This window comes from Hemitrygon akajei, chromosome 1, assembly GCF_048418815.1.
Source record: "Hemitrygon akajei chromosome 1, sHemAka1.3, whole genome shotgun sequence".
NCBI classification, from domain to species: Eukaryota; Metazoa; Chordata; class Chondrichthyes; order Myliobatiformes; family Dasyatidae; genus Hemitrygon; species Hemitrygon akajei.
In genome coordinates this window covers 179,952,060-180,096,238 of record NC_133124.1, presented here as the reverse complement: position 1 = coordinate 180,096,238, position 144,179 = coordinate 179,952,060, and the positions used below count along the sequence as shown (strand labels likewise).

At 45.6% G+C, this 144,179-nt stretch overlaps 2 protein-coding genes across 4 annotated transcripts in view; both read left to right on the top strand.

Annotated features, from left to right (window-relative positions):
- The window catches only part of fbl (fibrillarin), a 23,542-nt gene extending 11,811 nt beyond the window's left edge, over positions 1 to 11,731 (top strand). Inside the window, exons 5-9 of the mRNA XM_073055678.1 lie at positions 2,335 to 2,505; positions 3,898 to 4,030; positions 7,210 to 7,322; positions 7,882 to 8,027; positions 11,010 to 11,731. Coding sequence (XP_072911779.1) covers positions 2,335 to 2,505; positions 3,898 to 4,030; positions 7,210 to 7,322; positions 7,882 to 8,027; positions 11,010 to 11,037 — 591 coding nt within the window. The 3' untranslated portion in view covers positions 11,038 to 11,731. The remainder of the gene's footprint in view (positions 1 to 2,334; positions 2,506 to 3,897; positions 4,031 to 7,209; positions 7,323 to 7,881; positions 8,028 to 11,009) is intronic.
- An 11,800-nt stretch (positions 11,732 to 23,531) lies between these two features.
- Positions 23,532 to 121,139, top strand: LOC140732927 (dual specificity tyrosine-phosphorylation-regulated kinase 1A-like). 3 transcript variants are annotated; one of them, XM_073055650.1, is made up of 11 exons: positions 23,532 to 23,890; positions 97,236 to 97,465; positions 102,771 to 102,890; positions 109,249 to 109,437; positions 110,871 to 111,018; positions 112,364 to 112,650; positions 113,722 to 113,868; positions 115,233 to 115,373; positions 116,864 to 117,167; positions 118,196 to 118,299; positions 120,530 to 121,139. In XM_073055650.1, exons 2-11 carry the CDS (start codon positions 97,316 to 97,318, stop codon positions 121,043 to 121,045), a joined length of 2,106 nt encoding a protein of 701 aa, XP_072911751.1. In that variant the 5' UTR covers positions 23,532 to 23,890; positions 97,236 to 97,315; the 3' UTR covers positions 121,046 to 121,139. The 3 variants fall into 3 exon arrangements, with proteins under 3 accessions (XP_072911751.1, XP_072911742.1, XP_072911760.1); XM_073055641.1 differs by lacking the exon at positions 23,532 to 23,890 and adding an exon at positions 58,955 to 60,575; XM_073055659.1 differs by lacking the exons at positions 23,532 to 23,890; positions 118,196 to 118,299 and adding an exon at positions 58,958 to 60,575 and having other exon boundaries at positions 120,530 to 120,738.
- The last annotated feature ends 23,040 nt before the right edge of the window (positions 121,140 to 144,179 follow it).

Below are 144,179 nucleotides of genomic sequence, written 5' to 3'. Positions count from 1 at the left end.
CAGAGGCTTGAAACTGCTCATCCTTCACTGTCCTGGTCCTCTACCAATAGCGCATGTTCTTGCTGTTAGTGAGATTTACCAGGATGCTGCCTGGATTAGAAAGCATGTTTTATGAGGATAGGTTAATCGAGCTGGAGCTTTTCTGTTTGGAGAGGAGGAGGACGAACAGTGACTTGATAGAGGTATTCAAGATGATAAGAGCCATAGATAGTGGATATCCAGCACCCTTTGCCCTGTACAGAAATGGCTAATATGAGAGGGGATAATTTTAAGGTGGTTGGGAGAAAGTATGGGGAGGGTGTCAGAGTTTTTCTTTACGGGGTGGTGAATGTGTGGAATGTGCTGCCAGGAGTAATGGTAGAGGCAGATATATTAGTAATATTTAAAAGAGTCTTAACAAAGGAACCCCAACCAATTCCTGTCCACCACCTCCCTTCTCCATCTGGCAGGCTGGTCCTCACCTTCAACAATTTTTCTTTCCGCTCCTCCCATTTTCTCCAGACTCAAGGGGTGGCCCTGGGCCCCAGCTATGCCTGCCTCTTCGCTGGCTATGTAGAATAGTCCATGTTCCAAGCCTTACCTGGTAATGTTTCCCAACTCTTCCTCCACTCCACTGGTGCTTCTTCATGCACCCGTGCTGAGCTTGTCAATTTCATCGACTTCGCCTGTAACTTCCACCCTGTCCTTAAATTCACCTGGTCCATTTCTGATACCTCCCTCCTCTTTCTTGATCTCTCTGTCTCCATCTCTGGAGACAAACTGTCAATCGGCATCTTTTATAAACCTACTGATTCCCACATTTATCTTAACTATACCTCTTGCCACCCTTTCCCTTAGAATAATGTTACTCCCTTTTCTCAGTTCCTTCATCTCGGAATCATCTGTTCCCAGGATGCGGCTTTCCGTTCCAGGACATCTCTTCTCCTCCTTCAAAGAACGGGATTTTCCTCCTCCACTGTTGATGCTGCCCTCACCAGCATCTCCTCCATTTCCCGAAAATCTGCACTCAGCTCATCTTCCCGCCATCTTAACAGGGATAGAGTCTCTTGTCCTTGCCTACCACCCCATCCAACACATCATGCTCTGCAGCTTCCGTCATTCTCAAAGGGATGCTACCACTAAGCATCTTTACCTCCCCCCCCATTTTCTGTGATTTCCTCGTACGTTCATTCCTCCCCACCTCCCCACTATTCTCCTCCCAGCACTTATCTCTCAATAAGTGCTACACCTGCCCATTCACTTCCTCCCTTGCCTGCATTCAGGGCCTCAAACAGTCATTCCAGGTGAGGCAACATTTCACCTGTGAATCTACTTGGGTCGTCTGTTGTGTCCAGAGCTCCTGATGAGACCATCATTAATTGGGGGGGGCCACTTCGTTGAGCACATTTGCTCCATTCGCAAAAGTGGAGCTTCCCAGCGACCAAACATTTTAATTTTGGTTCCTATTCTTGTTCCAACATGTCCGTCCTTGGCCTCCTCTTGTGCCAAGATAAGGCCACCCTCGGAGGAGCAACACGTTATATTCCTTCTGGATAGCCTCCATACTGATGTCACGGATATTGATTCCCCCCCCCCCCTTATCTTTTATTCCCCACCCTGGCCTTTCACTGCTTCTCATCTGCTATCACTTCCCCCTTGGTGTCCCTTTTCCAGCCCTTTACCTTCCCAACAAGGTGGCTTCACCTATCACCTTCTAGCTAGTGTCTTTCCTCTTCCCCATCCCACACCCCACCATTTTATTCTGGCATCTTCCCCTTTTTCAGTCCTGAGGAAGGGCCTTGGCCCGAAATGTGAACTTTTTATTTCCATGGATGCTGCGTGATCTGAATTCCTCCAGCATTTTACATGTTGATGTAGAAATGATATTTTTAATTTTTTTAAAAGGTTAGTACTAAGTTTTGAACAGGTTTTCTAAACTACTTTATTTCAATCTGTCTCATTTATACTTTTAGTAATGGTATAACAATGACTACTTGTAAATAAGCAATGGAACTCATCTTTTTTCCTTAAAAAAATGTCCATAATTACACACTGTAGCTCATTGATTATTTTCTCTGCTCGAAATTACCATGGCTCACAAGTGAATATTACAGAAGGTTATTGCCAATTGGAGCACATTCTCTAAAAAAGTTTGTCACCCTGATTGCAAGTTTCCAGAATCCGCAGGACATACCTGAGGCCGTGATCCATAGCTTTTTGGGTGCACTGAAAATTGGGGATAGTGGATGTGAGTGGTGTTCCGAGGGTGCATGGAGCCGAGATGGCAGGAGGCTGGTGTGACAATGAACTGACTGCTCTTGATGTTCTTTCTCCCCCCCACCACCACCACACCAGGAGGCTGAGCAGAAGATCGAGTACAGGGCCTGGAACCCCTTCCGGTCGAAGCTGGCAGCTGCCATCCTCGGAGGTATCGACCAGATCCACATTAAGCCCAATGCCAAGGTGCTGTACCTGGGGGCGGCTTCCGGCACCACCGTCTCCCATGTGTCAGACATCGTGGGGCCGGTGAGTTTCACTGATAGTTAAGATCCGTCAGTTCATGGGGGTGCTATGTGAGGTGGGAGGTGTTTATTGGAAGCTGTGGTTGGGGTCCGTTGGGTGGCACAGTGGTTCAGTGGGTAGGGTCATTACCTCTCAACTCCAGAGAACTGGGTTTGATCCTGATCACTGTTGTGTGTGTGCGTGTGCGTGCATGCATGGGGTGGGGGAACTTCCCCCCCGGTGAGGATCAGTATGCTTGTGTGTATTGTGCAGAGTTTGGAGTTTGTATTTTACTCCTATGACCCCTTGGGTTTCCCATGGGTGCTCCAGTTTACTCCCACAGCCCAAAATGTGTGTGTGTGTGTGTGTGCGTGCGCGTGCGCGGAATTGATGAGATTAAGATGGGATTGGTTTAAATAGGTGTCTGATGGCTGGCATGGGCTCCCTTGAACTGAAGGGCCTTTTTCCAGCCAACCCCAGTCCTAGATCTGCTTAAAGGTGTGGGTAGTCTGGCTTCAGTACAGAATTGTGAATCAGCTCCAGGAAAGGGAATGTTGTGAGTTTGGGGACTATTGAGGCCCGTTTTATGAAGGACAGCCACCTGGTACAAGAAGGGGTAGAAATGGGGGGCTGATCTAGCTTACATAGGCCAAAAGTGCTCAGAAACCCTGACATTTAACCATTTTTATTTCAAGCTATTTAATGCTTTTCATTTGAGATGCTCAGGGTAGATACAGAGGTGTTCCCCTTTGGAGGGGCAACTGGAACTAGTGGGGAGCACAGCCTAAGATTAAAGGAGTTGTCCATAACTGGCAGAGGTGAGGATCATCTGAGGGCAATGTACCTATGAAGTTCTACGCCACCTCATCCCTTCCTTCTCTTTCTCCCCTCCCCCTACCCCAGAAATTTACATCAGTTTAATGTCATAGTGAAATCAGAACTAGAGGCCAAAGGTTTAGGGTGAAAGGTGAAATATTTAAGGGGAATCTCGAAGGAGCTTCTTCACTCTGAATGGTGAGAGAGTGGAATGAGCTGCCAGCAGAAGTGGTGAATGCCGGTTCAAATTTAACTTTGTAATGGGATCTGTATGGAAGGCTAGGCACAAGACAAGTACGGCATGGATTAGATGGGCTGAAGAGCCCATTTCTGAGTAGAGTGGTCCATAAGTAGTACAGCTCCAGTCATTGGGTGTGTGCCTGGCAGAGTGTCTTGTCTGTGTGGGTAAAGGAATGGGGGTGTGGGAGGATCTTACTGAATGACGGGGTCTTGTCTGTGTGGGTAATGGAATGGGGGTGAGGGAGGATCTTACTGAATGACGGGGCACAGTGGTGATGGTGGGGAGTGTGGGAGGGAGAGAGGTGCTTGTTTACCCCCACCCCTCAGGTTATCCCTTCTGACTCTCCCGTTGCCTTGCAGGATGGCCTGGTCTACGCCGTTGAGTTCTCCCACCGCTCGGGCCGGGATCTCCTCAATGTGGCCAAAAAGAGGACAAACATCATCCCCATCATTGAGGATGCCCGACACCCCCACAAGTACCGCATGCTCCTGGGTAAGCCTGCTTGGCCTGATGTGAGGGGGGTGCCAGGGGGGACTCTGGCCCGTGATCGCACCGTGTCAGATAGTGGTTGTTCAGAAGTCAAGAATGAGGCAAAAAAAAACTTGGTTATGGCTGTATTATTAAGCATTACCTGAACGAAGAAAAGACAACAGGAATTTGTGGTTATCTCTTACTCAGAATGGTTAGAACACACTCCAGTGACAAGATGTAACCTATGAAGCAGCTAGGTTCAAGTGGCATACCTGTTGCAAAAAAAACTGAGAGCCTTCTAGACAATACAGAATCAATTATACTGCAATTATTAGTAAACTCACTGAATTATCACGTGTATATAGATAATTATATAAAAATTATAAGTATAGTGAAGTTAAACTACAAGAAAAGTAACAATTTTACGCTCTAGTCCAACAACGTCCAAGTGTACTTTGTGACAATGGAACTGGGAACCGTTGATATAAGGGGGAGAGTTGGAGTCCAGTCGCAACCAGGAGAATTCTCCTCTCCTCTCCCCCCACCACCACCCCCTCCCTCGAAGGTGTAGCAGAGAGGAATGTGGAGGGATGAGGGAGATGAAAGGGGCAGAGATGGTCTACCTCGGCCTCATCATGGGTCTTTGCTCTTTTTTGTCTGCTTGTACTGCATTTTGTTATTGCTTTTCCCTTGTACAACCTTGAAAGCACTGATCTGGTAAAACGACCTGTATGGATGGTATGCAGAATTGAGTAACCAGGGACTATACTTGCTGGAATTCAGAAAAATGAAAGAGGATCTTGTACAAACATACAAAATAATGAAAGGGATAAGATAGAGGCAGGAACATTGTTTCTACTGGCATCTGAGACTAGGACTACGGGACAGGGCCTCAAGATTTGGAGGAATAGATTTAGGATGGAGATTAGGAGGAAGTGTTTTTCCCAGAGAGTGGTTAAGCTATGGAATTCTCTGCCCGGGGAAGCAGGGTTGAGGCTGCCTCATTCAATATGTTTAAGACACAAATAAATTTTTGTATGGTACGAGAATTAAGGGTCATGTAGAAAAGGCAGGAAAGTGGAGTTGGAGTTCGCACCAGATCTGCTGTGATCTTACTGAATGGTGGAGCAGGCTCAACCGAATCCTGCTCCTATTTCTTGTGTTTTAATGGTACAATATTTCTCAGTGTACCTTGGTGAATGTGAGTTGATAGCTATATTAAAAAAATTCACCAGTTTAATTCATCAATATGAAAAGAGACCCAGGTGGAAACTCAGACAGACAGAGACTAGCCCTTCAACCCACTGAGTATGTGCTGACCATCCAGATCTGTTTGTGCAGATTCTGTTTCATTCTCCCCAATTTCACATCAACACCTCCCCCCCCCCCCCTTCCCAGGAAGAAGCAGAGTAGCCAAGGGAAACTCAGGGAGAACTCACATACATACGTGTGTGTGTGTGAGTGAGAGTGTGTGTGTGTGAGTGTGAGTGTGTGCGTGTGCGCGTGCATGTGAGTGTGCGTGTGTATGTGTGTGCGTGCGTGCGTGTATGTACACACACACATATTCTGCATTCTGCTGTATTCCTGCATTGATCTGTATGAATAGTATGCCAGTAAGTTTTTCACTGTCTCAGTACATTTGACAGTATAAAACCAATTAACCAATGGTTGAGAAAATCCTGCAATTTGCAGCCTCAGTTTGGCAGCCCCAAACCCCTCAACCATCAAAGGTGATTTCAATACCCTGTCTGACATGACCCTCTTAACTCCAGACTGATCACTGCATACTTGTTAGCTGGAACAAGGAATCTTGGGGGTCCGCATTCATAGATCCCTCAAAATTGCCACGCAAGTTGATAAGGAGTATGGTGTGTTGCCCTTCATAAGTTAGATAAGGGGAATTGAATTCAAGAACCGCAAGGTAATATTGTAGCTCTGTAATACTCTGGTATGACCACACTAGGAATATTGTGTTCAGTTCTGGTCACCTCATAGAAAGGATGTGGTAGCTTTGGAGGGGGTTTGAGATTTACAGGTTGAGTACCGCTTATCTCAAATTCCAAAATCTAAAAAACTTCAAAATCTGAATTTTTTTTTGACAGCTGATATGTCACAAATGGAAAATTCCACAAGGTGCTGGGAAACTTCCCAGACAATGGGCAGGTCTGCGCAGCTCTCATCACATATGTAATGAACAGAAGTTAATTTAAAATAGATAAATGCTGCATAAAACGAGAAATGAAGCTCTCAGTTGTTTATTGAAAGAGCCAGTTTGTCAGCGTCAGAGTGAACATATGTCACTTAGCTGTGTGCTGGTCATGAAACAAGCAAACGTCTATCATGACGAACTGAAATTAAAGATAATTGTGAATATTCAGGCTGGTTGCAGAAATTTAAGAAAAGGTACGGTATTAAATTTTAAAAGATTTTTGATAGTGTCTGCTGATCATGAAGCGGCAGAGAAATTCATTGATGAATTTGCCAAGATTGTTGCTGATGAAAATCTTAACACGCTGAATGACTGCATCAGTACATAATGTGTAAAAAAAAACAAGTGTAAGAAAAATACTGCTTACCAATAGCTCAAAACTGAGTCAGAAATGATGGTGATCCCAAGCTATCTCATTATATATTCTAAAAGCAAACATTTCAGGCATTTCAGATGAGGGCTACTCAACCTGTACCAGGATTAGAAAGCAAGTCTTACGAGGATGGGTAGAGTGAGCTGGGGCTTTTCTCTTTGGAGTGAAGGAGGATGAGAGATAGAGGCATGTAAAATGTTAAGAGGCTCATAAGGGGCAGCCTGTGTCCAATACCTGAAGATATGCTTGTCAGGTGATTGGAGGGAAGTATATGAGAGGTGTCAGAGGTTAGGAATACACTGCCAGGGATTGTGATAGAGGCACATTCAAATTACTCATAGATAGGCACATGGATGAAGAAAAATGGAGGGTTATGTGGGAGGGGAGGGTTAGATTGATCTTTCAGTTGGTTAAAAGAACAGCACAACATCCTGGGATAAAGGGCGCCTACTGTGCTAGACTGTTCCACGTTCTGTCTTAACGTTAGCCCAGCCTGGTGAACCTACTCCCCACTTGCCTCTAAGGCTACCGGGACCCTGCTTTGGCTGTGTTCATCTCCACAGATTATCCCGGATATCTTCAGGGCTTTTCATTAAAGTCTTCCTCTCTGTCCCCCAGGGATGGTGGATGTCATCTTTGCCGATGTCGCGCAGCCAGACCAGTGCAGGATCGTGGCCATCAATGCCCACCATTTCCTCAAAGTCGGTGGCCACTTTGTCATATCTATTAAGGTGAGATGGCGGGTGTAACAGAGGCCATGTGAGTTTCTAATATTGTTATGTGTTGGCGAAGTGGGGATGGGTTTGTCTCCTTCCACCCCTCTAGTTCCATCTTCTGAAGCTCCTATCAGGTGTGTTTCATAGGAATGCTGCGATTGGGAGGGAATCTCTGTGAGCTGTGGGATGGGTTTCAGTGGCTGAGAGGAGAGTTGGTGATAAGGGAGAGTGTCCATGGGTTGTGGGAGGGGTTTCGGTGGGTGGTGAGGATGGCTTTTGTACACGGCTCTCTGCTCGAAGTCTGTGCTGACTGGGTGTTCCCCTTGAACTTGTAGCTGTGTTGAGCTGCACTCTTTTGCAAGACTACACTCCTTCGCCTCCATCCCTCGCTGCCTTTGGTCAGATAATGAACAATGTATTTGCTGCTCTTTATTCTGTGGCTTTATGAGAGCGCTGATCTAGGAATGCATTCCTTCAGCACCGCCACGTCCAGTTTGGTGCTGGAGGGTTGTGAGCAAACAAGTGGTTGGCCCTGTTTCACTGTTGACCTCACTTCCTGTCCCTCTCCTTTCAGGCAAACTGTATCGACTCGACGGCAGCGCCCGAGGCCGTGTTTGCGGCAGAGGTGAAGAAGATGCAACAGGAGAACATGAAGCCACAGGAGCAGCTGACTTTGGAGCCCTATGAGCGGGACCATGCTGTAGTGGTTGGAGTCTACAGGTGGGGCAGTTTGATCACTCTGGGCACTACCTCCTGCTCTCTGACGCATGCTTCCCTCTTCTTGAGCTGTCTTTCTCTGCCTGTGGAAATGAGGACATGGTGATGCCATATTGAAGTTGATTCTGGTCCAGAGGAGGTTCATGAAAGTGGTCCTGGAAATGGCTGAAGTATGAGGAGTGTTCGATGGCTCCAGGCCTGGAGTTTAGAAGAACTGTGTGTGTGTGTGGGGAACTGTCTGTTCATGCCCATGTGGAACAGTGACGTTCCTCTCTCCTGGCACTTACCCTTGTAAGCGGAACAAGTGCTACACCTGCCCTTACACTTCCTCCCTCACCACCGTTCAGGGCCCCGAGGGTAACGAAACCCAATTTCCCTCGGGATCAATAAAGTATGTCTGTCTGTCCCAGACAATCCTTCCAGGTGAGGCAACACTTCACCTGCGAGTCGGCTGGTGTGATATACTGCGTCCGGTGCTCCCGGTGTGGCCTTTTATATATCGGTGAGACCCGACGCAGACTGGGAGACCGTTTCACTGAACACCTATGCTCGGTCCGCCAGAGAAAGCGGGATCTCTCGGTGGCCACACATTTTAATTCTACGTCCCATTCCCATTCTGATATGTCTATCCATGGCTGCCTCTACTGTCAAGATGAAGCCACACTCAGGTTGGAGGAACAACACCTTATATACTGGCTGGGTAGCCTCCAACCTGATGGCATGAACATTGACTTCTCTAACTTCCATTAATGCCCCTCTCCCATTCTTACCCCATCCCTGATATATTTAGTTTTTTTCCCCCCTCCTTTTTTTCTCTCTTTCTGCCCATCACTCTGCCTGTTCTTCATCTCCCTCTGGTGCTCCCCTCCTCCTTTCTTTCTCCCTAGGCCTCCCGTCCCATGATCCTTTCCCTTCTCCAGCTCTGTATCCCTTTTGCCAATCACCTGTCTGGCTCTCAGCTTCACCCCACCCCCTCCGGTCTTCTCCTTTCATTTCGTATTTTCTCCTCCCCTTCCTACTTTCAAATTTCTTGCTATCTTTCCTTTCAGTTAGTCCTGACAAAGGGTCTTGGCCTGAAACGTCGACAGTGCTTCTCCTTATGGATGCTGCCTGGCCTGCTGTGTTCCACCAGCATTTTGTGTGTGTGGCTAGAACAGAGATGTTCTTGGTTTAGCCAGAGAATGATGGAATTACTTGTAACAGTTAGCAGTGGAGGCCAAGTTTATTTAAAACAGCGGTTGATAGATTCTTGATTAGGAAGAATGTCAAAGGTTACAAGGAGAAGGCAGAAGAATGGGGTTGAGAGGGGAAATATATCAACCAGACCTGATGGGCCATATAGCCTAATTCTGCCACTTGTCCTATGGACATTATGTTCCTGCTTATCTACTTCCAACAGAAGGTTGAGGGTGATTTCATTGAAATCTTCCAGATGTTGAAGGCCTAGAAAAAGTAGTTGTAGAAAGGATATTTCCCATGGTGTGGGAGTCTAGGACAAGAGAGTACAGCCTCAGGATAGAGGGATGTCCATTTAAAACAGATGCGGAGGAATTTCAGAGGGTGGTGAGTTAGTGGTATTTCTTATCACAGGCAGCTGTGGAAGCCAGGTCATTGGGTGTATTTAAGGCATAGGTTCTTGATTGGACATGGCATCAGTGGTTACGGGGATAGACCGTGGAGTGGGGCTGAGGAGGGGGAGGAAAGGATCAGCCATGATTGAATGGGCGGTGTAGACTTGATGGGCCAAATGGCCTGATTTTGCTTCTATTGCTTTATCTCTGATGTCTATTATCTACTGTTGTCTATAATTAACCCACTGCCTCTCACAGCTACCTGGACTGTATCTCTTCCCAACTCTATTACTTGTAAAATCACCATCCCATTCTCTCAATTCATCTGCTCTTGGGATGAGGCTTTTCATTCCAGAATGAAGCAAATGTTGTCGTCCTTCAAAGAAGGGGGCTTCCCTTCCTCCACCATCAACGCTGTCCTCAACTGGATCTCTTCCATTTTGTTCACGTCTGCCCTCACCCCATTCTCCCACCACCCCACCAGAAATAGGGTTCCTCTTGTCCTCCTCTACCACCCCACCAACCTCCATGTCTGTAACTTCTGCCCTCTCCACAGGATCCCACCACCAAGCACATCTTCCCCATCCCCTACTTTCTGCTTTCTTTAGGGATTGCTCCCTACACAACTGCCTTGTCCATTCGTCCCTTCCCACTGATCTTCCTCCTGGCACTTACCCTTGTAAGTAGAACAAGTGCTATGCCTGCCCTTCCTCACTACCGTTTGGGACTCGAAACAGTCTTTCCAGGTGAGGCAACACTTCACCTGAGTCTGTTGGGGTCATTCGGTGTTCCCGGTGTGGTCTCCTGTGTATCGGTGAGACATAGATTGGGAGACCGTTTTGCTGAGCTTACGCTCCATCTGCCAGAAAATGTGGGATCTCCCAGTGGCTACCCTTTTTAATTACACTTCCCATTCTGATATGTCCATCCATGTCCTCTTCTACTGTTGTGATAAAACCACACACAGGTTGGAGGAGCAGCACCTTATATTCAGTCTGGGTAGCCTCCAACCTGACGGCATGAACATCGATTTCTCAAACTTCCTGTAACACCCCCCACCTTTCCCTTTTCCCTCTCTCACCTTGTCCGTTGTACCTGCCCATTGCCTCCCTCTGGTGCTCCTCCTCTTGTCTTCTGTCCTCTCCTATCAGATTCTCCCTTCTTGAGACTTGTATCTCTTTCACCAATCAACTTCCCAGCTCTTTACCCTCCCCTCCCGCCCCCCACCTTCTGACTCCTTAACTGTCGACTATACTCTTTTTCATAAGTGCTGCCTGGCCTAATGAGCTCCTCCAGCATTGTGTGTGTGTGTTGACGAGATAGATTTGTGAGGTCAATAAGGGGCCATTCAGTTGTCTTATAACGACGGGGTGGGAATCATCCTTGAACCTAACGGTATGTGTTTCTTTCTTAGGCCACCCTTGAAGCAGAAGAAGCTTTAACAAGATTAGAACCTACAGACAAGCTAGACAACCATCTGATGATGTGTTCTCGGTCTTGAACTTGACTGAATGAAGCGTTCTTGACCTGACTTTTAAGAGTGAAGAATAACCTGCCTTAGCTTTTGTAAAAGGACTCTATTGTTTCCAAATAACACTGCTCATTCTTGGGCAGGGTTGGGGTTTCTGACATTGTTTGGTAGTGGGGTGGGGGAAATGAGAAGATTCAGGAAAAGAAAATGTATATAGATTTGAATTTTAAAATATTCTTTGGGGATGTTAGTTTTTCTTTCCTATTTCTGGAAGGAACAAGATCGTAGCAGAGGTTGGTGGCTGTTTACTCCTGGGATTAGATTATGGCGTATAAATCCGCTGTAATGACTGAGCTGTTCTGGAGAAAAAGTCCAAAGATATTCCCAACCCTCTCCTCAGCTTCGAAACGGGCTACTCTCCTTGTTCTGAGAACCATACACACTCTGCTTAACCGGGAGGTATTTTTATATACATTTCATTCAGTGAAGCTTGGCATCCAATATCCTGTTTTGGCAGGACACCCCGTCCTTCCGGTAGGGTCCCGGGGAAGCACTCGGGAGCCTCTGCAGATTCTTTTCAGCAGCAGACATTTTGCAGGAAACAGTGTTATGTACTTGTATGCTAATGGATTTGCAAAGTTTTTATATTAAAAAGAGAAAGCAAACAGATTTGGCAAGTGTCTCCTTTTGGAACTGAGAGCTGGGTCAAAAAATGAGCTGCTGGAGGAGCTCAGTATCTGCAGTCTCTTAAGTTCCTGTGTAATAGTCATGGGTTCCTTTGCATTGATGTGACTTGAGCAGGTTTAGGCCACTTGGACCCTCAGACCTGCTTGCCATTCAGTCAGATCGGGCCTGATCATGCCTTTAGCCGTAACCTTTCATCTATCTCTGGAAACTATTCAGCTTCTACTGCTTTCTAAAGTCAGAGATACTGTGCAGCAAGTAGAGGCTTTTCAGCCTATCGCATGCACAGACTCTCCAACATTTATCCCATTTTTTATTCTCCACCACCCAGGGTTTACCCCTCAAATTATAACATTAAGCCCCCAATTTACAGTGGCCAATCAAACCACTGATCCCGCACATTCCGTGTGATGCTGGAGGAAACAGGAGAGTGGGAAATGATCCCATGCATTCATAGGGAAAACATGCAAACTATGTACACTCACTGGGTGGCGCTAATGGGTACACTGCACATTGATACCAGTGAAGCTCCTTTCTGAGACCCCTTTCAAATCTCTGTGCCGTATATTTGCCTTGTGGGTGCTGTTAGGGTACGGTTATGATATATAGCAAATGTTAATTTCAACCCCTTCCAGTCTTCAGATTTGAATGTGGATTGCAGATTGAATTTAAAATGCCACTCAGAACGATGGACTTCTTGGAGCTGCAGACTGGGGTCAATTGCAAACCAGGAAACGCCCGTTCATGTGAGATGTCTGCATATGCATGTATGAAAGAGAATGATGATTAACATTCAATCTACAGAGTGTGGAGTGTTGATAATGAAGATTTGAGTGTTTGAAAATTATATTGAATGCATCAATTTAATATCAATGTATACAGTACACAACCTGAAATTCTCACACTTCACAGACATCCATGAAACAGAAAAAAAAAACCCCAAAGCCTCCCCCCATCATGCAAGTAATAGCAAAGCTTCCAAAGAGACCATTATCTGAAGTCAGTTCATCCCAACAACTTGGTATCTCAAACAGGCTCTCGCTAGTGAGGGAGAGAGAGGTCACTCCTGCAACAACCAAAAGCTCGCTGTTTTGGTGTTAGGATCTGCTGTGTTGCTTCTCAGTCCCGACTTGAGGACTAATGGGCTCCAACTCATCTAAAAAGAGAGAGAGAATCACTTGAGTGCAGGGGCCTTCTGACAACAGCACACACTGCTTGCTGTCTCAGTGCTTCAGTCAGTGACATTGGTGAGGAACTGGGTCGTCCATGGGACCACACCTGGAGATATTGAAACATCAGGCCGCACGGTGGGTCTGAAGGAGAGCCTGTAAGGAACAATAGTTTAAGCTGCCGTTGTAGATCACAGACTCCAACCACCTTGAAAAGAAGAGACTTAAGAAGAATAAGCTGTTTCATGGCCAAACTGAAAGAAGTTGCCCAGCTGTAAAAACTGGTGCCATCTTTCCTATCTCTTCCCACCAAATTAATAGTAACTCAAGTTGAACATTGTCAGCTTGAAGTATTGAAGTAAGTTATGTCATTGTAACTATTGAAAATGTATTTAGTTAGCATTGATCTTAAGGTATAAAAATGTGATTTACTTTTGAGTTTGAGAGGCTCTTGTTCCAAGAGTTTTCAACATTGATGGCTGCTTATGTGCTGAATAAAGACTTCTATATCACAAATTCAGTGTCTCCTGGTTATTTCATTCACAGCCTCAACATTTAGGGGCTCGACAGGGATACATTTGTAACTCATTGTGTGGCCAGTGATCTCAGCAGTCCAAATGGGAGAGTTGGATATCTGTTGGGTTGGTAAAGACGGGATCATGCCATCATAAACACTGTGGAGAGCTCAACTGGTAGATATAAAAGTATGTAACAGTCTTAAATGCAAAGGAATATAAAAGGCATTGAGTTCACACATGCACAAGTGGTAGAATAGAATACATACTTAGCGGTTTGTAGTTTGTGTAAGTATGTACTGTTTATTTTTTTATCTGTAAATAATATTTTTTTATCGTGGGAATTAGTGTGGAGAGATATTTGAGGGAGAGGTTGTACCCAGATATATCAGTTGGGACAGCACCTACTGAGGTCAGGTCGAGAGCCCTAATGACCTGAGCCAGCCCTTGACCTTGATTACAACCATCTGTAAGTGCTTCACCACCCCCACCCTGGGAAGAAGCAGAGCATTTTGTCAGAACTGCTCTCACTTGATGGTTGCATGCTGGAATGCAGAATTCTGGCACAATCTCAAGGAAAATACTGTAATTCAGCAGATGCACCCAAAAACGTACATGAGTTAATAAAAGTGAATTGACTGAGGAATATGTGGGACAGTCTGGCCTAGAGGGTGCAGGATAGAACCCCAGCCCTGAAGAGAGATATCGCTTATTTGAAGGAGGAGTGATGCAGTTACTTGGGAGGTGAGAGTAAATGGGAAATGAGAATGACAGTGGTTGAGAGAGTTGATAAGCCTGCCATGGATTATGTGAATGTAAATAGTGAATGGGGTGTATTCATGGTTGGAGCTCAGGCTACCAGGAAGTTTTAGATTTAGGGATAGTGGGATCGACCTACTCCCCGATAGTTTCATGGCCCAGAGGTGGGGGAAGAGCATCCGTAAAATAGCTGCTGTGACGTCACAGAGGACTTGCTTTGTTTTCCAGCAACCAGAGCACTTGGCAAGGAGCTGCTGGAATAGATGTGTCTGGGTAAAGGAGATGATTTGTTACAGATGTGGCCTCTCAATGTCTTGAGGAGGATGTGAGAATCAATCAAAGCAGGCAAAATCCACAGCAGTGCCTTCTCTTTCTGATTTGACTGCTGACCGGATTAGAAAGCTGGTGAGGGCAGCCTCTATTGCTAGCGGTGGTCATTCACTGCTGTACACAAGAGGTTTACTGGGGGGGCATGGCCATATGAAATGTTAGTGGACGTCAATAACTGATCTATCCTTGCCCAGGACTGGAGAGGCGATTTACATTACCAGTGCAGGAGCTGAAACAATAATGACAGAGAGAAGTCGGCCCCAGGTACTTGAGATTGGTGTGCAGCTTTCTGTAGATTTTTGGGTCTGCCAAAACAATGACTTTATTTCTTACATCCTTCAAATACATGAGTAAGAATCTTTACATCTGTCTAAATGTGCGATCATAGTAATTTATAATAAATAGAACAGTCAAAGTTACATAGAAATGCACTCAAATCTGCATGAATTAAGCAGTCAGAAGCTGTCCCGGAGCCTGTTGGTCCTGGCCTTTATGCTGTGGAACCGTTTCCCTGATGGTAGCAGCTGGATTAGATTGTGGTAGGGATGTCTTGGGTCCCCAATGATCCTTCGGGCTGTTTCTCACACCTGTCTTTGTAAATGTCCGGAATCATGGAAAGTTCACAACTACAGATGCGCTGGGCTGTCTGCACCACTCTGCAGAATCCTGCAATTAAGGGAGGTACAGTCTCCATACCAGGCAGTGATTGCAGCCAGTCAGGATGCTCTGAATTGTGCCCCTGTAGAAAGTATTTAGGATTTGAGGGTCTATACCAAACTTCCTCAACCGTCTGAGGTGTAAGAGGTGCTCTTGTGCTTTTTTCACCGCACAGCTGGTGTGTACGGACCATAGGAGGTCCTCAGTGATGTAGATGACGAGGAACTTAAAGCTATTTACCCTCTCAATCCCAGATCCATTGATGTCAATAGGGGTTAGCCCTTCTCCATTCCTCCTGTAATCCAGAACTAGCTCCTTTGTTTTTGTGACATTGAGGGAGAGATTGTTTTCTTGTCACCACTGCGTCAGAGAGATGACTTGTTCCCTGTAGACCATCTCATTATTATTTTAGATTAGGTCAATCAATGTAATACCAGCAGCAAAATTAATTATTGGATTGGAGCTGTGGCTGGCGACACAATCAGAGAGTAAAGGAGGGGCATCTGTGTTGAGGGTCGGGGGATGGTGGTGAGGGAGCCCACTCTTACCATCTGTCAGCAATCTAACAGGAAGTCCAGGATCCAGCTGCACAAGACAGGGTCAAGGCCGAGGTCTCTGAGCTTCCTGTCGAGCCTGGATGGAATTATGGTGTTGAGTGCTGAACTGTAGTCCAAGAACAACATTTTCACATAAGCATCCTTCTCTAGGTGTACAAGGTGGTATGTAGAGCAGTGGCTAGTGCATGGTCTGTCGATCAGTTGTTGTGCCAGTAGGCGAATTGTAGGGGGTCCAGTGTGGGTGGTAGCATGCTGCGGATGTAGTGCCTGACCAGCCTCTCAAATCATCTGCTTATTATTGAGGTGCGTGACAGTTCGCCAGTCGTTTGGTCTTTGGTACTGGGACAATGGGTGGATAATTTGAAGCAGGAGGGCACTCTACACTGGGAGAGGGAGAGATTAAAAATGTCTGTAAACACACCTGCCGGTTGTGCTGCGCACATCCCGAGTACTCGCCCTGGGATGCCGTCCGGTCCCGCAGCTGTCTACTCTTTGGAAACATCTGTGTACCTCAGCCTCAGAGATGACCACATCGCAGGTTGTAGTTGTGGCTTTCCTCGGAGGCTCAGAGTTAGCAACATCAACGGAGCATAAAAGCTATTGAGCTCATCAGGGAGAGAGGCCACGATGTTGGCAGCACCAGTACGTCTGGCTTTGAAGTCTGCGATGGTATGCAACCCTCGCCACAAGTCACGTGTGCCATTTGTTGTGAATCTTGACTCAATTTTGTCCCTTTGTGTTGTTTTGCAGCATGGACAGCTGCTTTTCGTGAGCTCCTACTGAGTGCCGGCAGCACAAGTTCAGTGTTGCGCAGCAAGTACTGCCGTATTGATCCAGGGTTTCTGGTTTGCGAAGACCTGACCAACTTCTGGGGGACAACATCATCGCCGCACTTCCAGATGAAGCACATGACTCCATCCTCATCATGCAAGACATTCCAGTCGACATAATCAAAGCAGTCCTGCAGCATGGAGACCGATTGGTCGGACCAACCGTGGACGGTTTTAACTATGGCCGCTTCTTGTTTCAGCTTCTGCCTGTACTTCGGCAGAAGCAGGATCGAAGATACTATCCTGTGGATAGAGACACTGTGTAAGGCAGGTGCCATCATAGACTCAGGAAAAGGAGAAATAACATGGACAAGACAGGGGCAGTGAACATATGTGACCCACAGAGCAGGTAACATGGCCCACAGAGAGACAGCAGCCCCAAGCAGGGAGGCGAGACGGCAATGTGCGGGAATCATGTCAGGAGGTCTCAAGGGTCGTGGCCAAGCACAGTCAGGAGCTGTTAGAAGTAGTGCAGCTGCCTGAGAGGGGGCAGTGATTAAAGGCTCACTAGAAAGCAGACAGTAAAGAGCAGACAGGAAACGACTAGGCAGACATCAGTATGGGGACGGCAGCAGAACAAGAAACAGAAATCACAAGCTTACAGTAAAAAAACTACAAATGCTAAGTTAGTAAGGTTATATGGAGATGTGAAGGACCACTGTAACCAGGGTAACACATTGAGGTATTGAGCAAAACAGCGGCAACATACTGCTGACTAGAGAGAGCAAAAGGGAGAGAAGATGGTATCCTACAGCCAGCTGGCAAGGGAGTTGGTTGGAAAGACAAGTTTTGCTCCCAGGTGGGGCTCTGGGCGAATGTCACCCATGTTGGTGTACAGTCTCGGTGTGGCAGCCTGCAGAAACATTAGACTCAGGTTAAAATGCATGAATTCACCTTCTTGTCACCCTGACAGACTGAGCGAGAGATCAAGTGTACCCCGTAACAGTGTCATTACAGAGACCCCAAGTGGGCTACACCAGTTCTGACCAGACCTGACAGAAGCAGACTCACAACACAAATGCTGAAGACAGAGAGAGCATGACAGCAAGCTACTAACAGTGTGTTGATAACTGTACTCTGTAATGAAGGCTGGTCCCTGAAGGTAGATGATTAGTTTTAGAGATCAGAATAGAAAGATATTGGGGAAAACTTATGGGAAGGAATCTGAGTGACAGCAGAGACATCAGGTTCCACAACTTCAGCGGCACGGCAGACTGGAAAAGAGAAGAAATTACACACAGTGTCTGAACGCAGTCACCCCAGACTGAATGGGAGGTTAATACAAATGAGCTGGGCCCTTTCAGTAGTTGGTCCAGTGAGCAAATGGACCGTCCGGGAAGGGGTGCCAGCAGGATGAGGTCCTTGCATCCAACCCCCCTACAACGAAAGGGTCTGAGAGACTAGTTTGTCAGGTCATTCTGACAAACGTTTGTCACGGCATGGAGTTGTCTCAGAGTCTGATACATTTACCATGCTGGTGCTCCTGACCAGACAGTAACCGTTGACAGCCACTGCTGAGTTTTACCTGTCAAAGAATAAAAGGGTGAACATAGAAGAATGTGATTAAACCACAATCAGCCAGCTGGGAAGGAGGCAGCGACCATATGAATGACAGAGTTGCATTTTAAAGGCTGTTGGTCAAATTTCTGGAACAATCTCTGCTTAAGAGCATTGTAGGTAGCTATTAAGGATGATAGCATAGATGTAGATGCACATATGGATATGACAAGTAATTGGGGAAGGGGGTCCATAGTGCAGGGCATTTTTGGCTGCCTTATTTGATTAGATCCTCAAAGTTTGACCTTTCCTGGAGCAAATTTATTTTTGTCCGGGAGGGCTAAGAGGAGGGACTGTGGTATATAGCAAATATTAATTTCAACAACAATCTTCAGATTTGAATGTAGACCGAAGATTGAATTTAAAATACCATTTAGAACAATTGTCTTGGAGCAGCAGGCTGGAGTCAATTGCAAATCCATGAATGCCCATTGATTTGCGATATCTGCATATGCATGAATGGGAGACTATGGATTAACATTTAATCTAGGGTGGCTGGAATGTTGGGGTAAAGACTGAGGTGTTTGAAAATTATATGCAACTCAAATGAAGCACTGTCAACCCAAAGTATTGAAGTAAATGATGTCAATATCACTATTGAAACTGTATTGAGTTACCATTGATCTTAATGGTATAAAAATTTGATGTACTTTGAGTTTAGGAGATTTCTTGTTCTAAGAGTGTCTCGACAACAATGGCTGCTTGTGTGCTGAATAAAGACTTCTATATCACCAGCTTCAGTGTCTCCCGGTGATTTTGTTCACAGTCACAATAGGCGCAGGGTTTAAGGAAGATGTTGATGATATCCTTTCCTTCAGAGAAATAAGTGATTACTAGTGTTAACGTGTAGGGAGGTGGGGTTGCTGTTGGATAATTTTAATCCAAGGTTCTTTTGGGTCAAGAAAACTTGTCGCTTTGCATCTGTTTTATTAAGCTCTAATAGAGAAAAAAAAGAGAATTGAAGTCGACAGTAGCAGGTGTCTACTATCAAACAGGGCAATAATAAGACTAAAGATGGAGATCTTATCTATACAGCTCTTTATATCATAGATAAGAACTATTCCATTCAAGAGTTAACCAATCAGATAGCTCCTATTCAAACAATGTGATAACGAGAACTTTCCAGAATTATGCGAACAACTCTAAACACTAGGGGGCGCACTGAACAGGTGCATATACATAATGTGACCATGAGGAAACATACTAAGCAGGTACATGTATACAGGTAATTATGTAAAATACAAGTCAGCAATTATTAGTTAAATTCAAATATAATAACAATAAAACAGTATAATTCACCATTCCTATTTTGTCAAGGGAATTTAAAAACAAAAAAGTCTTTCTGAAAAACAGATTAATGGGTTTATATAGCATGGAAATGGTCCTTCTGCCCAACTTTTTCATGTTGATGAAAATGTCTACAGGTCATCAATGGGTCACAAATGCCCCGCTTGTGGATGCCTATGCTTATGAACAAGCTTCCATAATATTAAATTCAACAGCCTGACTTCCATGCATAAGTTTGTTCATAGGACAGGCAGAACTAGTTGTCGCTTGGGAATTTTTCTTACTTTTCACCTTCTTTGAGTCACTGTCTTTTGAAGATGGCCTCGGTGGGAGGGAAGCCAGTGCCCATCCTGGAGCAGGCTGTGTGCTGTTGCTCAAGTCCTGCTGCTGTTCAACCTGCTGGTTCCTCCAGCAGACTGTATGGCCATTCTTTGGTGAACACTCAAACTACCGGATTGATCAATTAATGCAAAATAGTCTGTTATCTTGGCTGGAAAGTATTTTCCCTTCTGACTCCAAAGTGGACATGTAGCCAATGGTGATGAAAGCAGAAGTAAATTCAGTGGAGGATGTCTTTAAGAAGAGATGCCTCTAGAAGGCAGCATTCACCACTCCGGACTTCATCATCAAGGACATTCCCTCTCATTACAGGTGCCTGAAGACCCACACTCAATGATTCAGGGACAGCTTCTTCCCCTCCACCATAAGATTTCTGAACCCGTGTACAATATATTTTGTCATTTACAGCAATTTATTTTTATCTTTGCACTGTTGCAAAAGAACAAATTCACATCATAAGACAGTGATCTGAATGTGATTTGAAATGACACACACACAAAATGCTGGAGAAACTCAGCTGGTGAGGCAACATCATGGAGGAAAATGAACAGTTGATGTTTCTGTCCAGACATCATTCCAGTGAACCTCTTCTGCACCATCTCCAAAACCTCTACATTCTTCCTTATGGGGAGACCACAACTGAATACAGTACTCCACATGCAACCTAACCAGAGTTTTATAAATCTGCAACATAACTTCCCCCAGTTCTTGAACTCAGTGCCTCAACTGATAAAAGTAAGCATGCAGTCTACCTTTAACACCCTATTGGCCCAAACCCAAAAGCCTGGCATTAATATCTCCCAACATAGACTGTTCGAAAAGCTTCATCTGGACCTCCAGTGCCAAATTTTAAGCCTTTTTCCAGCAGCAAACCTCACACTCCACCTTCTCTACTTGGCTGTCCACCATTTTGTCCAGAGGGCACAGGAAATTCAAAAACACCAATGTGGGGCGGGGGCAGTCAGAAAAGCCCCTAAAAACCAAAAATGATCAACTAAAAATCCATGCAACACACACAAAGGGGCTTCCCTTCCTCCACTAATCAACTCTGCTCTCAAACGCATCTCTCCCATTTCCACTACATCTGCCCTCACCCCATCCACCCACTACCCCTCTCGGGACAGGGTTCCCCTTGTCCTTACCTATCACCCCACAAGCCTCTCGGTCCAACGTATAATTCTCCGTAACTTCCGCCACCTCCAACGGGATCCCACTACCTCCCCCCTTTCTGCAGGGATCACTCCCTACGCGACTCCCTTGTCCATTTGTCTCCTCCATCCCTTCCCACGGCTCTCTCTCCTGGCACTTACCCTTGTATGCAGAACGTGCTACACCTGCCCTTACACTTCCTCCCTCACCACCATTCAGGGCCCCAGACAGTCCTTCCAGGTGAGGCGACACTTCACCTGTGAGTCGGCTGGTGGGGTAAACTGCGTCCGGTGCTCCCGGTGTGGCCTTTTATATATTGGTGAGACCTGACGCAGACTGGGAGACTGTTTCGCTGAACACCTACGCTCTGTCCGCCAGAGAAAGCAGGATCTCCCAGTGGCCACGCATTTTAATTCCACGTCCCATTCCCATTCTGATATGTCTATCCATGGCCTCCTCTACTGTCAAGATGAAGCCACACTCAGGTCGGAGGAACAACACCTTATATACCGTCTGGGTAGCTTCCAACCTGATGGCATGAACATTGATTTCTCTAACTTCCATTAATGCCCCTCTTCCCCTTCTTACCCCATCCCTGATTTATTTATTTATTCCCCCCTTTTTCTCTCTCTCTGCCCATTTTTCTGTCTTTTCTCCATCTCCCTCTGGAGCTCCCCTCCCCCTTTCTTTCTCCCGAGGCCTCCCATCCCATGATCCTTTCCCTTCTCCAGCTCTGTATCCCTTTCGCCGATCACCTTTCCAGCTCTTGGCTTCATCCCACTCCCTCCGGACTTCTCCTATCATTTCACGTTTCCCCCTCCCCCTCTTACTATCTTTTATTTCAGTTAGTTCTGACGAAGGGTCTCGGCCTGAAATGTCGACAGTGCTTCTTCCTGCTGCGTTCCACCAGCATTGTGTGTGTTGCTTGAATTTCCAGCATCTGCAGATTTCCTTGTGTTTGCGAACTCAAAATCCATTATGGCTAATGCATTGCATCAAAATCTGAGGAAAGATGAGGTAAATGTACCCTCCCCCCCCAACACACACACACCAAAAGGCATTTTGTATTCACTGCCCCAACCTCACTTCAAAGTTGTTCTGGCCATTTGTCTGACGAGCATATGGGAAATTCAAAAATTCCAATAAGGGGGAAGATAAATTCCCAAAACAAAAAACCCCAAAAAAACCCCAATTTAGCTATTCAGCTGCTGCATTGCATTGCGACTTGAGGAAACAGGTGAGATAGATAGATAGATAGATAGATACTTTATTCATCCCCATGGGGAAATTCAACTTTTTTTCCAATGTCCCATACACTTGTTGTAGCAAAACTAATTACATACAATACTTAACTCAGTAAAAAAATATGATATGCATCTAAATCACTATCTCAAAAAGCATTAATAATAGCTTATAAAAAGTTCTTAAGTCCTGGCGGTAGAATTGTAAAGCCTAATGGCATTGGGGAGTATTGACCTCTTCATCCTGTCTGAGGAGCATTGCATCGATAGTAACCTGTCACTGAAACTGCTTCTCTGTCTCTGGATGGATTTTTTCCCCCTCTTCAAAGGCCTTTTCTTCCCCCCACATCTCTGAGGGTAGTAGTCATTTTGTTGGGGAGGCATTGTTAATTCAAAAGCTCCAACAGGGAAGAAATAAAAACCAAGAAGGTAAAACCCAAATGTCCAACCCAGCTGCTGCATTGTCTTGAAAGAAGCAAGATGAATACACTTTCTCCTTTCACCCTTCAAGGTGGCGGTCGCCATTTTGTTGTGTGGGCACAGGAAATTAAAATGTTTCCACAGTGCTGGTGGAGGGATTAGAGCTTCAAAAACTCAAAGGTTGAACCGAAAACCCAACCCAGCTGCTGCAATGCACAGAAATCTGAGGAAAGAGAAGAGAGGTGAATAAACGTTTGGCCCTTTTGAGGCTTCTTCACCCCACCCACCAGTAATCCCCTCCAAAGGGGCAGTGGCGATTTTGGTGGGCGCAGGGAATTCTAAAGTTCCAGCAGGGATGAAATAACCCTAAAAAAAAAATCAAAAAGAGAACTGCAAACCAATCCAGCTGTTGCATTGTAATGAAATCTGAGGAGAGAAGCGAGGTGATGGATTTCTTTTACCTTTCCAAAGGCCTTCCCCTGCCCCCTAAAGGGGCGGCAGCCATTTTATTCTGCACGCGTGAAAATTTCAAAAGCTCCCAAGCTGGCAGTGGGGGGGGGGGGGGAAGAAAGAGAAAGACCTTCAGAATTTAAAAAGGTCTAACTGAAAACCCAACCCGACTGCAGGATTGTATTGAGACTTGAAGGAAGAGACGAGGGAAACTGATGTTATCCCCCTCCATGAGGCCTTCGCCCGCACTATTCCTCCCCCTCCCCGAAGGGACGGCGGCCATTTTGTCGGACAGGCGGGAAATTTTGAATTAAAAAACGGTCGGAGCGTCAAAATTAAACACAAGAATCGACGATTACATTTGAGAGGATATTCGCAAAAAGGCACTGAAGGAATTAAAAACTGGTTGAGGGAGGTGGGGGTGGGGGCTTTGCGGATCGAGGGCGGGTTGCCGACCGCCGTTTAGTGGGCGGTGCGCGGCGGGAAGTTTGAATCGGCCTCAGTTCGGGGTTTTAAAATCCGGCGTCTCCTCCGCCTTTTTTTCCCTCCGTTTGCAACTGCGCCACCCTCATACACCTCTGCCCGAAAGGAGGGAGGAGGAGGGGGGTCCGGTCGCCGATGGAGGGCAGAGAGAATCGGCGCCGCTCGCTACTCGAGCCCGGGCCCGGCGATTAGAGGCCCGGCCCCCCCTCCTCCATCCTCTCCCCGCAGCCGGAGAATTTTTTTTTTAATCGGCGGAGAGAGGGGAAAAAGCAGCCGAAGGATCCGCGGAGACTGATCAACGAAAAAAACAGAGAGGCAGAGAAGAGAGGGAAGAGACGGGGACTACCCAAGACCGGGGCCTCAGGCCTACTTTCCCGGTCCCGGGCCGTCAGCTGAGGTGAGTTCCACTTCTGCCACCCTACCCTCTCCCGGGCTTCTTAATTGGGCCCTAACCTCTCCCCTCCCCTTCAACGTCTTAGTGTACTCGAATCTCCGGCAATAACAAGCAGCCGTAACACGCACTTAACTAGCGAGACTAGCTGGTCACTAACCCGGGGGCTCCGTGTTTCAGCCCTAACCCAGGAGCTGGCTGTTAACTATTGGAGATGGAATTCCTAAGCAGGTCCAAAAAATTAATTGGAATTCGGTAACCAATGACTAGATATGACTGATTTCTGCAGAGGTCAGAGTTAATGTGTTGTCACTAACCAATTGTCAAGAATTAACTAGATCTGAATGATCACTGATGTCATGTGTTGTCATTGTCGGTAATAAGATCTAGAGAATTGCTCAGAGTTAATTGTGGCTGATCAAATCTGTTTTGACGTGTTGTTGCTGCCCAGGTATAAATTAATCATATCTCAGTGATCACCGTAGAGGTTAGAGTTAATACGATTTCAGTAGCCAAGTGTCAAACATTATCTGGATCTGACAGCTCAAAGATAGTTCTGTTTTTGTTATGTTGTTGGTAACATGACCCTAAGAAGTAGTTTGAGTTAACCAACCAATTGGAAGCAGGACTAAATTAACTACATCTGACTAATCTCTGTAGAGACCAGAGTTAATGTGTTGTCATTAATTAAGTGTCAAGTATTAACTAGTTCTGGATGATCATGAATTGTCGTGGCTTTAATATGTTGTTAGTAAAGAAGTAGTCAGAGTTAGGTAATTGAATTTGTTTTTTTGTGTGTTGTTGCTAACTGGGTCTAAGTTAACCATGTTATCATTAACAAGATCTAAGGAACTGGAGCTGTGATTACAAATAGTCTATTTTGTTGTGTTGTCAGTAGTGAAGTGTAAACAATTCATTGCCTCTGACCAATTGCCAAATTGGATCCTCTAACATTATGATATGACTAACCAGACCTAAGCAGTCAGTCAGTTGAACCTACCTAAATGATTGATTGGTGACTGTGTCAGCTAAATATCTGATCACATGGTTTGATCAATGATTGAACTTGGTTTTTCTAATGTGCCTAATACCTAATCAATGTTGTGAGCTAATACATGGTCAATAACAGGATCCAGCTTCTAATAAAGTGACACAACACACACTCAGCAGGCCAGGCAGTATCTATGGAAAAGAGTAAATAGTCGAAGTTTCAGGCTGAGACCCTTCATCAGTCTTGGCCCGAAGAGTTGACTATTTACTCTATTCAACAGGTGGTGCCCTGCCTGCTGAATTCTTCCAGCATTTTGTGTGTGTGTTGCTTTAAAAAAAAGTGAAGGTGATGGGTTTATAGTTATAATAGCCAGACCATTACTGTGTAACTGTGTGATGCATTTTGGAACTACACTGTGGAAGTTATAAATGCAATTAATCAATTACAGTACTGTGAATATTTTAAAAATATGATCAGTATGTGCCAACGTCTGTGTTCCTGATGATATTGTAATCACAGTTAAATACAGCCCAGTTCAGGTGCATGTTATTGCCATGGCCATTTGGGTTTCTTCCCAGTGCTTCAGTTTCTTTCCACATCCTAACACTGTGTGGTTTGGTAGGTTAACCAGGTTCTGTATTTGCCCCCTGCTGTGTAGAGTCCAAGTTTTGGGGGGGGGGTGCAGGGGGGGAAGAGTTGCTGGGACTGTGGGGAAAGTAAAATTGGTGCACGATGCTCCGCATGGACTTGGGGGACTGAAGGTCCTCTTTCTGTGCTACGTGATTATAAGTTGAGAACTAGAGTGCTATGATTGAGTGCGGTGTGCGCCTGTAATTGATGCTGTGCTCTACAGTACAAGTTCTCTCCAGTTTACAAACTCCCGACCTGTGTACAGCCCAGATAGATGGATAAATGTTTGGGATGATTTCCTCTTTGTTGCCAGGCTTCACTGATCGGTCTGTGTTGTCATGTTGTCGGTAATAAGATGTAAAGAATTGCTCAGATTGCTAATCAGATCTGTCTTCGGGTGTTGTTACTGCCCAGGTATAAATTAACCACATCCCACTGATCACCGTAGAGGTCAGAGTTAATATGATTTCATTAACCAAGTGTCAAGAATTATCTGGATCTGGCCCACAGTCAGGCTTCCCACTTTCAAACAGTTGTAAACTGGCCAATATCTGTACGGGAAATCGATAACTTCAAGTCAAAGTCGAGTTTATTGTCATATACGCACGTACATTGCAGGTGCAATGGAAAATCTTACTTGCAGCAACATCACCTGTAAGTAGCATTCACAAGGAAAACATAAATTATCAGCAATTCTTACAAGAAAGAACATAATTAGAGTACAAAAAAAACCCAAGTCCACTTTAGTCCGAAGTGATTAGAGATGTGCCGGTTGGTTCAGGAACCAAATGGTTGAAAGGAGGTCGCTGTTCCTGAACCTGGTGTTGTGGGGCTTCAGGCTTCTGTACCACCTGCCCGATGGGAGCTGTAAGAAAATGGCAAGGCCTGGATGATGGGGATCCTTAGCAGGCCCCTCGGCATCTATAGAAAAGAGTAAACAGTCCTGAAGAAGGGTTTTGACCCAAGATGTCGACTGTTAACACTTTTCTATGGATGCTGCCTGGCCTGCCAAGGATCCCTACCATTTGTCTGACCTCTAGCAGTTTGTGTGTGTGTGTGTGTGTTGCTTTGGATTTCCAGCATCTGCAGATTTTCTTTTGTTTGTGGTTGCGACCCTTGTTAGGTGTTGTTACCTTAAGCCATCACTGGTTATGGGGAACTCTTTCTGATCTCTTCTGTACTCAGTATATTAAAAACGTACGCACAAATCTATACACATTCTTTTCCATTTGATCTGCTTTTATGAATGCCTAAGCTGCAGTAACACCCTGTACATTGAGGTGGTGCTGCTGTGTGACAATTTTACAAAGGTGATTCCCATTGTAAGTGTTGTCCTAAAATTAGCAGTATTAAATCTGACAGGCTGTGAATGCAGGCAATCTGCTAGAGATCAGAGATTCTCAGACTCCTCATCTGAACCCCATTGCTGAGGAAAAATGTTTCCAGAAGGACTGTATGAAATTCAAACCAAACTTTAAACTTAGTTTATACATCACATTTTTTTAAAACTGCATTTAACCATCAAGTATAAAGCAGTTCTCTGAGCACTGGAAGGTGCAGAAAACTGAGACTGGAGGGCCTGAGATATAAGGAGTGGCTGGTTTTCCTTTGAGTGAGGAGGCTGAGGGGTGACCTTTTAGGGGTTTATAAAATCATGAGGGGCAGAAATAAGGTGGATGGTTACTGTCTTTTTCTCCAGGGTAGAGGATTCTAAAATCCGAGGACATAGATATATTAAAAGTGGACCTGAGGGTCAGGTTTTTCACAGAGAGAGTGGTGGATGTACGTCAAGGGAGGGTGGTATGTGGTACAATTACAGTGTTTAAAATATATTTGGATAGGTGCATGGATAGAAAAGGTTTAGGGACGTGGGCAAAATGCAGGCAAACGAGACTAGCTCAGACAGACATTTTGATGAGTATGACTATCGGACAGGAAGTACAGAAGCCTGAAGACCCACACTACCAAGTTCAAGAACAGCTACTTCTCTTCAACCATTCAATTCCTGAACCAAACGGCACGACACTAATCACCACTACAGTTTAGCAACATGATAATCACTTTTCACTAAAACAGACGATTTTGTTCTAAATTTGTGTACAATTTATGTTTACCTTTCTCGTGACTATTGTTTGTATGATGTTTTGTTCCAGTGGTGCTAATGCATGAAAGCTTTTTGGTACGATCTGTATATGGCAATAAACTTGACTTTGACTTGTTTCTGTGTAGCATAACCCTGACTTTTTCCCTTCTACTTTCTCTGTGAATCATTCCCTCTCTTGTATCCAGCAGCTCACCTTTTACCACATACCCAACCGCTGTATGGGACAATTTGAAGACTGAAGACAAACTTGTTTTATCAATAAACATGATTAAAATAGACAGCATCTCCTCAGAAATGCTGCAATTCTGTTTCTCCCTGTAGGAACTTCAGATTTCAGTAAGACTAGAGTACATGGTGTTTAACTTGTGGAGTGAATTGTGTTTGCCTGCACAAATATCATTTGCTTGACCCAGTGTACACATTGCCCACATTCTATAGAAAGTTAATGTAGACAACTGAGGGAAGGATTGTTATAAAAACATCATAGCCTCTGACTGTAACAGCATATAATTAATAACTTGGCACATGTCTAGTATAGATCATTGATTTCATATAAGCAGCATGCAGTCAGTAATTGGGCTGTAGCTTTATACATGTTTCAGGTAGATTAATAGCTGAATGCTCTCCCATTGATCTGTTGCGCTAAACCATTTACCAAATATCAATAGACTGTCCTTATCCAAGCTTTTGCATTATTCAGTATGGCAGAGATTTTGTATTTGCTGCAGATTGTTCATGTGTTGAAATTGTTCATTTTATATCCATGCATCTGTCATTGGAGTGTCTAGATTTGCACTGCAATTGATTTATAGCATGTATCTAATCAGTAACGGTAGAGTATTTGGTTGTAAAGTGGACCATATCGACTCTTCCCCACCTCGATCTCTCAATTTTGTCAAGTTCCTCCAGTATTCCTTGCATTTTTCTGCTGGCTAGGATGACAGATTTTGGGAGCAGAAACCCCTTCAATGTTTCCACTAACAGCACACTATGTCTGAGTTTGCAAGGAATTTGCCTGTGTAGCAATCAATTTAGTTTATGAGAGGGTGCTGAGAACATCCTTCATTTAAGACATGTATTGGAGTTCATTGCTCATTTTGAAATAATGTCTGTTTTGCTGTCTCTCCTGCTGAGTAGTTGTAAGTTATTTAAGGTTAATCCTGATGCTTCAGTTGGGTGGATTTGTTCTGTGTGTGTGTTGTGGAGTTTGTGCATACTTCCTGTGACTGTGGGAAGTGTGGGGAACCCACAAAAGCATGCAGGTTGGTAGTAATTGGGCACTGAAAATTGCCCCTAGGATCTGGGTTGGCATGTGCTTAGTGGGCCGAAGGGCCCCTTACTATGTTGTTCAAAAGACATCTAGAAAGGTTCGGAGAGATATGGGTCAAATGCAGGCAAATAACACTAGCATACTTTGGCATCATGGTGAAAGTGGATGAGATGGGTTAAGCAGCTTGTTTCTGTGCTGTTAACCCTATGATTCTAGTCTGCTTGTGCAGTTTTAGAGCCTCATTTCTTGGCTGTGGGATAAAAATGCTACTGTATACAGGACCTATGGTGTATGAGGTGTCCAGGGAGGATTAACTCCTCTGGTAAAGGGGCTTGTTGAGTCCCCCCTGGGGCCAGCTCACTCATCTTTGCTCCCCACCTGCCACTCAGCTCTCACCTGTGGGTCCAAGTAGCTGTTTGCAAGCAACAGAGGTTACACCCTGGTACACCACTGTGACAGGTGGGGGTAGCTGGTGGCCTCATACCCCTGTCCCAGCATGTGAACTTGGCTCCAGCGGACTGGGCCAGTGAGATCTCCGCTCCACGGAGAATGAAGGGCATGGCAAGGCACAGAAAATGCCATGGTAATTCACCGCAACCAAGTACACCCCGGTTTCTCACACGACTGGACATGGACTTCTGAGGTCAAGAGAGTGGAACTGCCCCAGTGCAACCGTTTTTCCACTTTAAAAACTTCCACACAGATTTCCTGTCATCGACGGACAACCACCATTGGTTCTCGTCAAATGTACATTTGCGGAAAGTTAACTTTTGCAGAATTAATGAGGTCATGGGCAGCAGGATAATCCACCCTGGTTTTGTGGTATTTTGTCTTTGCTTTAATGAAAGGAGTGTATGATCCACATCTCCAACCTCCAGTGAAAAGAGCCACCAGCAGCATAGTAAACGGCTGGCTTCCAGCTTCCTACCAGGGCACTGCCAAACTTGCTGGCTTTTGCCAGTGGCCTTTTAGCATGGGATTACTGTGGCAGCAGTTACTGATTTAGTGGTCATGCATATGTGCAGTGGATAGCTCTGGGATCAGTGTTTCTGGTTACTGTTTATGCATATTTCTTCTCCGGGACCTGCCTTGCTGTCCAGGGCCACCGTAGTCAGAACTGCAGATCAATCAACAGAATAGTTTTCATCGATGGCTGCCGTTACACTGTTGTTCCTACTTGAACAAACAGCAGAATCAGGTTTATTATTGCTGTCTTATATGATGTGAGACTTGTTTTGTGGCAGCAGTATAGTGCAGAGACATAAAATTACTTTAAATTACAAATTAAAAACTGCAAGAAAAGGGAATGAAGAAATAGTGTCATGGGTTCATGGACAGTTCAGAAATATGATGGTGGAAGGGAAGAAGCTGTTCTTGAATCATCGAGTGTGGGTCTTCAGGCTCCTATGCCTCATCTCTGATGGTAGTAATAAGAAGGCAGGTCCCAGAAAGTGGTGGAACAGCTTGTTGCTATGGGAACTGGTATATTTCCTTTCCCCTCTTGTGCCTTTTGGATTCTGCAACTTGTCATCAGAATCACTGTAGGGACAAGAGACGTTAGGATCTGGATCAAGAAACAATCTGCTGAAAGAACTCAGCAGGTCGAGCAACGTCTGAGAGAGGAAAAGAGTTGTTGGTGTTTCGGACTGAGAGTGGAGAGTCAAGGTGGCCATTATAAAGAGGAGAAGGGGAGTGGTGAGAATGGATTCTGAGGCGATTGGTGGACTGAAGAGGGGCATAAGGTGGCAGGCAGGTAGTGCCAGGTAGGGGACTTCAGTGTAGCGTGTGGAATTGAAAGATATTGGCAGGTGAATGATAGGTGGAGGCAGACAGAGTGGAAAAGGGTAAGGGAGGAAGGTGGGGACCAGGTGGGTGAGGGCTGGGGGACTGTTGCTGGATGGTGAAAAGCAAGAACACAGCATTACCAGTGCTGGATTATGGTAAGTAAAGGAGATGAGAATGGGAACCATTGGGGAGGGGGCTGAATGGTAGTTCCTGGGCTTCACTTAACCAGTTCATTGAAGTCAAATTGAGCTGATGAAGAATGTGACCTATCTGGCCTGAATTTTCCAATGGTTCTGCTCCACATAAACCTTTCCTTTTCACCGCACCCTAACGAAGTTAAGCTGTCTGAGGGTCTCTGGCCATTGCTGGCCACCCAATTCAACACTCCGAGTTTGCCTGATTCTGCAACACCTCCTATGATCCAATGAACCAAACCAGTTGCCTACTGATTAGATCAGAATAATGAATTGAAGTGTGCAGAGTAATGTGTACCGGAAAACCAATGGCAGTTTCTAAGGTAAAAAACTTCATTGATATTTAATTTACTGACGTAATTAAATGCATTATTATAATTGGAATCCTAAGGCAAAATACAAGGTCTGTCAATCATCAGTCATCCACTTGCACTAATCCTGTTTAATTATCCCCACACCCAGATTAGAGTCATAGGAAACTACAGCACAGAAATAGGCTCTTTGGCCCATCTACTCTGTGCCAAACCATTGAAACTGCCTAGTCCCAATGGCCATAGCCCTCCATAACCTTCCCATCCATGTATCTATCCAAACGTCTTAAACGTTGAAATCAAATTTGCGTCCACCATTTGCACTGGCAGCTCGTGCCACACCCTTACCACCCACTGGAAAAGTTTCCCCTCATGTTCTTCACATTCTTGGGGCATTTTACAGTGGGTATTTATCATCCATTGATATACTCGTCTTTGGATGCAGGAGGAAACTGGAGTTTGCGATCACAGAAAGACACACAAACTCCACATATCAACAGCATCCAGAGGTCAGGATAGAAACTGGGTCTCTGAAGCATTTTCTATTTTCATTCCAGACAAGGGATTTCTACAGTTGCTGAAAATCTTGAGCTTCTGCCACATCTGTTCTAAGATGAGACTTTACATTCCAGGACATCTGACACCCCATCTTACCGTGTACTCACCTAGAACCCCTCAAGCCCTTGCAGTCAACACACCAGTGTCTGCAACTTCTGCCCCTCTCCCCCCCCCGATGAAGACTCTTGGTCTGAAACTTCGACTATTTCCCTCCATGGATGCTGTCTGATCTCCTGAGTTTCTCTAGCATTTTGTGTGTGTTGCTCAGCCTGTGTTGTTCTTGACTGCTTTTCTTGAGACCAGTTAGAAATGTGGAGCAAGCTGCACCTGTCCATCTCAGCTCAAGGTACCTCCCTAGCTCTGCACAATGTAGTTTTACCTGTGGTAGATCTTTCAGCGTTCACCTGGGCTCGGTGCTCATGAATAGCTTTGGACTTTATTCTCTGAACCGCAGGAGAATGAGGGAAGATCTTACAGAGATATATAAAATTATGAGGGGTATACACAGTATGAACGCATGTAGGCTTTCTCCCCTCAGGTTGGGTGACACTAGAACTAGAGGTCCTAGGTTAAGGCTGAAATGTGAAATATTTAAGGGGTGCCTGAGGGGGAGATACTTCACTCAGAGGTTGATATGAGTGGGGAGCAAGCTGCCAGTGGAAGTGGTAGGTAAGTGTTCAATTGTAACATTTAAGAGATGTTCAGATAGGTGCATAGATGGAAGGAGTATGGAGGGATATTGTCTGGGTACAGGTAGGTAGGACTGGGCAGGAAAACGGTGGATGGGCCAAAGGGCCTGTTTCTGCACCTTAAAATGATTTTAATAGAGATATAGGAAACCTTGTCTGCTATATGCAGGCATAGGAAGCATTATACACTGGCTTTCCTGCACAGCCAGACGGTCTTTAATGTACCACCAGAATTAAGCCCTTTAGCTCATCATACCCCGTCAATTGTTGTGCCTGTCCATACACATGCCATTTGCCACCACCTTTCTTTGGTAGCAAGCTGCAGGTATCTCCAACTCCCCATTGGGAAACAGGTTCTACCTACCCTATATACTTCTGTCAAGTCACCCTTCAGCTACCTTCTCTCCATGCAAAATAAACCCATTTTATCAATCTTTCTAACTAAATCCAGCCAACATCTTATTAAAACTGCCATCAGCTTCTTAGAAAACCCTAACACGGCCTTGGAAAATATTTAGTTTTTTTTCTGTTGTAGAGCTTGCACTAATGTTGTTATATTTATTTTGTCATGTAAGTTATGCATAATTTACATCAATAAGTTTATATTATACTTGTCAGGTCTGTAAAGTACTGTGCTGCTGCTAAGAGCTAATTTTCATGGCGTTTATACCCTGTCTGCCCATGACAATAAACCTGAACTTGGTCTGTGGTGGGAGAGGAGAAATGACCTGAGTACTCCTTGCAAAGCCTTCTTTCAGGTCTAGAAAGGGGAAGAAGCTGTTGTTGAACCTTGAGGTGTGGGTTTTCAGACTCGTGTATCCCCTGCCTAAGTAATGGTAGTCGATTCCTGCATTATAGAATTGTAGTTGTTTTATTATTGTCACATGTACTGAGTTAGAGTGAAGACTTGTCTTGCATACTGTTTACACAGAACAACATTGCAGAATAAGGTGTAAAGCTAGAGAGAAAGCGCAGCTCAGGTGCACGATAAAATACAAGATGAGGTGGGCTCCTCATGTAATACAGCTTCCTCAGATGTCCAAGTGAGGTGCTAGTCCAGAAATGGTATCTGTTCATGTTCATGCACTTATTGCAGAGAAATTCAGTGCTCACTCATATTTGTACTGAGTAACAAGGAGGGGGATGTGCTTGTGAATGAAATCCAGGAGAGGGTTTGGTGTGGTTAAGGTTTGAGATCTGGATAGACTGAAGGAGAGAGGAGCAGAGTCACAAGCCCAAACCTCAACCCACTGGCCCAGCTGAATTTCAGGCACAATCTGATCAAGAGCCACTGGCTGACTTTCAGTGCTTAAAAAAATCTTTGTTGGATGTGAATAAGTTTGGCAGTTCCAAAAGCAGGGAATAGTATAGAAATGTAAATCGTTCTTGTCTTAATATCAATCTGATGCTCAAATCTCACTAATGCCTCCTGGGTCCATTTATTCTGGCTCATTAATCTTAGCATCTTTATCCAGTGTGGGTCTGTGTGTCTGATACTAGTCAGAGATCTTGTAATCGACGTTTGATTGACCTCTGCACATACATTCAATGTGTTTGATTCTAGTCCAGTATCTTTATCCATTGTCAGTTTGTATGATGCATCTGTTAAATTGGAACTGATTTGACTGTCCTTTCCTCTCCCAGTACGAAGAGCAGGAATGTTTGTACTATGCTTCTTTGGTACTGCCCCAGGGTCATTGATTGAAAATGATTATTTTCATCTTGCTGCCCATTTTTCATTCAATTTGGTTGCAAATGGGTCTGCTGGGACTGCTGCCGGTGACAAAAATCTTTTGCCTTTAACTTGACACTTTTTATAGAAAACCAGATGGACATGGCATATCCCCGTATTTTTCTATCTCCATGCTTTCTGAATTTCCCAATGAAATGCTGTTTCTCCTCACAAAGGGTGGAGGATTTATGGTCACAAGCTTCTCACTACCTGTCCCCTCGTATTGAGGATGTGATTTCTGCTCAATCCAGCCATTGTACTCGACTTGTAGGAAAGGAAGCTGATGTAACCGAGAACAAACAATGGCTGTATTTATTTAGCAGGGTAACTGTCAGATCCATGATTTAACATTCAGTTCTTTGGCCTCATTTTCTGAAACTTGTGAACATGGATTCGGGTGTCCTGGTCAAAGTGGCTGAACAATGCCACTTGGAAGATAAGTTGGTTTATTATTGTCACATTCTTCTTTGTCTTAAGCCCATCAGCCCTGTGGCTTCCGCTTTCGTCATATGGCTTCATAGGTCTTCTAGGTGAAAGTTCTTCCTTTCCGAGGGATGCTTTGGAGCTTCTGTTGATGTTTCGGTACCTCTCTTTTCACAGCTGGGCTTGAGACTGTCCATGGTGGAGTGGACTGTCTGTACTGAGTGGAAAAACTGGGCTTGCAACGGTGCATTGAGGTAGTGTAAGGGAAAACAAGAACAGTGCAGAATGAAGTGTTACAGTTACAGAGAAAGTGCAATGCAGGCAGGGAATGAGGTGCAAGGTCAAAGCAAGGTAAATTGGTGAGGTGCCCATCTTTTCATTTAATAGTCTTATTGTGGTATAGATGCTGTCCTTATGCTTGGTGGTATGTGCACGTGGCCCAGTTCTCTTTGCTGAGTTATATACACCACAGGAACAGTCCCTTTACTGTCCATGCCAGTGAACATGTCCATATAAGCTAACCCATGTTTCTCTAAACTTTTCCTAGCCATGTACCTCTCCAAATGTTTTTTTAAGTGTTGTTAACGCACCTGCATCTACTACTTCCTCTGGCAGTTCAATCCATCTGTGTAAAGAAATTGCCTTTCAGGCCCCTATTAAGTCTTTCCCCTCTCACCTTAAACCAATGCCCTCTGATTTTTGAGTCCCTTTCCCTTCGAAAAAGACTCTGTGAATTCTCCCTATCAATGGCTCCTCATGATTTTATACACTTCTAAAGGCTGTCCCTCAATTTCAGACGTTTCAAGGAAATGAAGTTCTACCCTGCCCAATCCCTCCTTAGAAGTCATGCCCTCTTTTCGGCATCCTCTTCAGTATTCAAACCCAGCACTGTACTGAGACGAGGCTGCCCACTGAGCCCAGGGTGGTGATTGCGGACACATTGACTTGATCCGCACCCCCACCAGCCCTGTGGCCACCTTTATGCATATGCAGCATCAGGGGACAGTATAGTGTTAATCCCACTGATCTATCTAGTGTGGGAAAAAGAAGCAGTTCAAATTCAATTTCTGTTTTGCAAAGCCAGAAACAATGAATTAATCTCATTAGCAAAATGTATATCATAATGTAAAAGTGTAAATATTAGCACTCTGTATATTCATGTTGCCTGCCCATCCAAGGATGGACAGTGGGGCTTGGGGTGGGGGTGGTGATGGAGACTGACTTTTATTGAAGTGAGATGTGTGCTCCTGCATTTATTTTGTTGCTGACACGTTGGCTGAGTTCCTGCAGTGCGGTCTGAATGATGGGATTGTATGCGGAGTGGGTACTTCCCTGTGCCCTGTCCCAGCTGGCTCAGCCACGGGCCAGTTAATTGATCAGTTCTACAACGCTGTCCCCTCAACACTGTGGCCTCTTTGTTTAAGTGGGTTGGGATCTTACACCCTGCCAGTTCCTGGGCCTGAGAAGCGCTCGTAATTGCTGAGTCCAGGGAGCACTTGGCAAAGACTGGCGCTGTTCTTGCCAATTCTGCAAGGGGATTAGTGCCACCCTGAGATAACTTTTTTTTCCTCTAGCAGTGAAATTTTGTTTCTCAGTGTGTTCCATGTTCCACGGTCACCTCCAACATGTTTGCACGTTGCACAGCTCATGGCTTTCCTGTAAACCAATCGGCAGTGTTATTCTGTTTGTTGGAAAATTCGATGCGGTGAGTTTGGTGTGTAGGACAGGCAGGGACATGCAGACACACACGATTGAGTCCAAATCGGAGTAGCATCAGCTCAGGTTCCCACAAGCAAAGGCCTAGAACTTCAACAAGGGCAGCCACAGTGGAGCATGGAGAAAGAAATGAGATGTCACTGCTGAAGTAATTTTGGTTTTGCAGTGCGATCAGTAGTAGTGATCCAAAGGTGGCACCTTGTCTGATCCAACAGTCTTCCTTCAAATGCGGGCAAAATAAGTGATGAGATAATCTGTTTAAAGAGTGGTAATGGAGATAGGGAAAGCCTTTTCTATTCCCAGGCTGTCTCAACAATAGGGCTGAGGAACCTCTTCTTAAGGTCTTGCTTGGGAAAGTTTGCTGCCCAGATTCTGTGCTCAAACCTCTGGAGTTTGGCTCGTAACTAGAGAGGTCAGAGAAGCTACCACTGAACCTAGGTAAGTTCTTTTGGTCAATTTTTTCAGCAGGTCATAATGAGGATTGGGGTAGGCCAAGAATGTTTGGAGTTCTTGGAACCATTCCTTTCTAGAGATACCTGTTGCTCAGTCTCTTTCTCATTTCCCATTCGGATTCTGCTATATCCATTAAATCCATTTCCTCTTTCAGCCTGAGTGCCCTCTTCCCCATGACAGCTCTTGGGGGTGGAGGCTTGAAATTGCATGGGGAATAACTGTGGTCACCCTCTCATCTGAAACTAACCAGATTGATCTAGGTTTTGTTTTAAACCTATTTGACCACATGTATCTACTTGAATTAGGATTGCCCATCTCTGACCTTGCTTCAGTTGGTCAGCTGTTGAGATCCTCTTCTGTCCTTTGTACATCTAGACCTGACTATTCAGTGACTACTTTGCTCCATTTTTCCCAGTTACCACTAGGTCCCACTCTGCAGTCACCATTATGCTTGCTTTTTAAAAAAACAGTCACCGTTATTTTAGAATCTCCTTATTTCCTTTTCTCTCCACTCCTCTTATCTCTGGACTCCTACACTTCTGGCTGTTGTCTCCTGATTTCTGTCTCCCCACTGCCAATAGCCTTGCCCTTGGTCCTTGGTCCTGAATTCCCTCCTGGACGTCACTGTGGCATAGCTGGGAGAACAGTTGCTTCAGTTCCGGTAACCTGGGTCCTAGCCTCCAGTTGTCTAGCTGTGATTTGTACATTCTTCCCTATTTTCACAGCACTCCGCCAAGTGCTCCGCTTTCCTTACATATCCCAAAAACACTCGGGTCAGTAGATTTATTTATTGTCTTCTATAATTGTTCCGAGTGACGGAGTAAGATGAGATTAGTGCAGACTGCTCCTAGATGCTCAGTACAGATTTGGTGGGCTGAAGGGCCTGTTTCCATTCTGTAAGCTATCGTCTCAACTCCACTCTTTGACTTAGTTTTCATTCACCTGTCCTGACACCACCCTATGAGTCACAATGTTAGATCGTTGGTCCAGTGGCACCACTTGAAATGTTTGCCCAAGCCTGCTGCATTGCTGCTGCTGTCTTGAAGGTTGGGATAGGGTGCTGCAAAAGACCAATAAACTTGAAAATTACAGTAACAAAAAAACTCGTATTTGGCTCTTTAATGGGAGCATATCTGATCTACAGAATACTGAATCTACCAGCAAGCATTTGTTCTTTGCAAGCGTTTCGGCTGCCTTATTGTGGTTGTTGACAGCACGAGGCTGAGTAAATGCCAGTGGCTTTATTAGTAGTTCTTTTGCAGGCTCCAACTGGACCACTGCTGACCAAACCTTAATATCTTTGATCCACCGATTGGCTGGGCCCCAGCTGAATACTTCAACCATGCTTGTCCTCAAGGTTTAAGCTGAATTGGTGGGAGGGAGAGTGACAGGAAGGTGAGGCATGGGATGTTTCCTACAAGGTGGCTTGCTATTTTAAAGCCAGCACAACAGGGACAGAGGGTAGTTGTGAATCCACATCAGTGATACACTAGACTTGGAACGTTCTGCAGAGGGCCACATCATTGCCAATTAGAATGCTACCAATCCACGTGTCTTGGCACAAGAAGTGGTTTTTTTAATTTGCTGGATTATGATAGGATTTCTGAGAACTGTCCATAACCTGAGCTCTTAAGTCTGAAGTGAAGAAAAATTATTACAAAAACAGTTGTGAAGTGAGAGTCAGCAGGCACGGGAAGTGGCTGCCATCCAGCTTTGCTGATTTGGTCAGCAGGTGAGTCTGCTTAGCACCCCAGCCCTACATGGCTCAACTCAGCCCCTCCTAATTGTTACAGCTCGGGGAGAGTAGGCCAGAGGAAATTCACCGTTCCCACCCGGTAGAGGATGCCTGCAGTCCCACTGTAGCTGGCAAATCCATCCCGCCAGTCTCTCAAACGCTCATGTATGCACAGGGTGTCCATAAGTTGGGTGTTAATAACCCAGGCAGGACCTGCGGAAGGAGATGAACCATATGAAGTCATATGCACTCTGTGCTGATCTACTGTAAGGAGATCATTCTGTCTGTTGACCCTGAAGTTGTGACTGATCTTTCCTGCTCTTAATTCCAAATCCTCCACTTCTCTTTCTGACCAAAAGTGTAATGATTATACTCCAGTTCTATACTACCATTTTCAGCACTCCCTGCATACTTTGCCTTCCCTTTTGTTTCAATACCCTCAAAACAGACTCCTTTTTGTAATGAGTGAAAACCTTCCTTGTATTCCCTTTAGATATCTGGCACTGTTTTACACCCCCACATTACCGACTTTGTTTTTGAATCATTGCTTGACGTGTTCTGTCACATGATCCTTTCCCTCCATTCTCTGTATGTTCATGTGTCTATGTGTTAGCCTCTTAAATGCCTCTATCGTTATGCTTCCACCACCACTCCAAACACCTACTATTCCCAGGGTTTTTAAAAGAAAATTTGCTGTGCACATCTTCTTCAAACTCTCCACCCCTCACTTTAAATCTAAATTACCTCTAGTATTTGAAATTCTGGGTAAAGGACAATTTACCCATGCCATGTTGAATAATTTTATAAAGTTCTATCAGGTTTCCCCTTCACCTCGGACACTCCAGAGAAAACAAACCTGAGTTTGTCCAACTTCTCCATTACAACTCACGACCTCTAGTCCATTCAGTGTCTTGGTAAACCTCTTCTGCACCCTGCGACTTCCTTTGTGTTTATGCTCTACAGCCATGCCCATCCATTTGAAATGTTCTTCCTGCTCCATTGGAATTTGCCACTCCAGCGATCTGCATCCAAATGTGGCAATACACTGGTGTGGTAGGTGTAGTGTTGAAGATTTGTACTGTAGTTGAGGCAGTGCTGGGAGTGCTGCTGTGCCAGAAATGCTGCCTTTTGGGTGAGTTATTAAACTGATGGTCCCTTCAATTGAATATATTAAAGAGTGTGGAAGATCATAGCTCCCACAATCACTCCCTCCCCCCCATACATTATAAATCATTTACTCTCTGTGTCCCACTTATTGAGATCAGTATTCTTTTTAAAGAAAAGGAAAACCCAGGGTGAAATCAAACCTGAGCAACCGTACAACATATCAGGAGTCTGACCGCCAATGACTAATCCAATATCTCATTGTGTCAAGTAATCTCTGAGATGTAGAAATAGTAAAGGGTGTAATGCTGAGGATTTACAAAGTTTTGTTAGATGGTATTTGGAGTACTGTGAGCATTTTTGTGCCCCATATCTTAAAAAGGATGTACTGGCATTGGAGAGGACCTGGAGGACATTTACGAGGGTGATCATGAAAATGAAAGACTTAACATACAAGAAACATTTGATGGCTCTGAATATGGGTAGCCCTAGATAGAATGGACTTGGAAAGGATGTCTCCAATGGTGGGAGAATCTAGGACCGGAAGGCATAGCCTTAGAATAGAAGGATGTACCTTTAGAACAGAGATGACGAAAAATTTCTTTAGCCAGAGGGTGAGGACTCTGTGAAATTCATAGCCACAGAATGAATATGTGGAACTCCTTGCCACAGATGGCTGTGGAGGCCAAGTCATTAGGTGTATTTAAAGTGGAGGTCAGTAGGTTCTTAATTAGTAATAATGTTGAAGGTTATGTGAAGAAGGCAGGAGAATGGGATTGAGAGGGAAATAAATCAGCCATGATTGGCAGAACAGACTTGATAGGCTGAATGGCTTGGTTCTACTCCTGTGTCTTATGGTCTAGAGAAAGCTGCAAAATAGTTATTTAAAATCCTAAATGATTGCCAATCAGGGAAGGAAACTGCATTGAAACAGTCTAGCTATTGTTCCATGTTGAGTACCCTTGTTGCCTTCCTGACACTTAGAAGTGGGCAATGATTATTTCATTAGTTTTCCCAGGCAGCAGTATATAAAACCGTACAGTCGCGCAAAGCTTCTTATAACCCCTGCAGGCGATAACTCCAGTTTTCTGATAATTAACCCCAACATTCTGAAGATATTTGAACATGGCATTGAAAATAATGATTGACGTCCCTCAATCACTCCCTCTGAATGTGCATCCAATTCGTGTTTTGCTTTCACCCAACATTTTCTATTGTATCGCTCCAGGACTCACTGCTTCCCTTCTACTCCTTGTTCTTTGTGAACCACTGCCAATTACAGCTCTGTCCCTGATGGCATAACCAGTTTGATTAATGAGAAATGTTCTACTGTTGCTTAGGTTTGCTTTCATCCTGGGTTTTCCTTTTCTCTTTGTGAAAAAAAACACTGGTCTCAAACTTTCAGCCCAGCATTACAGACTCTTCTACTGGGCAAGGACCAATCACCACCTGATCAATGATTTACTTGGAAAAAGAATTAGCATATTGCTCTGACCAGGCAGGCTGTTATCAAGAATAACAGATGATCGTATTTGGAGGTAATTTTGAGGTTAGTAATGAAGTAAAATTCGATATGCTTTTATCAAAACACAGCTTGTGCATCAAAGAAACCAGTCTCCCCTCCATTGTCTCTTACTGCATTTCTCACTGCCTCTTGAAAGTAGCCAACTAATTGTGGACTGCTCTCTTTCTGGACATTCTCTCTTCCCCACTTCTCCCATTGGGTGGAAGATACAAAAGTATGAAAGCATGCACCACCAGGCTCAAGGACTGCTTCTATCCCACTGTTGTTGGACCACTGAATGATTCTCTAGTATGATAAGATGGGACTTGACCTCTTGCTTAGGGACAGGGATGAGGGAGAGTTAGAAGCAAGAGGCAGTAAATGAAGAGTCAGGGCAGGAGCTGGTGTTCGGATTCCAGATTGGAGTGCTCTGTAGTTGAGAGTCAGTGGTGCTGGAGATAGGAAACTTGTGATTCCTAGGTCATCGAGTCCTGGAACAGAGATCTGCATGGGTGTGAGTCATGAGGGCCAGTGACCTCCACCCCCTCCCCAGGTCATGATGATCAGAAGTCTGTGTGCATCCTGAAGATCAAATGGTGACTGGCAAATCTAAGGTTTGAGGTCTGAAAGTCAAATCTGTGATTGGAGAGTCCTGGGGTCGATACCCAGAGGTCGGTGAAATCCGGAAGCAAAGTCAAAGGTCGAAGTCCAGGGCTTGCTGACTCTGGAGGTAGAAACCCAAAGGTTGAAGACTAAAGTTGGCGAGTACGGAAGTATAAGCCTGAAGGCTGAAGCCCTCTGGGTCAGCTTGTTCAGAGGTCAGATGCAGATGTCTGCGAGTCTGAGGCCAAGGACTGGTGTCTCTGAGGCAACCTGCCCTAGTGTTGGAGGTGTGTCTGTGTGAGAGGTGGTGGGTGGGTGGGAAAGGGGCATGTTTTGCTGTTGATGTTGCTTGTGGTGTTCTGCTGAACTTTCCCGACATGCTACGTTCGCACTGGAATGTGTTGTGACACTAATGGGCTGCCACCAGCATATCCTTGGGTGTGTTGGTCATTAACAGAAATGATGTATTTCACTCTGTGTATCAATGTACATAAATAAATCTAAACCTGAAGCTAATGACTCTTAATTAGACTACGTAATCCCTTTTATCTGCACATGTTCCATTCCCTCCATTCTCTCCATATTCAAGTCGTTAAGAGCCTCCTACCCAGACCTTAAATGTACAGTATGTCTTGTAATATTAAACATATTGATCCTGAGGAAAAAGATACTGGCTGTCTATCTATGACTCTCATAACTACTTCTATAATGTTCTGCTCAGAGAATACAACCCAAGTTTGCCCAACCTCTCATTATAGCACATGTAAATGTATTTAAGATAAGGTTAGATAGATTTTTACTTAGTAGGAGAATGAAGGATTATGGGGAAAAGGCAGATAGGTGGAGATTAGTCCATAGCCAGGTCAGCCATGATCTTATTGAATGGCGGAGCAGGCTCCTCAACGGGTCAGATGGCCTACCCCTGCACCTATTTCTTATGTTCTTATGCCCTCTAATCCTGGTGAACCACTTCTGCACCCTCTCCAAAGCCTTTATATCTTTCTTGTGATGGGGTGACCTGAATTGAATGTGATACTCCAGATGAGGCTTGACCAGAGTCTTATAGGAATGCTGGGATGAGGCAGTTGATTCCTGTGACTGTGAAGTTCTGAAAAAGTCTGGTTCATTGAGCTTTGGAACTTTAGCAAACAAACCACCTACCACCAATACCTCTTCTTTCATATGGCTTTATTGATTTATTGAGCAAGACAGAGACTGGATAGTTATCACTGAGATACAAATACACTAGTGTTGAGGACTCTGCAATAGTCATACTACAGAAACAGGCCCTTTGGCCCACTGAGTCTATACTGACCACCTTGTTTCACCTATTATGACACTAATCTTATTTTATGTCCCCACATTTTCTTCAGTGCTGGTGCCTCTCTCACCTTGACAAGCTCTGATTTGTTATTTTCTTTCAGTGGGGAGATGCCCTTGAGCGTTTGAGTGCAAAACAGTGGTAGAAAGACCCTTCCAATCATTCATCACACCTCACCTATGGCAGAGTCTACAAGGCGAGAGCCATCCTTGATCCAGTGTGATCCAGTGGGAGTGCACGATCCATGATCTTCCTGAATGGTGAAGTTGGCTGCTGGAACCCATGTTCTTGTGTCACCGTTCCCAGACCTGCAAACTGTTGGGGGTGAGGGAATGGTTTGCAGGGAAGGTAGTGGAGCTGTATAGCTTGGAAACAGGCTCATTGGCCCAACTTGTCCATGCCAACCAGCTGAGCTGGTTGCATTTGGCAGTGTTTGGCTGGTATCCTGATAAGTCAATCCTCCATCTTGTGACATAAGAAAGACTGCAGATGCTGGAAATTTGGAATTGGAATTGGTTTATTGTCACGTGGACCGAGATACCGAGAAGTTTGTTTTGTGTACTGTTTATACAGATCTGATCATTACACAGTGCATTGAGATAGAACAAAGTAAAACAGTAGGAGAATGCAGAATAAAGTGTTGCAGTTACAGAGAAAGTACAGTGCAGGTGGACAATGTGTAAGATCTTTACCAGGTAGATTGTGTGGTCAAGAGTCATTTTATCTCTGTGCAATGGTCTTGTAACACACAAAATGCTGGATGGAACTTGGCAGGTCAGGCAGCAACTGAGGAAGGACGAAGCCCTGATGAAGGGTCTCAACCCAAAACGTTGACCCCTCCGGTGGTGCTGCCTGCCCAGTTGAGTTCCTGCAACTTTTTGTGTGTTGTGTCTTAAATGCTGTAATTGTACCCGCCTCAACTGCTTCCTGCAGCTTCTGGTTCCACACCCCTCTACGATGAGGGGCCCCTTTATATCTTGCCCCTCAAACCTGTGACTTCTGGTTTTAGACTCCCCTACCCTGGGGTAATAGACTGGCCATTCATCTTGTCTGTGTTCCCTGGTAATTAAAGAGCGTGTATTAGAAATATAAATGTGTGTGTTCCATCCCTCTGTGAGGGTATGAGTGTATGTATGTGCCTTGTCTCCCAGTGAAGGTCTGTGTTGTGTGTCCTTGTAATTAAAGCCTTGGGAGTCGAGGTATCCTTCCTGCTTGCAAGGTTAACCTGCCCTTGCTGGGGCAGTACCCACACCTAATCTTAAGTTCAAGGGAGTGCGCTACTGCGGGTGCGTTCTATTTCTGCGAGTCTATTTCTGGGACCCGGCGGCCGTCAGTTTTTCTCCCTGTTGCCGGGCAGAGCCGTGCGAAGCTCCGCCCACCCAGCCGCCGGCGCCGCATGGCAACAGGCGTCACCGCCGCTCGCCATTGGGCCGAGCGGCCGTCCAATGCGCGAGGCCGGCCGGACTCTGACGCTGCGTGTTGCTAGGCGAGGGGCTGTAGCAGTTCCGACGGGGGAAAAAAATGAATGAGACGCCGTGCCACCAAGCGCGCCCACCAGCATCAGAGGGGGTGGGGACACTGATATATCTGGTGTGTTAAAAGAAATCTTTCTTTAGCATTTGTTGCTGCCCTATATCATGCCAGCATTTGCCCTGGAGACGGCATTTGCTGGTTTTGCTCGCTGTCTGTGGGATTTTCCGCCTGTAATTCGCAGGGTCAGAAATTCCCAGCCGGGTGTGGAAGTGCGTTCAGCTTTGGTCTTGTTCTACAAACCCATACATAGCACAAACAAAGGAAACTGATTAATTCGTCCACCAGCTTCCTTCCCTCTCCCTTTTCATATGTTTCCAGTCCGGGTTTCTGAGTAGAATTTCTCCCTTCCTTGCTCCCCCAACCCCCCTCGTTTGGTCCGCTTTATTTTTAGATTCCTCTTCCTGTCCCAAGTTCAGTTCTTGAGATAACTGGGGCTGGTATTCCTGCATTACCTCACCAGACGGAGGAGGGATGAGTGGTGGAGTTGGGGGTGGGGTGGGAAGCGAGCAATCTTAGGTAACTTTTTTTAAAATATAGTTGTGATTAATGGTGATCGTGTGTCAGCACCCCCCCCCCCCCCCCAAGCATTCTGCCAGGAAAAGAACGCCCACAGTGCAGTGCAATGATATCACGACTTCTGAACTTAATTTTTCTAAGACGATTTGTCACAAAGGTGGGGGTGGGGAAAGAAAAGGACTTTTATTTGTATTTCATGTGTCTACAGACACCCGAACTGACTTCGTCCATATTCTTCTATCTGTAGTCCACAGCTCCACAGATTTCTGTAGAATAAACTTTTTTTAAGTCTTAAGAGGACAGCAAAACCTGCCTCCAGGTGTGTGATGGTGCCGATGCTTAAATTAATAACTGATATCAGTATCTCTTAGGACATGACCCGACCTAACAAGCCCTTATAATGCAAAACATGCATGCACAGAAAGTTTGTCAGCCATGTGTCACCAGCCCAATATAGCCCTGCCCTGTGGCCCAGTGATTTTGGCACTCTTTTGTATAGGCACTGAGTCACTGGCCAGTTGGACTTTCTGTTTGCCCACTCTAATCACTTGAAAATTCCTTGGGCTTGAGATTTAAAAAAAAACTAGGTTCTTGGGCCATTCGGCCTATCATCCATGGCGACCACAGTACTCACCAAGCTAGTCCCATTTGCTCGTGTTTAACCCGTATTCTTAAAGTTGTTATAGTTGGGGGTGGTAGTGGGATAAGCTCCCACTGTCTGTTGTGCTTCCAATGGTGTGCATCTCAAATAGCTTTTGACAACCAAATCCAGCTCCTGGTCTTCACATCTGGCTTAGCTACTAAGCCCAGCAGAACTATTTCTACCGACAGGAGAAGGGGCAAATGCAGGTTACTAATGCCTTAAAACCAGTTGCATCAGGCAGATGAAGCTCATCAGCTATGGTTGGCAGCTCATCTGGGAGAAAGAAAACTGATCTCAAACCTCCTCTGCCTTGTGGCTATGACCACTCATGGGGGAGGCTTTGGAAGTGAACCCTGAGGAGTCCCTACATTGAGTTCAATGTTGACTGGCAACTCCTGCAACACCACTGGTGCCAGACCGTATCAGTCTCTGCTGTTCCTCTGGATTCATCAGCTGCATGGGCACCAGTTTGCTCTCCATATCGTACTACCCCGGCTTGTGTATTACAGGCAGCAGGGACACAACATCCATGGTTGACCCCGACCAAAGGGGGTGGGGGTGGTCCCTGCCCTGCCCTAATCCCTCTAAAGCCCACCAATCTTAGATCTGCCTAGAGAAATGTACAGTTGACATTTTGCACCGAGACTTCATCTGGACTGAAAGTTAGAGGGGAGATGGCCAGTATAAAGAGATGTAGGGAGGGGGTAGATTAGAGTTATGTAACACAGAAATAGGCCTTTGGCCCATCAGGTAATCATCCCCACTAACCTCATTTACCAGCCTTGGCAATCCAAGTGTTCACCCAAGTGTCTGCCTCTTTTACCTTGGGTATGGTGTTGCAAATGGCAACCAACTTCTGGGTGAAAGATTTCTTCCTGAGATTCCCTTGGCCTCCTCACCTGACATATATGCCTTTGGGAGTTATTGCAGCATCCCAATATTTCAGATAGTCTTGAAGAGAAATCTCCTCATTTAGTCATTTGTGCATCTTTCTCTACCTCTCTACCCTTGCATTGTACATGCTCTCCCTTAAAGTAGCAACACAAATGGTTCGGGTAGTAAAGAAGACACACTTGTCCTTTTTAAGCATTTTTTTAATGATTGCAAGACTCTGCTAGACATAAAGAACTTAAAACTATTGTAGCTTCTAGCCCACTGTTGTAAGACTTAGATAGTTCCTTTTTATTATAAGTTGGACTTTTGACCTCATGATTTTAACCTGTTAAGATCTTTCATCTTATTGCTTACCCGCACTGCACTTCCTCTATAGCCGTTACACTTCACATAGCAGTTAGCATGATGCTATTACGATTTGGGGTGTTGGAGTTTGGATTTCAATTCAGGTGCTGTCTATAAGTTTGTACATCCTTTCTGTGAATGCATGTGTTTCCTCCCACAATTCAAAGATGTACTAGTTAGTAGGGTAATGGGTCATTGTAAATTGGCCCGTGAATTGGCGAGGGTTAAATTGGTGGGTTGCTGGGTAATGCGGTTCGTTAGGCCAAAATGGCCAGTTTCGCAGTGTACTTCTAAATAAATAACAATAAGATTTATTCTTAATTGTTTGGCCTTGTTCTACTTCAATGTACTGTGTAATGATCTGATCTGTATTGACAATATGTAAGACAAACTTTTCACTGTGTCTTGGTACGTGTGACAATACCATTCCGATTCCAATTGTATAGGCAGATGGGATTAGTTTGGACTGGCATCAAAGTGGGCCAACACAATGAGCTGAAGAGCCTGTTGCTTGCTGACATGTTCTATGTTCACTGATGTTTCTTTTAGTTGAATAGTCTAAAGCTGGTGGCTGTGCTGCTCTTTCTCCGTAGCTTTTACACTTTATTCTGAATTGTTCCTATTTTACCTTGCTCTACCTCAATGCACTGTTTAATGATTCAATTTGTATGAACTGTATGCAAAACAAGCTTTTCACTGTATCTCATGTGGCAATAATTAACCAATTCCAATACATTCTCACCATGAGGGGTAGGCTGACGAGGACTGATGTGAGGAGAAATTTCCTCACGGGGAATTGAATCATTTATTCGCTATCCTGAAGGGTGTAAAGACCAAGTTAATGAGAGATCAATAGATTCCTGCATATCAAAAGGAACTGAATAATATGAGGAAGTGGAGTTTATATGGATCAGCTATGGTCTCAATGGTAGAAGTGGGGCTACACTGCCTACTCCTGTTCCCAGTTCTTTTTGTTCTTACGACTGCTGGAAATAATTTCAGTGCATCCATTGGGAGCATATTCTCTGAAGAGCACATTTTGAACATAAGGTTGCAGTTTCTATTTTGGACCCTATTCGATGCTGCACAAGAGCTCTTTCTAGCCTAGGTCATTATATCATCTGGACCCCCTTGCTGCATCTGACCTTTTGGACAGTTTGATGTTCTGGGACATGCTGCCTACAAGGGTCATGAAAGGATATTCAACTACCAGTACAACTTTCTAAAAGGGGAATATTGTCTGAAGTGTGCTGGGGAAGAGCAAAATGTGCTGGATCATCCTACAAATGCGACTCTTGAGTATAAAAGTTGAGATGTCATCTTGCAGCTGTAAAAAGTGTTGGTGAGACTCGACTTGGGAGTACAATGTGCAGTTCTGGTGTCCCAGCTAAAGGAAGGATGTCATTAAGATTGGAAAGGGTGCAGGAAAGATTCACGAGGATGTTACCTGGACTGAGTTATAAGGAGAGGCTGGATAGGCTTGGACAGTTTTCGCTGGAATAAAGGATACTGAGGGGCGACCTTAAAGCGATAAATTGGTTTATTATTGTCACATGTACTGAGGTACAGTGAAGAACTTGTTTTACATGCCATCTATTCAGGTCATTTCATTACAACAGTGCATTGAGACAATACAAGGGAAAACAGTAACAAAATGCAGAATATAGTATAAATAATATTTACAGAGAAAGTGCAGTGTGGTGCAAGGGCAGTGGTGGGGTATATTAAGATCAAGAGTCCATCTTACAGTACTGGGGGACCATTAAATAGTCTTTTAATGGCAGGATATAAACTGTCCTTGAGCCTGTTGGTACATGTTTTCAGGCTTTTTTTTTATCAATGAGAAGGGGAGGAGAGAGCATACCTGGGGCGGGAGAGATCTTCCATCATACTGACTGCTTTACTGAAGCACCAAGAGTGTGGATGGAGTCCATAGATAGAAGCTAGTTTCCATGGTGTGTTGAGCTGTGTCCACAACTTTCTCCAGTTTCTTGTAGTTGTGGGCAGAGCAGTTACTATACCAAATTATAACTGTTTCTAAAGTAATGAAGGGTATAGATGGTCACAATCTATTTCCTCAGGGTTTGGCAGTCTAAAAATTGATGTCAGGGGTCTAAGGTGAGGGGTCAGATTTAAGAGGGGCAACTTTTTCCAATCAGATAGTGGTCCATATATGGAACGAGTGGCCAGAGGAAGTAGTTGAGACAGGTACATTGTGGGCAAATGGGAGTAGAACATTGGTTGGCACGGATGAGTGTGGATGAGTTCAAGGGTCTCAACCTGAAACATTGACTGTTTCCCTCCACCGCTGCTGCTTGACATATTAAGTTCCTCCAGCCTTTTGAGTTTTTCCCCAGATTCCATCATCTGCATTTGCAAATTATCTGAGTTTGATTAATTCAATATCAAGTCCTGAAGGTTGCAGAAGGCAGGACAAAAGAACAAGCATGTGTTGGATGGCCACTAACTTTTCTGTTGCCAGCTCCCACAAAGTGTCCAGGCGTCTCTCAGTCTCACTGGTCTTTGGATAGCTGCTTCTCCTCTTGAGAAGTGGCTTGGCCTAAGAGATGGCAGATGCTGGTTTCTAGAGCCTGGAGCAAGAAATAAAATGCTGGAGGAACCCACTGGGCTTAGATGGCAGGGTTGTAACCCAAAATGCCAACTGTCCCTTTTCCTTCTATGGGTGCTGTCTGACCTGCTGAATTCCTCTAGAAATTTTTATGTTGTCTGGTAAATAGTCATCCTTTAAAAGACAGTAGAAATGCACTGATGTAATGAAATGATTCATACTGATGGCATGACAAAAAAAGTAGAGGAACTCGGCAAGTCAGGGAGCATCCATAGAGGGAAATAGTTGACTTTTCAGATTGAAACCCTTCATCAGGGCTTCATGGATGGCATGTGATGGATTATCACTGTACATGTGATAATAATATGACCTGGGCAGCAATTGTCAATATCAGAATTCATCCATTTAAGGTGAGTGTAGGAAAGTTTTAGGGAGATGTCAGAGGAAGGTTCTTTATATGGAGATGTGGGTCCTCAGAACACACTGCTGGGGTGGTGCCAGAGGCCAATGCAGTCAGGATATTTTAAAGACTTTGAGGTAGGCACATTGATATAAGAAATGTGGAGTGTTAAGAGCAGTGTAGGAAGGATTAGATGATTGCAGCACAACATTATGTGTTAAGGGTCCATCCTATGCAGTACTGTTGAATCTTCCAGAGCTGCCCCTAATAGTGCAAGTTCCCATTGCAATGCAGGGCTCGCTCAGGAATATGAATCAGACAAAGTAAGATATGGAGCCATGTCAGGGGAGATTAGGAGGTGGATAATTTAATGTGTTGAGTGGTGGTTGTGGAACTCCTGAATTTGTAGACCATCCTTCTGCTGAGGTTTATGTCTATAAATACCACTGTAGTGTTTGGATTTGTATGGGTGCACAGTGGCAGAGCTGCTCGTGGTTCTATCCTTGCTGTATTTTTGGACTGCTACATTGATTTCCAGGTGTGTGTGCGTCTCTCGGCCGCAAATTGCTGGAGCTTTGAGTGTGCCCACTTCTCTCAACCAGTCAGCCTCTCTTCCCTAACCAGGCCTGTCTGATTGGTGCTCTCTGCTGCCCAATTAGAGGCGAGCCGGCAGCCACCTTCCAATCCCTGGGCAGCGCACTGGGCTGGGTGTGTGCCGGAGAGTGGCAGCGCGTCTGGGAGGAGGTGCTTGGTTCGAAGCTTGTGGACTTGGGAGCTCCTTCACACCAGTGATCCAGGTTACATTGCACCAGATTCACTAACCTTGGGTTACACAAACCTCACCCTCCTTCAGATTGTATGCTCATGCTTTTTTACCATGCTTTATGGCACACAGATCTTCAGCATCGCCATTCAACTTGCCGAAGTGCTTTAGACTCAGTAACTTGTGAAGTGTCCTTAAATTGGTCAGTTCAGTTTGTTATTGTCACATGTATGGAGCTATAGTGAAAAACTTGCCTTGCATACAAATCAATTCATTACTTACTGTTGTGATGCAAGGCGGTGACTAGGTTACACACAGCAAGTTTCAGGAATATATATGCAATTTAGTTCATGGACACTAAGGTGCGATGAAATTGCACGCTCACCTGTAGCTCTAAATGATAAACGAGGTAATAATAAACTTCAAAGTAAATCTATTATCAAATAACACATGTTACCATATACAACCCTGAGATTCTTTTTTTGTGCACATAATCAATAAATCTATAGAATACTAACCATAATAGAATCAATGAAAGATTGTGTTCAACCAGAGTACAGAAGACAACAAATTGTGCAAACACAAAAAGAAGAGCTAATAATAAATAAACAATAAATGAAATGAAGAGTCCTTGAAAGTGAGTCCATTGGTTGTGGGAACATTTCAATGATGGGGCAAGATAAGTTGAGTGAAGTTATCTCCTTTGGTTCAAGAGCCTAATGATTGAAGGGTAATAACTGGTTGCTGAACCTGGTGGTGCGAGTCCTGAGACTCTTGCTCTTTTCTCGCTGCTGCCATCAAGAAGAAGGTACTTGTGCAGGGTGATGGAGGTGCCTGATGCTGGACCAGTGTTTCATGTAATGTGCTCAATGGTTGGGAGGGCTTTAACCATGAAGGACTGGGCCATAATCACAACTTTTCATAGGATTTTCTGTTCAAAGGTATCGGTGTTACCGTACCAGGCTGTCAGTCAATGTACTCTCCACTACATAGCTATAGAAATTTATCAAAGTTTTAAATGTCATGTTGAATCTCCACAAACTGCTGAGGAAATAGAGACACTGACGTGCTTTCTTTGTAATTGCACTTATGTGTTGGGCCCAGGACAGGTCCTCCAAAACTGAGAAATTTAGGGTTACTGACCTTCTGCACCTCTGATCCCCCGATGAGGACTGGTTTCCTCCTCCTGAAGTCTATATTTCGTCTTGCTGACCTTGAGTAAGAGGTTATTGTTATGACACTACTCAGCCAGATTTTCAATATCTCTCCTATAAGCTGAAACAGCAGAAGGGCGCAAAGGGTACAATCCAATGTAGTGCCAGCGGAGATGTTAAAATGACAATGACCAAATACCAAGAGAGGTGGAGTTAAGTCCAAGAATGTGGCATAACTATCAGGAAGAAAATGTGAAAGAGGTGATTGTTTAGAAGTCTGATGGTAGGGAAGTAGTGCAAGGCTTTTAAGATCCTAAATCTTATTCCAGAAGGTAAACCAGTGAAAAGGAAACACAGGGATCCTTGGAGTCAGATTCTCCCAAAGTTAGCACAAGATTCTGTTCCTGAGAGCTGCTTGAAACCTGAACAGTTCACAAATATAAATGGAGCTGCCACACCAGATATTTAAACAGGACAATATGTTATTAGACTTTAGTTTAACTCAGCTGAGTTTCCACCTGATTGAAGATACCTGCAGCCCCACATCAGCCAGCAATCCAGCGCACTGGCTTCCCAAATGCTTGTTTGTGAGAATGGGTTGCATGTAAACTGGCTTCATAGACCCAGTAGCACCTGTACACAACCAGTAAAAATCCAAAGAACTGCAGATGCTGGAAATAGGAAACAAAAAAGCAAAAAATTCTGGATGGTCATTTGCGTTCAGTTCTGAACACTTTTGGGTTCTGAAAAGCTCAAACAAATAAATAGAGGGGTAGCTCAAGCAGAGTGGCCAGTGAAGGAGTGGAGCTTTGAGGCTTTGACTCGAGAGGCTTCGATGAGAAGAGGTGGAGGATGAGCTTGCTCCCAGTTACACTTTATACTGCCTCCTGAGATGGTGATGTGCCTTTCATGTGAGATGTGGCAGTCTTGGGGGAACTCCCCTCTCCCGCAGAGACACATCTGCCAGAAGTGCATGCGACTGGGTGATATGGAAGACCCATATTTGGAGCAGCAGCTGGATGACCTCCAACTCATGAGGGAGAGTGAGGCAGTCATAGATGAGAGCTACAGGGAGGTAGTCACACCTAAGCTGCCGGAAGCAGGTCATTGGGTGACAGTCAGAGGGGGGGAAAGCAAAGATGAGTAGACAGGTAGTGCAGAGCACCACTGTGGCCATTCCCCTGAATAATAAGTATACCGTCCTGGATACTTTTGGCAGGGGCAACCGACCAGGGGTGAGCCACGGTGTCAGGGCCTCTGGCACTGAGTCTGGCCCTGTGGTGCAGAAGGGTGGGACGGAGAAGAGGAGAGCTGTCGTCTTTGGGAACTCTATAGTCAGGGGAGCAGACAGGAGATTTTGTGGAGGTGAGAAGGGCACTTGCATGATTTGTTGCCTCCCAGGTGCCAGGGTCCAGGATGTCTCTGACTGGGCGCATGACATCCTGGTACAAGAGGGAAAGCAACCAGAGGTCGTGATACATGTTGGTACCAATAACATAGGCAGGAAGAGGGATGAGGTCCTGAAGTTTGAGTTTTGGGAACTAGGCAGAAGGCTGAAGAACAGGACCTCGAGGGTGGCGTTCTCAGGATTGCTGGCAGTGCCACGTGATGATGATGGTAAGAATTGGAGGAGATGGCAGTTGAATGAATGGCTGAGGAGTTGGGGCAGGGTTTTAGGGTTTTAGATTTTTGGATCATTGGGATCTCTTCTGGGGAAGGTAGGACCTGTACAGATTGGATAGTTGCACCTGAACTCAAGGGGAAGCAATATCCTTGCTGGTAGTTTTGCTAGCGTGGTTCGGGAGGGTTTAAACTAATTTGCAAGGGGGACGGGACCCGGAGCGATAGAGCAGTGGAAGAAGTGCATGGAGTAAAGTCAGATCTAACATATAGAGAGGCTTTGAGGAAAGAGAAGCAGTGTAAAGGTAGTAAGGTAGAAGGGCTAAAGTGCGTGTACTTCAATGCAAGAAGCATCAGGAACAGAGGTGATGAACTGAGAGCTTGGATACGTACATGGAATTATGATGTAGTGGCCATTACAGAGACTTGGCTGGCATCAGGGCAGGAATGGATTCTCAATATTCCTGGATTTCAGTGCTTCAAAAGGATAGGGGGGGGGGGGAAGGGGAGGAGGGGTGGCATTACTGGTCAGGGATACTATTACAGCTACAGAAAGGGTGGGTAATGTAGCAGGATCCTCTTTTGAGTCAGTATGGGTGGAAGTCAGGAACAGGAAGGGAGCAGTTACTCTACTGGGAGTATTCTATAGGCCCCCGGTAGCAGCAGAGATACCGAGGAGCAGATTGGGAGGCAGATTTTGGAAAGGTGCAAAAATAACAGGGTTGTCTTTAACTACCCTAATATTGATTGGCACCTGATTAGTTCCAATGGTTTAGGTGGGGCAGAGTTTGTTAAGTGTGTCCAGGATGGATTCCTGTCACAGTATGTTGACAGGCTGACTAGGGGGAATGCCATGTTAGATCTAGTATCAGGTAACAAACCAGGTCAGGTCACAGATCTGTCAGTGGTTGAGCATCTGAGGGACAGTGACCACCGCTCCCTGGCCTTTAGCATTATCATGGAAAAGGATAGAATCAGAGAGGACAGTAAAATTTTTAATTGGGGAAGGGCAAATTATGAGGCTATAAGGCTAGAACTTGCGGGTGTGAATTGGGATGATGTTTTTGCAGGGAAATGTACAATGGACGTGAAGTCGATGTTTAGGGATCTCTTGCAGGATGTTGTCCTGGTGAGGAAGATAAAGAATGGTAGGGTGAAGGAACCATGGGTGACGTGAGGTGGAAAATGTAGTCAGGTGTAAGAAGGCAGCACACATGAGGTTCAGGAAGCAAGGATCAGATGGGTCTATTGAGGAATATAGGGTAGCAAGAAAGGAGCTTAAGAAGGGGCTGAGAAGAGCAAGAAGGGGTCATGAGAAGGCCTTGGTGAGTAGGATAAAGGAAAACCCCAAGGCATTCTTCAATTATGTGAGGAACAAAAGGATGACAGGAGTGAAGGTAGGACCTCAATGAGTGAGGTCCTCAATGAATACTTCTCTTCGGTATTCACCACTGAGAGGGAACTTGATGATGGTGAGAACAATATGAGTGGGGTTGATGTTCTGGAGCATGTTGATATTAAGGGAGAGGAGGTGATGGAGTTGTTAAAATACATTAGGACGGATAAGTCCCCGGGGCCTGATGGAATATTTGCCAGGCTGCTCCATGAGGCGAGGAAAGAGATTGCTGAGCCTCTGGCTAGGATCTTTATGTCCTCGTTGTCCACGGGAATGGTACTGGAGGACTGGAGGGAGGCGAATGTTGTCCCCTTGTTCAAAAAAGGTAGTTGGGATAGTCCGGGTAATTATAGACCAGTGAGCCGTATGTCTGTGGTGGGAAAACTGTTGGAAAAGATTCTTAGAGATAGGATCTATGGGCATTTAGAGAATCATGGTCTGATCAGGGACAGTCAGCATGGCTTTGTGAAGGGCAGATCGTGTCTAACAAGCCTGATAGAGTTCTTTGAGGAGATGACCAGGCATATAGATGAGGGTAGTGCAGTGGATGTGATCTACATGGATTTTAGAAAGGCATTTGACAAGGTTCCACATGGTAGGCTTATTCAGAAAGTCAAAAGACATGGGATCCAGGGAAGTTTGGCCAGGTGGATTCAGAACTGGCTTGCCTGCAGAAGGCAGAGGGTCGTGGTGGAGGGAGTACTTTCAGATTGGAGGGTTGTGACTAGTGGTGTCCCAAAAGGATCTGTTCTGGGACCTCTACTTTTCATGATTTTTATTAACGATCTGGATGTGGGGGTAGAAGGGTGGGTTGGCAAGTTTGCAGACGACACAAAGTTTGGTGGTGTTGTAGATAGTGTAGAGGATTGACGAAGATTGCAGAGAGACATTGATAGGATGTAGGAATGGTCTGAGAAGTGACAGATGGAGTTCAACCCGGAGAAGTGTGAGGTGGTACACTTTGGAAGGACAAACTCCCAGGCAGAGTACAAAGTAAATGGCAGGCTACAAGGCAGTGTGGAGGAGCAGAGGGATCTGGGGGTACATGTTCACAGATCCCTGAAAGTAGATAGGGTAGTTAAGAAAGCTTATGGAGTGTTAGCTTTCATAAGTCGAGGGATAGAGTTTAAAAGTCGCCAGGTAATGATGCAGCTCTATAGAACTCTGGTTAGGCCACACTTGGAGTACTGTATCCAGTTCTGGTCGCCTCACTATAGGAAGGATGTGGAAGCATTGGAAAGGGTACAGAGGAGATTTACCAAGATGCTAAACACAAAGTACACTGCAGATGCTGTGGCCAAATCAAGATGTAAAAAAGGCTGAATGAACTCGGCAGGTTGGGCAGCATCCGTTGAAAGGACGAAGGGTCTCGGCCCGAAACGTTGACTTCTCCTTTCAATGGATGTTTACCAGGATGCTGCCTGGTTTAGAGAGTATGCATTATGATCAGAGATTGAGGGAGCTAGGGCTTTACTCTTTGGAGAGAAGGAGGATGAGAGGAGACATGATGGAGGTATACAAGATGTTAAGAGGAATAGATAGAGTGGACAGCCAGCGCCTCTTCCCCAGGGCACCACTGCTCAATACAAGAGGACATGGCTTTAAGGTAAGGGGTGGGAAGTTCAAGGGAGATATTAGAGGAAGTTTTTTTACTCATAGAGTGAGTGGTTGGTATGTGGAATGCACTGCCTGAGTCAGTGGTGGAGGCAAATGCACTAGTGAAATTTAAGAGACAACTCGACAGGTATATGGAGGAATTTAAGGTGGGAGGGTTATATGGGAGGCAGGGTTTAAGGGTTGGCACAACATTGTGGGCCGAAGGGCTTGTACTGTGCTGTACTATTCTATGTTCTTTGTTAAAATCCAGTCCAAAAAGCAACTCTTCCCATTGTCTGAGTTCCTCCAGCATTTTTCAGTGGGTCCAAACTCCAGCATCTGTAGTCTCTTGTGTCTCTCTCTGGTTGCTTGCTCAGTGCTGCATGGGGGTGTTCTCACCCCCTTGAACACCCGCAACCAACTCTCACTGTATGACTAAAGATAATCTGTCCTGAGATCACTCAAGAATTGTTACATATCAGGGTATAAGAAGGTTATTCTGACCCTTCCTCTCATTCTGACCACTTTAATTCACCTCTCCTCTTTCCTCACTATCCTTTAATTTGTCTGTCATATTCTTATCAGTTTAATGTATTTATTCATCATGTTTATATTTGTATGTACAATACAAGGTGAAGGCTGATTTCCTTCATAGCTGATCCCCTTATTGTTTCAACAATCTTGGAACATATTCCCTTAGCCCTTGGGATGAGTGGGTTGTCTCATCAAGAGTGACTGGATGGTTAGGGACCATATTGGTGTTCAAGTCGACCTTATTCAGATGTATAATATGGTTGGGTGGGGGGACCAGACAAGGTAGCTGTAGAGATGTTTAAAATTGGTGGGAGAATTGGGAACAAGGGGACAGAGCTACAAAATGCGGGTGCCACGGTAGCGTAGTGAACTTGAAGCGTTTTGGAGTTCAATTCCCGTGCCCCTCTATAAGGAGTCTCCGTAGTCCCCCCTCCCACCCCGTGGAATGCATGGGTTTTCCCCGGGGTTCCGGTTTTCTCCCACAGTCCAAAGGTGTACGGGGTAGGTTAACTGTTCATTGTAAATCATCTCTTGATTAGGTTAAGGTTAATCGCGATTCTGGGGTTACTGGGGCGGCACGGCTACAAGGGCAGAAGTGCCAACTTCGCGTTGTATCGCTAAATAAATACAAATAAAGTAAGGGGCAGCCATTTTAAATTGAGGTGGAGAAATTCCTTCTCTCTCGGAGTGAATCTCAGAGGGTGGTGGGGGCCAGATGATTAGAGGTGGAGAGTGATTAAAGTTGTGAAGGATTGAAGAACTGAAGAAGACGAAGAACTGCCACAGGGGAGGAGTTGACACAATCGTGTTGATTGGAGGGACATGCTAAAAGTAGTCTTCCCCTGCTCCTATGTTCTTCTGTTTTGATGCGGGGGTGGGGTACACAGAGAATTTCAAAGATTCATACCCCCTCCCATTCCACTTTCATGGGGGATGGTGAGGTGTGGCGGGTGGATTCTGGGCCAACCCACACACAAGGCTAGAAGAACTCGGTGGCCCATTCAGCATCTACTAGGGGAATGGACAGTCGACGTTTCGGGTCGCGATCCATCATCGAGCAACGGGTCATTTCGGCACAGCTCACTGGGTTGCGGATTTGGGCGAACTTACGACCTCGAACTAGGCTATGATCCGTCGTTGGTCCTTCATTTAGCAGAAAGCGTGCGTGGGCGTAGACAGATCGGTGTGAATTTGTAGTATTTCTGGTCTTTTTTTTAATCGTAACCCCCCCCCCCCCCCCGTTAACTTGTTGCATATATTTCGGATTGGTGTTGTAGTGATAAAACAATCGAGTTGATGTTGTCGGGGAGCGGAGATGGAGGTGGGTGGTGCTGACCCGCCACCCCAAGCGTGGATTAAATGATTCCGGCTGGGAGAGTGGAGATGAACTAGAGTGGATGAGGCTCTCGACTTGATTCCCTTGCACTGGGCTCGCTACCGTAAACAGCAGCCGGCTGGAAGCGTGTTTAGTTTGCAAGGGATTCCCGCGGACCTGCCTGTGCTGAGGGACGGAGGTTGGGGAGGAGGAGGCTGTGGGGTGCGTCCTGCTACTAATTTTACCGCCTGCTCCTGACTATAAATGGAGGTGGATCGGGCGGATCCGCCCATCCCGGGACCAAGGGGAAGAGGGTGGAGGGCCTCTTACCCCCCCCCCCCAACTCCCTCCACCTCCCACCTCGCGGGTGCCGCACAAATACGACCGCTTGCATTGCTGCCGTTGCAGAAGGCGAAGGGGCAGGGGCTGGGGCTGCTTTAGTGCCTCCCCCTCGCGCAAAACTCAGCTCCTGGGGTGCAGTCTCCCTCGGCGCTGCAGATTCAGTGTTTCTCTATATCCATGCAGGGTGTGGATTTTTTTTCACCCACCCACTCCCTCCCTCCTCTTCTCCATCCGCCCAGCCAGCTGCTGATGTCTATTTGCATCTCCTCCTTCGATGAGTGGATTGCACCAACCCACCCCTCCCCTTCCCCCTCCTCGCTCTCCCGGCCAGAGGGAGGGAGGGAGAGAGAGAGAGAGAGAGAGTGAGACACACACACGCGCGCACACACACTCTCTCTCTCTCTCTCACACACAGCCGCTGAATGAACGCACCCACTCGCCCAGGAGCGGCTTCTCCAACGCCGAGGCGATGTGTCAGCCGGTCACGGAGCAGGCAGACGGCAACAGGAGCTGGGGCCGCAGGCACCACGGAGCTGTGAGCTGGGCAAACTTTGCGCCCGCCTCTTCCTAAACCTGTGAAGGGCTCTTTTTATTGTCTCTTTTGCATTATATCCTCTGAAACCGCGTCTTGAAGGAGATCAACTTTTACCTGCGCCTTGGGCGCTTTGAAGGAAAACCGACCTCTTGGGTTACGCGGACTGGAGACGATTGCCAAACTAACTGGGAATTAAAAGAACACAAAAGAAACGTCTCCACATCTGTCTCTTTTTCTGTGTGCCGGGAAGTGATTCACACCAGGGCCTGCCTCTAAGTGCAGTTGCAAGAATCATTCGTGTTCCGTCCACCCCGCCGGCTGTGTGTGTCTAAAGGGGGAAAACACCGCCGTGTCAAAATATTTCGCCCGGTCCTTGTGCCAAAGGAGACATCAAGCGGGGAGCAAGACTTGTGTGTGTCTTCAGTTCAAGTTGGGGGGCGTCTTTCATCCCGAAGGAAAGGGAAGTTCTTCCTCCTTTTCGACAGTCAGCAGAAGGCGGCGATCTGGCACCTGTCACGTGAATGTGGCGTCTCTGGGATGTATTTATAAACTAAAGGAAAGGCATTTAAACACGTGCAGTGTGTCCAATTAAAACAAAAAAAAATATTTATACATATACACACCCAGTACCAATCGATAGGCGGGTCTGAACACGGAGCAGCAGCCTGCTTGGTTGTTGGTACTGTCTTCTCTTCCATTTCATTTTTAGAAGCAGAAACCCCTCTTTATTGTGTGTGAGTGAGGGATCTACTGTGTATATAAATAGTCAACTTGTCCCCTCACTAACTCTGCCTCCTGTGTCCTGGAACAAGAGGACTCAGCTACAGAAATCTGAAGCTTCCAAAGTGGATCTTTTTAACTTGGCTTTTTCCCTATGTGAGAGAGGCGGCTGGGGGGGAAGCAAAGGATCTGTACAGGTTTACTCCAGCTACTTTTCAGGAACCATCTGAGGGATACCTGTTTGTGCCATCTGATTGTTAACTTGCCGTATCCCTGTTCTCTAATCTGACATCAGTGGAGCATCTTCTGAGAACCAACGCCTCAATCACTGGCCGTTGTAGTGTGTCAAGGGGCGCAGGTCAACTCTGGGTTATTCTGGGCTTTGCATTGTTGAACCTCTCGATTTCCCCCCCCCCCCCTCCTTGTTGCTGCGAGGTGCCCTCAGGATCCTAGGCTGGGTAGAGTGGGGGAACATTATTCTACAGGAACCCTTTTTGCTCCATCTTTCTTGAGCTCGGCGTACTCCTGGCAGGAGCCCGCCACGGGAACCCGCTCCAATGGTGATCACCTCAACCAGCGAGGTCGAACAATCCCCCTCCAGCATGCTGGCTGCCCTCCGCTCGGAATGGATTAAACAGGATCCGATCTGTTGCCTGCCTGCCACCTCTCAATGCAGCAAGAAGCCAACACGAAGTTAGTATGATTGGGGCTGGTGGTTGGGTGGCGGGAGGTAAGGTGGGGGTGAAGCATCTTGCATTTGAGGTGATTGTTCACACTTCATGAGTCTGCAACTTTTCAAACCCCATCTGTGTCGTAAGAGACTGTCATGCACTGTAACATTGGTGACACAACTTTGGTAAAATATTGAAGGAGGGGTGAAATTGAAATGCTGCATAGAAGTATAGAGGTAATTTTTCTTTCCCATCCCCTCATAGTTTATTGGTGTTGGTTTGGTTAACTTTCTAAGAGGAATAGTAATTGTATTATTGTACTGCTCTCGTTTCTCTCAGGGCACCCAGAATGTTTTTCAGCACTTAATAATGTTGTAAGAAATGTGTCTACAGCAAGCTCCCACACATTGGCACCTTTGGAAATGAGATTAATGTTCTCTAATTTCTGTTCAAGGCAATATTCAAAAATAAAAATGCAGAGGAGGTCAAATGATAATTTGTTAAATATTGACCCTGGGACTCCAGGAAGGTCATTGCTGACTTCCTCAAAAGAGCTTATTCGATTAGTGTGGCACTACTTAAGACAATTTCCGCCCCCCCTCCTCCACCACCACCAGCATGCAAGAGTGAAAAGCAGAAAGTTCTGTGTGAGAGCTTCCTGGGAATATCAGCCTATTTTCTTATGCTTCAGTTCCTGGTAAAGAATTTGAACTTAGACTCCTGACTCATAGGTGAGGGTGACTCAGATCTCAGCTCTGACACAAATGTGTTTGCTTATTACAGGTATATCTGTCCTGAATTTAGATTTGGAGATGAAATTGTTATTGAGTGTTCCCTCTTTGATTTGATTCCCCTTACCTGTATGAGCTGTGTCCCTTCGAGAAATGGATGGCCACAGATGTGTTTAGAAATATAAAAGATTATTTTTTTTTTTTTTTTTTTTTTTTTAAACTTTTTTTATTGTTTTCAAATAGTTACAAAATAAAAGTGTATGAGAAAAAAAAATGTTACCCAGCCCCCCTCCCCTTAACCCCTCCCCCCTAACATCCCTAAAAAAAAAGAAAGAGAAAAAAAAAAGGAATGCCTGGATATTGGAAGATCCCCACACGCTCCACGGAGTTCGTAATAACTTTGGTGTATGCATTTATTTCTTTCCCCAAGTAACCAATTATTTCATCTTCGGAGCACCTATATATTTAATCCTGTCTTTTGTAAATAAGGGCGCCAAATTTTCAAAAATGTTTCATATTTATCTCTTAAATTGTAAGTGATTTCTTTTTAATTTCTGGTGTTCTGTGTCCGTTAAATGAGTTTCTTGTAAAAAAGCTATATCTGTTTTCATTTTTTTAATATATGTTAAAATTCTTTTTCTTTTTACTGGCCCATTAAGCCCATTAACATTAAAACTTAAAAAGTTTAGTAGATTAGTCATTATTTTTTTTTATTATATTATTCCAATCTATAATAATACCTAATCTTTCCACTTTCATGGTATCTTGGGAAATCTTTATAAAAATCTCCGTGTTGCTATGTGTGTCCCCCCCAATCATCCAGGCTAAAAGATAGAAGAAAATTAAAATATAAAGAAAAAAACAAAATACCCCCCTACTAATGTTGTGAAAAAATAACACAACATTACCCCCCTCTGCTGTACGGGTCATGGCAACCGCCATGATTACACACGTGAATCCCGCAGTAACCGATCCAAAGCTCCCCAGCCCCCCCGCAACACAAAAACGTATATGTATAAGAAGAGAAAAAAAAAGAAATACCACTCTCATTTAGTATTTCTAAAATTTTGCTCCCCTTTTCTATAATATCCATAAATGTCCATCAATTCTGTTCGTTGGGTCTATCTTCATAGCGTATAGATGGAAGATCTTGTACAAACTCCTCCGCTTTTCGATAATCGGGAAAAAACTTTTTTCCTTCCTCCGAAAAAATTATCAGTGTTGCTGGATGACGCATTGTAAATTTGTAACCCTTTACCCATAAGGCTTTTTTCACTGGGTTAAATTCCTTCCTCCTCTTCAACAGGTTGTGACTTATATCAGGGTAAAAAAGGACTGGTTTTCCTGCTATCATCAATGGCCCGTTTCTATTTTTGGCACTTTGGGCGGCAGCCTTCAGGATCTTTTCTTTGTCTTGGTATCGTAAACATTTTATCAAAATTGATCGTGGGTTTTGATCAGCTCGAGGTCTTGGCCTTAAGGATCTATGAGCCCTTTCGATCTCAATTGGAGTTTCTCCTTCCATTTCCAACTTTTCAGGGATCCATTTTTGAAAAAAATTTATTGGGTCTTCTCCTTCTATATCTTCTTTAAGTCCAACAATTTTAATATTATTTCGTCTACTGAAATTTTCAAGCTTATCAATTTGTTCCATAAATTGTTTTCTTTCTGATGCCCAAGCAGCATTTTCATTTTCTATTTTGTCCATTCTTTCAACCATGTCCTCCGTTGTAATTTCCAAGTCCGTAATTCTTTTTTCCATTTTTTCCTGTCTCTTTGTCATTTTATCAAGCATAATCTCCATTTTGGTCATTTTTTTTTCGAGTCTTTTTTGATTATTTTTAATTATTTTTAATGTGTCTAATTTACGCATTATTTGCCTCAAAGTCTTTTCTATATTTCTAGAAGGACTTTTAGCTTCTTCTTCATCTGATCCTTCCGAGACACTTGACTCTCCCTCCGATTCGCTATCACTTTCAGTTGCAGTGGTAGCTGGGCTTTGTAGTTCTTGTTGCTTCCGTTTGCGCATGCTCCGTCCTTCGGGTTTGCGCAATTCACGATGACCCTTCCCTTCAGGAATGGCCATTGTTGCCGCGGTCTCTTGTTCCGCCTCGCCGGTGGCACAACGTACCTGAGACCGGGGTACCTCGGCAGACGTGGGCCCCGCTCTTGTTCCAACTTGCGTAATCTTCCCGGTATTAGTTTTCTTCATCTTCCTTCTTTGAGGCATTGCTTGACACAGTCCGGAGTAGTTTATAAGTAACTTTTAGAAGATACTGACTAACTTTTCTTCATTTAGACATTAATTTATTAACTTTTTACGGGAGAGCCGGGTTCCAGCGTCTCGATCCTACGTCATCACGTGACGTCCCCCTAAAAGATTATTTTTATACATGGTTTCAATTTTTTAGAGTGCTTTGGAGAGGAGTTGCAGGTGATTGCTAGTTGTAACTTGGGAGTTTACATTGGCATTTTGAGATTACAGGGGCATTTGGACTCTTAGAGTTTTACATTGGGATTGGCATAGGCTCTTTGTGCAACAATCTGCCTGGCGTATCATTGTCTGATGATGTGAAATGTTATGATGCTGAACTGGCAGGAGTTCTCCTAGGGAAGAGAAAGCCAGCGAATACCCCGACAGAGGTGTTTCAGGATCATTGGAAAGGTCCTGTAGGGTAGATGTGAGAACAGTTCTGATTGCCCAGCCACAGGAAGATGTCATTAAGCTGGAGAAGGAGAAAGATTCACAAACATGTTACCAGGACTGGAGGGCTCAAGTTAAAAGGAAAGGTTAGATAAGACTGTGGCTTTTTTTTCCTGAAGGTTGAGGAATGAGTTTATAAACATCATGGGGGTGTAGATAGCGTGGAAGGTCACAGTCTTTTCCCCAGGGTAGGGGTATCTAAAACTAAAAAAGGAAGAATATATAGGGGAAAGTTTTTCCATTAGAGGGTGGTGGTTATGTAGAATGAGTTGTCCGAGGAGGTAGTAGAAACCTCCTGAAATTATAGTGCATTGAAAACATTGATACAGTACATGGATAGGAAAGGTTCAAAGCGATATTGGCCAAATGCGACCTAGATAAGCATTTTGGTTGGCACAGGGCCTGTTTCTGTATGACTCTGATATTGACAATTGATAGAGAGAGAGAAGTTTACCAATATAGTAGCAACTCGGGAGAATCTAGTTTATTCAGAGAGCTGTGAAAATGGGAGTTTTCTCCCAGAGTAAACCAGTTTAAGAAAATACTCGATGAGCGCATAAGACAGAAGGGGATAGCGGGGTAGGGTGCTTGAGTGAAAGGAGGCTTGTGTGGAATATGTGACGGATTGGGATAAGGCAACTATGTGGCCTGTTTCTGATTGTAAATGTCTGAATAGTGAGATGCATGACTCATGAGGTCAGGTTTAAGTGTTATAAATCCCAGTAGCCTTTCATTGTGTCACAGTAGGTGGTGGTTGAAGCTGTATATGTGGACAGTGTTGTTTCCTTCTCTCCTGAAGTAGCTGCTTCTCGCTGTCCAGGGTTTAAGAGCAGTGTGGATGTCAGATTCATTCAGCAGCTCTCTCCAATTCACTAGATGGGTAATTATGGGCAGTACCATCTAGTGGTGAAGGTTGAAAGGGTGTGTGTGTGTGTGTGTGTGTGTGTGTGTGTGTGTGTGTGTGTGTGTGTGTGTGTGTGTGTGTGTGTGTGTGTGTGTGTGTGTGTGTGTGTGTGTGTGTGTGTGTGTGTGTGTGTGTGTGTGTAACACAAGGTATATCAATGTATGCACTCACAAGCACACACACACACGGGACCTTTTCCCATTGAGGCTCTGTGCTTGTGAGTGCATACATTGATATACCTTGTGTTGCTGGACTAGGGACCCTGGCCGGCTCTCACCCTCCCCACTCTGGCTTCTGTTACTGAGACGAATCCGGCTTGACCGAGATCAGCGAATCCTGCACCTGTCAGGGTTTGGAACCTGAAACCCGCAGCCTTCCCCATCTGCACGGCCCTGTATAAACGCAGGGGCGGAGACTTCCTTCACTGTGCTGTGAGCCAACCTCACCAGAGTGATTGATTACAAGTTAATCACCATCAGTTGTTCTTCAAGTGAGGTCTGATAACAGTTTGAAAGTCCGTTTCTGCTGGAGCAAATAAAGAGGAACTGTCTCCCAGTGCAAGAAAGAGCACAGATTTAAAACAATCAGTGCACAAGATAGGGGACCAGGGAAGCATAACTGAAATCTTTCTAGAACATAAAACAGTACAGAACAAGAAAAGGCTCTTCGGCCCACGATGGCTATGCCAAACATAGGGCAAATTAAACCAAATCCCCTCTTCCTGCATGTGACTCACCTCCCTCCATTCCCTGTACATTCTAAACAGCCTCTCAGATGCAAGTGGTATACCTGCTTCCACCACCATCCCTGGCAGCGCATTCCAGCCACACAGTAAAAAAACTTGTGCCGCACGTACCTTTAAAATTTCCCCATCACTTAAACACACGTCCCATAGTACTTGAGATTTCTAACCTGAGAAAAGATTACTCTATTTGTGCTTCTCATAATTTTATAGAGTTCTGTCAGCTCTCCCCTCGGCCTCTGATGCTCCAGGATAAACAACTTCCCCTAGCAGCCTATTCCAGGCACCCATGTAAAAATTAAACTTAACTTGCACATCTTTCTTTGACTTTTTTCCATTTCACCTTAAATGTGTCCTCTCATACTTGATTCTGATTGTCTACCCTACCTTTTATGGGGAGGGGACTCCTTTGGACTTCCTCCTGTCACTTTAAGTTCATATCCTCTAAGATTAGATATTTCAACCCTGGTACTTCTATCAGGTCTCCACTCATTCTCCAGTGCTCTATATCCCTCTCCTTATAGCCCATAACCTCTAATCCAGGCAGCACCTAGATGAGTGTTTTCTACATCATCTCCAAACTTTCTACATCCTTCTTGTAACTAGGCTACCAGAATGACATACAATACTCCCAAGTGTGGCCTGACCAGAGTTTCATACAGCTGCAAAAACTGTCTTCCTCTTCTTGAGCAGATGTGTGGCCCATGGAGTAACTGGGAGAGAGGGGTGACATTCTTACGAGAGACTGGGTGAGAGGAGGTGTGTTCTCAGTGACTGGATTTGTAGTAAATGTCAGTAGGTTGCTTGTCTCCTGAAGACCAAGGTAGAGGTAGTGTAGGTGATAAGACTGATGTGATCTGCATGGGTGCAGAGAGCACCAATACAGTTGTCAATGTAGAAAAGGGTGTAACACACTGAATAACTCAGCAGGTCAGGCAACATCTGTGGAGAGTAACGAACAGTTGACAAAAGAGCACAGAATATTCCAAGTGCGGCCTGACCAAAAGTTTTATACAGCTGCAACGTGACTTCCTTACCCAGTGCCCCATCTAATGAAGGCAAGCATGCCAAACACCTTCAATGCAGCAAGTTCCTGAAAAGGTGATTGCCATAATTACAACATCTACAAGGGAAAAAGTTTGCTGGACAGTGGTGTGGTCAAAGATGGGAAGTGGCAAATTAATCGGAGAGTTGTGCACATCGTGATTGACCTTGTGATCCTCTGTGCTATATCATTCGATCTTTTCAGCACAATTGGTCAGCTGACAAGTTTGCCACGCGGAAGTGCATACTTCCTTCAAACCAAAGGTGTAGCCATGGGCACCCGCATGGGTCCCAGTTATGCCTGCCTTTTTGTTGGCTTTGTGGAACAGTCCATGTTCCAAGTCTATACGGGTATCCGTCCCCCTCTTTTTCCTTCGCTACATCGACGACTGCATTGGCGCTGCCACCTGCATGCATGCTGAGCTCGTTGACTTCATTAACTTTGCCTCCAACTTTCACCCTGCCCTCAAATTTACCTGGTCCATTTCCGACACCTCCCTCCCCTTTCTTGACCTTTCTGTCTCCATCCCTGGAGACAGCTTATCTACTGATATCTACTATAAGCCTACAGACTCTCACAGCTACCTGGACTATTCCTCTTCCCACCCTGTCTCTTGCAAAAATGCCATCCCCTTCTCACAATTCCTCCGTCTCCGCCGCATCTGCTCTCAGGATGAGGCTTTTCATTCCAGGACGAAGGAGATGTCTTCCTTTTTTAAACAAAGGGGCTTCCCTTCTTCCACCATCAACTCTGTTCTCAAACGCATCTCTCCCATTTCCCGCACATCTGCCCGCCACCCCACTCGGGATAGGGTTCCCCTTGTCCTCACCTACCACCCCACCAGCCTCCAGGTCCAACATATAATTCTTTGTAACTTCCGCCACCTCCAACGGGATCCCACTACCAAGCACATCTTTCCCTCCTCCCCTTTCTGCTTTCCGCAGGGATCGCTCCCTGTGTGACTTCCGTGTCCACTTGTCCTCCCCCATCCCTTCCCACCAATCTCCCTCCTGGCCCTTATCCTAGTAAACGGAACAAGTGCTACACCTGCCCTTCCACTTCCTCCCTCACCACCATTCAGGGCCCCAGACAGTCCTTCCAGGTGAGGCGACACTTCACCTGTGAGTCGGCTGGTGTGGTATACTGCGTCCGGTGCTCCTGGTGTGGCCTTTTATATATCGGTAAGACCCGACACAGACTGGGAGACTGTTTCGCTGAACACCTACGCTCTGTCTGCCAGAGAAGGCAGGATCTCCCAGTAGCCACACATTTTAATTCCACGTCCCATTCCCATTCTGATATGTCTGTCCATGGCCTCCTCTACTGTCAAAATGAATCCAATCTCAGGTTAGAGGAACAACACCTTATATACCGGCTGGGTAGCCTCCAACCTGATGGCATGAACATTGACTTCTCTAACTTCCGTTAATGCCCCTCCTCCCCTTCTTACCCCATCCCTGACATATTTAGTTGTTTGTTTTTTTGTTCTCTCTCTCTGCCCATCACTCTGCCTGTTCTCCATCTCCCGCTGGTGCTCCCCCCCCTTCTCCCGAAGCCTCCTGTCCCATAATCCTTTCCCTTCTCCAGCTCTGTACCACTTTCGCCAATCACCTTTCCTGCTCTTAGCTTCATCCCACCCCCTCCGGTCTTCTCCTATCATTTTGCATTTCCCCCTCCCCCTCATACTTTAAATCTCTTAATATCTTTCCTTTCAGTTGGTCCTGACAAAGGGTCTCAGCCCAAAACGTCGACAGCGCTTCTCCCAATGGATGCTGCTTGGCCTGCTGTGTTCCAGCAGCATTTTGTGTGCATAAAATACTTCCCTGGATCCTATTTCATCATCTGTGTGCTAGCTGACAACAACATCCCTAGATGACATGCACTCAGTTTCCACACTATTTTCTAGTCTCCTCCTTTCTGATAACCCCTATACCAAATAAAGTGGCCACTGAGTGTATGCATGGTCGTCTGCTGCCTTAGCCCATCCTCTTCTGCACACCACTGTTGTAACGTGTGGCTATTTGAGTTACTGCTGCCTTCCTGTCACTTGGACCAGTCTGACCTATCTCCTCCGATTTCCCTCATTAACAAGGCCTTTTCACCCACAGAGCTGCCGCTCACTGAATTTTTTTTTCAGTTCTCTGTAAACTCTGGAGACTGTTGTGTGTGAAAATCCCAGGAGATCAGGAATTTCTGAGATACTCAAACCGTCCTGTCTGGCAACAACAATAAGTCACTTAGATCACATTTTTTCCCCTTATGATGTTTGGTGAACAATAACTGAACCTCTTGACCATATCTGCGTGATTTTCTATATTAAGCTACTGCCATATGATTAGCTGATTAGCCGTTTGCATTACCAAGCAGGTGTATCTAATAAAGTGGCCACTGAGTGCATTTGTTCCATCAAGTTTATGCCTGATTTGGGGACATTCCCATCAATGTAGATTCCCCATCCTACGCCAGGAGTCGATTTTAATAGTCCAGTAACATAATAGCATTTTGTTGGGATGTAGGAGGAAAATGGAGTATTTGGGGGAAGCTCATATAGCCACAGACAAGAAAGTACCTCCCAAGGTTGAATCCATGGTAGAGAGTGGTGGGTGTCTGGAATGTGCTGCTAGGGTTGGTGATCAACACAGATATGATAGAAGCTTTATTTTTATTTTATATTTATTGACGGATCATAGAACAGGCCCTTCGATCCACAAGGCCCAGCAACCCCTGGCAACCCCAGTTTAACTCTAGCCTAATCACGGGACAATTTACAATGACCAATTAGTGTACTCGATACATCTTTGAACTGTTGGAGGAAACCAGAGCACCTGGAGAAAACTTACGCATTCTACAGGGAGAACATACATAGGCTGCTTACAGAGGATATCAGGATTCAACTCTGAATTCTGCTTCAAGCTGTAATGGTGTTGCTCTAACCTCCGCACTACTGTGGCGTTCCCGACAGTGTTTAACAGGCTCTTGGATAGACTCATGAATGTGTGGAGAATGGAGAAATATGGGCACTGTGTAGGTAGGAAGAACTAGTTTCGTGGGCTAGTACATTAATTACCAGTTTAATTAGTGTGGCACAATACAGTAGGCCACAAAGCCTGTTTGTGTGCGGCACTGTTCTATGTTGAACTCAAGTATGTTGCTAGAGCAAGCAGTTTAAGGCAGTAGTGAGTTAGATCTTCATTGCAGAATGTTTTAAGTTTAGGAGGAAGGATGCTTGCCTTGCTACAGTGTCCTTTGTGAGGAATACACCCTAGAGTACTCCATACAGTTTTGACTTTAACTAGAAGATTAAAACATTTTAAAAGGCACTTATGTGAGTACATGGATAGGAAAGGTTTAGAAGGATGCAGGCCAAACACCAGCAATGCACAATGGATTGGTGGGGCTCAGCAGGTCAGACAGCATTTGTGGAGGGAAATGAACAGAAGGCATTTCGGGTCGAGATCCTTCATTAGGACTCGACAGAAAGAGAAGAGATAGCTGGTATAAAATGGCGAGGGATAGGTCTGGAAGAAATCAAGATGAGGTGAATGATAGGCAGGTGAGGGAATGATGCATGAATCTGGGAGTTACGTCATGGGGAGTGTTATGGAACAGAGGGGCTGAGGAGTGCAAGTGCATAGTTCACTGAAAGCGGTGTCAGGTAGACAGGCTGGTGAAGAAGCTGGCTGGCCTGCGGGCTTTTGTTATTCATGGCATTCAGTACAGTTGGGAAGTTATATTGCAGTTGTACAAGACATTAGTGAAGCTACGGTGTACAGTTTTGGTCACTCTGTTGCAGGAAAGATAACTAGAAAGAGTGCAGAAAAGATTTACCAGGATTTTGCCTGAACTTGGGATGCCTGAGTTACAAGAAGTTGCATAGACTAGGAATTTATTCTCAGGAATATAGGAGATTGAGGGGTGACCTGATAGAGCTACACAAGTTCATGAAGACATAGACAGGATTGAGACCATGTCATCTTTTCCCCTAGGAGGGGTGGTAAAAACCAGAGGGCATCGGTTCAAGATAAGAGAGATTTAAAAGGGATTTTGGGCGGAAACTTCTTCATGCAGAGGGTGCTCTGTATTTGGAAAATGTGGTTGATATGGACACATTTAGCAACATTTTAAAGCTATAAGATATTAAGTTTAGAATGCTATGGATCAAACTAAGGCAGGAGGGACAAACTCGCTGGGTAACATCTCAGAGGACCGTGTCACCTCACTGTGCATCATAGAGTTTCATAACATGAAAAGAGGCCTTTTGGCCCAACTTGACTGTTGCCAACCAAGTTTCCTACCTGAGCGAGTCCCATTTGCCAGCATTTGGCTAATATCCCTCTAAACCTTTATGATCTCTGATCTTATAAAGGTGTGTCAAATTACGAGGGGTATAGATAAAGTGAATGGTCTCAGTCTCTTTTCCCACAGTAGCAGAGTCTAAAACTAGAGCTTTAAGCTGAGAGGGAGAGGTTTAAAAGGGAACTGAGGGGCAACATTTTCACACGGACAGTCATTGGTATATATAGAATGGGCTATAGGAAGTGTTGGAGACGGGCATAATTACAACATTTAATACAAAATTGGACATGGAGGTATAAATGGATAGAAAATGCTTAGAGCAGGGGTTCCCAGTGTGGGGTCCACGGACCCCTTGTTTTATGGCATGAAAAAAGTTGGGAACCCCTAGTTTAGAGGGATATGGGCCAAACAAAAGGGACTGGCTCAGGGGAGCAACTTGTTTGGCATGGTTGAGTCAGGCTGAAGGCCCTGTTTCTGTGTTGTCTGACTCTATGACGTTTTTCTGGATGTCCTTGGTTCCTCTGTTGTCAGGTGACAGGGCCGTTTGCCATCCACACCTGATAGTGTGAAATTACATCTGTCCAATACTAGGAAATCCCATCCATCTCTTTCAAAATAAAACACACAAAAACATTGACACAGATAGTTCCAGATAGGTGGTGGTGTTGTGGGGGCGGGGGGTGGTGCTTGAACTAATATAGGACACTTGCATCAGACTACTTGTTTGGGAACAAAGTCTCTGGGTTACAAACACAAGAGATTCTGCAGATAGATGCTGGAAGCCTTGAGAAATGCTGGAGGAACTCAGCAAGTCAGCCGGCATCTATAGAGGAGAATAAACAGGACTGAAGGGAAAAGGGGCAGAACCCAGAATAAGGTGGAGGTGGGAAGGAACAAGCTGGCAGATATTAGGTGAGGGGGAAGGTAGGCGAGTGGGGGGGGGGGGGGGTGGAATGTAGTAGGAAGCTGGGAATGATAGCTGGAAGAGGTAAAGGGTTGCAAAGGAGGATAACTGGTGGGAGAGAACAGTGGGCCAGGGAATAAAGGGAAGGTGGAAGGGCACCAGAGGGAAGCTTTGGGCAGTTGAGGAGAAGAGAAGGGGTGAGACTGTAACCAGAATGTGGAATGGAGAAAGCGAAATGGGGAGAAGTTACTCAAAGGTAAAGAATCGATGCACTGTCATCGTTAGAGGCTACCCTGATGAAATATGAGGTGTTGCTCCTCTTAACTGAGTTTGGCATCATTGTGGCTGTAGAGGTGGCCATGGACCAACATGACAGAATGGGAATGGGAAGTCAAATTAAAATGAGTGAACACCAGGAATCCTGCCTTTTGCAACGGACAGAGTGGACAGGGCTATACTCTTAGTCTTTGAAGATTAAGGGGTGATTACGTTGATGTTTTTGTAAGCTGGGGAGATAGTATTGTAGTGGAATCTTGATTAAAGTACTCAGCCTGAAACATTGAATGGTTGTTTCCCTCCATAGATGCAGCGACTTGCTGAGTTCCTCCAGCATTTTGTCTGCATTGCTCCAGATTTCGAGCATCAGCAGAATCTCTTGTATCTTTGTAGCTAGATTGTGCACTCAGTGGCCATTTATTAGGTATCTCCTGCAACATACTAAGGGTGTGTTTGTGGTCCTTCTTCTTCAAGGTTCAGTGTGCTGTGTGTTCAGAGATGTTCTTCTGCCTGCCACTGTTGAGACGTCTGGTTATTTGAGTTACTGTCACCTCCTTGTCAGCTTGAGCCAGTCTGGCCATTCTTCTGACCTCTTTTATTGACAGGGCATTTTTGCCCACAGAACTGCTAATCACTGGATTTTTTTTCACACCATTCTCTGTAAACTCTAGAGACTGTTGTGCATGAAAATCCCAGGAGGTCAGCAGTCCCTGAGATACCCAAACCACTCTGTCTGGCACTAGCAATCATTCCACGTTCAAAGTCACTTGGATCATATTTCTTCCACATTCTGATATTTGGTCTGAACAACTGAACCTTTTGACCATGTCTGCATTCTTTTATGTATTGAGTTGCTGCCACATGATTGGCTGAATATATATTTGCATTAGCGGGCAGTGTACGGATGCACCTAATAAAGTGGGAAACTCAATCCGGGGACAGGGTGTGAAAATTGGAGTCATTCCTTTTGGAAGCGAGGTAAAGAGACCATAAGAAGTAAGAGCAAGAGTTTGCTCATTCTCTCATTGTACCACAGTTGACCTGACTTTTCTCCAGTCCACTTTCTAGCCATTTCCTGATGGCTCTCCATTCCCTTATTCATTAGAAATTGATCTATTGCAGCTTACACAAGGATTTTGTGGCACAGATGCATAGCCTCCTGAAAGTTCTTTGAAATTCTTCCTAATTTCTGTCTTAAGCAGGCATCCCCTCCTTCTGAGACTGTACCTTCTGGTTCAAGACCCTGACAAAAGAAACATCATCCTCTCAACAGTTACCCTGTCTTGCTGCCATGAATCCTCTATGTTTCAGTAAGATGTCCCCTCATTTTCCAATGAGTAGAACAACATGGGACTTCAAAAGGTGTAGCAGAGGAATGAACATTTTTGGCCTACAGTGTCTGCTGAACACAATGCAGAATTAGACTAATTCTCTTCTACCTGTACGTGGTCCATATCCTTCCATTCCATGTAGATTCATATAGCAGCCTCTTCAGCACTGCTATCCTATCTACTTTCCACCATTCCCCCCCCCCCCCCCCCCAGCAGCCTGTTCCAGGCAGCTACCACTCCCTGTCAACCATTTGGTTCTTTGGAATTGGTTTATTATTGTCACATCTACCAAGATACAGTTAAAAGCTCATCTTGTATACTGTTCATACTGATCAAGTAATTACATACTGCATTGAAATAGAGCAAGGTAAACAATAATAATTACAATGCAGAATTAAGTGTAACATCTACAAAGAAAGAGAGTGCAGGGAAATGATAAAGTATGAGATCATAGTGAAATAGAACGCAAAGTCAGAAGTCTTTCTTATCGTACAAAAGGTCCCTTTAAAAGCCTGATAACAGAGGGAAAGAAGCTGTCATTGAGCCAGGTGTACATTAAGGCTTTTGTATTTTCTGTCTGATGGCAGAATGAAAAGAGGGGGTATCTGGAATGGGTGATTATGCTGGCTGTGAGAGAAGTGTAGTCCTCCTCTGATCTGCTGAACTGTGTCTGCAACTCTCTGCAGTTTCTTGCAGTCACATGCAGAGCAGTCGCCGTACCAAGCTGTGATGCATTCAGATAGAATACTTTCTATGGTGTAAAAAAATTTGTTAAGGGTCAGTGGGGCTTGCCAAACTTCTTTAGCCTTCTGAGGAAGTAGAAACGTTGGTGAGCTTTCTTGGCCATGACATCACCGACTTAATCCTAATAATTTAAAGTATGACAACACTACGACCACCATGGTGACCATGCACTAAGTGTTACAGTAGTGTTCTTTCTTTTAAAAATTGTGTATAACTTACGATTTTCTTGTGAATGCTGCTATATGTGCCTGTGATGCAGCTTCAAGTCTTTCAATATACCTGTGCATATATGTGCTTGAGTAGATGACAATAAATTTGACTCCAAGTCAGAGTAGACTGTAAACTGTTCAACATTCCCTTGTAGGGCATTTCCTCCATACCAGGGATCATCCCAGTGAATCTTCACTGCAGCAACTCCCATAAAATTGGAATCGGTATATTATCACGTGTACCAAGATACAGTTTAAGAAACACTTTCACCATCGTGCCGTTCTATATATAAGTATATTAAGATGCAGCACAGAGCAACAAATAAAGAGCAAGAGCCACAGTGACAGATTGAGAGAAGTGTAAGAGGCCTTTTTGAGAGTCTGGTAATGGTGGGATCAAAATTGTATTTGTGCTTGGTGTTTTGTTCTTTCAGGCTTTTGTATCTTCTTTCTAACAGGAGAGGGTTGGAGAGAGAATCTCCAGGGTGGTGAGGTCTTTGATTATGTTGGCTCCTTTACTGAGAAGTGCAGAGAGTCCATGGAGAAGAGGCTAGTTTCCATGATGTGCTCTGCTATATCCACAACTCTGCAGTTTTGTTGTGGTCTTGGAGAAGCAGTTACTGTACCAAGCTGTGATTCATTGGATAAGATGCTTTCTGTGGTGCATCTGGAAATAAAATAAATAGGGGACCAATTTTGTTCACAATAATCTAGATATGGTTTCACTCATGCACTAAACAATTGTTGTTAAGAATTTCCTACTATTATACCCTACCTTGAATTAAGACCCAGCATTCTATTAGTCAATCCTGTTGGTTGCTACTAGTGTTTAGTGCACAGGGAATCCTCTGGTCTCTCAGTGATTCAACTTTCTGCAGTCTTTTCCTTTTTAATTAATGTTCTGTTCCTTCATCCTACACTTCTCTACCCTTCTGAATAGAAATAATGGGTTTGTTAATTTTCAGTCTAAGATTGAACAGAGTTTTTCCTTGTTAACCCAAAGTATTAAGTGATGTATTGAACCCAATTACATTGCAGCCATGGTCTCTGAAGAGACTGGAAGGGGTTTGATGGACAGAGTGCTTCCTTCTCCTTTTGCCTGGCTTTTTTCAGAAGCTTCTCCAATCTGCTAGACTGATGTGGTTGGCAACTCTGCCATCAATTTGAATAATCTATGAACAGTGCAGTTCCTGGATAGAGAAAGTTGGGAGGCAGATTTATCTTCAGTCCAAAATAACTTATGAGGGATCTCAGTGGGTCAGGCAGCATCTGTGGTGAGGGAGCGGGGATGGACAATTGGTGTTTTGGGTTGAGACTGTCTATCTGGACTGGAAAAGTAAGAAGGGAGGTGAGAATAGAAAGGGTGGAGTGATCGGTGGTGAATTGATTTACTATTTTCACGTGTACTGAGGTACCATGGAAACCTTTATTCTACAATGTTATTGTTTTCCATGTACACTGTAATGATCTGTATGGATAGTATGCAAAACTGAAGTGTTACAGATAAAGAGCAGTGCAGGAAGACAATAGGGTGCAAAGTCACGATGAGATAAGATTGTGAGGTGTAAAGTCCATCTTATTGTACTAGGGCACCATTCAGTAGTCTTGCGATAGCAGGGTAGAAGGCGTCTTTGGGCCTGGTGGTACATGCTTTCAGGGTTTTGTATCTTCTGCCCCGTGGGAGAGGGGAAAAGACAGAAGGTCCAGGGTAGGTGAAGTCTTTGGTTATGTTGGCTGTTTTACTGAGGCAGTGAGAAGAGTATGGAGGGTGGAATCTGACAGGAAGGTGGAGCGTGGAACCAAATAATGGGGGTGGGGTGGGCAGATTCCACCCTCCATACTCTTCTCACTGCCTCAGAACCATGGGGAAAGGAGGTGTGAGACTCAACTTTTCTTCAAGGGCTGACTCAGATCTATAAAGGAAAGGAAGCTGTTTTTTTATTTTGAATGGCAGTTGTTCAGATAATGGAGTGCTGTCTGACAGCTCCATGGACCTGTGTTTAATCCTGACATCCAGTGCTATCCATGTGGAGTTTCCACTTCCTTCCCATGGTCACTCAGACTTCAGGTGCTCCACATTCCTCCCACATTCCAAAGACATGCGGGTTGCTAGCTAAGGGAGCTGTAGTAATATTGATGCTGGAGTACAGGTACATGGTTATGTAAAAACCATGTAGAGGGTTGTGAAGAACATTACTCTGGATTAAGGTGCATTATACTCACACACAACAAATACAAGTAATATTACCATAAATAAATTAACAAATAATAAAATAATACTCTGGAGTGAGTGCAGGAAAGATTCATGAGGATGTTACCAGGACTGGAGAGCATTAGTTATGAGGGGAGGCTGGCTAGTCTGAGACAGTTTACCCTGAAGCAAAGGAGACTTAGGGGTGACCTTATAGAGGTTTATAAAACCATGAGGGGTGTAGATAAGGTCAAAACCTTTATCCCAGGGTTCATTTGTTATGTGCTGTGTTGTATGGCCTGGGTGATCATGGTCTTTCCATGACCATGATTGTTCTTGGCAAATTTTCGTACAGAAGTGGTTTACCATTGCATCTTCTAGGCAGTGACTTTACAAGATGGGTGACCCCAGCCATTATCAATACTCATTAGAGATTGCCCGTCTGGTCGCATAACCAGACTTGTGATGTGCACCAGCTGCTCATATGATCATCCACATCCTGCTCCTATGGCTTCACATGACCCTAACCAGGGGGCTACGCAGGTGCTACCCCCTGCCCAAGGGAAACCTGCAGGTTAGCGGAGGGAAGGTGTGCTTTGCACTTCCTTTGGTAGAGACAGGCTGTATTTCCACCCTGCCACTCAATTATCCCTAGGTAGGGGAATCTACATCTGGAGGGCACAGTTTTAAAGTGAGAGGGGAAAGATTTAAAGGTGACCTGAGGGAAAGGTTTTTCACATTGAGGGTATATGGAACAAACTGTCAGAGGAAGTGGTTGAGGCAGGTACAATTAAAGCATTTAAAAGGCTGTTGTACAGGTACATAATAGGAAAGGTTAAAGGATTTGGGCCAGATATAGGCGAATAGGACTAGCTCAGGTAACTTAATCAGCACAGATTAGTTGGATTGAAGTGTTTGTCTCTGTCCAGTATATCTCTATTTTAAACTCTGAAGCCTTTTGCTCTTTTCTCCTTCCCTTCCCCTTGTCATGCATCCTGGTCATCTATTCAGCATGTATCTTTGGAACAGGAACAGCTTTAAACATCAGCAGGAGACAGTTGTGAAAATGTGCTGCAATTGTCCCCAGTTGTTAACCTTTTAAAAAGTTATTTTTTCCGAAACGATGAGAGAATGTAGTGCTGCAGAGAGATCTAGGTGTACTAGTGCAGGATATGCAAAAACTGTTCTGCAGGTACAGCCTGTGAACTTGAAAGCTATTAATGTCTATTATGCAGGGAACATTAACTAGGGTCATAGAGTAATACAGCACATTTACAGGCTCTTCAGCCCAACCAGTCCATGCTGACCACAGTGCCCATCCATATAACCATATAACAATTACAGCACGGAAACAGGCCATCTCGGCCCTTCTAGTCCGTGCCGAACGCTTACTCTCACCTAGTCCCACTGACCGGCACTCAGCCCATAACCCTCCATTCCTTTCCTGTCCATATACCTATCCAATTTTGCTTTAAATGACAATACTGAACCTGCCTCTACCACTTCTACTGGAAGCTCGTTCCACACAGCTACCACTCTCTGAGTAAAGAAATTCCCACTCATGTTACCATTAAACTTTTGCTCCCTATCTCTTAACTCATGTCCTCTTGTTTGAATCTCCCCTACTCTCAATGGAAAAAGCCTATCCACGTCAACTCTATCTATCCCCCTCATAATTTTAAATACCTCTATCAAGTCCCCCCTCAACCTTTTACGCTCCAAAGAATAAAAACCTAACTTGTTCAATCTTTCCCTGTAACTTAGGTGCTGAAACCCAGGTAACATTCTAGTAAATCTTCTCTGTACTTTCTCTATTTTGTTGACATCTTTCCTATAATTTGGTGACCATAACCGTACACGATACTCCAAATTTGGCCTTACCAATGCCTGTAAAAATTTTAATATTACATCCCAACTCCTATACTCAATGCTCTGATTTATAAAGGCCAACATACCAAAAGCTTTCTTCACCACCCTATCCACATGAGATTCCACCTTCAGGGAACTATGCACCATTATTCCTAGATCACTCTGTTCTACTGCATTCTTCAGTGCCCTACCATTTACCATGTATGTCCTATTTGGATTATTCCTACCAAAATGTACCACCTCACACACCTCCAGTAAGACCTACTTTCCTGTGTTCAGCTCATATTTCTCTAAGCTCCTATATGTACCTATCCAGGTGCTTCTTAAATAATACTCTTGTATCCCCTCTACCATTTCCTCTCATAGCACATTCATCACCGTCTGCATGAAAATCTGGCTCCTCACGACCAATTGAGTACAAGAGCAAGGAAATCCTCTTGCATTTTTACAGAGCCCTGGTGAGACCACACCTGGAGTATTGTGTACAGTTTTGGTCTCCAGGGTTAAGGAAGGACATCCTGGCTGTAGAGGAAGTGCAGCGTAGATTCACGAGGTTAATTCCTGGGATGTCTGGACTGTCTTACGCAGAGAGGTTAGAGAGACTGGGCTTGTACACGCTGGAATTAAGGAGATTGAGAGGGGATCTGATTGAAACATATAAGATTATTAAGGGATTGGACAAGATAGAGGCAGGAAATATGTTCCAGATGCTGGGAGAGTCCAGTACCAGAGGGCATGGTTTGAGAATAAGGGGTAGGTCATTTAGGACAGAGTTAAGGAAAAACTTCTTCTCCCAGAGTGTTGTGGGGGTCTGGAATGCACTGCCTCGGAAGGTAATGGAGGCCAATTCTCTGGATGCTTTCAAGAAGGAGCGAGATAGGTATCTTATGGATAGGGGAATCAAGGGATATGGGGACAAGGCAGGAACCGGGTATTGATAGGAATTGATCAGCCATGATCTCAAAATGGTGGTGCAGGCTCGAGGGGCCGAATGGTCTACTTCTGTCCCTATTGTCTATTGTCTACATCTTACCCCTCTCATCCTAAACCCCCATGCCAACTAGTTTTGGACTCCCATAACCTTATGATTTTTAACATTTCTATGAGGTTGCCCCTCATTTTCCTGTGTTCTAAGGAATAAAGGTATAAATGCAAGCAGACAATGAACAGACTCTCTTCCCCCATGAACAAAAAGGAACCCAGGTCAAATGGGCATTTAATTCAATGAAGGCCCTTGACCTGAAATGTCAATAATACATCTCTCTCCACTGACATTCCCTGACCTGCTGAGTTCCACCAGCAGCGTTTTTATTCATTCTGGATTCAAGCATCTGGAGTCTCTTGCATCTCTTAATTACATAATTAAAACTAATGACAACTGAAACTATTGGACATTGCAGAAGCTACATGGTTGACATAGTTTGTGGGATTGGTGGCGGGGAGGGGTTAGAATTTGTCCTTTTGTTCCCTAATTGGCTTTACATGTTCCTCCAGAGCTCCAGGTTTATAGATAGACCTTAATTGTATTATGATACTACTTGGCTTAAAAACCAGTATTATAATTGCAAATGAAAATAATTGAAATTGGTTTATTATTACCATATTTACTGTGATATATTGATAAAGCTTGTCTTGCATACTGTTTCTACAGATCAGATCATCACACAGTGCATTGATATAATCCAGGTAAAACAGTAATAGAATGTAAAAGTGTGAAGCATGTAAACAATGAGGTGCAAGGTCATAATGTGGTAGATTGTGAGGTCAAGAGTCCAACTTATTTTACCAGGGAATTATTTATTAATAGCCTTAACAATGGGGTAGAAGCCATCCTTGAGCCTGAGGTATGTGCTTTCAGAATGTTATATCTTCTGCCCAATGGGTGAGGGGATAAGAGAGATTGTCAAGGGTGGGTGGGGTCTTTAATTATGCTAGCTGCTTTACTGAGGCAGTGAAAAGTATAGATAGAGTTCATGGAGGGCAGACTCATTTCTGTGACGTGCTGAACTGTGTCCACAACTCTACAGTTTCTTGTGGTCAGTTGCCACAGCAAGTTGATAAAAAATGGTAAGCGTCAATGGGAAAGTGCCAAATTTCTTTAGTCTCCTGACAAAATTAGAGAGGCTAGTGAGCTTTCTGTGCTGTGATGTCTATGTAGTGGACCAGGATTGGCTATTGGTGATGTTCATCTAAAAGTCTGAGTGTTCACGTTAAGCATTGGTGAAATGCCAGAACTGGCTTTCACTTGCTTGCCCAGGAGGGGTATCCTACTTGTGTTCAGCCCCTCAAGTTTGTTATCACAGTCAGGAGATGGTCATTTGTGCCACTTGAGACAACCTTGAAAGCTTCACATAGACAGGCAATAGAGTATATTGCCATATGTATATGCATAGTGAGGTATAGTGCTATGAAAATGTTCAGCAGCATCACCACCAGGTTCAGGAACAGCTACTTCCCTTCAAACATCTGGTTCTTGAACCAACTGGCATAACCCTAATCAGGTCCTCAGTATAGCAACAGCAGGGCCACTTTGAATCATAGATTTATTATCACTGTCTTCTACTATGTGAAACTTGTCATTTTGGTTTGTTCTCATTGTGTTCTTTCTTGCATAATTTGTTATAATTGATGTTTTCCTTGTGAATGTTGTGACCCTGCTGCTCTGTACCCAAGATGCTGCTGCAGATAAGTTTTTAATTATATCTGTGCACACATGCAAATGATATTAAACTCAGTCTTGACTTTGACCACATGGGCTTTCTCCCACATCCCAAGGAGGTATGGGGTCGGCGGGTTAATTGGTTGCTGTAGGCAAGTGTAGAATATGGGGGAAGCTGATGAGAATGTGGGTAGAACATGAAAAAATGAAATTAATGTTGGATGGGTGTAAGTGGGTGGTTGATGGTTGGCTCAGGCAACAGGCCTGCATCTTTGTCACCTGACTTGGAAACTATGCAGAGCTCTCTGCCTCATCATTGTTTAATATCAAAAAAATTGTCTCCTTTTAGCGGCACTGGTACTTTTAACCACCAGGATCCTCTTCCACAAGTTTTTCCCTCCCTTCTCTATAAAGCATCTTACCCTTGACACACTAGTGCTAGTGAGCTCTCCATTTAAGCAGCAGGTTAGTGCTGCCCATAGGTATAAGGCCTCACTTCCCACTCCCCTTCATTTTTCAATTCACTGAGAAGCATTCACTGTGTGCATTAACAGCATCTTGACTGGAGTACAGCAGAAATGTTTCCTGGATATCACTCTTTCCTCCTCCTCGTCCTTGTCCTCCTCCTGCTCCTCCCTGTCGTGCACCCTGTATTGAAGTGGCCAAATATCTTTATATGCCTACAGAGGAATATTTCTTATCAAAACACAGAAGAGGGATTGGCAGGGTGGTCCAGAGGATGCCACCCCTTGGTAGGGGGATGGCCCTTCCTCAATGGATGGAGAACTGTTTCTTCAATCAGATGGTTGCGAATCTTTGGAATTCTTTCCCTCAATGGCTGTTCAGTTAATGGCAAAGTCAAGAGTTTATTGTTAGATGTACAAGCCCGTGTATGCTCAGGTGCAATGAAAAACTTACTTGAAGCAGCATTACAGGCACATGACATGTAAGCAATATTCACACAATAAACAAATTAAACATAAATTATACTCCAAACACGAGGAAATCTGCAGATGCTGGAAATTCAAACAACAACACACACAAAGTGCTGGTGGAACACAGCAGGCCAGGCAGCACCTATAGGGAGAAGCGCTGTCGACGTTTCAGGCCGAGACCCTTCGTCAGGGTTTCGGCCCGAAAAGTCGACAGCGCTTCTCCTTATAGATGCTGCGTTCCACCAGCATTTTGTATAAATTATACTCTTTGTTTTTAAAAGGAAGAAGACAATTAGAATAAAAATAAAGTCCATTTTAGAGCAAAGTGATCACAGTATTGCTAAATGGTAGTGAGTAAGGTTGTGTCGGTTGATTCCAGAATCAAATGGTTGTAGGGAAGTAACTGTTCCTGAACTTGGTGGTGTGGGACTTCAGGCATCTGTACCAATCAGACGAACACAGTATCATGTTAGCAGCATTCACAAGAAAAACATAAATTATACTCCATTTTTTTTTACAGGAGAGCACAACTGAAACAAAAACTATTTGAATACAACCCAGGGGACTCTGCAGGTCCTGTATACTGGAGGAATGCAGCACGTTAGGCTATGGAGCGGAATAAACAGTTGAAGTTTTGGGCCTAGACCCTTCATCAGGACTGGAAAGGAAGGAGACAGAAGCCTGAATAAAAAGGTGGTGGGAGGGAAGGAGTACAAGTTGGTAGGTGATAGGTGAGACCGGGGGAGGTGGGTGGGTGAAGAGGGGTGTGAATTAAGCTGGGTAGGTGGAAGAGGTTAAAGGCTGAAGAAGAAGAAACCTAATAGGAGAGGACAGTGGACATGGAAGGAAGGGAAAGAGGAAGGGTACCAGAGGGAAGTGATGGACAGGTTAGGAGAAGAGAAGGAAACCAGAATGAGGAATGACAAAAGAGAAAGGGGAGGGGGAGAAATTACTGGAAGTTAGAGAAATTGATGTTCATGCCATCAAGTTGGTAATCAAAGTGGTCACGGTGTGCTAAAAACCTAACTAAACAATGAAAACACAATTTTTTTCAAGAACAAAATAAAACAAATCCATTTTATTGCAAAGGGATTGATGGGTATTGTAGTACTGAAGCTGATATAGATATTGCTTGGGACAAGGTACTGTGAATGCTGGAATCTGGAGAAACTGACAACCTGTCAGAAGAACTCAGCGAGTCGAACAGCCTCTTTGAAAAGTTGAAAGACCTGGATAGAGTGGATGTTTTCAACAGAGGATGATTCTAGGATCAGAGGGTGCAGCCTCAGGATAGAAAAATGTCCCTTGAGATTAGAGATGAGGAGGAAGTTCTATATAGTCAGGAGGTTCGGCAAATCTGTGGGATTCATTGCTACAGGTGGCAGTGGAGGTCAAGATATTGGGTATACTTAAAGTGGAAGTTGATAGGTTCTTCATTAGTAATAGTGTTGAAGGTTCTGGGGAGAAGGCAGGAGATGGGCGTTGAGAGCAGTTTAAGATGGCTCTGGTGAAGCACAGCAAAAACTTGTTAGAATTACTGTATTAGACCCACTTTTTCTCAGATAAATTTCACTGTAGTCAATAGCCTGGAGCTTTCCTCTTGGAGCTAAGCTCTTGAACCATCTGTACAATCTGGCATTTTGTGGTGTGAACTGATGTCTAGAAAGGTGCAGGATGGTTGCAGCATGGTGGAAACAGGTGAAATTGAGGTGGCGGGGCCAGGGTCTGCGAGCAGGGAATGTTTGGTAATTTCTGGGGAGCGGACTTGGAGGTGATTTGATGCAGCAGGATCTAGGCGATGTGAGACAGAGTCAAGGCTGTGGGGTCCGGGCCCAGATCCAAGTGCAAGGAGTGACCTGAGGTTTGCCATATTGCCGGGCCAGATTTGTAAAAATCAGGGTTTTGGGGCATGAGGTGAGGGATGGGCTTGCTACTCCACAAGGTTTACTAATCTCTGTGCAGAACTCAGGCTGTGGCCCACAACTAACGGGCTCCTGGATCAGCTGCAGTGACTGGCTTTGTGGCTATGGACCTGCTTTTGTGTTTGACAGTCTGTTTTTTAAAATGGGTTTTGTTGGGTTTCTTTGTTTTGCGGTTAACTATAAGGAGTCAAATCTCAAGGTTGTGTATAGTATATTTACACACTTTGATAATAAATATACTTTGAACTTGGAAATCAACCTTATTGGAGCGGTGGAGCAGACTTAATTGGCTGAATTGCCTAATTCTGTTCCTGTGTTTTATGGTCTGTGTTCTTAAAACCTGAGTGCACAAATTAAATCTCAAGTACACACACTAGGCACTAATGAGTGAGATAAAGAAAATCAAACAGGATTCATTCAGGGACCATGCAGTCTGCTGGTAATACTATACAACAGTACCAGTGAGATGAACCTTGTGTTATATGGTGTCAGAATAACAACCCAGCTTTTAACATCAACAGACATATGATTTGCTTGTCAGCTTAAGGAAACAGATGGGTGAACACACCCTGTCCTCATCAGCTGAGCTGCTGGAGAGATGGTCAACCTCTTCAAGTTGTTCGGCACCCATATCGCCAGCAGTCTCCCTGATGCGGTGATCAAGAAGACATGTCACCACATGCACTTTCTTGGTTGTCTTTGAAGATTTTGCTTGTTCAAGAGGTTTTTCTGAAATTTCTACAGATGCAACATAGAGAAGATTCTGACACAGTCAAAGTTTGAAGTCATGCTTGAGTTTGCTGTCAGATGCACAATTTCCTGTATGTACAGGTTGCAGCATCATCACAGGCACAAAGATTCAGATACAAAATTCAGAAGAAAAATTAGCACAATTTTAACAAGAAAGAACACAATTAGAACAAAAATCAATTATAGCGCAAAGTGGTCACAGTGTTGCTATACCGAGGTAATGATTAGGGTTATCAGGTTAGTTCAAGAATCGGATGGTTGAAGGGAAGTAGCTGTTGCAGAATGAGTTGCGTCGCAGCCTGATGTGGCAACTGCTCTGTTGTTGACTGACAACCTGCATAGAGTGGTAAGACTGCCTAGTCCAGGGGTGTCAAACTCATTTTAGGTCACGGGCCGGATTGAGCAAAATGCAGCTTCATGCGGGCCGGATCAGTCGGACGCGTGCGAACGCAGCTTTCGTTGCCTCCGTTTTTTCAGCCTGTTCTCATGTGTCTCAGTCTCTGTTATAACTACAAAGTGTTTCACTTTACAAATTTTGTTTCTTATGAAGAAGACTGCCGAATAAACACTAAAAACCCTGAAAACCTGGTACCTGAATAAACTCAGCATTAGCCATATCATATGCCATAGGTGCTTCGATTACTGAGGCTAGCTTTAATAGTAATTAGATATTATCTCGTGGGCCAAAGATAATTCCACCGCGGGCCGGATTTGGCCCGCGGGCCTTGAGTTTGACATATATGGCCTAGTCCATCCTGGAACATCACTTTCTTCCATCACTCCCATCTTCAGGAAGGCCAACAGTATAGTCAAGGATGCCTGCCATCCGGTCACTCCTTTTTCCTTCTTCCTCTGAGAAAATACAGGAGCTCAAAACTCGACATTTTGGTGAAGGGTTTCAACCCGAAACATTAACTGTTTATTACCCTCCATCGATGCTGCCATCTGACATCTGAATCATTCACCCCTTTCCTGATGGAGCTGCCATGTTCTTGGAGATGACTCCACCTCTCTTGGTAATTCCATTGTTTTCACTTTAGCATTTCTTTTTTGTTTTACAGTCTTTGCACCCTTCTGCCAGTCTGCACTCATTGCTGTATATATTGTTAGCATTACCATTTGTGAGCTTCATATGAAAAAGAAATCCCACATTCTCCTTGGTGTAAATAACAACAAACTAATCTAATTGCCTCTGGGCTGGGATACAAGGCTGGCCCTTGTGGAGATGTTGCCCCAAGGATATCCAGCTGCAGACTGACAGAGAAACATTGGGGCTGACTGTGTCTGGAGGGGCGGATTCTTGTGTAGTTGTATTGTCTGCTTTGTATCTGAGCTAACCAGCACCTCCCCTGGTTTTGGGACAACTTGCTACTACCTGCTTGATTTTGATTGTGTCTAGGATACTGTGGTAAGAGATGATTCAGAGTTAGGTTTATTATCACTGGCATGAAATTTGTGGCAGCAGTACAGTGAAAGACATAAATTACGATTAGTTACAGTAAATAAATAATTAGTGTGGAAGTAGCAAGGTAGTATTCTTAAGTTCATAGACCATTCAGAAATCTGATGGTTGCAGAGAGGAAACTGTTCCTAAAATATTGAGTGTGGGCTTTTGGGCTCCCGTTCCCCCTTGCCATTTAAGAAGAGAGCATGTTCCAGGTGGTGGGGGTCCTCAGTGGTGGTGAGTGTCATCAGTGGGGAGGCTTGTGTCCGTGATGGATCCGGCTGAGTCCACAATCCTCTGCAGTCTCTTTTTATCCTGTGCATTAGAGTCTTCATACCAGCCTGCTACTTGCAACCTGTCAGAATGCTCTCCACAGTACATTTGTAAAAACTTGGTAAAGTCCTTGGTGTCATACTGGAACTCCTCAGACTCCTAATGAATTAGACCCGCTTGCATGCCTTTCTTATTGCATCAATGTGTTGGGCCCAGGATAGATTGTCTGAGATGTTGATGCCAAGGAACTTGAAGTACCTCACCCTTACCACTGCTAACCCCTCAATGAGGACTGGTGTGTGTTTTTCTAACTTCCCTTTCCAAAAGTCTACATTAAATTCCTTGATCTTGTTGACGTTGAGTATGCAGTCATTATTGTGACACCATTCAACCAGCTGATCTCTCTTGCTCCTGTTTGCCTTCTTGTCATCATCTAAGATTGTCAACAACATTGGAGTCATCAGTGAATTTATAGATTATTTGCCTTCCTTGCTGTGGGCAGTTCTAGTCTTCCCAAAGAAATTCAGCTTTGATTCTTACCAGCTTTTATTGCACTAGAAAGCATTCTGTATGGATGCATTACACTACTTTGCACATGACTGCAAGAAGTCAACATGGTCAAGGGGCAGTAAAGTACAAACACTTTACTGACAGTGGTGGGAATTGAACCCAGATTGGTTATTGCTGGTGCTGTAAAGTGTTAAAACCATTAGATATAGGAGAAGAATAAGGCTATTTGGCACATCTAGTCTGTTCCACCATTTCATCATGGCTGAACCATTTCCCTCTCTGCCTCAACCTCCCGTCTCTCTCTGTAAACATTCAGGCCCTGGCTAATCAGGAATCTATCAAAGTTCAAAAGTAAATTATCAAAGTACATATATGTCACCATATTCAACCCTGAGATTCATTTTCTTGTGGGCATACTCAATAAATCTATATAATAATAACTATAACAGAATCAGTGAAAGGCAGCCCAAATTGGGCATTTAGCCAGAAGTCAACAAACTCTGCAAGTACAAAAAGAAATAAATAATAATAAATAAGCAATAAATATTGAGAAATGAGATGAAGAGACCTTGAAAATGGGTCCATTGGTTGTAGTAACATTTTAATGACGGAGCAAGTAAAGTTGAGTGAAGTTAAGGCTCTGCTTTAAAGATACCCAATGACTTGGCTTCCACGGCCATCTGGGGCAACGAATTCCACAAATTCACCACCCTCTGGCTAAAGAAATTCCTCCTCAACACTGTTCTAAATGGCATCTCTTTATTCTGAGGCTGTGCCTTCTGGTCCTAGACTCCCCCACCATAAGAAACATCCTCACCATATCCACTCTATTGAGGCCTTTCAACATTCAATAGGTTTCAATAAGATTCCCCCCCCCCCCCCCCGCTTATTCTTCTTAATTCTAATGAGTACAGGCCCAGAGCTATCAATCGGTCCTCAGATGGTAACCCTTTTATTCCCAGAATCATTCTCATGGTCCTCCTCCGAGCTCTCTCCAATGTCAGCACATCCTTTCTTGGGTAAGCGGCCCCAAACTGTTCACAGTACTCCCAAGTGAGGTCTTACTACTTCCTTATAAACACCTCAACATTACATCCTTGCTTTTATATTCTAGACCTCTTGAAATGAATGCTAACATTGCATTTGCCTTCCACACCACTGACTAAACTTGCAAATTAACCTTTCAGGAATCCTGCATGAGGACTCCCTAGACCCTTTGCATCTTAGAGTTTTGAATGTTTTCTCCATTTAGAAAATAGTCTATGCTTTTATTTCTTCCATCAAAGTGTATGACCATATACTCCCCAACACTCCATTTCATCTGCCATTTAGTTGCTCATTCTCCTGATCTGTCCAAGTCCTTCTGCAGTGTCTCTGCTTCTTTCTTTCTTACCATCCGCAAACCTGGCCACAAAACCATCAATTCTGTCATCCAAATCGCTGACATATAATGTAAAAAGAAGCAGTCCAAATACACCACTAGTCACCAGCAGCCAACCAGAAAAGACTCCCTGTAGTCCCACTCTTTGTCTCCTGTCAATCAGCCAATGCTGTATCTAAGCTAGTATCTTTGCTGTAATACCATTCCTGTAATTTCATGTAATTTATTAAGTAGCCTCATATATGGTGCCTTGCTAAAGGCCTTCTGAAAATACAAGTGCATAACTTTGTCTATCCTGCTTGTTATTTCTTCAAAGAATTCAAACAGATTTGTCAGGCAAGATTTTCCCTTAAGGAAACCATGCTGACTTTGGCCTATTTTACCATGTGCCTCCAAGTACCCCAAACCACATCCTTAACAATCGACTACAAAGTCTCCCCAGCCACTGAGTTCAAACAAACTGGCCTATAATTTCCTTTCTTCTGCTTCTCTCTCTTCTTGAGTGGAGTGACATTTGCAATTTTCCAGTCCTCTGGAACAGTGCCACGATCTATTGATTCTTGAAAGATCATGACTAATGCCTCCACAATCTCATCAGCCACCTCTTTAGAACCTGGGTTGTGGTTTATATAGTTCAAGTGATTTGTCTACCTTTGGACTATTCAGTTTCCCAAGCACCTTTTCCCTAGTAATGACAACTTCACTCATTTCTGCCCCTGACATACTCGAACTTCTGGCAGACTGCTAGTGTCTTCTACAGTGAAGGGTGATGCAAAATATTTATTCAGTTTGTTAGCCATTTCCTTGTCCCCCATTACTACCTCTTCAGCAACATTTCCCAGCAATGCAATATCAACTCTTGCCTCTCTTTTACTCTTTATATATCTTAAGTAACTTTTGATACCCTTTAATATTATTGACTAGCTTATCTTTGTATTCCCTGCTTCCAAGTCCTCTAACTTCCCACTAATTTCTGCTCTGATGTATGCCCTCTCTTTAGCTTTTATGTTTTTGACTTTCTTTGTTAGCTCTGGTTTCATCATCCTGCTTTTAGAATACTTCTTTGGGATGTATCTATCTTGTGTCTTCCAAAGTTCTCCCAGAAATTCCCATTGTTGCTGTGCCATCATCCCCTTCTGATCAATTCTGACCAGCTCTTCTCTAATATCTCTAATTCCCTTTACTGCACTGTATTACTGAGGCATCTAACTTTAGCTTCTCTACTTCAAAGTGTAGGGTGAATTCTATCATATGTTTGACCCCTAGGGGTTCCTTTACCTTAAGACTTCTAATTAATTACAGTTCATTCCACAACGCCCAATTCAGAATAGCTGATCCCCTAGTGGGCTCAATTATGAGCTGCTCTTAAAAAAAAACATCTTGTAGGCATTCTACAAATTCCCCCTGTTGGAATCCAACAGCAATCTGATTTTCCCAATCTACGGGCATATTGAAATCCTCTATGACTATTGTAGCATTGTCCTTTTGACATAACCTTTTCTTTCTCCTGTTGTAATTTGTAGCCCACTACTTTGCTACCGTTTAGAGGCCTTTATATAACTCTCATCAGGGTATTTTTTCTCTTGCAGTTTCTTAGCTCTCCCCACAAGGATTCTACACATTCTGATCCTATGTAACCTTTCTCTAAGGATTTGAATTCAGTTTTTTACCTACAGAGACATCCCACCACCTTTGCCTACCTGCCTGTTCTTTTGATACAATGTGTATCCTTGGATGTTATCCCCCAGCTTTAATCTTCATTCTGCCATAAATCAGTGATGCCACAACATCATACCTGCCAATATCTAAAGGTGCTACAACTTAATCTATCTTATTCCATATACTGTGTGCATTAAAAAATAACATATTCAGTCCTGTATTCATCACCCTTTTTGATTTTGTCCCCCTTTTACATTGCAACTCATCCAGTTGACTGCAATTTTGTGCTCTCATCAGCCTGCTATTGTTAGCAGTATAACTACACACTGCCTCTGTTTGTAAACCAATTGCCCCATCAACAGCCCTGACATTCCGGTTCCAACCCCTTGCCAAATTAATTTCAACCCTCCTGAACAGCTCTAGCAAACCTGCCCGCAAGGATATTGGTTCCCTTGAGTTCAGGTGTACTCATCCCTTTTGTACAAGTCATACCTTTCCCAGAAGAGATCCCAATGACCCATAAATCTAAACCCCTGGCCCCTGCACCAATTACTGAGTCACATATTTATCTGCCAAATGCTCCTATTCTTACCCTCATTGGTGGGTGGCACAGGTGGCAATATGGAGATTACTTCCCTAGTGATCCTGCTTTTCAGCTTTGAACCTAGCTCCCTAATAATCTCTCTTTCGAACCTTCTCGCATTTCCTGCTTATGTCACTTGTGCCAGTATGCACCAAGATATCTGGCTTTTCACCCATCCTATTTAGAATACCATGGACCTGATCTGAGACATACCTGACTTTGACATCTGGGAGGCAACTTATCATCCAGGTATCACTATTGAGTCCACAGAATCTCATCTCTGTTCCTCTAACTATGGAATCTTCTATCACTACTGCAGTCCTCTTCATCTCTCTTCTCTTTGGAACCTGATTGCTCCGGCTCCCCCGGTAGGTGGTCCCCCTCAACGGTATCCAAAATGGTATACTTATTACTGAGGGCAATGGCCACAAGGGTTCTCTGTACTGGGTGCCCATTTCCCTTCCTTCTCCTGACAGTCACCCAGTTACCTGCCTCCTGCAACCTAGGGCTGACTATCTGCCTGTAACTCCTATCTTACATTTCCCCAGTCTGCTGAATGAGCTGAATGTTGTCGAGCTCCAGCTCCAGTACTTTAACATGTTATCCAAGGAGCTGCAGCTTGGTGCAGATGTGGTTATCTTAGAGGCTGTAGGTTTCCCAGAATTCCCACATCTTACACAAAGAACATAACACTGTCCCTGGAGTCATTCCCACTGCTCTGACTATGCCTCAATAAACAAGGAATGAAGAATAAAGAAGAAGAAACTTACCAGATACTTGTTTCATCCAAGCCAAATAAGCCAAAGCCTCTCCACTCTGACACTGGCACACTCCAACAATCGCTGCTCCACTTGCCCCGCCTTATTTTTATTTGTTTTTGCTAATGAATCCCGTTCACTGATTGGCTGCAATTCAAACTGAAAACTGCCACGAAGTACAGGATAGGCATGGTAAGTCATACAGCTCTGACTCAGTTCCTTCAGCCTGCTGAGTCTGCACTAGTTGGGAGCGGTGGGGGCTGCAGTACACACATTCCTGTCATGGTCCGGATCGGTTCCCCTTCAAATTTAGTTAGGTTGCATTATGATCCGGACTGTTGACTCTTTGTTCCCTTCTAATTCCGTTTCACTTGTCCCTTGAGCTTGGCAATTAAGGTGATCTACTCTAGACCCGAACCGGCAGCTTATAAGCCCCTGGCTTTAGCCGTTCGGGGCGAGAGTGTTAAGAAGCCTTTGTAAGTCGCCGTCGCTACGACAAGCCAGAGTGATCCAGCCCGTATCAGAGTACCAGCAATTCGCCTTCCTTCGCCAGAGTGGGTGCGGGCAAGATCAATCTGACAGGGGTGAGTTGAAGGTGGAGTCCTGGCTCGACGTTCGTGCCCGTTGTCTGTGTCTATCCACCGAAGAAGAGTCCCGGCTCAATGCCTGATCTGAAGGAGGAGTCCTGGCTCAAGGTTCCTTGTCCTGTGTTCGGTGTCCACGTTTCTGGCTGCGGCGATCCGTGGTGTCCATGTTTTCTGGCTGCGGTGAATCAAGGCCCTAGTTTCCTAGTCCAAGGGCCGTGGCGGTCCCAGTCCCCAGTGTCCCAGTCATGGCCGCGGCTGTCCATGTTCCCACTGTCCACAGGTCCGTGGCTGTCCATGCTCCCCCTGTCCAAGTCCAAGGTCCACGGCTGTCCATGTTCCCCCTGTCCAAGTCCAAGGTCCGCGGCTGCCCATGTTCCCACTGTCCAAGTCCAAGGTCCGCGGCTGTCCATGTTCCCACTGTCCAAGTCCAAGGTCCGCGGCTGTCCATGTTCCCGCTGTCCATGTTCCCACTGTCCAAGTCGTGGCCGCGGCGATCCCAGTTCCCAGTTTCCAAGTCCCAGGTCCGTGGAGATCCAAGTCCCTAGTCCCCTAGTCCGAGGTTCGTGTTCCTCTTTGTCCTTGATTTCCCGATTTTCTGTGTAGCGAGTAATAAACACTATTTTATTGTACCTAAGAAAGACGTGTTTGTGTCCTGTGTGTGGGTCCTCTCCCAGCACCCTTGTCCCCACCTCGTGACAGTTCCTGAACTGAGCTTAAGAGGGTTGAGAACTTCAGGGTCCTAGGAGTGAACATGACCAATAGCCTCAATACATGGTTGTAATGAATTGATCTGTATGCAAGACAGGATTTCCATTTTACATGTAATGATAATTTACCAATTTACCACTAATCCTATTTTTTTATACTTCCCACATTCCCATCAAATTTCCACCCCCCATCACACCCGAGATTGTAACCCTCATCTACACAGCAAGGGGGCAATTCACAACTGTTGGTTAACCCACCTACTTCACACATCAGTTTTTGGGATGTGGGAGGTAAACAGTGCTCCCCATGGGGCCGGGGTGGGGAGAACCTTGCTGTCAAGGAGAGAAAGCTCAGTTTCCACACTCGGGCAGTACCAGTGGTTGGGATCGATCCTCGGTAGCTGGAGATGCAGTGGCTTACAACTTACAGGTGGCTCCGGTCCACACTTGGCTCTCTTTGTGTCCCTGAAAACTGGGATCAGGCTAGCCTGCTTCCTGTTCTAGCCGTTGGCATTGTGGTCATGACACCAAAACTAATCTGAGCTATTGAACAACATTAAGGTGCCAATTCCTGTGGGTATTGTCACCGAGCATAATTTCTACCACAGGAAACATATCACCCAGTGTGACTTGCATGTGCGAACATTTCGCGACTGCAGGGGCATGTGGAAATGCTTGTGTGAATTGAGTTTTTATTCAGAGGTACAGACTTGACCCTTCCATCCCTTTTAAGCCACGCTGCCCAGCAATCCACCAATTTAACTCTCGCCTAATCATGGAACAATTTACAATGACTAATTAACCTACCAATTGTGGGAAGAAACCAAAGTACCCGGAGCACACAGTTGCTTACAGAGGGTGCCAGAACTGAACTCCAAACTCTGATGCCCTGAGCTGTAATGGTGTCACGGTAACTGCTACACTACTATGATGGCTTCTACTACTACTTCTGTGGCTTAAGTTAAGAACTGGGCAACACAGTGCTGGAGTTCAAAGTAAATTTATTATTAAAATACGTATACGTCACCATATACAACCATGAAATTCACTTTCTTGCAGGCATACTCAGTAAATCGAAGAAACATAGTAGAATCTATAGAAGACTGCACGAAATAGGCCAAACAACCAATGTAAAAGATAACAAACTGTAAATATAAAATAAATAAAAAAATAAACAACAAATATTGAGAATATGAGATGAAGAGTCCTTGAAAGTGAGTCCATAGTTTGTGGGAACAGTTCAATGATAGGGTGAGTGAAGTTACCTCCACTGGTTCAAGAGCCTTAATAACCTAGTGGTGTGAGTCCTGAGGCTCTTGTACCACCTTCCTGATGGCAGCAGCAAGAAGAGAGCATGGCCTGGGTGTGGGTGTACTTCATGATGGATGCTGCTTTCCTGCGATACCGCTGTTTAGGTGTGCTCAATAGTGGAGAGGGCTTTACCTACGAAGGACTGGGCCATATCCACTACTGTTTGTCGGACTTTCTATTTAAGGGTATTGGTGTATCCATACCAGGCTGTAATGCAACCAGTCAATATATATTATCCACCACACGTCTATAGAAGTTTGTTAAAGTTTGAGATGTCATGCTGTATCTTCGCAAACTCCTGAGGAAGTAGAGATGCTGCCATGTTTTCTTCACAATTACACTTACATGCTGGGCTCATACAGATCCTCTGAAATGATAACACAGAGGAATTTAAATAGACAATAGGTGCAGAAGTAGACCATTCGGCCCTTTGAGCCTGCACCGCCATTCTGAGGTTATGGCTGATCATCTACTATCAATACCCGGTTCCTGCCTTGTCCCCATATCCCTTGATTCCCCTATCCATAAGATACCTATCTAGCTCCTTCTTGAAAGCATCCAGAGAATTGGCCTCCACTGCCTTCCGAGGCAGTGCATTCCAGACCCCCACAACTCTCTGGGAGAAGAAGTTTTTCCTTAACTATGTCCTAAATGACTACCCCTTATTCTCAAACCATGCCCTCTGGTACTGGACTCTCCCAGCATCTGGAACATATTTCCTGCCTCTATCTTGTCCAATCCCTTAATAATCTTATATGTTGCAATCAGATCCCCTCTCAATCTCCTTAATTCCAGCATGTACAAGCCCAGTCTTTCTAACCTCTCTGCGTAAGACAGTCCAGACATCCCAGGAATTAACCTCGTGAATCTACGCTGCACTTCCTCTAGAGCCAGGATGTCCTTCCTTAACCCTGGAGACCAAAACTGTACACAGTACTCCAGGTGTGGTCTCACCAGGGCCCTGTACAAATGCAAAAGAATTTCCTTGCTCTTATACTCAATTCCCTTTGTAATAAAGGCCAACATTCCATTAGCCTTCTTCACTTCTTCTAAAGTAGCTGATCCTCTCATTGAGGACTGGTTTCCTCCACGTGAAGTCAATAATCAGCTCCTTGGTCTTGCTGATAATTGAGCGAGAGGTTGTGGAATCATTTAGCCAGATTATCAATATCCCTCCTATTGCTGATTTGTCACCAGCTTTGATTCTGCTTATAACAGTGATGTCACCAGCAAACTTGAAAATGGCATTGGAGCTGTGCTTAGCCATACAGTCATAGGTGTAAAGCAAGTAGAGCAGGGGGCTAAGCACACAGCTTTGTGCACCTGTGCTGATGGAGATTGTGTTGGAAATGTCGTTGCCAGTCCGAACTGACTGGGGTCTACAAGTGAGAAAATAGAGGATGCAATTGCACAAAGCAGTATTGAGACCAAGGTCTTGAAGCTTATTGATTACTTTTAAGGGGATGATAGTTTTGAATGTTGAGCTTTAGTTGATAAAGAGCATCCTGATATATGCATCTTTACTGTCCAGATGTTCCAGGTTGAGTGAAGAACCATTGAAATAGAATCTACTGTGGACCCGTTGTGCCAGTAGGCAAATTGGAGCAATCCAAGTTGTTTCTCAGGCAGAAGTTGATATGTTTCATCAGCAACCTCTCAAAGCACTTCATCAAAGTGGACGATAGTCATTGAGGCAGGTTACCACATTCTTCTTAGGCACGTATAATTGAATCCTGCTTGAAGCTCAGGAGGAAGAACTCAGCAGGTCAGGTGGCACTTGTGGAGCAAAACAGACAGCCGATGTTTCGGGTCTGACCCTCCATCAGGACTGGAAAGAAAAGGGAGAGAGCCAATATATAAAGTGGTGGGGCAAGAGCTGGCCGGCGATAGGTGGATCTAGCTGAAGGGCTGGGGTGATAAACACACAAATGGAGGAACTCAGCAGGTCAGGCTGCATCAATGGAAGGGAATAGACAGTCAATATTTTGCGATAAAACCTGTGTGTGTGTGTCTGTCTCCTGGTGATAGGTGGAAGTGAAGGGGGCTGAAGATAGAATCTGATTGGACAGGATGGGGGAGTATCAGGAGGAGTACGTGGGTGATTCCAGATTTCAGGACCAGTTTGTAAATGCTTTATTACTTTTGCATGTACAAGATACTGTGCAGTGAAAAGCTTTTGAGACAGATCTTTACATGCACAAGCACATTAAGGTAGTACAGAAGAAAAAAGTGCAGATGATAGTGTTACAGTAAGGTGCAGTGTAGGTAGACAAATAACATGTAAGAACTAGGATTGGGTAGATTGAACGATCAAGAGTTCAACTTTATCGTAAGAGGTCCATTCAATAATCTTATTAACAGTGGGATAGAAGTTGTCCTTGAGCCTGGTGATACGTGCTCTTAATCTTTTGTATCTTTGTATATTTTGAGCTGATGCACCAGAGTACTTGAAGCTAAAGGAGTACCTGGTTACATTAACACAGTGGCTTGCAGTCTGTTCCCTCGGGCCACAGGAGAGACCTGGTAATCCCTCCGGGGCATGTTTCAGTGGCTGGAGGAAGGGGGGGGAAGAGGTCGTGCTGCGTTCTCTGAGGATGGTGGTTTGGTGTTTCTGGGGTTTTAATGTTCTGGTGAACCCTTGCTGTAACAAGACTGACACAAACAGTCTGTGTAATTAGAGATAGTGAAAGGTTGCACAGAGCGGATATGGAGAGGACATTTCCATCAGTAGGAGAGTTTAGGATCTGAGGGCACAGCTTCGGAATAAAGTGTTGTCCCTTTAGAACTGAGATGTGGAATTTCTTCGGCCTGGATAGGAGAATGGTGTTGATTTAAAATAAACAGCCATGATTGATGAAGCAGACTCAATGGGGTGAATTGCCTAATTCTGCTGTTGTATATTGGAGTCTCAAAGTATTCTCAGGGAAGCGGGACTGAGGATATGCTGCACCTTGGGAGGTGTTGGGGAATATCTGCCACTCTGGGCTTGTAGATTCATAGAGCCCTATCGCCATTATTATGGCACTGTAGAACATGGAACGGGACAACACTGGGTAGCCATTCAGCCCACAATGTTGTGCCAAGCTCTATACTGTGTGGGGGTGTTTGGATACTGGTTACTGTTTCCGCTGAACTGTGAGTTTGTATGGGACGTCTTAAGATGTTTCCGAAGTAGGGATGAAGGAGGGCTGGGAAGAACATGTTGCCCTGTTGCTGACTTGGTGTATTTTTCTTTCTTTACACGTGTGTGTCCACAGGTGGGACCAGCTCAGGATGCAAGCCACCCTCCTCTCACTGCCTGGCTGCCTCACTTGGCTTCACCCCCACTGAGTCCAGCATGTCGAGTCAGCACAGCCACCTGCCACTCAGCAGCCTGCAGCCCACGAATGAGACCCCGCAAGCCCGGCACGGGCCGCACTGGGGCCCAACCAGCGCTCGTACCCGAGGCCAAGCCGCCGACCACCAGAGAGGCACTGGCACTGATAAGGTACGTATGGCAGCCAAGTCAGCTTCACTGTGTTGTGCACTGTATGGCAAGGGATGCATATGATCGCAAGCTCATTCAGAATCTGCTTTGTTATCACTTATGTTGTGAAACTTGTTGCTTTTGTGGCAGCAGTACGGTGCAGGGCATAAAATGACAAAGTTTCAATAAAAAATACTGCAGAAGAGGGATAGAGAGGTTTTGTTCATAGGATCACGTGCCGTTCAGAAATCAGAATCAGGTTTATTATCACTGACATGTCGTGAAATTTGTTTGCGGCGGTAGTACAGTGCAATAAAAATTATGAAGTTGCATTAAGAATTATAAAAATAAATAGTACAACAAGGGAGGAAAATGGTGAAGTAGCGTTAATGTGTTCATGGACCATTCAGAAATCTATCTGATGGCAGAGGCAAGAAAGAGGCTGTTGTTGAATCATTTGAGTGTGCATTTTCAGGCTACTCCCCTCAGTAATGCCACGTGACTCCCTGTCTCAGGGAGTGAGGGATGCTGCCTTCTTGAAGGCACCGACACCTGAAGATGTCCTCACTGTTGGGGAGGGATGTGTCCATGATGCAACTGGCTGAGTCCACCAGCTTCTGCAGCCTCTTTCGATCCTGTGCGTTCAAGCCTCCATACCAGGCAGTAAGGCAACCTGTCAGAAAGCTCTCCAAGGCAGAGTCACAGAGTCATACAGCATGACAAAAGCCCTTCAGCTTTTTCCACGCTGACCACAGCATCCTCCCTGCTATTCCCAGGACAATGTCTTCTGCTCATAGCCCTCCAAATCTTCTCCTTCCATGTAACCATCCAAATGTCTCTTAAATATTGCAATTTTACCTATTTTGACCACTTCCTCTGGCAGCTCTTTCCAAGTACATCCTCTGTGTAAGCTGCTCACTTCTCATGTCTTTTTCAAACTCTCCCCTCTTACCTTTCTGTGCCCTGTAGTTTTCAATTCCTGACCCTGGGGAAGAACTTATGTATATCCATCCTTTTGAGGCATCTCTCATTCTTCTGCACTTCGGGGAATAAAGATCCAGTGTGGCTATCTCTCTCTATAACTCAGGCCTTCTAGTCCAGGCAGCATCCTCTTAAATCTCTACTGCACCTTTTCCAGCTGACCAAAACACTACACGATACTCCAAGAGCAGTCTTAAATGCTCACTGCATTTAACTGTAACTACTGCAGAACTTGATTTTAATTGCATCATTAAGGTGAAACAGTACACTTGTATCTGCATATATAGAAATTTGATAGTCTTTTTTATACATACCAAGCACCAGCATCACAGGCATGGAGGTAGAGGCAACAGCAGAATATATATTATTCCATACAGTGAAAAAGTTAAGGAAGACCTTAATGTGAAACAAAAACAAAGACACATTCAAAGACAGAATCAAGGTAGGGCCAGCAATGGTGTGTAGTGTCTCGTTGCTGTGGTAGAGTTAGGATTGTGCCAGTTGGTTCAAGAACCAAATAGTTGAAGGAAAGTGGCTGCTTCTGAATCTGGTGGTGTGGGAAATCAGGCTTCTGTACCCCTTTTCTAGCAGTAAAATCCAGGAAGACTGGAACTTATTTCCAAAGATTGGTGGTTATTGGGATTTTATTCCTTTTTGAAGTCCTCTCCCTTTTTTTTATATATATCTACCAAACTCTCCACCTCTCCCTCGCCCGTTGCCCCCCTTTCCGCCTTTCCCTCGCCCGATGTCCCCCCTCTCGCCTGTCCCCCCCCCCGTCTCCCCCACCTCCCTCGGCTGTCATCCCCTCTCCACCCCTCCCTTGGCCGTTGCCTCCTCTCCCCCATCTCCCTCGGCCGTTCCCCCCCTCCCCCCTCCCTCGGCCTTCATCCCCCACTCTCGCCCCCCTGGCTGTCATCCCCCTCTCCCTTGGTGATGTGGTGTATCTATTAACCTGCACATACTATCAGTGCCCCACTTCCCTCACCAGGGTCAAGTTAAAACCTGCCCATTCCTGCAGTGTCTATTAATTCACACGTACAGGTTTCCCCCGCTATTTGAAGGTAGAGCGTTCCTATGAAATGGTTCATAAGCTGGAATGTCAGAAAGTGAAGAAGCAATTACCATTTATTTATATGGGAAACATTTTTGAGCGTTGGCAGACCCAAAAAATAACCTACCAAATCATGCCAAATAACACATAAAACCTAAAATAACAGTAACATATAGTAAAAGCAGGAATGATCTGATAAATACACAGCCTATATAATGTAGGAATACTTTTCTGCAATTATTGCAGCACTGTCCACCGTAGCGAAAATCTCACGCAAGCGCTCTCGGCAGAAACACTTGTGGCAAAAACACACGGCGCAAGTGCTCCTGACAGAAGCACTCTTTCCAGTAACCTTTAAGCTATGAAGCTACCAAGTAACACATAAAAATACACAGCCTATATAAAGTAGAAAGAATGTACGTCCGGTGTAATTTCACTTACGGGAATCGGGAAGACAGCGAGCACACTGATGATGGTGTGTTAGGCTGAGTCATCGGAGGTTGGGGTGGTGGGAGGTAGAGGAGACTGGGGTGTCATCTCATCGTCGTCTGTTTCCATCAGGGCAGGCAGGTCACCTTCTTCTATGTCTGCCTGCCTCGATGTCAAAGGTCAAGTTTTGTTGTCTGCTGTGGCTGATGCGGAAGGCTTGAAAAACGACAGAATGCTTGATTGCTTACCCTAGCACATCTTTCTATCGTACAGTTCTTTGTAAGCCCTCAAACCATCCTGAAAATATGCCCTAAACCTACGTACCCTTTCAAAATTAAAGTCATACTTTTCTTCAATCATTGCAGCGCTGTCAATCGCAGGGAAAATCTCACGCAATTGCTTCACGTTCAGTTCCTGGACGACTTCACTTTTGGGCCGTTCACTACTGTGTTCGGCTTCAATTGTTATCCTTTCCTCTTCATCAGCTCTTCATCTGTCAGTTCTTGGTCATGGGATGCCAAAACCTCTTCAACATCATCTTCGTCAACTTCCACAAACCCTTAGCCAAACTTCACTATGTCCTTACTTTGTTCACCACGATTGAAACGCTTAATTATGTCTAGTTTTATGCTAAGTGTAACACCCTTACGAGCTCTTTTAGGCTTTTCCGATACTGTACCTTAGAACTCATCTTGCTAACGGATGCACAAAATAAATCAACATAAAGCACAGATGCTCACAGGCATGTGTTTAAGCAATGCCGGCCAGAATGCAGTTCTGGGGGAGGAGTTTGGTTGCTCGGCATGCTCACTGTCTTTTTTCGTAACAGTGAAAACACCTTCTGTTAGCGAAAACAGGTAACTAATGTGAGTCTTTCATAACAGCGAGGTGACGTAGAGCGAACGTTGGGAAAACGGAGGACACCTGTATATCAGTGCCCCACTTCCCTCACCAGGGCTCGTTTGAAATCTGCTGATTCCTGCTGTATCTATTAATCCACACATACTAGCAATGCCCCACTTCCCTCTCCAGGTTCTGGTTAAAATTGCCCATCCCTGCTGTATCTATTAATCTTCACATGCAACCAGTGTTGCACTTCCCTCTTGGAGCACCTGCCCATTCACACAAATTTCTTATACTGGAGGTCAAACATCAGTCTTGGCTAGCCATAAGTGTTCATCCTTGGGTCAGGGGCTAAGGACCCTGCAGAGAGTGACTCACCTCGTGAAATCCCAAGGCTTTTTCCTGATCGACAAGTTACAATCAATGATGACACACTCTTCACTTGCTTGGGTGCATACAGCTTCAACTCTTGAGAAGTTTTGTCTCTATCTAGGACAAAGCCTATTCAATTGGCAGCCCTCCCACCTCCCTCCACCACTGGCACACTGTGGCTGCAGACAGAGTGCACTATCTGCAAAACTCACTGTTGTCCACAGCACCTCCCAAATCCACCACTTCTACTGCCCACAAGAACAGGGGCGCAGGAGAACACCATCATCCACAGTTTCTCCAGATTGCAAAGCAATCAACATTTCTTTACCATCCCTAACTGGTCTGGAAACACCAATGCTCAAGAACAGAAAGTGGTGGGTACAAACCAGGCCATCATAGGCAAAGCTCTCCACCATTGAGCAGATCTACATGGAGCGCAACTACAAGAAAGTAGCATCATTCATCATTAAGGACCCTGCCTTCTAGGTCATTCTCTCTTCTCGCTACTATTTCTGGTAGGAAGTACAGGAGCTTTGAGTCCCATGCCACCAGGTTCAGGAACAGTTATGACCCTACAATCATCAAGATGCTGAACTGGTGTAGATAACTTCAATCACCACTACTCTGAACTGATTCTACATCTACAGGCTCACTTTCAATGACTCTTTACAATTCATATTCTCAGTATTTGCACTTTGGTTGTTTGTCACTCCTTGTCTGTTTATGTATAGTTTATCGTAAATTCTGTTGTATTGATTTTTTTTAACTGTAAAATGGCTGCAAAAAATTGATTATGTAGTATGTGATAATATATATGTACGTACTTTGTTAATAAATTTACTTTGAACTTTGCACTACCTCTAATTCCCTCCAGCTTCTACACCCCTCCCTATCTCTGTAACCCTCTCTAGACTCCACACCCCCGCCCACCTCTGTGATCCCCTCTGACTTCGACACCTCTCAAAGTTTCTGTAACCCCCTCCATCTTCTATAATCCTCTCTGTCACTGTGATCTCCTCTGACCCTGTCTCTGTGAACTCCTCCAACCCTTATGCCCCTCCCTGTCTATGTAACCACCTCTGGATCCGATACTCATCTCCATCTCTAAACCTCTTTGGCCCCTACACCCCTCCCTGTCTCTGTAACCCCTCCGACTTCTATAACCCTCTCTGTCACTCTGACCCCTCCCTGTCTTTGTAACTCCCTCTAGGCTATACACCCCTCCCTGTCTCTGTGATTTCCAGCCTCTAGCCTCCTCCCCATCTGTTTGAAGACCCCCTCCCCCCAGTGGTCCCTAGAAGGACCTAGAACCCTTTCCTGCTTCTACGCATAATTCTCTTTGCCTCCACATGCTCTCCCTATCACATCTCTGTGTTGTGTATGTAATGTCCTTTGGTGGTGAGGGGGTGATTGGCTTAATGATCACCAAGTGTCTATTCCTGCAGATCAGCGACGTTCCCCAGTGTCACGATGCCCAGCATTCTCCTGTGGAATTGGGGGTGTCCCACAAATGCTTTTGTTCTCTGCAGCCAAGGCTGGCGCCAAGACCCCTTGTACTTCCCTGGCCTGCCTCTCGACGTGTGTTGGTGGGGAGGGTCATCCCTGCCACCACAACATGCAATTCTATCATTCTGGTCTTTCTCTTTCCAGGCACTCTCGGACATGACGATCCTGCAACGGAGGATTCCGCTCTGCTTCCGCGAGTCTGGGATGACTCCCCTCAGGAAATTGTCAGTGGATTTGATCAAGACATACAAGCACATAAATGAGGTGAGCAGATGGCTGTGGTGACCTAACTCCTGTCACACTGGACCTCCCTATCCTTGGGCTGGGGTTAGTGAGGGTCCCCATTTTTTCCTCATAGTTCAGCTACAGCTGAGAAGCAGGCTCTGTAGCCCACAATGTTAATGTCAGCAGAATGCCAAATTAAACTAAATCCCTTGTGGTCCATATCCCTCCATTACCACTACCTGGCAGCGTATTCCAGGCACTCACCACACTCAGAATCAGAATCAGGTTGATTATCACCGGCACATGGCGTGAAATTTGTTAACTTAGCAGCAGCAGTTCAAGGCAATACATAATCCAGAAGAGAGAGAGAGAAAAAATAAAACAAAATAAATAAACAAGTCAATCAATTACTTATATTGAATAGATTTTTTAAAATGTGCAAAAACAGAAATACTGTATATTTTTTAAAAAAAAGTGAGGTAGTGTCCAAAGCTTCAATGTCCATTTAGGAATCTGATGGCAGAGGTGAAGAAGCTGTTCCTGAATCACTGAGTGTGTGCCTTCAGGCTTCTGTATCTGTGAGGAAAGGGCATGCCCTGGGTGCTAGAGGTCTTTAATAATGGACACTGCCTTTCTGAGACACCGCTCCCTAAAGATGTCCTGAGTACTTTGTAGGCTAGTGCCCAAGATGGAGCTGACTAGATTTACAACCTTCTGCAGCTTCTTTCGGTCCTGTGCAGTAGCCCCTCCATACCAGACAGTGGTGCAGCCTGTCAGAATGCTCTCCATGTTACAACTGTAGAAGTTTTTGAATGTTTACATGCTAAATCTCTTGAAACTCCTAATAAAGTGTAGCCGCTGTCTTGCCTTCTTTATAACTACGTTGATAAGTTGGGACCAGGTTAGATCCTCAGACATCTTGACACCGAGGAACTTGAAGCTGCTCACTCTCTCCACTTCTGATCCCTCTATGAGGATTGGTATGTGCTCCTTCGTCTTACCCTTCCTGAAGACCACAATCAGCTCTTTCATCTTACTGACATTGAGTGCCAGGTTGTTGCTGTGGCACCATTCCACTAGCTGGCATATCTCACTCCCGTATGCCCTCTCGTCACCACCTGAGATTCTACCATCAATGGTTGTATCGTCAGCGAATTTGTATATGCCTAGCCACACAGTCATGTGTATACTGAGAGAAGAGCAGTGGGCTAAGCACACATCCCTGAGGTATGCCAGTGTTGATCGTCAGCGAAGAGGATATTTTATCACCAATCCGTACAAACTGTGATCTTCCGGTTAGGAAGAAAAGGATCCATTTGCAGACGGAGGTACTGAGGTCCAGGTTCTACAACCTCTCAGTCAGGATTGTGGGAGTGACGGTATTAAATGCTGAGCTACAGTCAATGAACATCATCCTGACGTAGGGTGTTTGTGTTGTCCAGGTGGTCTAAAGCCAAGTGGAGAGTCATTGAAATCGTGTCTGCCGTTGAACTATTGTGGTGATAGGCAAATTGCAATGGGTCCAGGTCCTTGCTGAGGCAGGAGTTCAGTCTAGTCATAACCAACCTCTCAAAGCATTTCATCAGTGTTGATGTGAGTGCTACTGGGCGATAATCATTGAGGCAGCCCAAATTATTCATCTTAGGCACTGGTATGATTGTTGTCTTTTTGAAGCAAGTGGGAACCTTTGCCTGTAGCAATGAGAGGTTGAAAATGTCATTGAATACTCCCACTAGTTGGTCGGCACAGGTTTTCAGAGCCTTACCATGTACTCCATCAGGACCTTCTGCCTTGTGGGGGTTCACTCTCTTTAAAGACAGTCTAACATCAGCCTCTGAGACAGAGATCACAGGGTCATCAGATGCAGCAGGGATCTTCACAGCTGTAGTTGTGTTCTCTCTTTCAAAGCATGCATAGAAGGCGTTGGTTCATCTGGTGTGTAAAAACAACTTGTTCCAACATCTCCCTTCAACTTTTCCTTTTTCACTATGAGTGTATCCTCTAGTACTTGACGTTTATACCTTGGGATGAAGATTCTGACTGTCTATCCAACCTTTACCTCGTAATTTTATAAATTTCTATTAGCTCTCCATAACACTATAAGACGTAGGAGAAGAATTAGGCCAATCAGGCCATTGAATCTGCTCTGCCATTCGATCACGGTTGATTTATTATCCATCTGTGGCAATTCCATAGATTCATCACCCTCTGGCTAAAGAAATTCTTCTCTCTGTTTTAAAGGGATGTCCTTGTATTCTGAGGCTGTGCCATCCAGTCCTAGACTCCCCCACTACAGGAAACGTGCTCTCCTTATACACCCTATCTAGGCCTTTCAATATTCAATAGGTTCAATAGGTACATTTAATGTCAGAGAAACGTATATAAAATATATCCTGAAATTCTTTTTCTTTGCAAACATCCACGAAAATAGAGGAGTGCCCCAAAAGTGACAGTTAAATGTTAGAACCCCAAAAGCCTCCCCACCCTGAACTTCCACCCCTCCCATAATTAGTAGCAGCAAAGCAACAACCCCCCCCGCCCATTAGCAAAAAAGCATTGGCACTCCCCACCAAAGTGTGTAACAAAGCATCAATAAAGACACAGACTTGCAGTACCCCAAAGCATATTCGTTCTCCTGGTAATCCAACATACCACAGGCTCTCTCTCTCTCCCTGATAAGGTAAAAAGAGATGTCCCCGTTTCACAGTGAGAGGGGAGACGTAACAAAGCAACTCACTGATTTATGGTGTTAAAAGTCTGTTGCGCCATTTTTTCCGAGCTCTGTGCCCAAAGAACTGGGATCATTCTCATGAATCTCCTCTGGACGCTCTCCAATGTCAATACATCCTTTCCTAGATAAGGGACCCAAAATTGCTCACAATACTGTAAGTTCAGTCTGACCAGCTTTATAATGCCTCAGCATTACATCCTTGACATTGTATTTGGCTTCCTTACTCTTGACTCAACCTGCAAGTTAAGCTTTAGGGAATCCTGCAGAGGACTCCAAGTTCCTTTGCACCACTGATTTTTGATGTTTGAATTAGAAAATAATCTATGCCTTTATACTTTCTACCAAAGTGCATGACCAGACACTTTCCTACACTATATTCCATATGCTACTTTGCCCATTGTCCGAATCTGTTCCTTCCGCAGACTCCCTGCTTTCTCTACACTACCTGTCCCTACTTGTCTCCCCTCAGCCTCCGCTGTTCTCAGAGAAAACAACCCAAGCTTGTCCAACCTCTCCTTGTAGCTCATACCCTGTAATCCAGGCAGCATCCTGTTAAATGTCCTCTGTACTCTCTCCATAACCTGCACAGCTTTCCTGTAATAGGGTGGCCAGAGTTGTACACAATACTCAACGTGTGGCCCAACTAATGTTTTTTTTTTATGGAGTTGTAACGTGGCTTCCTGAGTCTTGTACTCAATACCCCGATCGATGAACACAAGCATACCATGTGCCTTTATATCTTATCTAGTTGCAGGGTCTCTTTCAGAGAGCTGTGGACTTGGATCCCAAAATCCCTCTGTACTCTTTCCAGCTTACTGGAACAGTTTAGTGAGTTATGGACCTAATGCAGCCAAATCAGGCTAGCTCAGATTGATATTTTGACATGGTCTCCGTGACTCTCTCTACTCATCAGATCCACTTATTGTTTTGACTGTTCCCAAAATGTATACCTTGGCTCTAAACCCTGCCATCACAGATGCCGCCTGACCCACTGAGTTCCTCCAGTAGCTTGTCCTTTGTTTGGGATCTCAGTGTCTGCAGTCTCTTATGTAATAATTAACCGGTGCCGAATTGTCTGGGGGTGACTGACATTCCATAGGGATTTCCAAATGGACTGAGCTTTATGGAAAGTTGAGAGGTTGTCCTGGGAATTGGGTGGATTTGGTTAGTTGGCTTAACGCAAACTATAGGAATAGCACCTTGTATTCCACCTGGGTAGTCCACAACCTGGTGGCATGTACATTGAATTAGAATCCGGTTTATTATCACTGGCTCATATCATGTGAAATTTTGTTGATTTGTGGCCGCAGTACGGTACAGACACATAAAATCACTATAAATTACAAAATAAATAGGAGCAAAAAAGGGAATATCAAAATCGTGCTCATGGGTTCCCGGACCATTCTGAAAAATGATGATGGCGGGGAAGTAGCTGTTCCTGAATCATTCAGACTCCTGTACCTCCTCCATAATGGTAGTAATGATAAGAGGACATGTCCCAGATGGTGATGGTTACCTGCATTAGAGATGATGGAGGCACTGGAGATGTGCTTGATGGTGGACAGGTTTGTACTCATGAGGGAGCTGGCAGAGCCATCAACCCTCTGTAATCTCTGGCGATCCTGTGTGTGGGATCCTCTGTACCAGGCAGTGATGCAATCTGTCAGAGTGCTCTCTATCTTTAGAACTTTGCAAGATTCTTTGGTAGCATATCAAATCTCCTCAAACTTGAGAATTCAATGTTTAAATTAGAATTAAAGCAATGAATTCTGGTATTCCTTCCTCTCTTTGTTTCTAGTCTCTTCCCTCCTGATCTCCCTAACTCCCATCATCCTATCTCTCAATTTACAAATCTCATAGTCCTCCCATTGGTTCCTCTCTCTTATTACTCCCACCTGCTTACCCATGTCCCTCCCTTTTCCTCTTCTTTTCCATTCTTCACCTACCTTTCCTATCAGATTGAATCATCTGGATCAACACATATAAATGCTGGAGAAACTCAGTGGGGTCTGGCAGCAACTATGATGGAAAATGAACAGTCAATGTTTCAACGTCTCAGCCTGAAACATCGACTGTTCATTTCCCTCCATAGATGCTACCTGACCTGCTGAGTTCCTTCAGCATTTTATGTACGTTGATCCAGATTTCCAGCATCTGCAGCCTCTCTTGTGTCTCAACCATTTGCAGTCCGTTGTTGCTTCTACCCATCCTAGCTTCTGACATTGTTCCCATCTTCCTTTCCTCCCTTTGTCTATGACCCTCTCCTCACCTGTATCTAGCTCTCCCTTTTTCTCAGTTTCTCCATCTTCACTGCATCGTTCTCAGGCTGAGGCTTTTCATTCTAGAGTGTCTGAGATGTCCACCTTCTTCAAAGAATAGGGTTTCTCTTTCACTACTCTCATCTGCATCTCCTCCATTTCCTGCATATCTGCCCTCACCCCATCCTCCTACCCCACAACTCTCTGTATCCAGCGCATCATTTTAACTTCGGCCATCTGCAATGGGATCCTACAACTAAACACATCGTCCACCCACCCCCCCAACTCTCTGCTTTCCGTGGGGATCTCTGTCTCCTGTCTACGTGATTTGCTTGTCTACTTGTTCTTCCTTACTGATCTCCCTTCTGGTATTTGTTCCTGCCCCAACACATCCTCCCTCACCACCATTCAGGGCCCCAGTCTCTCTAGGTAAGGCAATACCTTACCTACGAGTCTTTTGAAGTCATCCACTGTATTCAGCTCTCCAGCTGTAGTCTCCTAGATATTGGTGAAACAAGACATAGATTAGTGGACCGCTTCATCGAGCACCTTTGCTCCACCAGCCACAAAAGACAGGATTCCCGGTGGCTTTCATTTTAATTCAACTTCCAATTCCCATTCTGTCATTTCTGTCTATGGCCTTCTCAACTGCCATGATGAGGCCACTCTCAGGTTGAAGGAGCAACACCTCAAATTCCCATCTGTGTCCCCTTAAACCTGATGGCATGAACATCGATTTCCCTGATCTGGTAATTTCTTTCTTTCTACCACCCCTGCCAACCATTCCCCCTTTTATCCACTCCCCATTTTGGTACTTGTCCTCCTTCCCTTTCTTCCATGGTTCAGTCTCCTATCAGATTCCTCCTTCAGGTCTTTACCTCTTCCACGTAACACCTCCCAGCTTCCTACATCATCCCCTTCCTCCACCACCCACCCTCCATCCCCTCACCTATCATCTTTCAGCTTGCACTCCTTCCCCTGCTCCCCATCTTTCTAATGTGCTTCTGCTCCTTTCCTTTCCAGTTCTGATGAAGGGTCTCAGTCTAAAACATTGTCTGTTTATTTCCCCTCCTTTGATGTGGCCTGGCCTGACCTGCTGAGTTCCTCCAACAATCTGTGTTTGTTGTCCACTATCAACTGCCAGCTCTTGCTCTGTCATTCCTCTTCCACCTCTCTCCTTCTCAGTCTTCCCATCCAGATGAGGGGTTTGGATCCCCAAACATTGACTGTGTCTTGCCCCACCCACAGATGCTGCCTGACCTGCTAGGTTCCTCTAGCAGCTTGTCTTTTGTTCCACATCCAAGCACCTACTGTCTCTTTCAACTTCACTGGCATTACGGGAGTAGAGAGCGGGATCGTGCCTGGCTCCTGATCTGATTGAAATCCCTATTGTCTGGGCTGCTTGCAGGTGTACTATGCCAAGAAGAAGCGGCGGGCCCAACATGTCCCTCCGGATGACTCCAGCAACAAGAAAGAACGGAAGGTGTACAATGAAGGCTATGATGACGATAACTATGACTATATTGTGAAGAATGGGGAGAAGTGGATGGACCGATACGAGATCGACTCCCTCATCGGGAAGGGCTCCTTTGGACAGGTAATCTGTGGGCAGGCTGCAAAGCATAGAACAAATTAGACCATTCAGTCCATCAAGTCTGCTCTGCCATTTGATGATCATGCCCTTACTAATCAAGAAACTATCAATGTTTGCTTTATATATGCACAATGACTTAGTCTCCATAGCTGTCTCTGGCAATGAATTCCATAGACTAACCACCTTCTGACTAAAGGAATTCCTCCTCATCTCAGTTATAAAAGAAATATCCTTTTATTCTGAGGCTGTGCCTTCTGGACCTAGACTCTCTCACTGCTGGAAAAGTCCTCTCCATGTCCACTCTTTCTGGGCCTTTCAGTATTGAGTTGGTTTTAAAGAGATGTCCCCTCATTGATCAGACCACACTTGGAGTATTGTGAGCAGTCTTGGGCCCCTTATCTAAGACGAGATGAACTGGCATTGGAGAGGGTCCAGAGGAGGTTCACAAGGATAATCCCAGGAACGAAAGGGTTAATGTATAAAGAGCATTTGATGGTCCTGGGCCTTTACTTGCTGGAGTTTAGAAGAATTAGAGAGGATCTTATTGAAACCTATCGAATATTGAAAAGCCTGGACAGAGTGGAGGTGGAGAGGATGTTTACTGTTGTGGATGAGTCTCTGACCAGAGGACACAGCCTCAGAGATGAGAAGGAGTTTCTTTAGCCAGAGAGTGCTGAATCTATGGAATTCATTGCCATGGGCTCCTGTGGCATTGAGTATATTTAAAGCTGAAGTTGATAGGTTCTTGATTAGAAAGGGTGTCAAAGGTTACGGGGAGAAGGCAGGACAATGGGTTTGAGAGGGATAATAAATCAGCCATGATGGAAAGGCAGAGCAGACTTGATGGGCCACTTACAGTATCTATGGTTTATGGTCATTGTTCTGAATTCTGATGAGTACAGGCTCAGCCCCATCAAATACTCCTCACATGTTAACCCTTTCATCTGTAGTATCATTCTCGTAAACCTCTTCTGAACCATCTCCAACCCCGTAACCTTTGATGCCCTTACTAATCAAGAACCTACCAACTTTTGCTTTAAATGTACCCAATGACTTAGCCTATACAGCCATCTTTGGCAATGAATTCCACATATTCCTTACACTCTGGATTAAGAATTTCCTTCTCATCTCTGTTCTAAATGAATGTTCTTCTATTTTGAAATTGTGCCATCTGATCCTAGACTCCCCCACTGGGGAACATTCTCCATGTCCACTCTATCTAGGCCTTTCAATATTTCATAGGTTTCAATGCAATCCCTTCCTCTCATTCTTCTAAACAATGAATATAGGCCCAGAGCCATCAAACAACCTTGTGTCCTGTGTCTGCCTTGAGCGTTTTGAAGGTGGCGTCGAGCTACTTTGCTCACCTCTCTTCTCTGTTTCCCCTCACCGCTCCGTCACTAACCACCCCCCACCCACCCCTCCCCCCAATGCAGGTAGTGAAGGCGTATGACCACCAAGAGCAGGAGTGGGTGGCGGTGAAGATCATCAAGAACAAGAAGGCCTTCTTGAACCAAGCCCAGATCGAGCTGCGCCTCCTGGAGCTCATGAACAAACACGATACCGAGATGAAGTACTACATAGGTAGGGTCGCCTGCCTGCGCAGGCAGTGGGGCGCCGCATGTCTTTGTACCCAGCTGCTTCTTGCAGGATAGGTAGCTGGCTGCATTCAGCTGTGGGAAACACATGCTGTTGCTGTCAGTCAAGCTGTGAGGCTCGGTGTAGAGCAAGCTCGCCTTAGACCAGTTGGGCAGCACAGTGGCTTCCTCTCCACATCCACTTCCTAGTTTGATTTCAACCTCCGCTCTGTCTTTGTGTGACGTCTGCATGTCAACGTAGAATAATGCAGCACCGGCCCACAGAGCTGTTCTGGATTAATTAAACTAGTAACTAAACTGGTCCATTCTGCCCACAGAATGTCCATTTCCCTCCCTGCTTGCATATTTATGTGCCAATGTAAATGCCTCTTGAACACCTCTGTTATATTTGCCTCAACCACCACCTCTAGCAACGTTTCAGGTATCCACCATTGTTTGTGGTAGTGGGGGTGGGGGGCAGGTACTTGATCCACACATCTTTAAACTTTCCTCTCTCACTTTAAAAGTCTGTCTTAAATTTATTAGAGATTTTAACCTTGGGGAGATGGACACCAGCTGTCTACTCTATCTGTGCCTCTCAATCTTGTAAACCTCGATCAGGTCTCCCTCAGCCTCGGCTGCTACAGAGAGAACAACCCAAGTTTGCCCAGCTAATAAAAGCAACATGCCATATGCCTTCTTTGCCACCCTATCAGCCTCTGCAGGCACTTACAGGGAGCTGTGGACTTAGATACCAAGATCCATCTCTGCGTCGCCTCTGTTAAGGGTCCTCCCATGAATTGTGTCCTATTCATTTACATTTGAAATGTTTGAAAGATAGTTGAGGGGTGGGTACTGAGGGCGATGGGGAAGTGGCACAAAGAAGAAAGTTCCCTGTGACCCCCATGGGTGTTACACATACCAAAATGAAAGATGTGTGGCATTTGTGGGTTAATTGCTGTGAATTTCCCCCCCTAGTGTATGGGTGAGGGATAGAATCTGGGGTGGAGAGTTGAGGGGAATGTTGGGAGAATAACGAGAGGGGGTGTCAGTGCCATGTCAGGGCAGCAGCAGGTGAAGCTACCACCTCTCCGCTCCAGCTATCCTGCACAGAGTTTGCATTTCCTCCCTGTGACTGGTGTGGGCTCCTCGAGGGTTGCTAGGTTAATCAGCCACTAAACTATGCCAAGGGAGCATCAGTGGGAGGGAATCAGTGATGCTATAAAAGAAATAAAGCAGGATTTGTGTAGAGTTTGTGTCAATGGGTGGGTGATGCCCGTCATGGAACCGGTGGTCCGAAGGACCTGTATGTGCACCATGTCTCCCAGCAGCTCCTTTCCTACTGCCCGCAGTTCACTTGAAGCGACACTTCATGTTCCGCAACCACCTGTGCCTGGTGTTTGAGCTGCTCTCCTACAACCTGTACGACCTGCTGCGCAACACCAACTTCCGCGGCGTCTCCCTCAACCTCACCCGCAAGTTTGCTCAGCAGATGTGCACGGCCCTGCTCTTCCTGGCTACCCCCGAGCTCAGCATCATCCACTGCGACCTCAAGCCCGAGAACATCCTGCTGGTCAACCCCAAACGCAGCGCCATCAAAATCGTTGACTTCGGTAGCTCCTGCCAGCTGGGGCAGCAGGTGAGAGGACTGGGGGTGGGGTGGGGTGGGGTGGGGGTGTGTGTGTGTGTGAGAGAGAGAGAGAGAAATGATCCCCCTCAGGGGAGATGTGTGCGTAAAATGTACCCCAGTGAGGGTCAGTGTGTTTGGTGTGCCTGTAAGTCATGAGCGTGTATGTATATAGTCGGGCCTCCTTATCCGCAGATTACGCATGCGCGGATTCAACCAGCCGCGGATCGAGAAAACCTGGAAGTTCTGTCTCCAGCACTCGTCGTTTGAGCATGTACAGACTATTGTTTCTTGTCATTATTTCGTAAACAATACAGTATAAGAACTATTTACATAGCATTTACATTGTATTAGGTATTATAAGTAATCTAGAAATGACTTAAAAGTACAGGCAGTCCCTGGGTTATGAATGAGTTCCGTTCCTGAGTCCGTCTATAAGTCAGATTTGAAGTCAGAACAGGTACATCCGGTATTATTTAGCGTCAGTTCGTCAAACGTTTTTCTTAGTACATAGTACATATTTTACCTTTTTATGCATATAAAACACTTAAGAAACATATGTATTTATTAATTAAACCACTGCGTTGCATAGTAATAATTAGCTTTCATCAGGGCAGGGCCTTTCACATGCTCTGTTAAAATTGTTCTGATCGTTGACCGACTGTAGCCTAACGCTTTTCCAATGACCGATGGCGTTTCACCTCTTTTCGATCGCTTTATTACTTCCACCTTATTTTCAATCGTGATTGTGATTATTTTCGTGAACAGAAACACTGTGGATTCAGAGCTGCGCCACTGGGTCCTAATGTCCACCACACAGAGACATGTTAAATAAAGTCTGGGGTTTCTCTGGGTCCTAAAGACCACTGTACTGAGACAGTTTAAATAAGGAACTTGAGAATTCGTGTTTTTTGGTATCCATGGGGGGGGGGGGGTTTCGGAACTAATCCCCCGCGGATAAGGAGGGCCAACTGAATATGCAGACTTCAGTTAGCTTGGGCAACAGGTGGTGTGTGTGTGTGTGTTGATTGAAATTGGTTTATTGATGGATGAGGGGTAAATGTATTTTCCCTGTGCCCACAGATCTATCAGTACATCCAGAGCCGTTTTTACCGCTCGCCTGAGGTGCTTCTTGGGATGCCCTATGATCTTTCCATTGACATGTGGTCACTGGGCTGCATTCTGGTGGAGATGCACACAGGAGAGCCTCTCTTCAGTGGGTGCAATGAGGTGAGATTCGATGTTTGTACCATCAAATACATCTGGGTGGGGACATGTTAGACACAGAGTGAGGTTCCCTCCGCCCCGTCCCATCACACACTCCTGGAGTCAGACACAGAGTGAGGTTCCCTCCGCCCGTCCCATCACACACTCCTGGAGTCAGACACAGAGTGAGGTTCCCTCCGCCCGTCCCATCACACACTCCTGGAGTCAGACACAGAGTGATGTTCCCTCCGCCCCATCCCATCACACACTCCTGGAGTCAGACACAGAGTGAGGTTCCCTCCGCCCCATCCCATCACACACTCCTGGAGTCAGACACAGAGTGAGGTTCCCTCCGCACCGTCCCATCACACACTCCTGGAGTCAGACACAGAGTGAGGTTCCCTCCGCCCCATCCCATCACACACTCCTGGAGTCAGACACAGAGTGAGGTTCCCTCCGCCCGTCCCATCACACACTCCTGGAGTCAGACACAGAGTGAGGTTCCCTCCGCACCGTCCCATCACACACTCCTGGAGTCAGACACAGAGTGAGGTTCCCTCCGCCCCATCCCATCACACACTCCTGGAGTCAGACACAGAGTGAGGTTCCCTCCGCCCGTCCCATCACACACTCCTGGAGTCAGACACAGAGTGAGGTTCCCTCCGCACCGTCCCATCACACACTCCTGGAGTCAGACACAGAGTGAGGTTCCCTCCGCCCGTCCCATCACACACTCCTGGAGTCAGACACAGAGTGAGGTTCCCTCCGCCCGTCCCATCACACACTCCTGGAGTCAGACACAGAGTGAGGTTCCCTCCGCCCCATCCCATCACACACTCCTGGAGTCAGACACAGAGTGAGGTTCCCTCCGCCCCATCCCATCACACACTCCTGAGTCAGACACAGAGTGAGGTTCCCTCCGCCCGTCCCATCACACACTCCTGGAGTCAGACACAGAGTGAGGTTCCCTCCGCACCGTCCCATCACACACTCCTGGAGTCAGACACAGAGTGAGGTTCCCTCCGCACCGTCCCATCACACACTCCTGGAGTCAGACACAGAGTGAGGTTCCCTCCGCCCCATCCCATCACACACTCCTGGAGTCAGACACAGAGTGAGGTTCCCTCCGCCCCATCCCATCACACACTCCTGGAGTCAGACACAGAGTGAGGTTCCCTCCGCCCCATCCCATCACACACTCCCGGGATCAGAGATGGGGTGATGCTGCCTCCACGCCATCCCAACATTCATTCGCTCATTGAGTTGACGGGGTGGAAATAAACCTCCCAAGTGTTCTACTGGGAATCTGCATGACCATACTGCCCCCACTCCTCTTTCTACATCTCATCCTGTTGAATGTAACATGTGGCTCCTGTTCTGTCATTAAGGTGGATCAGATGAATAAGATAGTGGAGGTTGTTGGCATACCTCCCACTCACATGCTGGAGCAAGCCCCAAAAGCACGCAAGTACTTTGAAAAGCTGTCAGATGGGCTGTGGGCCATCAAGAAGGTCAAGGACGTGAAGAAGGTATGTCTGGTTGATGCTTGTAGATGTAGTCAGCAACATTTCTTGCACAGTATGTTTACTCAACATGTGCTCTTAGCTAGTTTAGGGCAGAGAAATGGTGTGCGTGAGTGAAAGTAAGGACTGATTTGTAAAATGATGAGGGGTGCAGAGGGAAGGAGCATCTTAGAGCAGCGTCACCGTGGTGCAACGGGTAGAGCTGCTGCTTCTCAGCTCTACCCGGCTGGATTTGATCCCGACCTCCAGTGCTGCCTGTGTGGAATTTGCACATTCTCCCAGTAACCACGTGGGTTTTCCCCCAGCCTGTCCGGCTCCCTCCGATACCCCAATGATGCTGGTGGTTTGGTTAATTGGCTGCTGTAAGTTGCCTTCCGAAGTGTGCAGGTGTGTATTGAAATTGTGGGGCTAATAAGACAGTGATTAACGTAGGTTGGATGTTGCTGGTCAGCACATATTCAATGGGCTGAAGGGCCTATTTCTGTGCTGTACCTCTGTATGCCCATCATGTCCCTGGAGTGGAGGAGGCTGAGGAGTGGCCTTTTAGAGTTTTATAAAATCATGGGGGTGTAGATCAGGTCACTGTATCTAAAAGAAGAGGACATAGATTTAAGGTGAGAGGTGAACAATTTAAAGTGGAGACCTGAGGAACAAGTTTTTCACCCAGAGGTTGGTGGTAATATGGAACAAGCTGCCAGCGGAAGTAATAGAGGTGGATACAGTTAGAACATTGAAAAGGATAGGAAAGGTGTAGAGGGAAAAGTTAAGTTGTAGCTTTGTAACTCAGGTTAGGTAGTATCTGGAGCATTGTATTGAGTTTGCTTCATTACAGGAAGGAGAGGGTGCAGAAAGGTTTCACTGGGGTTAGGGGGCATATGCTATGGGGAGAGGTTGGACAAACTTGGGATGTTTTTCTAGAGTGGCTGAGGCTGCGGAGGAGACCTGATGGAAGTTTACAAAGTTATGGGAGGCATAGATAGATGGCCAGTATTACTTTTTCCAAACTGGAGCAGTCTAATACTCAAGCACATGCATTTAAGTTGCGAGGGGGTAAGTTGAAAGATGTCTGAGGCATGTTGTTTTTTACACGGAAGGTGGTGGGTTCCTAGAGTGTGCTGCCAGAGGTGGTGGTGGAGATTGATAAGATAGGCACATAGATGTGCAGGGAATGGAAGGATGTAGACTTTTTGCATAGGTAGAAGGGATTGGTTGAGTTTGGAGTTTATGATTTAGCATAGCATTGTGTAGATCTTACATCTAATAAATGAGCCTCCTCAACTCTTCAGAGATTCACCACCTTCCATGAAAAGAAGTTTGCTTTTTAGTGTACGCACATATTGTAGGAGTGGCCACTGCATGCTGTCAGCTCTGCGATTTGGCCGGGCAAGTGCTAGGAGTGGAGAGGTGGGGGCTCCTCTGATAAGTCATGGGGTAGTGGATGCAGGGGAGGGAAGTGTGCATTGTAATCCCTGTCTTTCCACTCCCCCCCCACCTAGGAGTACCGGGCGGCTGCCTCCCGCAAGCTACACAACATTATTGGCGTGGAGACCGGGGGTCCGAGTGGGCGGAGGGTTGGCGAGCCTGGTCACACGCCAGCAGAGTACTTGAAGTTCAAGGACCTGATCCTCAGGATGCTGGACTATGACCCCAAGACGCGCATCACCCCTTTCTATGCACTGCAGCACAACTTCTTCAAGAAGACACTGGATGAAGGCACAAATACCTGCAGCAGTATCTCCACCAGCCCCTCCGTGGAGCACAGCCAATCTACCAGCAATGCCAGCTCCCTATCCAGCTCAGGTAAACCCCCTACCTTGCTGCCTACTTCTCCCCACTTTCGGAACTGGGGTTCGGGCAGAGGCTTGTCTGGGTTGCTACCTTCCTCCTCACCTCCAGAGTTGGAGTTCTGGTAGAGATTCGTGTGGGCTGCTACCTCCTTCCCATCTCTGTCTCATCAGGGAATCTTGGGCAGGTGGGGAGGCATGGGAGTCTGTAGTCAAATACACTTTAGTGAGCCCTTTGTTGGAGATAGAGGATGGGCAAGATTCCTGCTACCCCTCACTGCCCAGTGATCCTGGATTAGAGAGAGAGAGATGTGGTGGGGGAAATCAACCGGGGGTTCTGCTCCCCATCACTACTCGGTTACTCCTGGGTTAGAGATGGGGGGGTAATCATATTGGGTTCCTGTTCCCCGTAATTGCCCAGTTACTCCAGGAGAGAAAGAGAGAGAGAATGTAAATATCACCATCAGCCAGAGTTCCTGCTACCCATCACTATCCAGCCTCTCTGACTGAGAATATGAGGAAATCAACTGGGGTACAGTAATGGTGGGGACAGGTCTGTCACTGTATAACACCAGGGTACAATACCAGTGGAAACATGTTTGTCTCTATATAACACCGGGGTACAGTGGGGGTGGGTCTTCCACTGTATAACACCAGGGTACAGTACCAGTGAGGACAGTTCTGTCACTGTAAAACACTGAGGTGTAGTTTGTAATGATTTGAAGATTTATATTGTTACATCATGTTCTTTCATGGTTATTGAATGCCATTTATTTTTACAAACGGCTTGCACCAGATGGTGGGTCCAAGGTGGATTGCTGGTCACCCACTGATTACCATCAGAACCGTGTTCTTTTGCTGCTTCTCGTGCTGTGTGCTGCTGGATCCCTTGTGTATGTGGAGTCCGTGTTGTGTAGTGTTTATGTACCTGTGTCTGCTTTCTCAATGTTTTATCGCTTCCTGCTTTTCTCTCTTCTCCACCTCTTTCCGCGTGACCCACCCCCTCCCTCCACCGCTAACCCCTTGAACCATTCCTGCTCTCAGGTGCTTCCAGTGGCTCATCCAGTGACAACCGGAACCAGCGGTACCCCAACCGATACTTCAACCATGCCGAGGCCCCCACCGACTGTGAAATGCACAGTCCGCAGGTACGAAAGTCTCCAGGAGCACCTCGTCTCTCACCGGGAGGCAGCCTTCTGTCCACGCGCGGCCGGGTGGGGATGGCTGGACGTCGAGAAACATCCTCTCTCTTTAGGTGGGGTGGTGGGGAGGAGGGTGAAGAAAGAACAACCTTCTTTACTTGAAACCCAGCGTGGAGAGGGAAGTTCAGCTCCAACACAGACCCAAGACGCAGTGTCTGCTTCAGAAGATCCAGCTCTCTTCCACACTCAGAAGCAACTGCTGCATGTGTGCTCTTCTCCCTCTTTCGCATTTCACTCGAGGTTTCTGCCTTGGAGCCCGTGAATGGGCACCTCTTCAATGGAGGAGGGGGGAAGGACTGGGTCTATTCATGTGTCTGTCAATTTGTTTTCTTTCAGCCCTTTCTCTGTCTTGACACTGTGATGTCCTCTCGTGAGTGCTCACGTGTGTGTGTGTGTGTGTGTGTGCGTGTGCGTGCCTGCACAGATGCCTGCCACCATCCTTTCTTTCATTCAGTCCAAAGGCAGGGAAGTGCGGTGCAGGATGGTGTGCGGTTTTGAGTGGCTGTGATTGCTGCCCCCTAGCCAGTCCCTTGTGCCCATGGGAGCTGCTTCACTCCTCTCAGGTGACCCGTGGGCAAGGGGCTTGTCCAGATCAACCTGCCTCCCCTTTGGGGTTCTCTCTCCGTTACTCAGGGACTCTCCGCCACTGTGTAAGGAGCCGCCCATGGGAATCACCACTCCATTTTCTGCATTTTTATTCCCTTGTCACCATGCATCTTTCCTCCTGCACCCCATCACTTTAAAAACCAGATTCCCACAGGAAAGGGTGACTGTGGCCTCTTCGTCGCCCAGTTTGCCACCCCCCCCCTCCCCAGAGGCTGATTGGATCCAGGATGTGGAGGGTTGGTGGTTGGGTGGGGGAATGTCTCACTGCTGCTCCTCCAGAACTGTCCTGGAGGAGAAGAGTGCAGGGGAGGGAGCATTGGTGCTCCCATTGAGTTGGCCATTTTCTCTCCCTTGTGGGGGTAGTGTTCCAGCTTGGGCAGCACTTCTGAGGGAGGGAAATATTAGGGAGCAGGAAGAGGCATGGGCCAGTCATGATAGTGTGCAAAACTATCAAAAGTGTGTCCGTCTTCTTCCAGCACCCCATCTCCATCAATGAGGCAGCGTGGAGAGTGGTGCACCAGCCCATTTTCCCCCCACATGCCTCACCCTCGAAGAGGGATTGGGAAGCTAGTTTCTTCTCCTGCTGCTTGTCAGAGGTTCCACACTTGATGGGGAAATGAGGGTGGGTAGTCTGTCTCTCTGGTTTGGGAGAGGTGAGTCAGCCCAGAAAGCGGCACTTCAGCCAAACCAGTCCGTACTGACCATCCAAGCTCACCCCATTTGCCTGTGTTTTGTCCACATCCTTATGAAAGTAATTGAATCCTCAGCTGTACAATTCTGCCATGATCTCATGATCTAACTCTTGCACTCAGTGCCCTGATTGATGAAGGCCAGCAGGCCAACCACCACCTCCACCATCCTGTCCACTATGATGCTACTCTTAGGGAGCTGAGTGCGCCCACCCCCACCGCCCCATCATCTTACCAGCACAAGGAGGAGGAATATCATTAGGCCATTTACCCATTAGGTCTGCTTTGCCATTCAATCATGGCTGATTTAACGTCTCTTTCCTGCCTTCTCCCTCACATCTTAATGCTTTCATTTTTGGGGTCATGCTTGTTAACTTCTTCTGGAACCTCTCCAAAACCTTTCATCCTTTCTTAGATAAGGGCCCCAAACTCCAGTGCACTCTTCATCTTTGCTCTTACATTCCAGTCCCCTCGAATGAATGCTAACATTGCCCCTTCTGTACTCGACCTTGCCCAAGGAGCTTCCAGGGTGCTGGAGGAGACTGCAGTGGCTTCCGGGGGGGTGGGGGAAAGAGGTGGAAGGGAAACCGTTTCCTCTGGGGAGGAGAGGGAAAGGAGACTCACTATTCCTTCTCCCCTAATGAGGAAAGCTGTAAGTCTGGAGTGGGTGCTCTAAGATTAGTTGGATGGATATTCTGAGTCATATGGATTTGGGGTTATTTTTGACTGCGGAAATAAAATGGGTCGAGATAGGTGGGCAGGGATTACATTAGAAGGGGCGGGAGGGGTTGGTGTGTGTGGTGGGGTGGTGTTTGGGTGTGAGGACATGCCTTCCCATGCTCCTCACTGACACTGACACTCTCCTGTCTTGTTTTCCCCAGGCTCCTGCTCCGGCAACCCAGCAGCAACATCCGCCCTCGCTACGCCTGTGGAACATCGGAGACGGCCCTGAGCCTACTGGTGGCCTGTACCCTCCACCCCCTCCTCCTCCTCCTCCTCCTCTCCCTCTGCCACTGGCTCACCCACCTCCCCTCCATCCCACTGGCCATCGGCAGCCTCCTCCTCTCCAGCAACACCACCACCATCTGCAGCTCTACCGGCACCTCCGGCCTCAGCACCAGCGTCCCTTGCAGACCCTGCCCTCTTCGCCACCCTCTGAGCCACTGTCTCCCTCCTCCTCCTCCCATGGCTTCATTCACCTCTCTGCTCAGGGTCCTGAGATGTCACGCCTGGATCCCTCTTGGCCCCGGGCCCCTCACCCTGCCTTCTACTCCTCTTCCGCCTCCTCTCTCGCCACCTCACCTGGTAGCATCAGGCCGCCCCGAGACAGACCCCAGCCACAGGCCACGCCCCTGGTGGGCTTCCGTGCCCCCCGCGGTTCAGCGGCAACCTCCTGATGCTGACTCCTGGTGGGAGGATGCGATTGGGTGTGTGAGAGAGAGGGGGGCTGTATGTCAAAATGAGAAAAAGCCATAACACTGAACAAGAGCTATGGGGTGGGTGGGTGGGGCCAGGATCAGTGTGAGAGGGGAAAGGGGTGGGGAATCTCACGGCAACTTCAAACCCGAGCTGGACTGCCAATGTATATTTTCCCCTCAACCCCTTATTTATTTAAAAATTTGTACTGGAGCTCAAAAGGGTTTTGTTTATTGCTGAGCAAATGGAAAAAGGAGCTTCTCCTGCCTGCTTCCCCAAGATGGGCTTTGCACTCTTGTTTCATCTGCTTCCCTCCTCTTCTTTCCCCTTTCTCTCCCTCCCCCCACCACCCCCCTCCCTACAATCTTGCTAATTCCACAACTTCAATTTGAAGGCACTGGGACACTAAACATCAATTTCTGGAAACCCCCTCCCTGCACCCCAGCTCCTCCCCGTTCTCCTGCTTCATTTTTGCCCCCTCCTGCACTGGTTGACAAGAGGGATTTCAGCTGGGTCATTCAGAGCACTTGCTCTGTATCACTCACATTTCTCTCTCCCTATCTCTATCTCACATTCTTTACTTCAGCCTCTCTCCACCTGGTATCTTCCCTCCTTCAATCATCCCAACCCAGTCCCAGCACCACACTGACTTCATTCTGAATGGAAATGCCAGGCTCTTAATCTGAGCCCAACTGAAACTCACCCCCCTACCATCCTCCCCTCTGCAGGCAGGTCACGTGCTACCTGCCCAGAGAGGTGGTGGGGGGCGGGATTGCTGGAGAAATCATGGAAGTATTGAACCCCACACATCCCCTGCTCCTGCTCTTTGCTTATGACAGATGTATCTCCTGGGAATCTGCAGGAATCGGTGCAGGAGGGTGAAGAAGCAGTGATCAGGAGCATGAGGACAACCAGCCGTTGTGGTCTCTCTTTTTCTTTTATTTATTGTACCAAAGACGGCCGAGAGGTATCACGGGGGGAGATCTCTAATGACTGAAAACAGTAAAGGGGGGAGGGTGGGACAATGGGTAACTGTACAGGATTTTAGATTTGTCTTTTAAATTTCTTTTTTCCTAACACTTTGTTTTAAAAATATATATATATATATATGTGTGTGTGTGTGTGGATATATATATATATATATAAAAAAAAGAAAATCACTAGCAGGTTTGTGAATTGTTGAGTGCCGTTTGCCATGCGATGGGTCTGTTCACAAGCAGAATGACGCAGTGAGGTTGCCACACTGAAGCTGGAAGCGGGTCGTTATTGGGTCACAGAACCACTTTAGATATTCAGTACACCTCTCACCACCCCTAGTTGTTCATTTTGGGGTGGAGGGGGGTTGGTTCCATGGATATATAAACTATCCTGTTACCTGTTCTCTGGGGCTCAAGGTTCTGAATGTGAACAACCACTATTGTGTACAGTCTATGAGGAAAACATACAAGTTTCATTTTTTGCAAGGGATGAAACCAGTCAGGATGACTCTGTCACTGTGTAACACCGGGGTACGGTACCGGTGGGGACGGGTCTGTCACTGTCTAACACCGGGGTACGGTACCGGTGGGGACGGGTCTGTCACTGTATAACACCGGGGTACGGTACCGGTGGGGACGGGTCTGTCACTGTGTAACACCGGGGTACGGTACCGGTGGGGATGGGTCTGTCACTGTGTGACACTGGGGTACGGTACCGGTGGGGATGGGTCTGTCACTGTGTAACACCGGGGTACGGTACCGGTGGGGATGGGTCTGTCACTGTGTGACACTGGGGTACGGTACCGGTGGGGATGGGTCTGTCACTGTATGACACCAGGGTACAGTACCGATGGGGACGGGTATGTCACTGTATAACACCGGGGTACGGTACCGATGGGGATGGGTCTGTCGCTGTATAACACCGGGGTACGGTACCGGTGGGGACGGGTCTGTCACTGTCTAACACCGGGGTACGGTACCGGTGGGGATGGGTCTGTCACTGTGTAACACCGGGGTACGGTACCGGTGGGGATGGGTCTGTCACTGTGTGACACTGGGGTACGGTACCGGTGGGGATGGGTCTGTCACTGTATGACACCAGGGTACAGTACCGATGGGGACGGGTATGTCACTGTATAACACCGGGGTACGGTACCGATGGGGACGGGTATGTCACTGTATAACACCGGGGTACGGTACCGGTGGGGACGGGTCTGTCACTGTATAACACCGGGGTACGGTACCGGTGGGGACGGGTCTGTCACTGTATAACACCGGGGTACGGTACCGGTGGGGACGGGTATGTCACTGTATAACACCGGGGTACGGTATGGGTGGGGATGGGTCTGTCACTGTATAACACTGGGGTACGGTACCGGTGGGGACGGGTCTGTCACTGTGTAACACCGGGGTACGGTACCGATGGGGACGGGTCTGTCACTGTGTAACACCGGGGTACGGTACCGGTGGGGACGGGTCTGTCTCTGTGTAACACTGGGGTATGGTACCGGTGGGGACGGGTCTGTCACTGTGTAACACCGGGGTACGGTACCAGTGGGGACGGGTCTGTCTCTGTGTAACACCGGGGTATGGTACCGGTGGGGACGGGTCTGTCACTGTATAACACTGGGGTACGGTACCGGTGGGGATGGGTCTGTCACTGTATAACACTGGGGTACGGTACCGGTGGGGATGGGTCTGTCACTGTATAACACTGGGGTACGGTAACGGTGGGGATGGGTCTGTCACTGTAACACTGTGGTACGGTACCAGCGGGGACGGGTGTCTCAGAGTTGAGAAAGATAATGACTTGAAACAAAGAAGGCTGGAACCACTCATCACATCGGGCAGTTCTCTGGAGAGAGAATCGTCCAGCATTTGTCCTGATTTATTATTGTCACCTGTACTGTGAAAAATTTGTCTTTTATGCTGTTCATAGATTAGGTCATTACACAGTGCATTGAGGTAGAACAAGGTAAAACAATAACAATGCAGAATAAAGTAACAGCTACAGAGAGAGTACAGTGCAGGTATGCAATAAGGTGCAAGATTATAATAAGGTAGATTCCATCAAGAGCTATTTAACAGCAGGGCACTGTCTGCCCTTGACAGGTGGAGCATTCTTTTACAGACTTTTGTACCTTCTGCCCGATTGGAGAAGAGAGAATATTCAAGGGGGCTGGATATTCTACCAAGGCCGCAGCAAGTGTAGACAGAGTCCATAGAGGGAAGGCTGTGTCCAAAGCTCTCTGCAGTGTCTTGTCATCACCCTTCTGGATGGGCAGAACAGTTGCCATGTCAAGCCATAAGGCATCTGGTTTGGATGTTTCCTGTGGTGCATTGATAAAAATTGGTAAGGACTCGCAGGGACATGCCAAATTTCTTTAGCCTCCTATGTGAGGAGAAGCATCTACAGTGGTGCTAGAAAGTTTCTCTATAAATATGACCTAAAATGTGATCAGATCTTGACCTAAGTCCTAAAACTGGATAAAGATAACCCAATTAAATAAATAACACAAAAGCATTATACTTGTTCATTTATTTATTGAGAAAAATGATCCAATATTACATGAGCAAACACGAGGAAATCTGCAGATGCTGGAAATTCAAACAACAACACACAAAATGCTGGTGGAACACAGCAGGCCAGGCAGCATCTATAAGGAGAAGCACTGTCGACATTTCGGGCCGAGACCCTCGTCCAATATTACATGTATGTTGGAAAAAGTACTGTATGTGAACCATTGCTTTCAGTAACTGGTGTGACCCCCTTGTACAGCAATAACTTCAACCAAACGTTTCCAGTAACTGTTGATTAGACCTGCACATTGGCTTGGAGGAATTTTAGGCCATTCCACCTTACAAAACTGCTTCAACTCTGGTGGTCTTACTTGTATGAACTGCTTGCTTCAGGCCCTTCCACAACATTTCAAAAGGATTACAGTCAAGACTTTGACTTGGCCATTCCAAAATACTAATTTTCTTTTTTTTAAAAAAAACCATTCTGCTGTTGATTTACTTTTGTCTTTCGGATCATTGTTGCGTTACCCAACTTCTATTACGCTTCAGGTGACGGACTGCTACCCTGACATTCTCCCGTAAAATGTCTTGATACAATTTTGAATGCATTGTTCCATCAGCAATTGCAAATTGTCCAAAGCAGCCCCAAATCATGATGCTCCTTCCACCATACTTCACAGATGGGATGAGGTTTTGATGTTAGTGTGCATTGCCCTTTTTCCTCCAACGTAGCATTGTATTTTTCTGCCGAAAATGTTCAACTTTTGTCTCATCTGTCTATGGAGCATTGTTCCAGTAGAACATCCAGGTGGCCTTTTGCAAACTTGAGACATGCATCAATGTTTTTATTTGGAGAGCAGTGGTTTCCTCTGTGGTGTCCTTCCATAAACACCATTCTTGTTCATTGTTTTTCTTATAGTAGACACATGAACAGAGACTTTAGCAAAATTCCTGCAGGTCTTTTGCTGTTACCCTTGGGTTCTTCTTCACATTGTGCTCTTGGTGTAATTGTTGGAGGATGCCCACTCCTAGGGAAAGTAGCAACAGTATTGAGTTTCCTCCATTCGTAGACAATTTCTCTTACTGATGAACACTCAGGTCTTTAGAAATTGCTTTGAGGCCTTTTCAGGCTTCATGCGTCTCTACAATTCTCCTAAGGTTTTGATTGAGGCATGGGACATAAACAGTTCTTTCTTGATAAGAGCAGGCCCTTTCAGAAACTTCACTTTGTGTGTCACACCTCTAATCTCACGTCATTGACCCCAAGTAGCTTTTGTAGAAGGCATTACCCCACAGGTTCACAACAGATATGTATAATATTTTTCCTCAATAAATAAATGAACAATTGTTTTTTTCTGTTATTTATCTCATTGGCTTCTCTTATCTAGTTTTAGGACTTGTGTGAAGATCTGATCACATTTTAGGTCATATTTATGCAGAAATAGAGAAAATTCTACAGTTCACAAACTTTCTAGCACCTGGACATTGGTGATGTTTACTTTCAGGAACCTGAAGCTCTCAACCTTAATAAATCCTGCAGATGCTGGAAGGGTGACTATTAGCTGCAAGTTGTGTAGCCTCTGTGGGATGGGAAACAGTTCAAGGGTACAGAGAAGGTTCCCCAGCATGCTGCCTGGTATGGATCATGTCACCCTGAGGCTGAGGGGGACCAGACGGTAGTGTACCAAATCATGAAGGACAAAACTTTACCCTACATTAGTGGTATCCAAAACTAGAGGGCGTGGATTTAAGGTGAGTGGCAAGAGTGCAGAGGGGATCTGAGAGGTGAGGTAGTTGTTAGTGGAGTTAGATACAATACTGACCAAAGTATCCAGAACGAACAGTTGAACAACTGAGGTAGACAAAAGGAGGCAGACTTCTGGAGAACAGGATCAGTGCAGATGGGGATTTGGTCAGAGTTTTATTGCCATTTATATGTGTCCTTGTTGCAATAAAAACTTGTTTGCGGTAACATCAGAGGCCGATGGTATGAGACACAGAGCAGTCACAAGAAAATGTAGATTGTACAGTTTTTACAACAAAACAATCAAAGGGATGCATTGCTGAGCTGTAACAAGCAGGGTTGTGCCAGTTGGCTGAAGAGAAGTAACTGTTCCTGAACCTGTTGCATGGCCCAGCTGGTGGAGATCTCTGCTGATGTGTTTTACCTCTCTACCTCCCGTAGATACTATTGATAGTGCAGAGGGATGAGCCCCTGATAAATTGAACTGAATCCACTACGCTGCATCTTCTCACTTTGTGTTTACTGCATAATATTTTCACAGTACAGGTTCCAACATTAGTCCGAAGTCCTGTGGACCAGCATGTTTTGAATCTGTAGTACAGATGAACTTCAATCTACAATCATCTAAAGTCTACACTTTTTGTAACGAACTAACCAACCAGTTCGAGTATCACTATCTAGGTTGATAGTGTTTCTGAAAGTCATTCAGCTTGGAAATAGGCCCTTAAGCCATGGTGTCCAAGGTGCCTCCCTGAGCTTATCCCATGTTTGGTCTGTATTTCTCTACACCCTTCCTGCACAAGTCATTGTCTAAATGTAATTGCACCCACATCTGACATCTCTTTCCATACACCCACTGTCCTCTGTGCGGAACACTCCCCCCACCCCAGTTCTCTTTAAATCTTTCCCCCTTGCACCTTAAACCTGTGCCCTCTAGTTTTAGACTCCTCTGCCCTGGATTAAAAGGCTGACCATCCATCTTATCTACACTCCTAATGGTTTTATAAACCTCTACAAAGTCACCCTGAAGCCTCCTTCGCTCCAGAGTAAATGGTCCCAGCCTCTCCTTCAGTCCGGATAACAACCTCGCGAATCTTCCCTCTATCCTTCTAGTTTAATCGCATCCTTCCCACACCTGAGCAACTAGACCTGCACACAAATCTCACACTTATAGAAACAGACAGATCACTGAACCCTTGTATGACTTGGGTAATATTGAAACTTAAAAAAGGACAGTTGTCCCTCCCCCCCCCCCCCCCAGGGAAAGGTGAGCAGAAGCATTTCCTGGCACTAGTCAGGTCCCAAGGGTGCCATGCATCCATAGCTCCCTAAACCTGGCAACACAAGTAGAAATGGTGATAATGAAGCAGGCAGAATGCTTGTCTTCATGGGTCCGACTGTTTAGTATAAAAGTTGTTGCAGCTGTATAAAACGCGTGGAGTATTATGTGTAGTTCTGGTCGCCTCATTATAAAAAGGGCGTGAAGGATTTGGAAATGGCGCAGAAGAGGCTCACCAGGATGTTGTCTGGATTATGTTACCTAAACACTCCAGGGAATACGGTAAGTTCCAAGGGAGATGCCAAAGACTGGATGCTGGAATCTGCGAGATGAGGTGGGCTGGGCTCGGGCAGAAACATCGATGGTTCTTCACTTCACCTTCACGGACGCTGCCCAACCAGTTTCTCCAGCCGCAAGTTTCAGGACACGCTGGAAACGGAACCTGGTAAGTTTAAGGAGCGGGTTGAACGTGGAGTCATCCGAGAGTGAGCGGGAACTCGTGCACCCGGTGAGAGTCAGGCAGAGCCATCCGCCTATCTGAATGATCCAATAGCGGATCGTTGTGTACTGGAGGCGGATTCATTTCAGTGTGGCCGCTCCAGTGTCGGCTACATGACCACAGGTTTTATTAAGGTATATACCGTCCACAAGTGGAAAGGCTGATAATGAAGCAGACAGAATGCTTGTCTGCATCGGTCCGAGTGTTTAGTATAAAAGTTGTTGCAGCTGTATAAAACACATTGGAATGTTGTGTGTAGTTCTGGTCGCCTCATTATAAAAAGGGCGTGGAGGATTTGGAAAAGGTGCAGAAGAAGTTCACCAGGATGTTGCCTGGATTATGTTACCTAACTAATATTGAAAGGTCTGAATAGGTTGGAGTGGAGAGGCTGTTATAATCAGTAAGAGACTAGGTTCTGAGGGCACCGCCTCATCATGAAAGGGTGTGTAGAAGAGATGCTGATAAATGTTCTTTAGCGGAAAGTGGTGAATCTGTGGAATTAATTACCGGACGCCTGTGGCGGCAGTCATAAAGCGGAGTTTGATTGGTTTTTGATTAGTAAGGGTATCAAAGGTAATGGGGGTGGGGGGAGGAAGGAGAATGGAATTGAGAGAGAGGGGTAAATAAATAAACTGTGATCGAATGATCTGGTCAGGCCTCACTTGGGAATATTGAATATGATTCTGGTTATCTCATTATAGAATGGATGTGCAAGCTTTAGATAGGGTGCAGAAGAGATTTACCAGGATGTTGCCTGGATTAGAAAGCATAATTTTTGTATCCTCACTCGCAGAGAGTAGTGCCAGAGGACAGGAGGGCAGCAAATGTTACTTTTTCAAGTAAGGTAGTAGGAATGGAATTGAATTGACTTTATTTCTTACATCCTTCACATACATGAGTAAAAATATTTACGTTACGTCTCTGTCTAAATGCGCAACGTGCAATTTATAGTATTATGTACAACAGGACAGTCAATATGGCTTAGAAATGCAATTGTATCGGCATGAATTAATCAGTCTGATGGCTGTTTCCAGGATGATAGCAGCTGAAACAGTTTCTGGTTGGGGTGACTCAAGTCCCCAATGATCCTTCAGGCCCTTTTTACATACCTGTCTCTGTAAATGTCCCGGATAGTGGGAAGTTCACACCTACAACACCACTTTGCGGAGTCCTGTGATTGAAGGAAGTACATTTCCCATACCAGGCAGTGATGCAGCCAGTCAGGATGCTCTCAATTGTGGCCCTGTAGAAATTCCTTAGGATTTTGGGACCCATACCAAATTTCTTCAACCCTCTGAGGTGAAAGAGGTGCTGTTGTGCCTTTTTCACCATTCAGCCAGTATGTATGGTCTACGGGAAATCCTCGGTGATGTTTATGCCGAGGAACTTAAACCTAAACCCTCTCTCAATCTCAGGTCCATTGATATCAATAGGGGTTAGTCTGCCTCCTGTAGTCCACAACCAGCTCCTTTGTTTTTGCGACAATGAGGGAGAGGTTTTCTTGACACCGCCGTGTCAGGGTGATGACTTCTACTCTGTAGGCTACTTCGTTATTAATTGAGACTAGACTAATCAGTGTAATTTCGTCAGCAAATTTAATTAGCAGATTGGAGCTGTGGGTGGTGACATAGTCACGGGTGTAGAGAGAGTAAAGGACGGATAACCCAGATAATAGAGACCAATGAGTCTTACGTCAGTGGTGCACAAACTATTGGAGAGGATTCTTAGAGACAGCGTTTACGAACTTTTGACATGGATTAAGGACAGTTAGCATTGCTGTGTGAGGTGAGGGTCGTGCTTGATTGAATTATTTGAAGAACTGACAAAATATATTGATGAAGGCAGAGCAGTATATGTAAGTACCGTATATGGATTTAAGACATTTGACATGATTTCCCATGGTAGACTCAACAGAAAGTCGGGAGGCATGGGATCTAGGGAAGCTTGGCTGTGTGGATTCAGAATAGACCTGCCCACAGAAGGCAGAGCGTGATAGTAGATAGAGCGTATTCAGTGACCGTGGTGTCCCACATGGATCTGTTCTGGAAGCCCTGCTCTTCGTATTTATAAATTACTTGGACAAGGAAGTGGAAGGTTGGGTTAGTAAGTGTGCAGATGTCACGAAAATCGGTGATGTAGAGATATTTATCTACCTTTAGAGATCCGGCGTAGAGGAACTGAGGGACCTTGGGGTTCACATCCATTGATCCCTCAAAATTGCCGTGGAGGTTAATAGAGATGTTAAAGTGAATGGTGTGTTCGCCGCATTTCGTCGTGCTATTGCGTTCAAGAGCTGACAGAACATTGCAGCTCGTCAAAGGTGGTGACGAATCAGATAGGAAGGAGATTGAAAATCTGGCTGAATAGTGCCAATTTCTCACGCAGCGTCAGCAAAACCAAAGAGCTGATTATTGGCCACAGAAGGAGGAAACCAGAGGTCCATGAACCAGTTCTCATCAGGCGAACGGGGCTGAAGATGGTCAGTAAATTTAAATTAATTGGCATTATCATTTCGGAGGATCTGTGCTGGAATCGGCGCATAAGTCCGCCGGGTCAATACTGGTACCATCCGCACCCTAGCTCACTGCCGCCACCTGCTGTCCGAGACTAGCCGAGCCGGTGGATCAACTGGGAAGGAAGTTCCTCTCAACTCAGCCTCAGAGACAAGATTAATTGGTTATAGTGAAATGCGTCGTTTGCAGTAATAACCAATGCAGTCTGAAGATGTGCTGGGGACACCGCGTTAGTGTCGCCCACAGTTTGAAGCAGAAAAATACGTAGCCGTGTACAAGCACCTCATATTCCGTCCCGGTTTCTTCCTCCTGTCATCAATAATCAGCTCTTTGCTTTTGCTGACGATTTTCAGTTTTCGTCAACTCCCAAATCATCTGTCTATCACCTTCACTTGTGCCCCTCCTTTCCTTTCCCCCATGGTCCGCACTCCTCTCCGATCAGATTCCTCTTTCTTCAAACTCCTCCACCTACACTTCCCAGCGTCTCGGTTCAACCCTCTTCGGCATCCACCTGGCTTCTTCACCTATCATCTTCTAGCTTGTACTCCTTCCCCCACCCGCCACCACAACCGCTTTCTTCCTTCTTCCTCTCCAGTCCTGAACTGAAAAATTCAATTTTCAAAGGTCCAATTTAATGTCAGAGAAATGTATATAACATCCATCCTGAAATGCTTTTTCTTCGCAAACATCCACAAAAACAGGGGAGTGCCCCAAAGGATATAAGAACCCCAAAGACCCCCGCTCCCCTCCCTCCCACGCGTAAGCGGCAACAAGCAACAATCACCCCTCCCTCCATTGGCAAAATAGGGCATCGGCACCGCCACCAACCACAAGCGTGAGCAAAGATGCAGGCTTGCAGTTACCCCAAAGACTTCGCGTTTCACCCAGCATTCCACATACCACAGGCTCTCTCTCTCTGATAAGGGAGAAGGAGGTGTCTGTTTTTCCCAGCAAGCGGGGAGACATAAGCACTCGCTGGTTTACCACGTTCAAAGTCCGTTACGTCGCTTTTTTCCAGCTCTGTTGTCAAAGATCCCGGGTCTTTGGTCACACAGCCGTAGATTTTCCGACTCCCCCAACGACCCCCGGGACACCGACCCTCGATCCGCCCGTCTCCAGAGCCCCGAGATCCTGGGCTTCCAAATCCAAACCGGACTCTCAGGCCGAACAACGGCCAGTCCTGAAACCCCGAAAAGAACCGAAGTCAGCGAGGTCAGGGTCTTCAAAAGAACCCTGAAAGAGAAAAATGAAGATGCTAAAGATGGAAATAGGGCTGTTTCCGAAGATGCAAGCAATGGAGTCGCCGTTTAGCGCTATCTTAACTTCGCCGGTGACCATCCGTCCTTTCACTCCGGTTCCCACCCCCTGCCCAGTTAGCTTAAACCCTCCCCAACAGCTCTAATGAACCTGCCCGCGAGGATGTTGGTCCCCCTCGGGTTCAGGTGCAACCTGTCACGGGGTCGGCACAGGATGGACGGCCCGAGTGTCTCCTGCCGGGCAGCGTTGTATCCCGTTTACTTCAACACATAAACATTGCAAGGACTGGCCGAAAACTGTCATTCAACTGTTTATTCATTTCCATCGATGCAGCCTGACCTGCTGAGTTCCTCTGGCATTATGTGTGTGCCGCGCTGGATTTTCGGCATCCTCTGATGAACATGAATTGCAAACGAACCCCCTTCTACCGCCCAGGTCGGTACACCCCCAGTCACAATCCCTGGATTCCCCCAAATCAGAGGTCTTGTCCTCATAGTCTGCTGACCCAACCCGACCTGCGTCCACACTTCTATGACAGTTTTCTGCCAGTCCTTGCAATGTTTATGTCTGTTCAAGTAAACGGGACACAGATGTTACTCCACTCTTTAAGAAAGGAGGAAGCATGGAGAGAAGGAAATTATAGACCAGTTAGCCTGACCTCAGCGGTTGGGAAGATGCTGGAGTCAATTGTTAAGGGTGAGGTGATGGAGTACTTGGTGACACAGGACAAGATAGTACAAAGTCAGAATGGTTTCCTTCAGGGAAAATTCTGCCTGATGAACCTGTTGAAATTCTTTGAGGAGATCACAAGTAGGATAGATAAAGGGGATGAAGTGGGTGTTGTATATTTGGATTTTCAGAAGGTCTTTGACAAGGTGTCACACATGAGGCTGCTTACCAAGTTAAGAGCCCATGGTATTACAGGAAAGTTACTAGCATGGTTAGAGCATTGGCTGATTGGTAGGAGGCAGTGAGTGGGAATAAAAGGATCCTTTTCTGGTTGGCTGTCAGTGATTAGTAGTGTTCCGCAGAGGTAGGTGTTGGGATTGCTTCTTTTTATGTTGTAAATCAATTACTTAGATGATGGAATAGATGACTTTGTCGCCAAGTTTGCAGATGACACGAAGATCGGTGGAGGGGCAGGTAGGGTTGAGGAAACAGGCAGGGTGCAGAAGGACAGATTAGGAGAATGGGCAAGAATATGGCGAATGAAGTACAATGTTGGAAAAAATATGGTCATGCACTTTGGTAGTAGAAATAAATGTGCAGACTATTTTCTAAACGGGGAGAAAATCTAGGAATCTGAGATGCAGAGGGACTTGAGAATCCTTGTGCAGAACACCCTGAAGGTTAGCTTGCAGGTTGAGTCAGTGGTGAGGAAGGCAACTGCAATGTTAGCATTTATTTCAAGAGGTCTCGAATACAAGAGCAGGGATGTGATGCTGAGGCTTTATAAGGCACTGGTGAGGTCTCATCTTGAATATTGTGAACAGTTTTGGGTCCCTCATCTAAGAAAAGATGCGCTGGCATTGGAGAGGGTCCAGAGGAGGTTCACAAGTATGATTCCAGGAATGAAAGGGTTATATGAGGAACATTTGATGGCTCTGGGTCTGTACTCACTAGAACAATGGGGGGGGGGGGGATCTCATTGAAACCTTTCGAATGTTGAAAGGCCTAGCGAGAGTAGATGTGGAAAAGATGTTTCCCATGGTGGGGGAGTCTAGGACAAGTGGGCACAACCTCAGGATAGAGGGACGTCTATTTAAAACATAGATGCAGAGAAATTTCTTTAGCGGGAGGGCGGTTAATTTATGGAATTTGTTACCACAGGCAGCTGTGGAAGCTAGATCGTTGAGTGCATTTAAGGCAGAGCTGGATAGGTTCTTGATTGGATATGTCATCAAAGGTTACGAAGAGAAGGCTGGGAAGTAGGGATGAGGAGGGGAGAAAAGGATCAGCTGTGATTGAATGGTGGAGCAGACTCGATGGCCCAATTCTGCTCCTATATTTTATGGTCTTAACATGTTCCCCATATCCCGATTTGATCCCCATTAACTCGTTCCGCAACGTCCCAATCGTTTTCTCCTTAACATGTTCCCCATTGTCCCAATCCAATCTTCCTTAATCCATCCTCCACCATGTCAACTCTATCTACCCTTAAGCCATTCCCCAACATCCCAACCTAATCCCTCTTAACCCGTTCCTGAAAACCCAGTCAGATACCCCTTAACCTGAACTGAAAAACTTTAACCCGTTCCCCTATGTTCCAATCAGATGCCCCTTAACCCCAAAGTCCTGATCTGGTTCCCCTTAACCCGTTTCCCAATGTCCGGATTTGATCTCCTCTTAACCCTTTCATCAAAATCCCCATCTGACCCTCCTTAACCTGTTCCCCTATGTCCCAATCTGATCCCCTGCACTTGTTCCTAACGACCCAATTATATCCGTCCTAATCCGTTCTCAGTATTCCGATCTGAGCCCCTTAACCTGTATCCCTGGACTGGACTGGACTTCGTGTCAGATTGTCGACAGGTGGTAAGAGTGGGCTCCCTCACCTCTGACTCTCAACACAGGCGCTCCTCAGGACTGGGTCCTTTACTCTCTGTATACCCACGACTGTGTCACCGCCCTCAGCTCCAAACTGCTAATTAAATTTGCCTATGACACTACACTGATTGGCCTAATCTCAAACAATGATGAGGCAGCCTACAGAGAAGAAGTCATCACCCTGACACAGTGGTGTCAAGAAAACAACCTCTCCCTCATTGTTGCAAAAACAAAGGAGCTAGTTGTAGACTACAGGATGAATGGAGACAGGCTAACCCCTATTGAATCAATGGATCTGGGGCTGAGAGGGTAAACAGCTTTAAATTCCTCTGCATCCACAACACCGAGGATCTCACATGGTCTGTACATACCGGCTGTGTGGTGAAAAAGGCACAACAGCACCTCTTTCACCTCAGATGGTGGAAGAAGTTTGGCATGAGTCCCCAAATCCTAAGGAATTTCTACAGGGACACAATTGAGAGCGTTCTGACTGGCTGCAATACCACCTGTTATGGGAACTGTAGGGAGTGGTGCGGACAGCCCAGCGCATCTCCAGATGTGAACTTCCCACTATTCGGGGCATTTACAAATATGGGTGTGTAAAAAGGGCTCGAAGGGTAATTGGGGACCCAAGTCACCCCAACCACAAACTGTTCCAGCTGCTACCATCCCGGAATCATTATCGCAGCATAAAAGCCAGGACCAACAGGCTCCAGGACAGCTTCTTCCACCAGGTCGTCAGACTGATTAAATTGTGCTGACACAATTGTACTTCTATGTTATATTGACTGTCCTGCTGTACATACTATTTATTATAAATTTCTATAAATTGCACATCTACATGGAGATGTAAAGATTTTTACTTTGTATGTATATGAAAGATACAAGTAATAAAGTCAACTCTATCCACTGTCCCAATTTGACCCCCTTCCCCATCTGATCCCAGCTCACAAATTCTTCCAATCTGATCCCCCTTAAACCGTTAACCAACGTCCCAATCTGATCCGCTTAGGCCTATTCCCAGCTTCCCGATCTGATCCTCCTTAACCCCATTCCCAGCATCCCAAACTGATATTCCCTTAACTCCTTTCCCAACGTCCCGATCTGATCCCCCTTAACCCCATTCCCAGCATCCCAAACTGATATTCCCTTAACTCCTTTCCCAACGTCCCGATCTGATCCCCCTTAACCCCATTCCCAGCATCCCAAACTGATATTCCCTTAACTCCTTTCCCAACGTCCCGATCTGACCCCCCTTAACCCATTCCAACGTCAAGATCAGATTCCGCTCAACCCGTTCCCCAACATCCGAATGATCTCCCCTAAACCCATTCCCCAATGTCGCGATCTGACCCCTTGTAACCTGTTCCACAATGTCCTGATCTGCTTTCCCATTACACCCAACGTACTGATCTGATTTTCCTGAGCCCATTCCCCAATGTCTTGATGCTATCTCCGCTTTACCCATTCCCTAGCGTCCAGAAGTGATCCCCTTACACCATTTCCCACTGATCTTCCGATCTGATCTCCCTTACCGGTACCCCAAAGTCCCGATCTGATCCTCCTTATCCGGTTGTCCGACGTCCCAATTGGATCCGCCCAATCCGTTACCAAAGTTCCCATCTGATCCCTTTAACGCATTCTCCAATGTCCCGACCTGGACCCTATTAACCCGTTCCCAAACGTCCCGATCCAATGCCCCTTAACCCATTATCCACATACCTATATTCCCTTAACCCGTTCCCAATGACCTGATATGATCACCCTTAATCCATTCCTGCAATGTCCTGATCTGATTCCCTTTAATCGGTTCCCACTGTCCCGATATAATCTCCCTTGTCTGTTTCCCAAACTCCTGCTCCGATCCCTCCCTGCTCACTCATTCCCAACATCTCAATCAGATTCCACTTAACTCAATCCCCATGGTCCCAATCTAATCTCCCTTAACCGGTCCACCAAGGTCCCGCTCTGAACCCCTTAACCTATTCTCCAATGTCACAAACTGATCTCCCCTTAACCCGTTCACCAACATACCGCTCTGACCTCCCGTGAACCTGTTTCCCAACATCCCAATCTGATTTCCCCTTAACCCGCTCCCAATGTCAAATTCAGATTCCGCTCAACCCATTCCCCTAGGCCCGAATCTGATGCCCCTTAAACGTTTCCCGAATGTCCCGCTCTGATCCCCTTAACCCATTTTCCAATGTCCGATCTGATCCCCCTTAACCCACTCCCCAAAGTCCCATTCTGATCTTCATTAACCCGTTCCCCAACGTCTTGATAATATGTCCCTTTACCGGTACCCTCAATGTTCCAATCTATTCCCCCTTAACCAGTTCTCCAAACGTTGCAATCTGATCTCCCCTCAACCCGTTCCACAAAGTCCTGAGCAGTTTCCCCTTATCCCATAACACAATGTCTTGTTAATATCCCCCTTTACCAGTACCCCTCATTGTCCCGATCTGATCCCTTTGACACATCCCCCAAGGTCAAGATCTGATCCCCCTTAACCCATCCCCAAAGTCCCATTCCGATCTCCCATTAACCCATTTCCAAACGTCCTAATCCGATGTTCAAATCTCATCCCCCATTCATCCGTAAGGGTGAAGGGTCTCGGCCTGAAACATCGACTGTATTTATTTTTCCCCCATAGATGCTGCCTGGCCTGCTGAGCTCCTCCAGCATTTTGTGTGTGTTGCTCGGATTTCCAGCATCTGCAGATTTTCTCTTGTTTCCCATTCGTTCATCGTGGGTTGAACTGAGAAACTGCAAGGATAAACTGGCCTTGATGGCAGTTATAAATGACATGTAGACCGCAGATTACAATGGGGAAATATAAAAGGCGTCAAAAAGGGCAATGTTATGATATGATCGTCATGGGAGATTTTAGCATTCAGGTCGATTGGGAAACTTAGGTTGGTATGGATCCCAAGAGTGAATTTGTTGATGCCTACAAGATGGCTCTTTAGAGCAATTTGTCGTGAAGTCGATTAGGGATCAGCTATACTGGATTGGCTATTATGTAATGAAACAAGGGAGATGAGGGAGCTTAAGGTAAAAGAACCTCTAGGAGGCAGCGATCAGCATATGACTGAGTTCAACTTGAAATTTGATAGGGAGAAAGTAAAGTCTGACGTTACAGTATTTCCCTGGAGTAAAGGAAGTTAGAGTGGTATGAGGGACGAGTTGGCCAAAGTAAATTGGAAGGAGATGCTGGCAGGAGAGACAGCAGAACAGCAATGGTATGAGTTTCTGGGGGAAATGAGGAAGGTGCAGGATTGTTGTATTCCAAAAATGAAGAAATACGCAAATGGTAAAATAGTACAACCATGGCTGACAGGGGAAATCAGTGTTAATGTAAAAGCAAAAGAGGGCATACAGCAAAGCAGGAACTAGTGGGAAGACAGAGGATTGAGAAACTTTTCAAACCCTACAGAGAGCAACTAAAAGGATCTTTCGGAGAGAAAATGATCTTTAATGATCATTTTAAAAAAATGATCTTTTAAAAAACATCGGACTCTGGCGTGGTGCCAGGGGACTTAAAAATTGCAAACGTTACTCCACTCTTTAAGAAAGGAGGAAGGCAGCAGAATGGAAATGATAGACCAGTTAGTCTGACCTCAGTGGTTGGGAAGATGTTACAGAGTCATATGTTAAGGATGAGGTTATGGAGTACTTGGTGACATAGGACCAAGTCAGCATGGTTTCCTAAAGTGAAAATCTTGCCTGATGAACATTTTGTAATTCTTTGAGGAGATCTAGGATAGATAAAGGGGATGTAGTGGATGTTGTATATTTAGACTTTCAGAAGGCCTTTGACATGGAGCCACACATGAGGCTGCTTACCAAGTTAAGAGCCCATGGTATTACAAGAAAGTTACTGGCACAGTTAGAACATTGGCTAATTGGTACGAGGCAGTGAGTGGGAATAAAAAGATCCTTTTCTGGTTGGCTGCCAGTGACAAATGGTGTTCTGCAGGGGTTGGTGTTGGCACTGCTTCTTTGTATGCTGTATATAAATGATTTTGATGATGGAATAGATGGCCCTATTGATAAGTTTGCAGATGATACGAAGATTAGTGCATGGGCAGGTAGTGTTGAGGAAACAGGTAGGTTGTAGAAGGACTTAGGAGAATGGGCAAGAAAGTGGCAAATGAAATTCAATTTTGGAAAATGCATGGTCATACACTTTGGTAGTAGAAATAAATGTGCAGACTATTTTTTAAACGGGGAGACAATCCTTGTGCAGGTGCAGAACACCCTGAAGGTTAACTTACAGGTTGAATCAGTGGTGAGGAAGGCAAATGCCATGTTAGCTTTCATTTTGAGAGGTCTAGAACACAAGAGCAAGGATGTGATGCTGAGGCTTTATAGGACACTGGTGAGGCCTCACCTTGAGTATTGTGAACAGTTTTGGGCGCCTCATCTTAGAAAAGATGTGCTGGCATTGGAGAGGGTCCAGAGGAGGTTCACAAGTATGATTCTGGGAATGAAAGGGTAATCATACAAGGAATGTTTGATAACTCTGGGTCTGTACTCATTGTAACTTAGAAGGATGGGGAGGGATCTCATTGAAACCTTTCGAATGTTGAAAGTCCTAGACAGAGTAGATGTGGGAAGGATGTTTCCCATGGTGGGGGAGTCTAGGACAAGAGGGCACTGCCTCAGGATTGACGGACGTCCATTTAAAACAGAGATGTGGAGAAATTTCTTTGGCCAGAGGCTGGTGAATTCATGGAATTTGTTACCATAGGCATCCGTGGAGGCCAGGCTGTTGGGTGTATTTAAGGCAGAGCTGGATAGGTTCTTGATTGGACACAGCATCAAAGGCTACGAAGAGGAGGCTGGGAAGTGGGGATGAGGAGGGGGGAAAAAGGATCAGCCGTGACTGAATGTGGAGCAGACTTGATGGGTCAAGTGGCCTAATTCTGTTGTCTATGGTCTTAACCCGTTCCTCAAGGTATCAATCAGATTCTTCTTAACTTGTTTCCCAGTGTTCCGATCTGATCTCCTTAACCTGTTCCCAACATCCCAATCTGAACCTCCTTAACCCATTCCCAATATTCCGATCTGATCCCCCTTAGCCCATTCCCCAAAGTCCCGATCAGATTCCCTTTAAACAGTTCCACAACGTCCCGATCTGATCCCCTTAACTTGTTCTCTGTGGGCCCAATGTCAACCGCCTTAACCCGTTCCACCACGTCTCGAATCTATCTCCCCTTTACCCTTTCCCCAAGGTCTTGATTAGATCTTCCCTTATCCCGTTCCCCTGAGTTCCCATCTGATCACCCTTAAATGGTTAAATGTTCCGATCAGATCCCCTGAACACGTTCCCCAATGTCCCGATCTGATACCCCTTAACCTGTTTCCCAGAGTCCCGAAACCAGTCTCCCCTTTTACTGTTCCCAAACGTGCCGATCTGATCCCACTTATCCGGTTCACAACCGTCCCCATCTGATCCCATTAACCCCTTCCCAAATTTCCCAATCTGATCCTCCGAAATGCGTTCCCAAACCTAATCTGATCTACCCCTTAACCCCTTCACCAATGTCCCGATCTGATCCCCTTGACCCTTTCCCCAATGTACTGATCTGATCCCCCATAACCGGTTCATCAATGTCTCCTTCCAATCTCCCCTTAACCAGTTCCCTAAAGTCCTGATCTCCAACCTCTGTTCCCGTAACACAACAACCTGATGAGATCCCCCTTACCGGTACCCAACGTCCCGATCTGATCTCTCCTTGACCGGTTGCTTAACATCCCAGTCAGATCCCCTTAACCCGTTTGCCAACGTTTCAATCACATTCCCCAGTGTCGTGACATGATCTGGTTACTCCGTTCCCCAAAGTCCCAATCTGATGTCCCCCTAACCCATTCCCCAACGTCCCGATTTATTCTCCCACTAAATCGCTCTCTAAAGTTCCGATCTGATCACCCTTAACCCGTTTCCAAATGTACCGATCAAATTCCCAGCCTCCCGACCTGATACCCCTTAATCCGTTTCCCAACGTCTCAATGCTATCTTCCTTTTCCCCGACCCCCAGCATCTGGAACAGAACACCTTCCCAATCTGACCCTCCTCAGTAGTTCCCCAACGTGCCGATCTGATCCCCATAGAATGTTACCTGGGTTTCAGCAGCTAAGTTACAGGGAAAGGTTGAACAAGTTAGGTCTTTATTCTTTGGAGCATAGAAGGTTGAGGGGGGACTTGATAGAGGTATTTAAAATTATGAGGGGGATAGATAGAGTTGACGTGGATAGGCTTTTTCCATTGAGAGTAGGGGAGATTCAAACAAAAGGACATGAGTTGAGAGTTAGGGGGCAAAAGTTTAAGGGTAACACGAGGGGGAACTTCTTTACTCAGAGAGTGGTAGCTGTGTGGAACGAGCTTCCAGTAGAAGTGGTAGAGGCAGGTTCGGTATTGTCATTTAAAGTAAAATCGGATAGGTATATAGACAGGAAAGGAATGGAGGGTTATGGGCTGAGTGCCATTCAGTGGGACTAGGTGAGAGTAAGCGTTCAACACGGACTAGAAGGGCCGAGATGGCCTGTTTCCGTGCTGTAATTATTATATGGTTATATGGTTGGATATTGATGGGGACGTTTAGACGTCTGGACGTCTGGCACAGAGTCTGGCCCTGTGGCTCAGAAGGGTAGGGAAAGGAAGAGGAAGGCAGTAGTGATAGGGGACTCAATAGTTAGGGGGTCAGACAGGCGATTCTATGGATGCAGGAAAGAAACTCGGATGGTAGTTTGCCTCCCAGGTGCCAGGGTCCGGGATGTTTCAGGTTGCGTCCAAGATATCCAGCAGTGGGAGGGAGAACAGCCAGAGATCATGGTACATACTGGTGCCAATGACATAGGTAGGAAAAGAGAAGAGGTCCTGAAAACAGACTACAGGGAGTTAGGAAGGAAGTTGAGAAACAGGACTTCAAAGGTAGTAATCTCAGGATTACTGCCTGTGCCACGCAATAGTGAGAATAGGAATAGAATGAGGTGGAGGATAAATGCGTGGCTGAGGGATTGGCGCAGGGGGCAGGGATTCAGATTTCTGGATCACTGGGACCTCTTTTAGGGCCAGTGTGACCTGTACAAAAAGGACAGGTTGCACTTGAATCCCAGAGGGACCAATATCCTGGCAGAGAGGTTTAATAAGGCTGCTGGGGAGAGTTTAAACCAGAATTGTTGGGGGGTGGGAACCGAACTGAAGAGTCTGGGGAAGAGGCGGTTGGCTCACAAATAGAGAAAGCTTGTGGACAGTGCGAGAGGGAGGATAGGCAGGTGATAGAGAAGGGATGCACTCAGACCGAAGGCTTGAAATGTGTCTATTTTAACGCAAGGGGTATTGTGAACAAAGCGGATGAGCTTAGAGCGTGGATCAGTAATTGGAGATATGATGTGGTGGCCGTTACAGAGACTTGGATGGCTCAGGGACAGGAATGGTTACTTCAAGTGCCTGGTTTTAGATGTTTCAGAAAGGGCAAGGAGAGAGGCAAAAGAGGTGAGGCGTGGCACTGTTGATCAGAGATAGTGTCACGGCTGCAGAAAAGGAGGGATTGTCTACGGAGTCTGTGGGTGGAAGTTAGGAACAGGAAGGGGTCAATAACTCTACTGGGTGTTTTTTATAGACCACCCAATAGTAACAGGGATATCGAGGAGCAGCTAGGGAAACAGATTCTGGAAAGGTGTAATAATAACAGAGTTGTTGTGATGGGAGATTTTAATTTCCCAATTATCGATTAGCATCTCCCTAGAGCGAGGTGTTTAGATGGGGTGGAGTTTGTTAGGTGTGTTCAGGAAGGTTTCTTGACACAATATGTAGATAAGCCTACAAGAGGAGAGACTGTACTAGATTTGGTATTGGGAAATTAACCTGGTCAGGTGTCAGATCTCTCAGCGGGAGAGCATTTTGGAGATAGTGATCATAATTCTATCTCCTTTACAATAGCATTGGAGAGAAAAACACGTACAAACAAGCTGGATGAACTCAGCATGTCAGGCAGCATCCGTTGAAAGGAGCAGTCAATGGATGCTGCCCGATCTGCTGAGTTCATATAACTATATAACAATTACAGCACGGAAACAGGCCATCTCGGCCCTTCTAGTCCGTGCCGAACGCTTACTCTCACCTAATCCCATTGTCCCGCACTCAGCTCATAACTCTCCATTCCTTTCCTGTCCATATACCTATCCAATTTTACTTTAAATGACAATACCGAACCTGCCTCCACCACTTCTACTGGAAGCTCGTTCCACACAGCTACCACTCTCTGAGTAAAGAAATTCCCACTCATGTTACCCTTAAACTTTTGCCCCCTAAGTCTCAACTCACGTCCTCTTGTTTGAATCTCCCCTACTCTCAATGGAAAAAGCCTATCCACATCAACTCTATTTATCCCCCTCATAATTTTAAATACCTCTATCAAGTCCCCCCTCAACCTTCTATGCTCCAAAGAATAAAGACCTAACTTGTTCAATCTTTCCCTGTAACTTAGGTGCTGAAACCCAGGTAACATTCTAGTAAATCTTCTCTGTACTCTCTCTATTTTGTTGATATCTTTCCTATAATTCGGTGACCAGAACTGTACACGATACTCCAAATTCGGCCTTACCAATACCTTGTACAATTTTAACATTACATCCCAACTCCTATACTCAATGCTCTGATTTATAAAGGCCAACATACCAAAAGCTTTCTTCACCAACCTATCCACATGAGATTCCACCTTCAGGGAACTATGCACCATTATTCCTAGATCACTCTGTTCTACTGCATTCTTCAATGCCCTTCATCCAGCTTGTTTGTACGTGTTTATTTGACCACAGCATCGGCAGTGTACTTTGTGTTTAGCATTGGAGAGAGATAGGAACAGACAAATTAGAAAAGCATTTAATTATGAGGCTATCAGGCAGGAAATTGGAAGCTGAAATTGGGAACAGATGTTCTCAGGGAAAGGCACGGAAGAAATGTGGCAAACGTTCAGGGAATATTTGAGTGGAGTTCTGCATAGGTATGTTCCAATGAAACAGGGAAGTTATGGCAGGGTTCAGGAATCATGGTGTACAGGGGCTGTAATAAATCTCATCAAGAAGAAAAGAAAAGCTTACAAAAGGTTCAGAGAGGTAGGTAATGTTAGAGATCTAGAAGATTACAAGGCTAACGGTAAGGATCTTAAAAAGGAAATTAGGAGAGCCAGAAGGGGCCATGAGAAGGCCTTGGTGGACAAGATTAAGGAAATCCCCAGGGCATTCTACAAGTATGTGAAGAGCAAGAGGATAAGATGTGAAAGAATAGAACCTATCAAGTGTAACACTGGTAAAGTGGTAAAACCGGAGGAAATAGCAGAGGTACTTAATGAATACTTTACTTCATTATTTACTATGGAAAAGGATCTTGGTGATTGTAGGGATTACTTAAAGCAACTGAAAAGCTTCAGCATGTAGATATTAAGAAAGAGGATGTGCTGGAGCTTTTGGAAAGCATCAAGTTGGATAAGTTGCCGGGACTGGACGAGATGTACCCCAAGCTACTGTGGGAGGCGAGGGAGGAGATTGCTGAGCCTGTGGCGATGATCTTTGAATCATCAATGGGGACAGGAGAGGTTCCAGAGGTTGGAGGGTTGCGAATGTTGTTCCTTTATTCAACGAAGGGAGTAGAGATAGCCCAGGAAATTATAGACCAGTGAGTCTTACCTCAGTGGTTGTTAAGTTGATGGAGAAGATCCTGAGAGGCAGGATTTATGAACATTTGGAGAGGTATAATATGATTAGGAATAGTC

Coding starts and splice junctions, on each gene's coding strand:
- LOC140732927 (XM_073055641.1), top strand. CDS start 60,440: ATGGTGATCACCTCAACCAGCGAGGTCGAACAATCCCCCTCCAGCATG. Junction 60,576..97,235: donor CAGCAAGAAGCCAACACGAA/GTTAGTATGATT, acceptor GTGTGTCCACAG/GTGGGACCAGCTCAGGATGC. Junction 102,891..109,248: donor CATACAAGCACATAAATGAG/GTGAGCAGATGG, acceptor GGCTGCTTGCAG/GTGTACTATGCCAAGAAGAA.